The following is a 137,235-nucleotide window of genomic DNA, read 5'->3' as shown; positions in this document are numbered from 1 at the left end:
TGCATGGGGGTACGTGTGTGTGTGCACACTTTCCCCTTCTTTGCATTGTATTTGATGAAGAAACTGGGTGAGGTTTCTTGCAGTCTGATTTTTGCTGATCATTTCCTCTGTTCCTGTCTTTCTAGAAAACTGTTAGGATCTACAGTCCTGATCAGATTCAGGTTTGATTTTTTTTTTTTTTTTTACCTGAGACAGGGTCCTGCTGTGTCCTGAAATGCAGTGGCGTGATCCTGGCTGGCTGCAGCCACGACCTCCTGGGCTCAAGCACTCCTGCCTCAGCCTCCCAAGTAGCTGGGACTACAGCCACACACCACCCAGCCAGCTAGTTTTTTGTATTTCTTGTACAGAGACAGGGTTTTAACATGTTGCACAAGCTGGTCTTGAACTCCTAAGCTCAAGCAATCTGCCTGCCTTGGCCTCCCAAAGTGCTGGGATTACAGGCATGAGCCACCGCACCTGGCCTTCAGGTTTGATTTTTTGCCAAGACTTCCTAGGCAACACTGGGTCCCTCCCTACGGAGGCTCACATGGCTGGCTGTCTCCCTTTGTAATGTCAGCTGCTGTTGGCACTCAAGACCTCAATTTGTGGCTGGGCGCAGTGGTTCATGCCTGTAATCCCAGCACTTTGGGAGGCCGAGGCAGGCAGATTACGAGGTCAGGAGTTCGAGACCAGCCTGACCAACATGGTGAAACCCAGTCTCTACTAAAAAAAACAAAAATTTGCCGGGTGTGGTGGCACACGCCTGTAATCCCAGCTACTCAGGAGGCTGAGGCAGGAGAATCACTTGAACCTGGGAGGCAAAGGTTGCAGTGAGCCGAGATCACACCACTGCACTCCAGCCTGGGCAACAGAGTGAGACTCTGTCTCAAAAAAGACCTCAATTTGTTCATTGACAGGGTTGCTGGGCTGATGGCGCTAAGATCTGGTGGTGAAGGACCCTGGGAGCAGGGCTGATTTTCTGGCAGGGAAGCAGCAGGTAACAAAGCCCAGAGACACCACCAAAATATTTTAAACAAGGGAGGAATAAGGTCAGATGATCACTAAATTTACAACATTCTAACTCTCCATTTCAACTTTCTAGGAATCCAACATTTCAGCTTTCTTAGATTGCAGTATTAGCATTCCAGCATCTTACGATTCTAACATTCTGACAGCATCTTCAACTCTCTAGGATTCCTACTTTCCAACCTTTGAGGATCTTGGCATTCCTGAATTCCAGTATGCCAATATTGCATCCCAACATTCCAAAGTTCTGAGCCATCACTCAAGAGGTTCAAGCTGCCACTCTATTTATTTATTTATTTTTGAGATGGAGTCTCGCATCATTGCCCAGGCTGGAGTGCAGTGGCACGATCTCGGTTCACTGCAACCTCCACCCCCCAGTTTCCAGTGATTCTCCTGCCCCAGCCTGGGTACCTGGATAGCCGTAATCCCAGCTGAGTAGCTGGGATTACAGGTGCCAGCCACCACCCCCAGCTAATTTTTGTATTTTTAATAGAGATGGGGTTTCACCATGTTGGCCAGGCTGGTCTTGAACTCCTGACCTCAGGTGATCCGCCCACCTCAGCCTCCCAAAGTGCTGGGATTATAGGCGTGAGCCACCGTGCCCAGCCTGCTGCCACTTTCTATTAAAAAAATCCCAGCATTCTAATATTCTAACATTCCAACACTGAGTTCCAACATGCTGAGATACCAACATTCTGCTTTCTCCAACTCCAACATTTGTGGATGTGAATATTTCAAAACAGAATTCTACCACTGTGAGCCCAATATTCAAGGACTCCAGTCTGCCAACACTGGTATCCACAATTAGCCAGTGGTGCAGGAATTCCACATGGGCCATCTTCCCATTTTGAATCCCCAAATTCTAGGATTCCAATATTTCAGCTTTCCTTGAGTCTGACATTCTCCATTTCAGTAATTAACACCAAATTCTAGCATTCTAGAATCCCAGCATTCTAGAACCTCAACCTGCCAACAATTTAGGGATTCAAGATGGTGACCTTCCAACTTTGAATTCCAACAATCGCAGGGTTCAACTTTCTAACATTCTGTGATTCCAACACTCCAGCAAGAAAGCAAGGCTGGGCGTGGTGGCTCACGCCTGTAATCCCAGCACTTCGGGAGGCGGAGGCAGGCGTATCACGAGGTCAGGAGATCAAGACCATCCTGGCTAACACGGTGAAACCCTGTCTCTACTAAAGATACAAAAAATTAGGCCAGGCGCGTTGGCTCACGCCTGTAATCCCAGCACTTTGGGAGGCCGAGGTGGGCAGATCACGAGGTCAGGAGATCAAGACCATCCTGGCTAACACGGTGAAACCCGTCTCTACTAAAAACACAAAAAAATTAGCCGGGCGTGGTGGCAGGCGCCTGTAGTCCCAGCTACTCAGGAAGCTGAGGCAGGAGAATGGCGTGAACCTGGGAGGCGAAGCTTGCAGTGAGCCGAGATAGCGCCACTGCACTCCCAGCCTGGGCAACAGTGTGAGACTCTGTTTCAAAAAAAAAAAAAAAAATTAGCTGGGCATGGTGGCACGTGCCTGTAGTCCTAGCTACTGGAGAGGCTGAGACAGGAGAATCGCTTGAACCCGGGAGGCAAAGGTTGCAGTGAGCCGAGATTGTGCCACTGCACTCCAGCCCGGGTGACAGAGCGAGACTCTGTCTCAAAAAAAAAAAAAAAAAAAAAAGGAATCTGATCCCAACATTACAAGACTTCCAGAGTTCTTTTTTTGTTTTTTTGTTTTTTGTAGCTGGGATTATAGGCACCCACCACCACGCCTGGCTAATTTTTGGATTTTTAGGAGAGACGGGTTTCACCATGTTGGCCAGGCAGGTCTCAAACTCCTCACCTCAGGTGATCTACCTGCCTCGGCCTCCCAAAATGTTGGGATTACAGGCGTGAGACACTGCGCCTGGCACAAGACTCCCGGTTCTTACACCCAGACCTTATCCCCTGAGTCCTCCAAGCTAAAGGAGACAGATGCTCAGCCCAAGCACAGCAGCAGCCAGGTGTCCAACCTGGAGCACCTGGTCAGCAGATGGCAGTCACGCCCCCAGCCTGGAAGGCCTCCATCCAAGGCTACAAGGCTCACCTGAAGCAGTAGTTGGTGTCCAGGGCTCGGCGGTGCCGGGAGCTTTGCAGATGCTGGGCCCTCTCCAGCGGGGTGGCCATGAGAAGCAGGAAAGGCCGGTTCATGCCGTGAATGGTGGCCAGGTCACCTCGGCGGCCGGTAGTGAACCCTGCTTTGGTGTGGGAGTCGGGATAGGGGACATACACACACACTCTCAGAGGGATAGATAAGTGGGGCGTGGGGCAGATGGGAACACACACGCACACACGTCACGGCTGGGCATAGCCAAGGAAGCAGGCCTCACCGTTGATGTCCACTTGCAGTGTGTTATCTTTGCTGTCACAGGAGCAGTGGGCACTAAGGCGAAAGCCCTCAATTTCCCCTGTAGGAGTGGGGAGAGGGAAGCTAGTCTGAGAGTGCAGCTCACCCAGCCTCTGGAGGAAGAGGAAGGAAGGAGCAAACCCCAGGGGGTTCCTTCCTGCCTTCCCCACCCACCCCACTCTGCCCTCTCACTGCAGTTTTTTTTTTTTTTTTCCGAAACAAGGTCTCGCAGCCTCAACTTCCCAGGCCCAAGCAATCCTCCCATCTTAGCCTCCCGAGTAGCTGGGACCACAGGCGCGTGCTACCACGCATGGCTAATGTTTTTTTTTCTGTTTTTTTTTGAGATGGATTCTGGCTCTGTTGCCCAGGCTGGAGTTCAGTGGTGTGCTATCGGCTCACTGCAACCTCCACCTCCAGGTTCAAGTGATTCTCCTGCCTCAGCGTCCCAAGAAGCTGGGATAACAGGTGTGTGCCACCACACCCGGCTAATTTTGTGTATTTTTAGTAGAGATGGGGTTTCACCATGCTGGCCAGGCTGGTCTCAAACTCCTGACCTCAGGTGATCCGCCAGCCTTGGCATCCCAAAGTGCTGGGATTACAGGCATGAGCCACTGCATCCGGCCTACACGGCTACTTTTTAAATTTTCTGTAGAGACAGAGGTCTCGCTATGCCCAGGCTGGGCTCAAGCAATCCTCCTGCCCTGGCCTCCCAAAGTGCCGGGATTACAGGCATGAGCCACTGCACCCAGCCAGCATCAATCTCTTGAATGAATGAGTGAATGATGTTTTCTAAGCTCCTACAATGTGCCGAAGCCTGGGCTGTGTGCTTGGGACTCAGCATTGACCAAGACAGATGAGCTCCTTCTAGGCCTTTGTCGAACAGCCCAGGACACTCCTCCCAGTGCCCACCTGCTCCCTAATCCCTATTTTTTCTTTTTCTTTTCTTTTTTTGAGACAGAGTTTCACTCTTGTTGCCCAGGCTGGAGTGCAATGGCACGATCTTGGCTCACCGCAACTTCCACCTCCTGGGTTCAAGCAATTCTCCTGCCTCAGCCTCCCGAGTAGCTGGGATTACAGACGTGCACCACCACGCCCAGCTAATTTTGTATTTTTAGTAGAGACGGGGTTTCTCCATGTTGGTCAGGCTGGTCTCGAACTCCCGATCTCAAGTGATCCACCCACCTCGGCCTCTCAAAGTGCTGGGATTACAGGCGTGAGCCACCGCGCCAGGCCCCCTAATCCCTATTTTTTCGTGTGGCCAAACTACTATTTATCCCGTGAGTCTCCACACAATCACCCTCATCCAGCAAGCCATCTTAGACTCCCCAGATGGGTCCGGGTGCCTTCTCTGGGCTCCCAACAGCACTTAGGGTGTCCCCTATCCTGCATGCCTCCCTGTCCCAGCCTTGTCCTCCCTGCTGGTGCCTCCCCATCCCATTCTCGACTATTCTAGGTCATTCCTGCCTGGTGGGGCCTTGACAAGATCTCTTAGGTGTCCAGAAGTGACTGTGGGCCCCACAAGGGCAGAACTGAGGGCTGTCTTGGTTATCACTGTCCCCCACACCACCCAGCACAGGGCCGGGCACACAGCACGAACCTGTGGGCAATTACTGAATAAAAGCATAAATGAGAGGGAGGTGAGGAAGAGAGATAGGGGCACCATGGGCCCTGCCAGGAACCGGACAGAGACAATCATCTCCTGGACAGATCAAATGAGTTAGGCTCTCCCTGGCCTCCAGGCCTTTGCACAGGCTGTTCCCTTTGCCTGGAATCTTTTTTTTTTTGTTTTGAGATGGGATCTTACTCTTTCATGTAGGCTGGATTGCAGTAGTGTGATTATGGCTCACTGCAGCCTCGACCTCCCAGGCTCAGGTGATTCTCCCACCTCAGTCTCCCAAGCAGCTGGAACTATAGGCAAGCAACAGCATGCATGGCTAATTTTTGTACTTTTTTGTAGAGACCAGGTTTCGCCATGTTGCCCAGGCTGCTCTCAACTCCTGATCTCCAGTGATCCATCCTCCTTGGCCTTCGAAAGTGCTGGGGTTATAGGCGTAAGCCACTGTGCCCAGCCCCAGAATACTCTTATACCTCTCCTTTTCCTGACCATTCTACTCATCCCTTCAACATCAGCTATGATGCCCCTCCTCCAGGAAGCCCTCCCTGATTCTGGGCTGGGTCAGGTACTTCCTTTGGGCTCCCCATCCCAGTCCCACCCGCTCTGGGTCATCACTGCCTTACAGGTCTATTCCCCAGCTACCTAGCCAATGGACTATATGAGCTCTGTGAGGGCAAGGATGGGGCTGTTTTGGTCATTGCTGTGTCCTTAGCATCACCCATCACAGGGCAGGGCAGAGAGGTGCTCCGGAAATGGATTAACCAGTCACTCGGGTTTCCATGCCACAAAGGGGAGGCAGGTCTCAGCACTTTCACACCAGTATGGGGCAGAGAGGGGTCCTAGGCAAAGTGACCCCAGGACAAACAATGGGGTGGACCCCATTGAGAAATGGGTGGGACACACAAGTAATCCTCACCTCCGTGGCTCAACCACTGCCGCACAACTCCGGTGACATCAAAAGACAACCACTCTGGCGAGTCGCTGGGTGCCAGCAGCTGGTTGCTGAGGTATCGCCAGGAATTGTTGCTGTATTTCTAGAGGATGATGAAGGCAGGAGAGAGACAGTGGGTAGATGGTGTCACGCCCCCACATATACTAACTGAACCCTTCACCCCATCTGCTTCCCCAAACAGGCTTCCAGAAAGTTCCCAGGCACTACCCTCTCAGCCAGCCACCTGTGTGGTCCTGTGGCACCCATCCTCCCCCACAGTACCCATGAGAGGAGGGGTGGAGAAAAAGCTCAGGCTGCGGTCAAGGCACCTTCACACAGCTCAGCCGAAGGTGTTTTCTTGCCTTCTCCAGGCCTGTTTCCTCACTGGTGAAATGCTAAGCCCCACTCAGCGTGGACAGCCCACAATGCTAAAATTCTGCTGCTAACATTCTGGGCCGGGCGCAGTGGCTCACGCCTGTAATCCCAGCACTTTGGGAACCCAAGGTGGGTGGATCACTTGAGGTCAGGAATTCAAGACCAGCCTGGCCAACATGGTGAAACCCCATCTCTACTAAAAATACAAAAATTAGCCAGGCATGGTGGCGCGTGCCTGTAGTACCCACTATTTGGGAGGCTGAGGCAGGAGAATTGCTTGAGCCCGGGAGACACAGACTGCAGTGAGCCAAGATCGCGCCACTGCACTCCAGCCTGGGCAACAGGATGATACTTCATCTCAAAATAATAATAATAAATAAATAAATAATAAATACAATAAAATTCTGCTGCAAACATTCTGGGGTTTGCTGAGCATATGGTTCTGCAAATTTGACACCCTGAATTCTCAGTAACTTAGAAGTCATTTTGTGATTCCGGCTGGGCATGCTGGCTCACACCTGTTATCCCAGCACTTTGGGAGGCCGAGGCGGGTGGATCACCTGAGGTCAGGAGTTCAAGACCAGCCTGGCCAACATAGTAAAACCTCGGCCTTACTAAAAATACAAAAATTAGCCAGGCGTGGTGGCACATGCCTGTAATCCCAGCTACTCAGGGGGCTGAGGCAGGAGAATCACTTGAACCCAAGACGCAGAGGTTGCAGTGAGCCGAGATTGCACCACTGCACTCTAGCCAGGGTGACAGAGCGAGTCTCAAAAAAAAAGTCATTTTGTGATTCAAATGTTTGATAATATCCCAAGTTTTCCACATTTAATGAGCCTGAGAAGCTTTAGAAGACTAATGTTCTATAAACCCAAGAGTCTGCCATGCTGCACCTAGATGCTGCAGGTACCCAACATCTGTGTAGAGTAATTTTCTGGGCCGGGCACAGTCGCTCAGGCCTGTAATCCCAGCACTTTGAGAGGCTGAGGTGGGGGGGATCAACAGAGGTCAGAAGTTCGACACCAGCCTGACCAACATGGAGAAACCCCGTCTCTACTAAAAATACAAAATTAGCTGGGTGTGGTGGTGCATGCCTGTAATCCCAGCTACTCAGGAGGCTGAGGCAGGAGAATTGCTTGAACCCAGGAAGCAAAGGTTGCGGTGAGCCAAGGTCATGCCATTGCACTCCAGCCTGGGCAATAGGAGCAAAACTCCATTACAAAAAAAAAAAAAAAAAAAAAAAAAGAAGAAGAATTTTCTGGGGCTGGATAGTCCACTCCAGAGACTGCAGAATAAAGCTGAATTCCCCAGACTCCAAGAAGCCAAGCTAACATAGGACAAAGTTCTCTCACTGTGAAAGTCTGAAATCTACCATCCTATGAGTTTAACATTCCCTCTGATATGGATTCTAGCTCACAGAAACTGCTAGAGCCTCCAGCCCTTCCAGATGCCCCAGTCCTCTTGGAAGCCCCCTATCTTCTAGAGCAGTGCTGTCCTAAAGAACTTTCTGGAAATGTGCTTTATCTGCAACATCCAAAATAGTAGCTGCTAACCACATGTGACTACAGAGGACTAGAAATATGGCCAGTGAGAATGAGGATTTCTTTTTCATTTTTATTTTTTGAGACAGAGTCTCTCTCTGTTGCCCAGGCTGGAGTGCAGTGGTATGATCTCCGCTCACTGCAGTCTCCACCTCCTGGGGTCAAGCGATTCTCCCACCTCAGCCTCCTGAGTAGCTGAGATTACAGGCGCCCGCCACCACACCTGGCTAATTTTTGTATTTTTAGTAGAGATGGAGTTTCGTCATGTTGGCCAGGCTGGTCTTGAATTCCTGACCTCAAGTGATCCACCCACCCTGGCCTCCCAAAGTGCTGGGATTGCAGGCATGAGCCACCACGCCCAGCCTATATATATATTTTTGAGACGGTCTCGTTCCATCACCCAGGCTGGAGTACAGTGGCGCAGTCACAGTTCACTACAGCCTCGACCTCCTGGGCTCAATCAATCCTCCCACCTCAGACTACTGAGTAGCTGAGACTAGAGGTACCCATCACCATAACAGGCTAATTTTAGTATTTTTTGTAGAGACGAAGTTTCAACATGTTGCCCAGACTGGTCTCGGACTCCTGGGCTCAAGCAATCTGCCTGCCTCGGCTTCCCAAAGTGCTGGGATTAGAGGTGTGAGCCACTATGCCTGGCCCTAAATTTTTAATTTAATTTTAAATAATCCAACTTTTAACCAAGTTAAATGTGACTAGTGGCTGTCATACTGGACAGAATGATTCTAGAGTCCCCAACCTTTTCAAAGATTCCAACTTTCAAGAATCCTGTGTCCTTAAAGAGTCCAACTCCTAAGATTCCAGCCTTCTAAGTGTTTAACATCCTAGGATGCAAAGAATCTGAATATTTAAAAGCGCTCCAGGTTCCAGGTGCGGTGGCTCACGCCTGTAATCCCAGCATTCTGGGAGGCTCAGGCAGGAGAATCACTTGAGGGCAAGAGTTTGAGACAAGCCTGGCCAACATGATAAAACTCCGTCTCTACTAAAAATACAAAAATTAGCCCAGCATGTTGGCACATGCCTGTAATCCCAGCTACTCGGGTGGCTGAGGCAGGAGAATCACTTGAACCCAGGAGGCGGAGGTTGCAGTGAGCCGAGATCACGCCATTGTACTCCAGCCTGGGCGACAGAGCAAGACTCCATCTCAAAAAAAAAAAAAAAAAAAAAAAGGCCAGGCACAGTGGCTCACGCCTGTAATCTGAGCACTTTGGGAGACCGAGGCAGGTGGATCATGAGGTCAGGAGATCGAGACCATCCTGGCCAACATGGTAAAACCCCGTCTCTACTAAAAATACAAAAATTAGCTGGGCGTGGTGGTGCACACCTGTAATCCCAGCTACTTGGGAGGCTGAGGCAGAAGAATCACTTGAACCCAGGAGGCGGAGATTGCAGTGAGCTGAGGTCGTACCACTGCACTCTAGCTTGGCAACAGAGCGAGACATTGTCTCAAAAAAAAAAAAAAAAGAGTTCTAGGATTGTATGGTTTGTATTCCTCTATCCTTCAGGGACCATCTAGATGGACCTTGTAACCAGCCGACCCACAGCCAACCCCCGGTCACAGCTCACCCTCTCCAGCCCATGCCCTGACCTTCCTTCTGGCTCATGTCCTCACCTGGTATAGCTCCACGTGCTGCTCCACTTTTAACTTGAGCCTCAGCAGACGCAGCTCTGCCCGGGAGAGCAACACGGGTTCAGGTACTGCTTCTCGGAGCTCTGATGTGTTGAAGAACATATATATGCTGTGTGTACTCTGCTTGAACTTGTCATAGATTTCTAGCAGGGAGAAATGAAGGGAGGCGATCAGGGGTTTGGCAGAGGTGAGTGGAGCTGGTGCTCCCAAGTCTAGGAGTTTTGGAGCTGACAGCTCTGGGGTGGAGTCAGTCTCTGATACCTTTTATTTATTTATTTATTTATTTAAATAAATTTTTTTTTTTTTTTTTTTTTTTTTTTTTTTTTTTGAGACGGAGTCTTGCTGTGTCACCCAGGCTGGAGTGCAGTGGCGTGATCTCGGCTCACTGCAAGCTCCGCCTCCCGGGTTCAGGCCATTCTCCTGCCTCAGCCTCCCGAGGAGCTGGGACTACAGGCGCCCGCCAACACGCCCGGCTAATTTTTTGTATTTTTAGTAGAGACAGGGTTTCACCGTGTTAGCCAGGATGGTCTCGATCTCCTGACCTCGTGATCCGCCCGCCTCGGCCTCCCAAAGTGCTGGGATTACAGGCTTGAGCCACCGCGCCCGGTCTTTTTTTTTTTTTTTTTTTTGAGACGGAGTCTCCCTGTGTCACCCAGGCTTGGAGTGCAGTGGTGCGATCTCTGCTCACTGCAACCTCCGCCTCCAGGGTTCAAGCAATTCTCCTGCCTCAGCCTCCCAAGCAGCTGGGACTAAAGGCACATGCCACCATGCCCAGCTAATTTTTGTATTTTTAGTAGAGATGGGGTTTCACCATGTTGGCCAGGATGGTCTCGATCGCCTGACCTCATGATCCACCCTCCTCGGCCTCCCAAAGTGCTGGGATTATAGGTGTGAGCCACCGCGCCCAGCCCCAACTGTGATACTTTTTAGCTGTGTGACCTGAGGAAGTGGTTTCTCCCCCTGGGTTTGTTTCCTCCTCTGTAAAATGGGTCCTAACCACACTCCTCTCTCATGTAGCATCATCTGTCAAGTTGACTAAGGCTGGCACCAAGGGGAACCACTCTGTTTGCTCTAGCCTTCCTTGCCCCAAATGCAAGAGCCCCTAAAATGCAGAGTAAGGATCAAGGGCACAGGCTTTGGACTCAGATAGTGCCTCTGCTGCCTCTCGGCTGTGTGACCATGGGCAGTTAACACCCTCTTTCTGAAAGTCAGTTTCCTGTTATTCTTTGAAAAACAGAAATAACATTAAGCTCCCTACATTCCCACCCAGACTCTCCTAATTTAAGTGCTGTGTAACCTTGGGCAAGTGAATTCCTCTCTCTGAGCCAGGTGTAAGACAAGACAGAGTGACTCTAGAACCCATTCCAGGATTATAGTGGGAAATTAGATAACCCAGTTCAAGCCATGTGGCACCAATTCTGCATACACTGGTCACTCAATCATGTATACGTCTAAGAGCGCTGGCTGGGCGCAGTGGCTCACACCTGTAATCCCAGCACTTTGGGAGGCTGAGGTAGATGGATTACCTGAGGTCAGGAGTTCGAGACCAGCCTGGCCAACATGGTGAAGCCCCGTTTCTACTAAAAATACAAAAATTAGGCCGGGCGTGGTGGCTCATGCCTGTAATCCTAGCACTTTGGGAGGCTGAGGTGGGTGGATCACGAGGTCATGAGATCGAGACCAGCCTGACCAACATGGTGAAACCCTGTCTCTACTAAAAATAGAAAAATTAGCTGGGCGTGGTGGCAAGCGCCTGTAATCCCAGCTACTTGGGAGGTTGAGGCATGAGAATCGCTTGAACCTGAGAAGCAGAGGTTATAGTGTGCCGAGATTGCACCACTGCACTCCAGCCTGGGTGACAGAGTAAGACTCTGTCTCAAAAAAAAAACAACAAAAACACAAAACAGCGCTATTTACCAGATGCTATTTAAAGCACTTTACAAAGATGAAGACATTTAAACCTCACAACCTTATACTATTATTATACCCATTTAATAGATGGAGAAACTGAGGCACCGAGATTAAGTAATTTGCCCCAAGGTCACATAGCTGCAGACTGGGATTCAAACTCAAGCTGTCTCATTCCAGAGACTGTGCTTTTTTTTTTTTTTTTTTCTCCAAGAGACAGGGTCTCACTCTGTCCCCCAGGCTGAAGTGCAGTAGCACAACCATGGTTCACTGCAGGCTGGAACTCCTGGGCTCAAGGGATCCTCACGCCTCAGCCTCCCAATATATTGAGATCACAGGCATGAGCCACCACACCCACCCAGCTAAAGACTGTGCTCTTAACCCCTAAGTGATTCTTCTACTTCTTTTTATTATTAGTTTTCCACCCTTAACTCCCTTCCCCAGCTGGTTAGGGAAAGTGAAGTTCATTCTGGGTAGGAATGGCTGTAGTGGGGAGAAAAGGAATTAAGGTGTTTTCTTTTCTTTTTTTTTTTTTTGAGATGGAGTCTCTGTCGCCCAGGCTGGAGTGCAGTGGCGCGATCTTGGCTCACGGCAACCTCCGCCTCCCAGGTTCAAGCAATTCTCCTGCCTCAGCCTCCCAAGTAGCTGGGATTACAGGCGCCGCCTGCCACCTCGCCCAGCTAATTTTTGTGTTTTTAGTAGAGACCAGGTTTCGCCATGTTGGCCGGACTGGTCTCGAACTCCTGACTTCAGGTGGTCCATCCGCCTTGGCCTCCCAAAGTGCTGGGATTACAGGCGTGAGCCACCGCGCCCAACCAAGGTATTTTCTAGTTTAGGAAAAGGTTGGGGTTGGGGATGAGGGAACAGGCCATGAACTGCTGGATCAACTGGGGCAACTGCTTCCAGCCTCCTATAGTGGGGGTGTGAAAAGAGACTGGTGAGAAAGGCAGAGGAAACCCCTTCCCTACGGCCCCCTTCGATCCTCCTCCTCCTCCCCAGTCTCCCTCCCCACCCAGCCCCAATAAGCCCTATTCTTGGCCCGGAGGTTACTCAGCAAACCCCAAAGGAAAAGCAGAGCCTTGGCTGGGGAAGACAGATAGGGAGGAAGAGAGAGAGGAGGGAGAGGAAGGGTTGGAGGGTGATGCAGAGAGGCAGAGGCGGGGAGATGCCAGAGACAGAGACGAGGCGACAGGACCGTGGAGGAGAAAAATAGGGAGAGAAAATAGTCGGAGAGACAAAAACCAGGAGACCCATGCGTGGACAGAGAGACTAACGGAGACGAAAAGAAAGAGGCAGATGGCGAGACACGTGCGAGACAAGACACATGTGCATTTGTTGGGGAGAAGAGGATTGGAGGTGTCAGTGTTAAAGGAACCTCTACAACAAAGGTGAAGCCACGGAAGATAAGGCAAGGCTGAGAGACTTGGGTGCGGAGTGCGCGTCATTGGGCTGGAGCCGTGAACTGGCGCAGGAATAGGCCGGGGACCCGCAAGCCCACACCGCCCAAGAGTCAGTGAAACCTGAGGGATCTTCCCCAAGGCTGTGAACCACGCGGGACGCCTGGGTCCTCGCATGGATGCCGACGGGGCCGGCTGAGTGGGAGCCCCGCCCGTAGCTGGGGTGAGGAGGGCGGGAGGCGCCGCAGCCAGGAGGGCGGGAACCAGACCTGCCCCGTCTCGCCCCGGGCTCCGCGAGCGATCCCCGCCCCCGCCGGGGGCATGGGAAGGAAAGGGAAGGGAGGAGGGTGAGGCCGCCGGACGCTGGGGTTTCCCCAGCCACCCCGAGAGGAACTGGGACTTTGGGGTCCAGACTGCCAGCGTTTAGCGCAGCGGGGTCCTCCTGCCCCTTGGTGGAAGCGCAGGCTCCTCCCCCCGCGCGTGGCACCCACGTGGGGCTTTCTCACTCCTCCCAGCTTGGTTTTCTCACCTCGGTCTTGTAGAGTCACCTCCCACCCAGCACTTCCCCTGCGGCTGGACTCCTATCAGCCCATTCCCCTGCATCCTGCGGCGAGTGGTGGGGCTCGCTGCTAGCAGCGTGGATGGAGCTGGGTATCTCTCCTCCGCCCCGCTCACACCACCTTTCCCACGCTTGTCTCCCCTCTCGGTAAAGCCCTTCCCACGACCCAAGACTCCAGGTCTTCTGGAAGCTCGATTCCTCCGCTGGAAGCGCTTCCGCTTCACCAGCTCCCCACTCTGTCCCTCACGTCCCTGTGTGAAACACCGAGGACACCTCTGCATCCCGGGCGCCCTCCCGGGTCTCCGCTCCTCTCCCGCTTGCCTCCTCCTTCCAGTAACCTCTCGTCCCTTTCTCCCCACATTTATCACACCCACCTCTGTTTCTCTTTCTACGACTCTCCCCCAGCCCCGCATCCCGCGTGTTCCTGGCAGCCTCTGGAAGTGGGTCCGCTCTCACTTTCCTGGCACCCCCTGGGGTTGCCTTCATCTAGCTTTTCTGTCCTTCTTGAATCTTTCCACCTCAGGACCCCCAAGCTCTGGGTCAACTTTCTCCAGTGCCTCTCCTTTCCCAACTGCTGGGGTCTTCGCTTCTCCACACCAGGCTCCCCTCTCTGCACCTGGCACCCCACGACCCCCCCCATTCAACGCGTCCTGGAGGAGGGAGCCTTCTACCCTCCCCCTATTGCTTCTCTCCCTCTAGGGGACTCCCCCCACGACCCCGCATGTTTCTGTCGCCCTCTAGAAGCGGTCCACTTCGCTATCTCTCCTCTCCAAGACCAGATACCTGGGGGGTAGGGGGCCCAGTGCCATCCTCTTTCGGACACCCCCCTCCCACCATCCCACGTTCCCTTTGCCCCGGGGGGTCCGCTTCCTCCAGCCAGTTTCTTCTGCCAGTCACTTCCTACCCGTGGCCCCGGCACTCCGGCGCCCCCTGGGGGCCCCCCTCCCGGCTCCCCTGCCCCTCCGAGCTCACCGTTGTGGGTTTCCACCATTAGCACGCGGGTGACCTCCTTGGCGTAGTAGTCGGCCTCAGGCTCGGGCTCCGGCTCTGCACTCTCCCCGGCCACCCGGTCGCGGGTGCTGTTGTACAGGGCGAGCACGGCCTCGGGCAGCGGGCCGGGCGGCACCTCCCCCTGGCTCGGGGGGCTGGCGAGCCGCAGCTTGGACAGGATCTGGCCGCGGATGGCCTCGATGCGCTTCCGCTTCACCAGCTCCATGTCGATAGTCTTGCAGGTGGATAGTCCCGCGGCCGGCCGGCCAAGCGTCAGCACCAGTAGCCACAGCAGCGGTAGCAGCAGCGGCAGCAGCCGCAGCCCGGAGGGCGGCATGGGGGAGGCGGCGCCCCCCGGCACTGCCGAGAGCGCAAACAGGGCTGGTGTGGTGGGGAGGCCCCGCCCCTGCAGGGGCTGAGGGTCTCCCGGGAAAAGGTAGGAGGGCCTCGAGGGAAAGTTGAGGTCCTCAGGGAGAAGGGCGCAGTGGTGGAGGGGAGGCTTGGACCGGGGGTGTCTCAGTATCCCACGGAAATAACCTAGATGGGCGCGATCTGGTACCAGAAGGTGGGTGGTCTTGAGTAGGGGATCTGTGGCAGGTCGGAGAGAGATCCGTCTCCTGGAGGAGAAAGGGTCTAGGATGCGCGGGGGCTCAGGAGACGGGCCGGGGATGAAGGCGGCGTGCAGGGGGTGCGCCCGAGGTCTGAGGAAAAGTCTTTACGGGAGGCCGGGTCGGCGACTCCCGAGGGCTGGTCCGGAATGGGGGCGCCTGAGGGACGCCGTGTAGGGGGCAGGGAGGGAGCAAGCGTCCCCGGCGGCAAAGGGAAGAGGTCCGGGGTCCCCAAGTCCTGCCTCCTCGCGGGGCAGCGTCGCGCCAAGAGGTCCCCGCGCCTCCGGCTCCCAGCGGCAACGGAAAAGTCTCAAAAGTTTTTTTCCTCTTCTCCCGACCGGCTCGTCCCTCCTCCCGCTCCTCCTCCCCCTCCTCCCCGCAGTGGCGGGGGCGGCGGCGGCTCGTCTCAGACTCTGGGGCCTCAGGCTGCTCCTCGGCGACTCCTTCCTCCGCTCCGGGCCGTGGCCGGCCCCGCGGGCGGCTCAGAGCCGGGGGGGTGCCCCGGACGGGGCGTCCCCCCTGCCCCCGGCCGGGGCCCTCGCTGTCTGGCTGATCCGCGGAGGGAGGTGGGAGGGAGATGGCCCAGGGCGCGAAGGGCGGCGGCGGCGGGGACGGGCTGGGTCGGCGGGGGGTTTTGAAGCCGCCCCCGGCCCCACCCAGGAAGCGTACGGGGCGGGAGCGGGGGCGGCCCCCCGGGGGAGGGCATGGGGGGGCTGGGCCACCGTCCTCATCTCGCGTGGGCGGGCTCCGAGGGGGGTCCCTTCAGCCCTGGGGGAAAGGGGGCGGGCACCCCGGCTCCGCCCCGCAAACAGGGTGCTGCCTCCTGGCGGCCAAGCGCCACCAAAGCGGGTGATCCAGATGCGCTGTGGCTTTGCGGGCGGTGTGGGTCACCAGAGAAAGAGGACCAGGCGAGAAGGCTTAATCCGGGGGATGAGACACAGGGGAGCCGACCAGAGGAGAGGGACCCAGAACGGGAGGAGAGTGTCAGGCTGGGACACAGGGTAGGGGAAGAGGGTCTGTCAAGATACGGGCCTCGGGAGGGTGTCAGTGGGAGGAGGGGGCAACAGGACACCTGAGGGATGGAAGGGTCAGGAGGCAGACACCTGTAGGAATTGCTCTCCTTTACTGAGAACCTCCCATGTGGCTAAGCAGCCTCTTGTCACTCAACACCCTGCGACCCCATACATTTACTGTCCCCAATTTACAGATAGGGAAACTGGACCCAGAGGTCCTAGAAAGGACAGAAGCAGTGCCATGCCTTAGCTGGGGTCAGCGCTGAGGGTCTCTAGAGTCTGTGCTCTTGACCACTGTGCCATCCTCCCCCATCACTGGGTGTCCGGGGTGTGGATGGTGGTGACGTTGGAGGCAGAGTCCCTCAGCACTCGACGCCGTAGCGGTCGAAGTTGCGGAGCAGCAGGCCGATCTCCAGGTGCACGGTGCCACCAGCAGCTGTGTGCAGGCGATAGCGGTCAGCCCCACTGTAGATGGTATCCCCATGCAGCAGCTGCGGCCCACCACCCACGAAAGCCCGTGCCAGCTGCTCTTGCCAACTGCCCAGGGGCCGCCACGTGGGGCAGGCCAGCTGGTAGGTGCCCGGGCTGCTGGGCACATGGCAAAATCCATAGCCTGCAAGCTGGCAGCGGCCAAAGCTGTCCTGGGACCACACCTGGAAATGGAGCCGGGGCCAGCCTGCAGGAAAGGAGGGAGAGGGGAAAGGAGGGATGGGTGGGGACCAGACTCCTGCTCCTGATTCCCCCCTCCCTGATACTCACTGGGGACCCCAGGCCCAGTCTTTTCCTCTCTGGGTTTCTGTCCTAGGGTTTCCAACCCACCCTCCTTTCTAGGCTCCCACCGTCTCATCCATCCCCACACAGCAGCCAAAGATATCTTTCCAAATCCATGTTACTTCCCTGCTAAGGATCCTTCCATAGCTCCCCAGTGCCCTCAGTATAAAGTCCAACCTCTTCAACATTCAAGGCCCTTCTAATCAGACCTCCGCTGAATTTCCTCTCTGTGTTATCCTCCTCCATGACCCCATGTCAGGGCAGCCCATAGCTCCTCCAGTCCCCAGGTAACCATCGTGGGCCTTGTCAGGGACACCTCCTGCATTCCCTCCTCATGTCCCTGCTTGCTCTCTTTTGGCCCAGGGCCGTCTTTCTTGCCCCTCTCTAATCCACCTTCCACCTGGCATCTGGAAGCATCTTTCTCTCCTTCCATAGCTTTGCCCATGTCCTCAGAACACAGTTCAGCTCCTCAGTCTGGTAGTCAAGGCCCTTGGAGATCCAGCCCCATCTCATCTCATGCTGATCCCTTCTCCTGTGCTAGGCTCTGTTCTAGCTAGCTGGGGACACGGCAGACATGAACATGGATGGCAGACAAAAATTCCTGCCCCCGTGAAGCTGATATCCTAGACAACGAATGTAGTAAATAAGCAAATTATAGGGTAGATCAGATGGTGGTAATTGCTGTGAGGAAAAACAGAGCTGGGTAGGGTGAGGGTGGGGATACCGCTTTAGCAAGAAGGGGATCAAGGAAGCTTCACTAAGAAGATGACATTTGAGCAAATGCTAAAAGGAAGGAAGGGTGTAGGCCATGTGGCCATCTAGAGGCAGAGTGCTCCTAGCCAGAGGGAACAGCAAGTGCCAAGGCCCTGAGGGGGGGAGTGTCTGGTGGGGACGGTATGGCTGGAGCCCCGACGGAGTGTGCCTGGTGGGGACAGCATGGCTAGAGCAGAATGAGGTGGGGAGAAGGGAAGGAAGTGCCAGCCAGGTTGTGGAGAGCCTTGTGATGCATGCTAAGACTATGGCTTTCACCCTGAGTGAGATGGGGACCACTGGAGGGTTCTGAGCAGAGCAGAGATGGGACCTGACTTAGGTGTTCACAGGGTCCCAGCTGCATGTGGGGTGCAGACCAGGGGGGTTGGGGAAGGGGACCCCAGAGACAAGATTCTTGTCATAGTCCAAGTGAGAGATGAACTTGGACAGATCAAGGTGCTGGGCGAGAAAAGGGTGAGACGTGGGATTTAGGGTGTATTTCAAAAGTAGAGGCAGTAAGATTTCCTGATGGACAAAATGGGGGCTTGAGAAAAGAGAAAGCAAGGCTCGTGCCACCACTGGGGGACTGGAGGCCCCAAGAGCTGAAAGGTTAGAGCTGCCCACCTCACCCACACAGCACCGGAAAGATTTTTTTTCCCCAGCTCCAGCTTAAAAGACAGAAAGATTATTTAAAAGTGAAATCTCGGCCAGGCGCGGTGGCTCACGCCTGTAATCCCAGCACTTTGGGAGGCCGAGGCAGGCGGATCACCTGAGGTCAGGAGTTCGAGACCAGCCTGACCACCTTGGTGAACCGCCATCTCTACTAAAAAAAAAAAAAAAGGCAAAAATTAGCCAGATGTGGTGGCACGCGGCTGTAGTCCCGGCTACTCGTGAGGCTGAGGCAGGAGAATTGCTTGAACCCAGGAGGCGGAGGTTACAGTGAGTTGAGATCTTGCCACTGCACTCCAGCCTGGGCAACAGAGCGAGACTCTGTCTCCAAAAAAAAAAAAAAAGGTGAAATCTCACTTGTCCATCACCTGCTCTGGCTCCCAAGTGCCTTCAGGAGATGGCCTCAGCTCCTCAGCCTGGCATTCAAGGTCCTGCATGGCCTGTCCCCTGCTACCTTTCCCCCCTGCCGTCCTGCTCTCCCTCAGTCCACTAGATGCCCTTGGCTCACTTTCCCCTTTGAGTCTTCCACACGTAGCTCCCTCTGCCTAGAACCTTCTTCTATCCCTCTGCCTTATTAGCTCCACTGGCCCTTCACAGCAAAGTTCAGAAGCCCCCTCCTCCAGGAAGCCCTCTCTGACCTCCCTGACAGAGTCAGGCACTTCCTCTGGGCTCCCACGGCCTCTCCAAATCGCCTATCTTAGTCCTGCCCACTCTGAGGTGCCACTGTCTGGAGAGAGGTGTGTCCCTCATGGGACGGTGAACCCTGTGAAGACAAGGCTAAGGGGCACTGCCTTGATCCCCAATGTCTCCCTGGCATCACCCAACACAGGCTGGACACAGGGCAGGCACCAGGTAGACATTCTTTATATTGGTGAACTATATGGCACATTTACCTAGGCAATTTCTCAGAATCAAGTCACCTCCAGGAACCCACATTTTCTACCAGAAAGGCTTTCTGATGCCGCTCCTCCCCCAATACTGATTTCCCCTTTGAGCAGCAGCTCTACTTTCAGGCCGAGGAGCCCTTCCTGGAGAAACAGCCCTTGCCTGTCTCAGACCCTGCCTCCCAGCTTCCTCTTTATTGGAGACTCTCGTTTTGTCTCTTTATTTGAATGCCACCTCCCCTCCCACCCTGACCCCCACCTTCCCATCTCCTGCTCCACCCTGGCCTCTGCCCTAATCCTACAAACTTGGGATCGCCTATTGAGCAGGCCTGGGAAGGCCTTAGCTCAGCCTCTCCAGGGCCAGACTTGGCTGCAAAAGGGACCTACGTGGTATGGGGAGCAGGGACAGGTCTTGGTGTTCCCAGCCCCAGGGGCCTCAGAGGCTACTGGCCCCCTCCCCTCAGCCTGGCCCCGGGTCCAGGTGTGATACCCACCTTGAAGACCTTTGGTGGCGAAGTGCAGGTCGATGGGGTGGGACCAGTAAGCCATGTCCCCTATCTGCGGGGTGTCCACTTGCGTTTGGCCCTCCCGCACACCTGACAGGAGCTTCCATGCTGCCCCTGCAGGGAGAGCCGGGACATAGAGGGGTGGGAGGCAGCCATCGGGAAGGGGATGCCGCTGTGGCTATAGGACTATTTCTGTGGGGCATCTACTGGTAGGGGTTACGAAGCGTGGACTCTGGAACCAAGTATCTGGGTTCAAATCCTGGCACTATCTCTTCCTGCCTCTGCAACCTTAGGCAAGTTAGTTTTCTCTGCCTTGGTCTCCCCATCTGTAAAATGAGCTGAGTAATAATGCATTCCTCATTGTCTTCATTTGTTTTCTGTTACTCTTAACATAATATCCAAAACTGGGTAATTGATAAAGAAAAGGAATTTCTATCTCACAGTTATGGGAGACTGACCAAGGTGGAGGGGCCCCATCTGGTAAGAGCCTTCTTGCTGGGACTCTTCAGAGAGTCCCAAGGCTAGTGTGCTAACATGCCACTCACGTCTCTCTCTCTCTCATTTTATAAAGCCACCAGTTCCTCTCCCATGATAACCCACTAACCCATTAACCCATTAATCCATGAATGGGTAATGAGCATAGTGAGCGTGGGATAAGTCTTCAATATCATTTTATTACTATTCTCACCCCACATTTACAAGCCTAGTCCAAGGATTAAGATGGGGCCAAGGGTACCCTCCAGGAGCACATCCTGAAACACACGTAACAATTTCGATCCTGCTGAGGAGTGATAATGACAGCTAAAATGCACTGAGTGGAAAGACACAGTGAGTGGCTCATGCCTGTAATCTCAGCACTTTGGGAGGCCAAGGCAGGCAGATCGCTTGAGTCCAGGAGTTCAAGACCAGCCTGGCCAGCATGGCAAAACCTCATCTCTACAAATAATATAAAAATTAAGGCTGAGCGCAGTGGCTCACACCTCTAATCCTAGCACTTTAGGAGGCTGAGGTGGGTGGATCACCTAAGGTCAGGAGTTCAAGACCAGCCTGGCCAACATGGCAAAACCTCGTCTCTACTAAAAATACAAAAATTAGTCTGGAGTGCTGGCAGGTGCCTGTAATCCCAGGTACTTGGGAGGCTAAGGCACGAGAATTGCTGGAAAAGTTGCAGTGAGCCGAGATTGCACCACTGCACTGCAGCTGGTGTGACACAGTGAGACTCCATCTCAAAAAATGAACAAACAAGCCGGGCGCAGTGACTCACGCCTGTAATCCCAGCACTTTGGGAGGCTGAGGCGGGCTGATCACCTGAGGTCAAGAGTTTGAGACCAGCCTGGCCAACATGGTGAAATCCCATCTCTACTAAAAATACAAAAATTAGGATGGGCGCAGTGGCTCACATCTGTAATCCTAGCACTTTGGGAAGCTGAGGCAAGTGGATCACTTGAGGTCAGGGGTTCGAGACCAGCCTGGCCAAAATGGTGAAACTCTGTCGCTACTAAAAACACACACACACCCCCACAAAATTAGCCAGGTGTGGTGGCACATGCCTATAATCCCAGCTACTCAGAAAGCTGAGGCAGGAGAATCGCTTGAATCCAGGAGGTGGAGGTTGCAGCGAGCTGAGATCGTGCCACTGCACTCCAGCCTGGGCAACAGAGTGAGGCTCCGTCTCAAAAATACATACATACATAAATAAATAAATAAATAAATAAAACAAAAATTAGCCGGGTGTGGTGGTGTGTGCCTGTAGTCCCAGCTACTCAGGAAGGTAAGGCAGGAGAATCGCTTGAACCCAGGAGGCGGAGGGTGCAGTGAGCCAAAATCGCACCACTGCACTCCAGCCTGGGCAACAGAGAGAGACTGTCTAAAAAAACCAAAAAAACAAAAACAAGACAAACAAACAAACAAAAACCCAAACCAAACCAAGCCAAGCAAAGAATATAAAAATTAGCCAGGCATGGCGGCTCATGCCTGTAGTCCCAGCTACTTAGGAGGTCAACATGGGAGGATCACCTGAGCCCAGGGAGGTTGAGGCTGCAGTGAGCCGTGATCATGCCACTGCACTCCAGCCTGAGCAACAGAGTGAGCCCCTGTCTCAAAAAAAAAAAAAAAAAAAAAAAAATCAAAGAAAGAAAATGTACCAAGTATGGCTGGGTGTGGTGGCTCACGCCCGTAATCCCACCACTTTGGGAGGCTAAGGCAGGCAGATCACGAGGTCAAGAGATCGAGACCATCCTGGCCAACATTCTGAAACCCTGTCTCTACTAAAAAAATACAAAAATTAGCTGGGCATGGTGGCCCACGCCCGTAGTCCCAGCTACTCAGGAGGCTGAGGCAGGAGAATCACTTGAACCCAGTAGGCGGAGGTTGCAGTGAGATAAGATGGTCCCACTGCACTCCAGCCTCGGCAACAAGAGCAAAATTCCATCTCAAAAAAAAGAAAAAAAAGAAAAGAAAAAAGAAAATGCACCGAGTACTAACTAAATCCCAGATGCTATGCTAAGCACTTTAGGCAATCCATTCATTTAATCCACCCTCTAGGACTCTTAATCCCCTCCTCACCCCCCAGTTTACAGACTCTCCACCATGGCCCACGTGGCCTGGCTCTTGCTTCCCTCCCTGAGTTCATCTCCCATCACTCTCCCCTTCCCTCATCACCCTCTGGCCTCACTGTCCCACTTCTGTCTCCCCACCTCAGGGCCTTTGCACTGGCTGTTCCCTCTGCCTAGAAAGCTCTGCTCCTGGGTGTCCCCATCCCTAGCTTTTGTTTCCATCCTTCAGGGCCCAGCTCAAGTGCCACTTCCACAGAGGGGTTCTCCCTGACCCTCTTCTCCAAACACTAGCCCCTGTCACATCATTTCTTTTCATCCTAGCACTTACCACTGTCTGGAATCACGGTGCTCCTTTCTTCTTTTGGGGGGTGGGGGAGACAAGATCTCCCTCTGTCACCCAGGCTGGAGTGCAGTGGCACAATCACAGCTCACTACAACCTCCACCTCCCAGGATCAAGCAATCCTCCCACCTCAACCTCCCAAGTAGTTGGGACCACAGGCACATACCACTATGCTTTGCTAATTTTTTATTTATTTGTAGAGACAGGGGTCTCACTATGTTGCCCAGGCTGGTCTCAAACTCCTGGGCTCAAGTGATCCTCCTGCTCCAGTCTCCCAAAGTGCTGGCATTACAGGGGTGAGTCACCACACCCAACTGCACTCGTTTATCTGTTTATTTATTTTATTTTATTTTGAGACAGACTTTTGCTCTTGTTGCCCAAGCTGGAGTGCAATGGCACCATCTCGGCTCACTGCAACCTCCGCCTCCCGGGTTCAAGCGATTCTCCTGCCTCAGCCTCTCGAGTAGCTGGGATTACAGGCACACGCCGCCATGCCCGGCTAATTTTTTTTGTATTTTTAGTAGAAATGGGGTTTTACCATGTTAGCCAGGCTGGTCTCAAACTCCTGACCTCAGGTGATCTGCCCGCCTTGGCCTCCCAAAGTGCTGGGATTACAGGCATGAGCCACCGTGCCTGGCCTGCTTATTTATTTTCTGTCTCCCCTACTGTATGGCCCAGGAAAACGGGGACCTTGCACACTGCTGGATCTCTAAGACCACAAACCCAGCTCTTGGTATACAGAAGGTGCTCAATAAATGTTTCTTGGACAAATAAGTGATCCTAGGAGGTGGGAGCTAATATAATCCCCATTTAACAGGTAAAGAAATAGGCTCTCAGAAGGTAAGTTCGTGAACATTTATTCAGCACCTGCTATGTGCCAACCACTGTTTTCCATGCTGGTGACATAGCAGTGACTATAGCAGACCAAGGTCCCCTCATGGGACTGGATTCAGACTCAGCTCTAACTGCAGAGCCCAAGCCTTTCATCCACTGCTTCAGTATTCTTGGCTGGATCAACACCCCCAGCAATTCCCTGAAATAATAAAAATCAGGTTAGTCATTACTCCCTTCTGGGCTGGGTGAGGGAAGCACCAGGCCCTGAGTCAGGCTCCTTAAAAGCAAGATTTCCCAATAGCCCTATGAAGAACAAATGAGGAAACTGAGGCTCCAAGAGGGGACAGCCTCTGCCCAGGGTCACAGAGAAGATGAGTGGTCCAACTTGGAAACCAAGTCTGACTCCAGAGCCTGCCTCTCATCCATCAACTGAAGGGTACCGATTTCCTAGGAATTTCAACTTCCACCTCACTTACCTGTAGAATCAAAAAGGACCCAGGGGCCAGGGGCAGTGGCTCACACCTGTAATCCCAGCACTTTGGGGGGCCTAGGCAGGCAGATCACTTAAGGCCAGGAGTTCGAGACCAGCCTGGCCGACATGGTGAAACCCCATCTCTACTAAAAATACAAAAATTAGCTGGGTGTGGTGGCGGGTGCCTGTAGTCCCAGCCACTCAGGAGGCTGAGGCAGGAGAATCACTTGAACCCAGGAGGCAGAGACTGCAGTGAGCCGAGATTGTGCCACTGGACTCTAGCTTGGCTACAGAATGAGACTCCGTCTCAAAAAAAAAAAAAAAAAAAAAATGGCCAGGCACAGTGGCTCACGCCTGTAATCCCAGCACTTTGGGAGGCCAAGATGGGCGGATCACGAGGTCAGGAGATCGAGACCATCCTGGCTAACACAGTGAAACCCCATCTCTACCAAAAATACAAAAAAAAAAAAAAAAAAGCCAGGCATGGTGGCGGGCGCCTGTAGTCCCAGCTATGCAGGAGACTGAGGCAGGAGAATGGCGTGAACCCGGAAGGCTGAGCTTGAAGTGAGTCGAGATTGCACCACTGCACTCCAGCCTGGGAAACAGAACGAGTCTCAAAAAAAAAAAAAGGGACTAGGACTCAGGCCTGAAGACACGATAATGCCAAATGGCCACATCTGTTTCATGGACATTTATCTGTGCCAGGCAACAACATACCCCAGGCTTTACAAACAAGACCCCACGAAGTCTTGTATGAGCCAGGCAAACACTGAATAAGCACTTCCTATTCCAGCCCTATTCCTATTCTAAGTGCTGTTGATACTCGTTTAGTACTCATGACAACTTCAACAGGTAAATATTTCTATTACTGTCATTGTACAAACAGGGAAGTCGAGGTGAAGAGAAGTGCCCAAGGTCACATATCAGCCCAAGGGTGCCTTAACAAGCAATAACTGGTTTTGAACCCAGGCAGTCTGTGCTCTTAACCTCAAACCTGTGCTGCTTCTTAGCTACTATTAGCTTCACTTTCAGACAAGGAAACTGAGGCTCAAAGAGGTCAAGTCCAAAGGTCTCCAATTAATAGGTGGGGGAGTTAGTATTTAAATGCAGATCTTGCAGCCCATGACCCTAACCATTACACTATACCATGACTATAGAGCCTCAGTTGGGGAGGCATGAACAAAATTAGTTTCCTGGGACGTGGCGGCTCACATTTTTAATCCCAGCACTTTGAGAGGCTGAAGCGGGTGGATTGTTTGAGCCCAGGAGTTCGAGATCAGCCTGGGCAACATAGCGAGACCCTGTCTCTACAAAAAATAAAAAAAATTAGCCAGACTTGGTGGTGCGTGCCTCTAGTCCCAGCTTCTCAGGAGGCTGAGGCGGGAGGGAGGATCACTAGAGCCCGAGAGTTCGAGGCTGCACTGAGCTATGATCACACCACCTTACTCCAGCCCGGGCCACAGAGAGAAACCCTGTCTGTACCCCACCCCTCATACACACAAAAAAGCTGGGAGCTTGAGACTCATGTGGACGGGGGTGTGGGCGGGGCCTGGAGTACTGAGAACTGATGGAAGATGAGGTTAAGGGGCTGCGTTAAAGGGTCGAAGAAGGAGCATGCAGCCTCTAGGCTAGGGGTCTTGGTGTGGAAATGAACTAGGCCTGGGGGAATACCTGTGTGAATGCCCCACTTGCAGAAGAGGCTACTTTCCGAGAAACCGCTGGCCCCCATGATCTGCCCGATCACGTGCACCTCAGCCATGGCCCTGGGAGGGGAAAAATACAATCACAACCCTGTGAGGTAAGTGTATTATCTCCATTTGACCATTTGACGGGGGGGGGGGGGGAATCTGAGGCCCAGCAGGTAAAGGGTAGTACTAGGATTCCAAGCTAGCTTCGTCACACCCCTGAGGCTGAGGTCTTGACCATAGATCCTAATTGCCAACCCATGAAAGCCTGGAAAAAATGGGGAGACCCTTGTCTCGGGAAATAGCATTTAACTCTGCGAGTTCTAAAATAACTTCTTTGGGTTCAGGTCGGCGGAAAGCCCCTCCCGAAGGGGCTATGGCTCGGCCCACGAGCGCAAAAGACCCGCCTTCCGCGTCAGGTCAGCCACCCCGCTTCCCTCCCCCAGCAAGCTCCATAAGGCGCATGCGTTATGAGTTCAGGTCGACTTAGCCCCGCCTCTAAGCGCAGCGCATGCGTCATTCCTACCTTGGCGCACCGGTTAGGAGAGGCGAAAGCGGCAACGGGGGTTAGTTCATGGGCTTGACAGGTTCTCTTCTCCGCGGGCGCCGACCAGACCTGGCTCGCGCTTCCCCCAGGACCTTCCTGACTGCGAGATATGGAAGCCGCGATGCTTCCGCCACCGCGCTCGCCTTGGGTTCCGTGGTTGTTGCTGGGGCAACAGCAGGCTCCTCCCCTAGCTTTGTACTCGCCCTCCGCGCCACTAATTGGTGCTATCCGTCTGCAGGGGGCGGGGTGAAGCTGTGATGGACATTTTCCTCCTCTTGCTCCATTTTGGGAAAATAGCTTCTCTCCAGCTACGGCAAGGAGTTCCGCCATTTTGGGCGTGGCTAGGAAGCTGCCATGTTGAGTGTGGCTGAGGAAGTGTGAGTGCAGTTTCTCACAGATACCCTCTTTACCAAAAAAGCAAATCCCTAACTGCTCCGTGCTGCGCCTACCCCACCGAAGAGCTCTCTATGGTCCGGGATCACAAATCAGAGATTGAACCAGGACCAAGGGGGAATTCCTTCCAGGACCTCATGTACATCCCCTGCCTTGTAACTGGAAAACAAAGCAAAAAAATCACTCCTCATTCAGAGAGAGTGGAGAAATTGGGGAGTGGGTTCTGCTTCCGTTTTAGAGTTCCCCTAGGTTTCTCAAGGACAAGGAAGGAAGGAAGTTGGATAAGTCCAACTTCCTTCTCGGAGCTACTACCAAGTTCACTGTTACTGCTTGATTCTGAGCAAGGAGCTGTTGGGGTAGCGAAGAGAAATGAGGAACTGAGATTCCCTTATTTGCAAAAATCTTGTTTCCGATTGATTGATTTCTCAATCAAGAAATGGAGAGATGTTTTCCCTGGATGCCATCCTGGATGCCATCATTTCCCACATCAAGCCAGTCATCAGGTACCATCAAGGCTCCTTAAAAGGGTCTCACTCTGTCACCCAGACTGGAGTACGGTGGCTCGATCACAGCTCACTGCAGCCTCTTAACTCCTGGGTTCAAGGGATCCTCCTACCTCAGCCTCCCATGTAGCTGGTATCACAGATATGTGCCACCATGGCTGGCTAATTCTTTTTTTTTTTTAAGAGATGGAGTCCTGCTATGTTGCTATGTTGCCCAGTCTTGTCTTGACCTCCTGGGCTCTAGCTATCCTCCCAGTTCGCCCTCCCAAACTGCCGGGATTACAGGCGTGAGCCACCCAGCCAGGCCAATAGATACAAGTATTTAAAAGCTACCATTGGCTAGGCACGGTGGCTCATGACTGTAATCCCAGCCCTTTGGAAGGCTGAGGCGGGAAGAGCTCTTGAGGCCAGAAGTTCGAATATAGCGAGACCCCATCTCTACAAAAATAAAAAACAATAAAATAATGCATATATCAACTAGTGAAATATGCCATTGAATTGTTTAATATAAATGTTATCCTATTGAAATGTTGCCCCCTCCTTATAATTTTGGTTGTTTGTTTTTTTGTTTGTTTGTTTTGAAATGGAGTCTCGCCCTGTAGTCCAGGCTGGAGCGCAGTGGTGCGATCTCAGCTCACTGCAATCTCTGCCTCCTGGGTTCAAGCGATTCTCCCGCCTCAGCCTCCCGAGTAGCTGGGACTACAGGCGTGCACCACCACACCCAGCTAATTTTTGTATTTTTAGTAGAGATGGGTTTTCACCATGTTGGCCAGACTGGTCTCAAACTCCTGACCTCAGGTGATCCACCCGCCTCAGCCTCCCAAAGTGCTGGGATTACAAGCGTTAGCCACCGTGCCTGGCCGGGCTTTTTTTTTTTTTTTTTTGGCAGTGTCTCCCTCTGTCGCCCAGGCTGGAGTGCAGTGGCGTGATCTCTCCTCACTGCAACCTCTGCCTCCCAGGTTCAAGCGATTCTTCTGTCTCAGCCTCCTTAGTAGCTGGGATTGCAGGCGCCCACCACTACACCTAGCTAATGTTTGTGTTTTTAGTAGAGACAGAGTTCCACCATGTTGGTCAGGCTGGTCTCGAACTCCTGGCCTCACGTGATCCTTCTGCCTCAGCCTCCCAAAGTGCTGGGATTACAGGCATGAGCCACCTCACCTGGGCCCAGCTACTTTTTGTATTTTCTTTTTTATTTCTTTTTTATTTTATTTATTTACCTTTTTTTTTTTTTTTGAGACAGAATCTTGCTCTGTTGCCCAGGCTGGAGTGAGCCTCTGCACCTGGCAGAGATTTCACTTTTAAATGATCTTTCTGTCCTTTAAGCTGGAGGTGGGGAAAATATATTTATTTATTTATTTATTTCTGGATGCTGTGTGGGTGAGGTAGACAGCTCTAACCTTTCAGCTCTTGGGGCCCCTGGTCCCTAGTGGTGGCACCAGCCTTGCTTTCTCTTTTCTCAAGCCCCTATTTTGTCCATCAGGAAATCTTACTGCCTCTACTTTTGAAATACACCCTAAATCCCGCTTCTCACCTCTTTGTTGCCCTGCATCTTGATCTGTCCAAGTTTGTCCATCACCTGGACTATGACAGGGACCTTGTCTCTGGGGTCCCCTTTCCCAACCCCCCTAGTCTGCACCCCACATGCAGCTGGAACCCTGTGAACACCTAAGTCAGGCCCCATCCGCTCAGGACCCCTCCAGTGGTCCCCATTTCACTCAGGGTAAAAGCCAAAGTCTTACCATGCATGACAAGGCTCTCCACAACCTGGCTGGCACCTCCTGCCTCATTTTTGTATTTTTAGTAGAGACAGGGTTTCACCATGTTGGCCAGGCAGGTCTCAAACTCCTGACCTCAGGTGATCCACCCACCTTGGCCTCCCAAAGTGCTGCGATTACAGGCATGAGCCACTGCTCCCGGCTGAGGTCTTCATTCTGAAGGCTCCCATGTATACATGTTAAATAAAACAAAATAAATTATTGTCAACCATAAATAATGAGATTCAGAAAATATGATTGAGTCCGGATTCGGTGGTTCATGCCCGTAATCCCAGCACTTTGGGAGGCCAAGGAGAGTGGATACTCTGAGGTCAGGAGTTTGAGACCAGCCTGGCCAACATATAGTGAAACCCCGTCTCTACTAAAAATACCAAAACTAGATGGGTGTGGTGGCACACGCCTGTGGTGTCAGCTACTTGGGAAGCTGAGGCAGGAGCATCACTTGAACTTGGGAGGCGGCAGTTGCAGTGAGCTGAGATCGCGCCACTGTGCTTCAGCCTGGGCGACAGAGCCAGACTTCTACTCTCAAAAAAGAAAAAAAAGAAAAGAAAAGAAAATACGATTAACTATAGTTTATTCCAGGCTACAAGGCCAGTACATATGTTACAACAATTTCATTAGTACATCTTGCTGTGCTGCAGGGAAGATTGCGTTAACGTTCTCTGAGGAAGAGGAGTACTCTCTCTTTCTTTCTCCTTTCTTTTTTCTTGAGATAAGATCTTGCTCTGGGGCTGGGCGCGGTGGCTCACGCCTGTAATCCCAGCACTTTGGGAGGCTGAGGCGGGCGAATCACGAGGTCAGGGGTTCAAGACCAGCCTGGCCAACATGGTGAAACCCCCGTGTCTACTAAAAATACAAAAAATTAGCTGGGCATGGTGGTGGGTGCCTGTAATCCCAGGTACTCGGGAGGCTGAGGCAGGAGAATCACTCGAACCCGGGAGGTGGAGGTTGCAGTGATCTGAGATCGTGCCATTGCACTCCAGCCTGGGGGACAAGAGTGAGACAAAGTCTCAAAAACAAAACAAAACAACAACAACAACAACAAAAAGATCTTGCTGTGTTACCCAGGCTGGAGTGCAGTGGCACAATCAGCTCACTGCAGCCTCGAACTCCCAGGCTCAAGCCTCCCGCCTAAGCCTCCCCAGTAGCTGGGACTACAGGCGTGTGCCACCATGCCCAGCTAATTTTTCAATAAATTCTTCTGTAGAGACGTGGTCTCACTATGTTGCCCAGACTTGTCTCAAACTCCTGGGCTCAAGTGATCCTCCCACCTCTGCCTCCCAAAGTGCTGGGGTTACAGATGTGAGGCCACAACAGCCGGCCTAGGAGTAATGTTCTGAGGTGATCTTATCTCTGGCACTGCTTGGTCATTCTTAATCATTTACAGGAAAAAGCAGAAGTTGTAACTGCATGCTACGTGACTCAGGCTACATAGCAACATTCCTCTCAAGGCTTGGAATAATTTAAAGTTCCAACAGCTTTAAGTTTGAATTATCTAACCACATTATCGAAAGTTGGCCAGGCCTGGTGGTTCATGCCTATCTGTAATTCCAGCACATTGAGAGGCCAAAGCAATAGGATCACTTGAGGCCAGGAGTTCTGGACCAGACTAGGCAACATAATGAGACTCTCATTTCTACGAAAACGCTTAAAATTAAAAAAAAAAAAAAAAAAAATAGCAAGGCGTGGTGACACATGTCTGCAGTCCCATCTACTTAGGAGGCTGAGGCAGGAGGATCCCTTGAGCCCAGGAGTTTGAGGCTGCAGTGAGTTGTGATCATGCCAAGGTACTTCAGCCTGGGTGACAGAGTGAAACCTGTCACCTTTTTTGGGGGGGGTTATTGGGTTTTTTTGAGAGAGTCTCGTTCTGTGGGCCAGGGCTCACAGCAACTTCTGCCTCCCAGGCTCAAGCAATTCTCCTGCCTCAGCCTCCCAAGTAGCTGGGATTACAGGCATGTGCCACCACACCCGGGTAATTTTTGTATTTTTAGTAGAGACGGGGTTTCACCATGTTGGCCAGGCTGGTCTTGAACTCCTGACTTCAAGTGATCCACCTGCCTCAGCCTCCCAAAGTGCTGGGATTACAGGTGTGAGCCACTGTGCCCGGCCTGAAGCTGTTTTAAAATATATCCCCAAATGCTTGGGCAGCCACCTTTCAGTAGGTGGAGCCTAATTCTCCTTCCCTTCAGTGTGGCTAGTTTTTGTAATTTGCTTCTAACCAATAGAATATGGGGCTGGGCACAGTGGCTCACACCTGTAATTCCAGCACTTTGTGAGGCCGAGGCGGGCAGATTGCTTCAATCCAGGAGTCTGAGAGCAGCCTGGACAACATGACGAAACCCCATCACTACAAAAAAATACAAAAAATTAGCTGGGTGTGGTGGCATGCCCCTGTAGTCCCAGCTACTCTGGTGGCGGAGGAGGGAGGATCGCTTAGGCTGAGAGTTGGAGGCTACAGTGAGCTGCGATTGTACCACTGCACTCCAGCTTGGGCAACTGAGACCCTATCTCAAAAACAAAATGCTTTTAAGCCAAGTATGGCACAGCCGGCGGTCCCGGCTACTTTTTGTTGTTGTTGTTGTTGTTGTTGTTGTTTTGAGACAGTTTCGCTCTTGTTGCCCAGGCTGGAGTGCAATGGTGCCATCTCTCCTCACCACAACCTCTGCCTCCTGGGTTCAAGTGATTCTCCTGCCTCAGCCTCCCAAGTAGCTGGGATTGAAGGCACCTGCCGCCACACCCAGCTAATTTTTGTAGTTTTAGTAGAGATGGGGTTTTGCCATGTATGGCCGCGCCTGGCCATCCCGGCTACTTTGGAGGCTGAAGCGGGAGGATGCCTCGAGTGTAGGAAGTCCAGGCTGCAGTGAGCTATATGGCACCCTGCAAGCCTGGGCAACAAAGTAAGACTGTACCTCTTAAAAAAAAAAAAAAAAAAAGGCCGGGTGCGGTGGCTCATGCCTGGATTCCCAGCACTTTGGGAGGCCGAGGCAGGAGGATCACTTGAGGTCAGGAGTTCGAGACAAGCCTGGCCAACATGGTGAAACCCCGTCCCTACTAAAACTACAAAAAAAAAAATCAGCCGAACGTGGTGGCGAGTGCCCGTAGTCCCAGCTACTCGGGAGGCTGAGGCACGAGAATCACTTGAACCCAGGAGGTGGAGGTTGCAGTGAGCCGAGATTGCACCATTGCACTCCAGCCTGGGTGACAGAGCGAGACTCTGTCTCAAAATAAATAAATAAAAATAAATAAATAAGCCTTTTAGTTGTGGTAAAATACACATGTACCATGTTGACTGTTTAAAACCGTCTTGTTCAATAGTGTTAAGTACATTTACATTGTCGTGCAGCCAATCTCCACAACCATTTTCATCTTGCAAAACTAAAATTTTTGCAAACTAAACACATTTTTGAAACAAAACAAGTCCCCTATTCCCCCCTCTTCTGCAGCTCCTGGTACTCACCATCCTATTTTCTTTCAGTTTATTTATTTTACTTTATTTCTTTATTTCTTTATTTTTTGAGACAGAGTTTCACTCTTGCTGCCCATGCTAGAGTGCAATGGCGTGATCTCGGCTCACCGCAACCTCTGCCTCCCAGGTTCAAGCGATTCTCCCACCTCAGCCTCCCGAGTAACTGGTATTACAGGCCTGCACCACCACGCCCGGCTAATTTTGTATTTTTAGTAGAGGCGGGGTTTCTCCATGTTGGTCAGACTGGTCTCGAACTCCTGACCTCAGGTGATCCGCCTGCTTCGGCCTCCCAAAGTGCTAGGATTATAGGTGTGAGCCACCGTGCCCCACCTACTCATTTATTTATTTTTATTTTATTTATTTATTATTATTATTATTTTTTGAGACATAGTCTTGCTCTGTTGCCCAGGCTGGAGTGCAATGGCACCGTGTCAGCTCACTGCAACCTCTGCCTTCCGCGTTTAACCAATTCTCCTGCTTCAGCCTCCTGAGCAGCTGGGACTACAGGCGCGTGCCACCTCACCCAGCTAATTTTTGTATTTTTAGTAGAGACAGGGTTTCACCATATTGGCCAGGCTGGTCTCGAACTCCTGACCTCGTGATCCACCTGCCTCGGCCTCCCAAAGTGCTGGGATTACAAATGTGAGTCACTGTGCCCGGCCGCCTATTTATTTTTTTGAGACGAAGTCTCATTCTGTTGCCCAGGCCGTAGTGTAGCAACGTGATCTCTGTTCACTGTAACCTCTGCCTCCTGGCTTCAAGCGATTCTCCTGCCTCAGCCTCCCAAGTGGCTGGGATTACAGGCATGTGTCACCACGCCTGGCTAATTTTTGTATTTTTAGTAGAGACAGGGTTTCACCATGTTGGCCAGGATGTACTCGAACTCCTGACCTCAGGTGATTGGCCTGCCTTGGCCTCCTACAGTGCTGGGATTACAGGCGTGAGCTACCGTGCCTGGCCTGTTTTTTATTTTTTTTGAGACAGGATCTTGCTCTGTCACCCAGGCTGGAGTGTTGTGGTGAGATCTCAGCTCACCACAACCTCTGCCTCCCGGATTCAAGCGATTCTTATGCCTCAGCCTCCCGAGTAGCTGGGATTACAGGCATGCACCACCATGCCCGGCTGACTTTTGTATTTTTAGTAGAGACGGAGTTTTGCCATGTTGGCCAGGCTGATTTTGAACTCCTGACCTCAGGTGATCCACAGGCCTTAGCCTCCCAAAGTGTGGGGATTACAGGTGTGAACCACCACGCCTGGCCCACTATCCTCCCTTCCTTCCTTTCTTTCTTTCCTTCCTTCCTTCCTCCCTTCCGCCCTCCTGCCCTCCATCCCTCCCGCCCTCCCTCCTCTCTCTCTCTCTCTCTCTCTCGTTCTCTCTTTCTCCCTTTTTCTCTTTCTCTCCTTCCTTCCTTCCTTCTTTTCTTTCTTTCCTTCCTTCCTTCCGTCTTTCTTTCTTTCCTTCCTTCCTTCCTTCCTTCCTTCCTTCCTTCCTTCCTTCCGTCTTTCTTTCTTTCCTTCCTTCCTTCCTTCCTTCCTTCCTTCCTTCCTTCCTTCCTTCCTTTCTTTCTTTCTTTCTTTTCTTTCTCTCTTTTTTCTATTGCTCTGTCTCCAAGCTGGAGTGCAGTGGCACAATCTTGGCTCACTGCAACCTCCACCTCCCTGGTTCCAGTGATTCTCCTGCCTCAGCCTCCCGAGTAGCTGGGACTACAGGCGCACACCACCAAGTCCAGCTAATTTTTGTATTTTTAGTACAGCTGGGGTTTCACCATGTTGGCCAGGATGATCTCGATCTCTTGACCTCGTGATCGGCCCGCCTCAGCCTCCCAAGTGCTGAGATTACACGTATGAGCCACTGCACCCGGCCACTGTCCTATTTTCTATCTCTGCGAATGTGACTACTCGAAGTACGTCATGTAAGTGGAATCCTACAGTATTTGTCCTCTTATGACAGGATTATTTCACTTAGCATAATGTCGTCAAGGGTCATCCAGGTCGTAGCATGCAACAGGATTTTTTCCTTCCTGACCCCCCTTTTTTTGACTTGGAGTCTTGCTCTGTCACTCAGACTGTAGTGCAGTGGCTATCATAGCCACTCCTGGACTCAAGTGATCCTCCCACCTCAGCCTCCCGAGTAGCTACGACTACAGGTGTGTGCCACCATGCTCGACTAATTTTTTTTTTTTAAGTTTTGGAGAGACAAGGTGGTCTCAGTGGCTCCCGCCTGTAATCACAGCACTTTGGGAGGCTGAGGCAGTAGGGGGCGGAGGTGGAGATCACTTGAGGCTAGGAGTTCAAGACCAACCTGGGCAACATGGTGAAAACCTGTGTCTACTAAAAATACAAAAATTAGCTGGGCGTGGTTGTGCGTGCCTGTAATCCCAGCTACTTGGAGGCTGAGGCAGGAGAATCACTTGAACCTGGGAGGCAGAATTTGCAGTGAGCTGACATCGTGCCACTGTACTCCAGTCGGGGCAACAGAGTGAGACTTCCTTAAAAAAAAAAAAAAGTTTTGGAGAGATGGGGTCTTACTATGTTGCCCAGGCTGGCCTGGAACTCCTGGGCTCAGGCAATCCTCCTGCTTCGGCCTCTCAGAGTGCTGGGATTACAGGCATGAGCCACTGTACCTGGCCAGCACTTTATTTTATTGTTATTATTATTATTTATTTTTTCATAACATTGATGTTTTGAAGGTTATAGGCCACCTCCTTTGTAGAGTGTCCCTCATTTTGGCTTTGTCTCATGTTTCTTATTATTAGATTAAGTTATGCATTTTGGCAGGAAAACCAAAGAAATGATATGTATCTCCCTCTTTGCTTCACATCAGAGGCAACTAAGGTCAATTTGTCCTGTTAATGGTGATATTAACTTGTATCATCTGGTTAATGTGATGTTTTCCAGTTTTCTCCATTAATATTTTTTTCGTTATAATAAGTAATCTAGGGGAAGATACCTTGAGACTAAATAAATATCCTGTTCTTTATCAAATCAAATTTTCACCCAATAACTTAATAGTTTCAGTCTCTGTTGACAATCCTTGCTGGGATCTTGTGATGTTTTGTTTTTGTTTTTGTTTTTATTTTTTTATTTTTTTATTTTTTTATTTTTTTATTTTTTATTTTTTTTTTTTTTGAGACGGAGTCTTGCTCTGTCGCCCAGGCTGGAGTGCAGTGGCACAATCTCGGCTCACTGCAAGCTCCGCCTCCCGGGTTCACGCCATTCTCCTGCCTCAGCCTCTCCGAGTAGCTGGGACTACAGGCGCCCGCCACCACGCCCGGCTAATTTTTTGTATTTTTTTTTTTAGTAGAGACGGGGTTTCACCGTGGTCTCGATCTCCTGACCTCGTGATCCGCCCGCCTCGGCCTCCCAAAGTGCTGGGATTACAAGCGTGAGCCACCGCGCCCGGCTGTTTTTGTTTTTATTTTTGAGACTGGGTTTCACTTTGTTGCCCAGGCTGGACTGCAGTGGCACAATCATGGCTCACTGCAGCCTCCACCTCCTGGGCTCAACCAATCCTCCTATCTCAGTTTCTCGAGTAGCTTGGACCACAGGCATGCATCACCACACCCAGCTGATTTTGTTTATTTTTTGTAGAGACAAAATCTCACTTTGTTACCCTGGCTGGTCTTGAACTTTTGGGCTCAAGTAATCCTCCCACCTTGGCCTCCCAAAGTGCTGGGATTACAGGCTTGAGCCACCGTGCCCAGCTGGAATCTCATGTTTAATATTCCAGACCCATCGCAAACACTAAGAGGTGTAGCCTCTTAGACTGTACAAGGCTAACGGCAGCCAGAGAGCTCTAACTGGAAGTGAATTAATCTCTAGGATGGCCTAGAGGGATGAGGGGACCCACAGAGCTCAATGATTTGGTGAAAAACTGAGGCTGGAGGCTGGTGGGAATTCATGCCCCCATCCCACATATATGTAATAAAGGCCCACTTTGTGCCAGGCATGTTTTAGGCCCTGAGGCACAGTACTGAAAAAACGAGATCAAATCTCAGCCCTTGTTGTGCCAACACTGATGTGGGAGAATTCAAACTACAAACAAGAGAAATATATGGTATGTTTAAGGCCGGGTGCAGTGGCTCACGCCTGCAATCCCAGCACTTTGGGAGGCTGAGGCGGGCAGATCACGAGGTCAAGAGATTGAGACCATCCTGGCTAACACGGTGAAACCCCATCTCTACTAAAAATACAAAAATTAGCTGGGAGACAGCAAGACTCCGTCTCAAAAAAAAAAACAGGCTCACTTGCATGCTCACTTGGCCACAGTAAACAGCTGGTACAAAGCCCAGCATATTGTAACCCTGGGCTGTGTTCTTGTGGCCCTTGCTAAGCCAATGGGTGAGGAGGAAGCAGAGGCAGGTGGGGTGGGAGTTTCTAGGGAAAGAAGGCTGAGGAGTGGGGCCCAGTAGGGGGTGATGCTCTGATTGTCATATGGTACAGTGATGTTCATGAGTCAGCATTTGGACCCACATAGACCTGGTTTCCTTTCCAGCCTCTTTTGTTTGTTTGTTTGTTTGTTTGTTTGAGACGGAGTTTCACTCTTATTGCCCAGGCTGGAGTGCAATGGCGTGATCTCGGCTCACCGCAACCTCCACCTTCCAGGTTCAAGCGATTCTCCTGCCTCAGCCTCCCGAGTAGTTAGGATTACAGGAATGCGCCACCACGCCTGGCTAATTTTGGATTTTTAGTAGAGATGGGGTTTCTCCATATTAGTCAGGCTGGTCTCGAACTCCCGACCTCAGGTGACCCACCTGCCTCAGCCTCCCAAAGTGCTGGGATTACAGGCGTGAGCCACCGTTCCCGGCCCCTTTCCAGGCTCTTTAAGTCACTGAGTATGTGGTCTCTAGACAATGCCTTCACCTCTCTGAACCCCTATTTCTTCACCTGCAAAATTGGTATAATGCTCCTTGCCTCTTATGTGATAACATGTAGAGTACTTAGAATTGCTGCAACAACAAATGTCCAACATTGGGAGCCTCTCTGAACCTATTTTGGTTCAGGTGCTGCCCAGGAAATAGAAAAAGAAAAAATAAAAAGAACAAATATCCAACATTTATCCAAAGCCTGGCAAAGAAAGCACTCTGAACACATTTGATGGTGTTTATTAATATTATTATTTACATCCATCTCCATCGGACTGATTACAAGACTCTCCTCGTCTTGCATGCTTCCACCTCCTTCATGGAGCCTTATATAGGCCTCCCTTCCCAGAAGCCCTCCGTCTCACCAGACTGGAGGATTCCCTGGCCTTTGTGGGGCTGGAGTTCCCTCGCTCCAGGACTCCAGGGCTCCTTGCCAAGAGTCCAGATGCTGGCGCTGGCACCGGCCCCACTCCCAGGGAGAACAGATGGCGTCTGCAAGTGCACTTGGCTCAGCCAGTTTCTGGCAGACGACAGAAGCAGGGAGACCCATGGGAGGACAGACGAGAGCGTGAGGGGGCAGGATTGTTTTACCCAGGAGGGATGCCCTGTTACTTTCTATCTCAACCTTGCTCTCATTCTTTTCATATTTCTATGAAGCATACTATAGGCCAGGTGCGGTGGCCCACGCCTGTAATCCCAGCCCTTTGGGAGGCCGAGGAGGGAGGACTGCTTGAGCCTAGGAGTTCGAAACCAGCCTGGGCCACATAGCAAAACCCCAGTCACCAAGGCTGGAATGCAGTGGCACGATCTCAGGTCACTGCAACCTCCACCTCCTGGGTTCAAGCCATTCTCCCACCTCAGCCTCCCAAGTAGCTGGGATTATAGGAACCTGCCACCATGCCCAGCGAATTTTTGTGCTTTTAGTAGAGACAGGATTTCACCATGTTGCCCAGGCTGGTCTCAAACTCCTGACCTCAAGTGATCTGCCCGCCTTGGCCTCCCAAAGTGCTGGGATTATAGGCAAGAGCCACTGCGCCTGGCCAAAAATGATTTAAAAAAAAAAAAAAAAAAAGGAAACATACTGGCCGGGCGTGGTGGCTCATGCCTATAATCCCAGCACTTTGGGAGGCCAAGGTGGGTGGATCACAAGGTCAGGAGTTCAAGACCAGCCTGACCAACATGGTGAAACCGTCCCTCTACTAAAAATACAAAAATTAGCCAGGCGTGGTGGTGGGCGCCTGTAGTCCCAGCCACTCGGGAGGCTGAGGCAGGAGAATGGCTTGAACCCCGGAGGGGGAGGTTGCAGTGAGGCGAGATCACACCACTGCACTCCAGCCTGGGGACGGAGCAAGACTCCATCTCAAAAAAAAAAATAAGATAAGAAAAGAAACATACTGCCTTCTAGCCTGGGCAACGGAGCAAGACCCCATCTTTTAAAAAATAAAAAAAAACCTGGCCGGGCGCGGTGGCTCATGCCTGTAATCCTAGCACTTTAGGAGGCTGAGGCGGGTAGATCACCTGAGGTCAGGAGTTCAAGACCAACCTGACCAACATGGCGAAATCTCATCTACTAAAAATACAAAAATTAGCTGGGTGTGGTGGCTTGACCCTGTAATCCCAGCTACTCGGGAGGCTGGGGCAGGAGAATCGCTTGAACCCGGGAAGCGGAGGTTTCGGTGAGCTGAGATCACGCCACTGCACTCTAGCCTGGGCGACAGAGCAAGACTTCGTCTCAAAAACAAAACAAACAAACAAAAAAACCACAGTAAAATAGCAGCGACAACAACAACAAAAACCCGGAGCTGAGAGGAGGAATGAATGCGATGATGAATGTAAAGCGTTTAACACAGGGCTTGGGTACAGTCTGCCCTCAATGAACCAATGATGTGCCCTTAGGCAATTTACCCAACCTCGGCTTGCCAGTTTCCTCCCGCGTGAAACAGGACAATAAACGATTATGCCTGTTAGGGTTGTGCTGAGGAATAAATGTGTATGTAAGTTTATTTGCAAAGCACTTAGAACAGGGTGCACGGTCCTTGTTGCTGTTATTATTATTGGCTATTATTGCGCAAAGGGGAAGGGAGGCGGGGCCAAGCCAGGAAGGCCCTGGAGAATCCGGGGTGCCCCCTCCTCCGGCAGAGCTTGGGCCTGGGCTCACGAGGAAGGGGCTGCAGTTCTCCGAAGATTCCCGCCTGCTCCCAGAGCCCCGGGAGTCGTAGGACCCGCTCCTGGACGCTGACGTCGGCTTTCAGGGACCCCTCGCCGGACGCCGCGGAGGGACAGAGCCTGGGAGGCCGTCGCCCCGCCCTGTCCCCGCCCCCGCGCGCAGCGGGCCCGGGGCGCTGAGACCCGCGTAGAGCAAAGCGCTAGGTCCCCGCGCCCCTTGGATCCTCGGTGGCAGGGTCCGGGCGGGTGTCATTGCGGGGGTTCAGGAAGCCCCGGCCTGTGATCGTGAGCGGTGAGTGAGGGGCGTAGGTGGGTGGGGGTCACAGTCGCTCCCATGGGTCCTGGCGTTGGGGATGAGAGGGCAAAGCTTTGGCGAGGAAATCGGCTCAGTCAAGGTTTGGAATGAGCAGGCAGGAGGCTTGGGGACATTCCAGGGAGATCGTAGGACGAGAATGTTCTTTCTGGTTTTGTTGCGTGTGTACGTGTATGTGTGTGCTGGGGTTGAGGGTGTTTATGGGGCGAGGTGTGCAAAGGATTCTGGAGAGCTGGTGCGTGTGTGGGAGTTGTGTGGAGTCATGGGTGTGTGGGTGGAGTAGGGCAGGGGTGCCTGGGCCTGATGAGTGGGGCAGGCATGCCAGAGGTCATGAGAATAGGAGAGAGTGCCGGGGCGCATGTGTGTGTGTGTGCACAGGTGTCTGTGGTTTGTGATGCAGTGGGGAGTAGGGTTGTGCATGGAGTCAATTGACATAAATGTGTAAGAAGGTTGGGGGCCTGAAAGGGGTGTTTTCTGGGAGCTGGTGTTTTGCGGCAAATATAGAAGGAGTCCTTTGGGAGATGAATGTGTGGAGGTGGAGGATGGGGCTGTGTGGCAGGGGACTTCAGGGGGCAGGTCTAGGAGACAGAGGTTGGGGAATGTAGACTAGAGTGAAGTTCCAGGCAGCACTGGGGGTAGGGGATGGGTGTGTGTGTGACTGGGAGGGGTGCATGGGCCTGGATAGGTTGTCACGGGGTATGAACCTGGGATGGATATTGGGGGTGTTCATGGGGCAGGTAAGTGTGTAAGGCATGGTGCAACAGGTGCTGCAACTTACTGGGGTAAGTGTGATGGGTATGTGGCTTTTGCCTGAGAGAAATGCCCAGAATTTGGTCGGGTGCGGTGGCTCATGCCTGTAATCCCAGCACTTTGGGAGGCCAAGGCTGGTGGATCCCCTAAGGTCAGGAGTTCGAGACCAGCCTGGTTAACACAGTGAAACCCTATCTTTACTAAAAATACCAAAAAAAAAAAAAAAAAAAAAATTAGCCGGGCATGGTGGCGGGCACCTGTAATCCCAGCTATTCGGGAGGCTGAGGCAGAATGGTTTGAACCTAGGAGGTGGAGGCTGCAGTGAGCTGAGATCACACCACTGCACTCTAGCGGATCTGCAGTGGTGGATCTGCCTGGGCAACAGATCGAGACTTTGTCTCAGAAAAAAAAAAAAGAGAGAGAGAAATGCCCAAAATTGAATGTCCAGACCCCCGAGTTCTCTTTGTAACCTGAGGCCAATCTTTTTTTCTCTCTGGGCCTCAGCTTCCCTATCTGTAAAATAGGTCTGAGGACCACTGCACTAACTAGTCTCTGCCTGAGTCTCTCTAAAGCAAGGGCTCAGAGGTTGAGTGAAGTAAGACTTTGACAACTTGTCTTTTTCTTCCCCCTACCCCTAGGAAACCCCTCCTGGAGTTTCCCCCAAAGCCATGGACAGCCCTAGTCTTCGTGAGCTTCAACAACCTCTGCTGGAGGGCACAGAATGTGAGACCCCTGCCCAGAAGCCTGGCAGGCATGAGCTGGCGTCCCCCTTAAGAGAGATAGCCTTTGCTGAGTCCCTGAGGGGTTTGCAGTTCCTGTCACCGCCTCTTCCCTCCGTGAGCGCTGGCCTAGGGGAACCAAGGCCCCCTGATGTTGAGGTAGGAAGAGCAGGCCTTAGTGGAAGGCACGGGAGGGGGCTGGGGTGAGCCCCGCTACGGCCAGCATCTGGCAGGCTGACAGCTGTGCCGATCTGCCTTAGGCCTGGAGTCTCACACTTCCCAGCTGTGTGTGGGCTTCTGCGATTTCCAGTTACAGTTCTTCTTGTTTTATGTCTCTCCTGGTTTCTTTACCTTTTTCTCTCCAGATTCGCCTCTCATCTTTGTTGTCTGGCTTTTGGCTCTGTCTTCCCTCTGATCTCTGACTCCGCTGGTTGGTGTCTTCAGAGTGCATGCACCTCTGGCTTTTGTCCACCCTGCTCTCTCCCTCGTGTGTGTGTGTGTGTGTGTGTGTGAGAGAGAGAGAGAGACAGGGTCTCGCTCTGTTGCCCAGGCTGGAGTGCAGTGGGAGCGATCATAGTTTACTGCAACCTTGACCACCCGGGCTTAAGCAATCCTCCTACCTCAGCCTCCTGAGTAGCTGGGACCACAGGCATGTGCCACCATGCCTGGCTAATTTTTTGGTGTTTTTTGTAGAGAAGAGGTTTTGCCACGTTGCCCAGGCTGGTCTCAAACTCCTGAGCTCAAGCAATCTGCCTGCCTTGGCCTCCCAAAATGCTGGGATTAAAGGTGTGAGCCACCATGCCCAGCCTTCCTTTTTTTTTTTTTTTTTTAAGTTACTGTCACTTTTTATAATTTCTCATTCGAGGCCAGGCACAGTGGCTCACACTGGTAATCCCAGCACTTTGGGAAGGTGAGGCTGGAGGACTGCTTGGGCCCAGGAGTTCTAGGCTAGCCTGGGCAACATAGTGAGACTCCATCTTTATTTTTATTTAATTTTTCATTTTGTCCTCCAAAAATTAGAAAGACCCCGTCTTAAAAAAAAAAATTAGCCAGGTGTGGTGGCGTGTTCCTGTAGTCCCAGCTACTCGGGAGGCCGAGGTGGGAGGATCGCTCGAGCCCAGGCTGCAATGAGCTATGATCATACCACCTTACTCCAGCCTGGACAACAGAGAAAGACAGACAGAAAGAAAGAAAGAGAAAGAGAGGAAGAGAGGGAGAGAGAGAGAGAGAGAGAGAGAGGGATGGAGGGAGGGAGGGAGGAAGGAAAGAAAAGAGAGAAAGAGAAAGGAAGGAAGAAGGAATGAACCAAACAAGGAAAGGAAGGAGGGAAGGAGGGAAAGAAGGGAAGGAAGGAAGGAGAAAGAAGAAAGGAAGGAAGGAAGGCAGGCAGGCAGGCAGGCAACAATCATGATGAACTCTTATGGTTTCTGTTGGTCAGGAATTTGGGACTTAGTTGCATGGTTCTGCCTCTGGATCTTTCATGAGGTTGCATTCAGCTGGTGGGTGGAACTAGAACAGTCAGGGGCTGGCTGGGCACTTTTCTCTCTCTTCATGGTGTCTTAGGGCTTCCTTTTTTTTGTTGTTGAGATGGAGTTTCACCCTTGTTGCCCAGGCTGGAGTACGATGGTGCAATCTCAGCTCACTGCAACCTCCGCCTCCTGAGTTCAAGCGAATTCCCCTGCCTCAGCCTCCCGAGTAGCTGGGATTACAGGCATGTGTCACCATGCCCAGCTAATTTTGTAATTTTAGTAGAGACGGGGTTTCACTATGTTGCTCAGGTTGATCTCAAACTCCTGACCTCAGGTGATCCACCCACTTCAGCCTCCCAAAATGCTGGATTATAGGCGTGAGCCACCGTGCCCAGCCAAGTCTTAGGGCTTCTATATGTGGTCTCTCCATGTGAGCTGCTTTGGGATTCCTTACAGCATAACGGCTTCAGGGCAGTCAGGCAGCTTATGTACCTCCAGCCTACAGCATGAATGTTGCAGCAAAGCAGAAGCTGCCTCATCTTTTCTGATTTCGCTTTGGAAGTCACGTAACATGACTTCCACCACATTCTATTAATTATGAGTGAGTCATGAGCCTGCTCAAATTCAAGGGGAGGGGACACAGAACTCATCCCTTGATGGGAAGGATATCAAAGTCACATGGTAAGAAAAGCATGTGGGGCCGGGCGCCGTGGCTCATGCCTGTAATCCCAGCGCTTTGGAAGGCCAAGACAAGTGAATTGCTTGAGGTCAGGAGTTCAAGACCAGCCTGACCAATGTAGGGAAAGCCCATCTCTACTAAAAATACAAAAATTAGGCCAGGCGCGGTGGCTCACGCCTGTAATCCCAGCACTTTGGGAGGCTGAAGTGGGTGGATCACGAGGTCAGGAGTTCGAGACCAGCCTGGAGGTGAAACCCAGTCTCTACTAAAGAAAAAATACAAAAATTAGCCAGGTGTGGTGGTGCACACCTGTAATCCTGGCTATTCGGGAGGCTGAGGCAGGAGAATCACTTAAACCTGGGAGGCGGAGGTTGCAGTGAGCCGAGATCACGCCATTGCACTCCAGCCTGGGCAACAGAGTGAAACTCTGTCTCAAAAAAAAAAAAAAAAAAAAAAAAAAAAAAAAATTAGCCGGCTGTGGTAACGGGTGCCTGTAATCCCAGCTCTTGGGAAGCTGAGGCAGGAGAATTGCTTGAACTTGGGAGATGGAGGTTGCAGTGAGCCGAGATTGAGCCACTGCCCTCCAGCCTGGGCAACAGAGCGAGATTCTATCTCAAAAAAAAAAAAAAAAGTTTAAAAATCTAGACTCTACAGTTTTCAGCAGGCAGGTTTGCCCTAATCATTTAGGCCACTGGAGCATTTTATAATCTCCATCTTTTATTTATTTATTTATTAGTGACAGGGTCTTCTTGCTCCATTGCTCAGGCTGGAGGGCAGACATGTGATCATAGCTCAGTGGAGTCTCAAACTTCTGGGCTCAAGCCATCCTCTTGCCTCAGCCTCCCAAAGCAGCTGAGACTACAGGCACAAGACACCATGCCTAGCTAATTTTTTTTTTTTTTTTTTTTTTTTTTTTTGAGATGGAGTCTCACTCTGTCGCCCAGGCTGGAGGGCATTAGCGTGATCTTGGCTCACTGCAAGCTCTGCCTCTGGGGTTCATGCCATTCTTCCGCCTCAGCCTCCCGAGTAGCTGGGACTACAGGTGCATGCCACCACACCCGGCTAATTTTGTTTTTGTATTTTTAGTAGAGACCGGGTTTCACCGTGTTAGCCAGGATGGTCTCGATCTCCTGACCTCATGATCTGCCCACCTTGGCCTCCCAAAGTGCTGGGATTACAGGCGTGAGCCACTGCGCCCGGCCCAGGCCTAGCTAATTTTACATTTCTTTTTATAGAGATGGGGTCTTACTATATTGCCCAGGCTGGTCTCAAACTCCTGGCTTCAAATGATCCTCCTGCCTTGGCCTCCCTAAGTGTTGGGATGACAGGTGTGAGCCACTGTGCCCGGCCAATAATCTCCATCTTTTTGCAGGTTCCTTGTTTCAGTGGCATTTGTCCCTGTTCAGGGGCTTTTCTTTTTTTGAGATGGAGTCTCACTCTGTTGCCCAGGCTGGAGTGCTGTGGCTTGATCTCAGCTCACTGCAATCTCCACCTCCTGGGTTCAAGTGATTCTCCTGCCTCAGCCTCCTGAGTAGCTAGGATTACAGGGGCACGCCACCATGCCCGGCTAATTTTTGTATTTTTAGTAGAGATGAGGTTTCACCATGTTGGCCAGGCTGGTCTCCAACTCCCGACCTCAGGTGATCCACCCACCTCAGTCTCCCAAAGTGCTGGGATTACAGGCGTGAGCCACCACACCTGGCCATTCAGGGGCTTTTCACTCAGAGATTGTAAGCAATTGTAGCGTCCATGATTGGATCCGTGAACCCCTTGAAAATGAACTGAAAGCTCTGGGTGTGGGTGGGGCTCTTCTCTGGAGACCTGGTCCACAGCTTCCCTTCAAAGGGCTCCAGGATACAAATGTCAAAAGCCCATCTCTGGCCAGGCGTGGTGGCTCATGCCTGTAATCCCAGCACTTTGGGAGGCTGAGACGGGTGGATCACCTGAGGTCAGGAGTTCAAGACCATCCTGGCCAACATGGTGAAACCCCGTCTCTACTAAAAATACAAAATTAGCCAGGTGTGATGGCGTGTGCCTGTAATCCCAGCTACTCAGGAAGCTGAGGCAGGAGAATCATTTGAACTCGGGAGGCAGTGAGCCGAGACTGTGCCATTGTACTCCAGCCTGGGTGACAAAGCGAAACTCTGTCTCAAACAAACACCGAAAGCCCATCTCTGAACATTTTTTTCTCTTTGTATCTCTGGGGAAGCCCTGGGGGCAGGTATAGGCCTTTGAGGGCTATGGAGAACAGAGCAATGGGGCAGGAAAGGTGGATGGAGATGCCCACCTGGGCACTTTCCTGCCCATAGGACATGTCATCCAGCGACAGTGACTCGGACTGGGATGGCGGCAGCCGTCTTTCACCATTTCTACCCCACGACCACCTCGGCTTGGCTGTCTTCTCCATGCTGTGTTGTTTCTGGCCCGTGGGCATCGCTGCCTTCTGTCTAGCCCAGAAGGTCAGTCTGTGTGTGGGACTTGGAGGGGACTGGGCATAAAAGAGAAAAATGCACCACAAAAACAAAGAGCCATATACCTGAGGTGGGAAGGTGGAAGGCAGCCCAGAGTGTTAGTTAAGAACCTGAACTCAAATCCCGAGTCTGCCACTCTCTGCAAGATTTTTTTTTGAGTCTCACTTTGTTGCCCAGGCTGGAGTGCAGTGGTACAATCTCGGCTCACTGCAACCTCCACCTCTTAGGTTCAAGTGATTCTCCTGCCTCAGCCTCCTGAGTAGCTGGGATTACAGGCGCGCACTACCATGCCCGGCTAATTTTTGAATTTTTAGTAAAGACGGGGTTTCACCACGTTGGCCACACTGGTCTCGAACTCCTGACCTCAAGTGATCCTCCCACCTTGGCCTCCCAAAGTGCTGGGATTACAGGCGTGAGCCATGGTGCCCAGCTCTCTGCAAGATTTTGGGCAAGTCACTTAACTTCCCTGTGCTTCACTTTCCTCATCTGTAAAGTGGGAATAATTGCTACCTCTGGGTCAATGTGAGAATCAAATGAGTTAGAATAGTGGCATATACCATTTTAATGTTTTTTTAATTTTATTTTATTATTTTTTTACCATTTTAATGTTTTTATTAATCACTCAGCATCCCCAGTGCCTGACCTATAGTAGGTGCTACGTATCTGCTTTTGGAATACATGCATGAATGAATGAATGGGTATGTTGGGTGGGGGAGGGACCGGGGAAGGGTCTGGGACTGAGGGGATGCCTGGGTCACTGCTGCCCACTGCCTCTACAGACCAACAAGGCTTGGGCCAAGGGGGACATCCAAGGGGCAGGGGCCGCCTCCCGCCGTGCCTTCCTGCTGGGGGTCCTCGCCGTCGGGCTGGGCGTGTGCACGTATGCGGCTGCCCTGGTGACCCTGGCCGCCTACCTTGCCTCCCGAGACCCGCCCTAGTTGCCCCTACAGCCCTCACTGTGAACCCTGAGGCCGGCAGCCCAGCAAATCTGTGGGCAGAGAGTGGAGAATCTTGGTGGATGAGGCTGCGGCGGCAGCAGGAGCATCTAGAAACGGGAGCGAGCTGGACTGGAACCCCTCCCCTTCCTGGCCACCGCTCTTCGGGCGGCAGCAACGTGAGATTAAACACCAGACACCCTTGCAGCCAAACCAGAGTCTGTTCGCGTGTGTGGGAGGATGGAAGGGGGTGGGGGTGCTTGAGACCAACAGGGGACTGCCTGGTCAGGGTGATGGGCTGTGGTGCTTGCTCCCTAAGACCTGAGCTGGAAAAGGGGGAAGAGGATTTTTTTTTTTTTTTTTTTTTTGAGAGATGGTCTCCCTGTTGCCCAGGCTGGAGTGCTGTGGCACAACTATGGCTTTCTGTAGCCTTGAACTCCTGGGCTCAAGCAATCGTCCTGATTAAGCCCAGGAGCCTCCCAAGTAGCCAGGACTATGGGCACCTGCCACCACACCCAGCCAATTAAAAAATTTTTTTTGTAAAGACAAGGTATCGCTATATTGCCCAGGCTGGTCTGAAACTCCTGGGCTCAACTGATCTTCCCGCCTCGGCCTCCCAAAGAGCTGAGATTACAGGCATGAGCGACCATGCCTAGCGGTTTCTAAACAGGAGGATGTTTCATCCCAATATTGGTGGTTAGCAGAGAACTGGAGAGAGCTGAGTTCCAAGTCCTTACTCCCCTACTTGTTAGCTATGTAAGCTTGGCCCAGGTGACTTCTCACTTTTTCTGCTCTGCAAAATGGGACTTTCTGCACACCTCAGGCTGTAGTGAGGATTAAATGCATCATATGTGGAAATGACTGTCTGCTGTTGCTGTTTCCCTCTGAGCTTTTTTTTTTTCTTTTCTTTTTTTTGAGACAGGATCTCCCTCTGTCACGCAGACTGGAGTGCAGTGGCCTGATCTTGGCTCACTGCAGCCTCGACCTTCCAGGCTCAAGTGATCCTCCCCTCAGCCTCCCAAGGAGCTGGGATCACAGGCATGTGCCACAATGCCTGGCTAATTTTTGTATTTTTTTTTTTTTTTTTTTGAGATGGAGTCTTGCTCTGTCGCCAGGCTGGAGTGCAATGGCGCGATCTCAACTCACTGCAGCCTCCGCCGTCCGGGTTCAAGAGATTCTCCTGCCTCGGCGTCCTAAGTAGCTGGGATTTCAGGTGCACAGCACCGCGCCTGGCTGATTTTTGTATTTTTAGTAGAGACGGGTTTTCACCATGTTGGTCAGGTTAGTCTCGAACTCCTGACCTCAGGTGATCCACCCACCTCAGCCTCCCAAAGTGCTGGGATTACAGGCGTGAGCCACCGAGCCTGGCCTTTATTGCTTGATAATATCTAGCCCCTCTTAGTGTGCTCAGTGAGCACTTCCTATGTGCCTCTGCTAAGTGCCTGTGGTAGATGTGTTTTCCCTGTCCAGGTGCCAACACCTCCATGTTTCCTTAAGGATGTATCCCTTTCCCTATCGCAGGCCATTTGGTTTGGATGGGTCTGCCTCCAACTCCAGGTGGGGTTTTGCCCCATCTCTACTAAAAATACAAAAATTAGGCTGGGCACAGTGGCTCAAGTCTGGAATTCCAGCACTTTGGGTGGCCAAGGCAGGCGAATCACCTGAGGTCAGGATTTCGAGACCAGCCTGGCTAACATGGTGAAACCGCGTCTCTACTAAAAATATAAAAATTAGGCCAGGTGCAGTGGCTCACGCCTGTAATCCCAGCACTTTGGGAGGCAGAGGTGGGCGGATCACCTGAGGTCAGGAGTTAGAGACCAGCCTGACCAACATGGAGAAACCCCATCTCTACTAAAAATACAAAAATTAGCTGGGCGTGGTGGCATGCACCCGTAGTCCCAGCCACTCAGGAGGCTGAGGCAGGAGAATGACTTGAACCCGGGAGGCGGAGCTTGCAGTGAGCCGAGATCACCCCACTGCACTCCAGCCTGGGCAACAGAGCGAGATTCTGTCTCAAAACAAAACAAAACAAAAATAGGAAAACAAAACAAGACAGGGACTATAACAACAGCCCCATCTCACAGGGTTGGTGGGTGGGCGTTCAGAGATTCCTCCCCATGGCCTACAAGGCCTCACCTGCATGCTTGCCCGTTCCCCCCAGCCCCATCTGCTTTCCTGCTGTTGCTCGCTGGCTCTGGCCACCCTGTTCACCAAGCTGGTCCCCAGCCCCTGGGGGCTCCTTCCCCACGTTATCCAAGAGCTCACTCCCTTTCCTCCTTCAGGGTCCCCTCTGAGGTACCCTGCTCTGTGAAGGCACTGATGCCTGATGTACTGAATTTGCCCTCCATAAAGGGACTCTCCCAAACTCCTGTTCCCTGCTTTTTACTTTTTCGTAGATTTACTACCATCTGACAAATTCGTTTACCTCCCTGCTCCTCTGGGATCTCACTAACAGGGCCTGCACACGATGGGTGCTCAACAGACATTTGTTAAAGTGAATTAATTTATTGACTCATCCATTCCATAAATGTGAGCTCCTTTGAATGTTATCCTTGCTGGGGGGATCTGTGCCCCCAGGCCTGGGGGCTGTCACAGGCCAAGGCCTCCCCACAGGAGCCCTCTGGTTACAGAGCTGCAGGCTCACAGGAGCCCATGGGACAGAGAGGCAAGGCTGGGCTGCTGGTTTGCTTCAGGCTGTAGGGGGTGAGTGGGTGGAGGCAATGGGAGCGGCTCCTTGCCCCAGCTTGCCTCAGCTCTTGGAGTAACGCCTCTGCAGCGATTCCCGGTAGAAGCGGAAGACGTGTTGCGAAGCGGCCTGGGCCGCAGCCAGGCACTGCTGGAGCTGCGGGGGAGAGACCGGTTGGTGCTGGGGGCCGAGCCCTTCACGCACACACGACTTGGCTGACCCAGGAGGTTCTGCTGACCCCACCTGACTCCCTTAACCTCCCATCACTCCCCTGCCCCCAAGTGAGGCAGGTGGTGAGGGATTATTTCCCATTTCATGAGCTGTTTCTTAGGGATCAGGAGAAATAAAAAGAGGGAGAAGGACTTCAGGATCAGATTCTGACAGCAACAGGACTCAGACCTATCAGGCATCCTCACACCTTGGAGAAGGCCCCAGCTGTGCAGAGCTACGGAACTGGAGAGTGCACAGAATTGGAGTGGTCTGGGGATTTTATAGTCACGGGCCCCTTCAGGCCACATAATCTAAGAGCCACGGAATCAAGAGACTCCCAGTCTTCACTGCCATGTATTCCTAGATTCATGAGGTCCAGGTTGGACATGCTTTTGCAGACAGTCATGCCCAAGAGTTTCCAGGCTCTGTCCCTTAGCCTGAGACCTGGAATTCCCATGGCTCACCACTCTGAGCTGGGAGCTGGGGGACCATCACATGCCCTCTTCTGACTTCAAACTGAGCTCATCCTCTTTTAGCCTGTGTTATAAATTGGGCTTCCCTTAAACATTTCTGCAAAGGTTTCTGGGTCCACAAAGTTTGAAAACTCCCTTTTTACAAGAAGAAATGTAAGAGGCTCTCCTGAAGCCTCTCAGAATCCAGGGCAGAGTTGGGACAAGACCGTATGTCAGTGGGAAGGAAGGCTCTGGTTTTTCCCCTCATCCCCATGCTGGTACCTCAGCGTCCGAGTAGAGCCCCTTGGTGCTGGACATCAGCAGCTTCCGTTCCACGCTGTCCAGGGCAAAGGTCAGGACTGCCCGGGCCTCCTAGGGACAAGGTAGAAGGCGGTGGGGAACCTAGGACCTTCCCCTCAGATAAAATCTCAGCCAGTCCTTTGGCCAGGCACAGTGGCTCATGACCGTAATCTCACCACTTTGGGAGGCCAAGGCAGGGCACTGCTTGAGGCCAGAAATTCAAGACCAGTCTGGGCAACAGAGGGAGACCCCATCTCTCTCTAAAAAAAAAGTAGCTGGGTGTGGGGGTGCATGTCTGAGTTCCCAGCTACTCAGGAGGCAGAGGTGGGAGGACTGCTTGAGCCCAGGAGTTTGAAGCTGCAGTGAGCTGTGATCGTACTACACTCCAGCATGGGTGACAGTGAGACCCTGTCTCAACGCTCCCCTTCCCACCACACACTTGCAGCCAGTCCCACTGAGAGGACTCCGGGCCCTTGGCCTCCAGGCCTCTCCCTTTCCATAGCCAGGCACTCACCTATCAAGCATCAAGCGCAGCCATTTTTTGTCTACGCCACCCCTTCCCTACTTCCCCGGGTATAGCCCTCTGCCTTTCCTTTGTAGAACTGTACTCCATGCCCCTTATTCCAACCACGCGGTTCTGACAGGGGCTTCCAAGCTCAGTATTCCTGCCCCAAGGGGCTAGCCATAGTGCCACTCACTTATCTGGTACCTCTTGGCCTCCCAGTCACCCGTCCATGCTCTGTCCCACAGGGGCTGGAAGCCAGCAAGCTGTATTTCCCAGACTGCCTTACCAGCTAGATTCCAGCAGTAATGAGGTGGGAGAATGGAAGAAAAGCAGCACCCTGGTCCTCACGGACAATGGCAGGTGCTGATGGCTGTGGCTGTGTGACAGCCATGGAGGTGGGGTGGGTTCTGGACCTCAGTGGCCAGGGCAGAAGCAGGACATGCTATGTGCATCCAGAACCAATTGAGATAATGTCTCCAACACGACAGAACAGGAGCTGGCTCACAGGTTCAGCCCAGGTCTGGGAGGGGTTTCTCATCTCTGGGTGTCACTCCTGCTTCCTTTTTCCTCCTCTAGCTCCTCCAATACTGTTGTTACAAAGTCCCTGCATTTAACTCCCTCCATCCGAAACCCTCCAAGTGGTTTCCATCTTCTTGACTGGAGGGGACCATTATAGCACTGGGCAGAAAACTCAGAATAACCTGAGCTTAGGACACTGCACCTGAGCTGACGAGGAAAGCTCTCTTCTCTTGTTTGCTTTTGAGCCTCTTAGGATGGAAATGGAGCTTAAGGGGTCAGTCCCAGCCTCAGGAAAGATGCTGGCCAGAGAGAATGAAGCTGATGTGCAGAGAAAGGCAGGGACGAGAAGTGAAGAAAGGACATCCTGATGGTGTTTAAAGTCCTGGTTTTTATTTTATTTTTTTGAGATAGAGTTTCACTCTTTCACCCAGGCTGGAGTGAAGTGGTGCGGTCTCAGCTCACTGTAACCTCCACCCCCCGGGTTTAAGTGATTCTCCTGCCTCAGCCTCCCAAGTAGCTGGGATTACAGATGTGCGCCACCATGCCTAGCTAACCTTTGTATTTTCAGTAGAGACAGCGTTTTGCCATGTTGGCCAGGCTGGTCTCAAACTCCCAGCCTCAGGTGATCTGCCTGCCTCAGACTCCCAAAGTGCTGGCATTACAGGTGTGAGCCACCACACCTGGCCATACATTTCCTTTCTAGTTTATTTATTTATATTTTTTGAGATGGAGTTTCACTCTTGTTGCCCAGGCTGGAGTGCAATGGCGTGATCTCGGCTCACCACAACCTCTGCCTCCCAGGTTCAAGCGATTCTCCTGCCTCAGCCTCCTGAGTAGCTGGGATTACAGGCGTGCGCCACCACACCTGGCTAGTTTTGTATTTTTAGTAGAGACGGGGTTTCTCCATGTTGGTCAGACTGATCTGGAACTCCCGACCTCAGGTGATCCACCCACCTCAGCCTCCCAAAGTGCTGGGATTACAGGTTGTGAGCCACCGCTCCCGGCCCCACATTTCCTTTCTAATTAAGCAAGTTTGAGCTGGGTTTCTAGCACTTGCTGCTAAATGAACCATGATGATTAGAGCAGCCCTTGCTAAGTGGGATTGAGGTGGCATGAGCCAACTGTCTGTAGAGAAGCGAGGCCTGGAGGAAGGGACAGGGAGCTGTCTGGCCTCTGCCCTTCAGCCACCCTGGTCTTCACACCTACCTTTTCTTGCTTGGATGTAGGATCCAGCACAAGGGTCCCATCAGAGTCCAGGGCACAGGTGACCCCACAGAAGAGAGCCCGCATGGGCACACCTGCATCCACCAGTGCCATGCAGGCGGCATTCAGACAACAGGCCAGGAGCTGAGCACCACAGGAAATGGTTAAGTTTCTTTTTCTTTTTTTTTTTTTTTTTTTGGAGACAGAGTTAAGCTCTTGTTGCCCAGGCTGGAGTGCAATGGCATGATCTCAGCTCACTGCAACCTCCACCTCCCGGGTTCAAGTCTCCTGCCTCAGCCTCCTGAGTAGCTGGGATTACAGGCACCCACAACCACACCTGGCTAATCTTTGTATTTTTAGTAGAGACGGGGTTTCATCATGTTGGCCAGGCTGGTCTCAAACTCCTGACCTCAGGTTATCCACCTGCCTCAGCCTCCCAAAGTGCTGGGATTACAGGTGTGAGCCACCACGCCCAGCCTAAGAAGTTTCTACTGCAGGCTTGGCCAGCAGAGCAGATCCATGCCTCCCTCCACCAGGCTGATGCCTATAGCAGACATCACTAATTGGTCACAGAAGGGCAGCATGGCAGAGTGGTTAAAAGTGGTCCGGGGATCAAGTAGCCCTCGGTTCCAGACCTAGCTTTGCTCTCTGAGCTGTGTGACCTTGAACAAGTGACTTACTCCTTGAGTCTCAATCTCCTCATCTGTCAGACGGGGAATATAATAATATTCAATAGGTATGTACTGAAGTACATACCACACATTTGTTGGTAAATAGGGTCAGAGAGGGGAAGAAACCTTCCAAAGTCACGAGGGGGAGGCATTGGCAAAGCCAGGCCCGAAACTTGGGTAGCAGCCACTCCCCAGTGACAGAGCTGGCAGGGCAATGGAGGAAGAGCCATCTCACTGCTGCCTGCAGGAAGCTCACAGTGGAAAGAGAGCACAGGTTGGGAGTCAGCTGGCTCTGCCTCAGTTTCCTAATGTGTTTCTTCTCCAGGCCTAGCAGCCAGACAAAGACCACAGCTTTAGTCAACCAGTTCCAGCTCTGCTGCTGATCCTCCACCACTTCCTCTGGGCTTCACTTTCCACTTCTGTAAAATGGGGTCACAATACCTTGTCTCTCTGCCCATCCATAAAATGTCTATCCAGTTCAGGGCCACATTCCAGTAAAGCCTTCTACAGTGTCTAATTCTGGTCCTCATCCTCAACCTCCCGCACCTCAGACATGGAGATCTTACAAGGCCACGCTCCTGACTCAGCTGCTGTCTGCTCAGGGCGCCCCCAGCACTGAGGGCCTGAAATCCACTGAGGTGCCGAGTAGAAGTGATTGCCAGCCAGGCACAGCTCACGCCTGTAACCCCAGCACTTTGGGAGGCCAAAGTGGGCTGATCACTCGAGGTCAGGAGTTCGAGACCAGCCTGGCCAACACGGCAAAACCCCATCTCTACTAAAAATACAAAAATTAGCCTGGCGTGGTGGCGGGCACCTGTAATTCTACCTGTAATTCGGGAGGCTAAAGCCCAGGAGGTACAGGTTGCAGTAAGTTGACATTGCACCACTGCACTCCAGCCTGGGTGACAGAATGAGAGCCTGTCTCAAAAACAAACAAAGAAAAAAACCAAAAAAACAAAAGAAGTGATTGGCACAGGCTCTGGAGTCAGACTGGCCTGGGCTTGAGTCCTGCCTGTGTGGCCTTCCAGCTGTGTGACCTTGGGCAAGCCCCTTCCCCTCTCTGGCCCTCAGTTTTGTCACCTGAAACATGCGAACATAAGAACACTCATCTGCCAGGGTCCTTGGGCTCTAGAACTAGATGGTCTGGGTCTAAGTCTTGGCTCTGCCACTTCCACGGGGATCATAAGGGCATGAATTAATGTGCATAAGGCACACAGAACAGTGCCTGGCACATAAGTAAGCACCCAGGCTGTTTGCTCTCCTTCTTCAGTGAGCTGGTACCTGTCAAGTATTTGAAGGCTTTCTGGCTAGCAGTGAGGGTATATGTAGCCACCAGAAGGGAAGCAATCAGGAGACTTCCTGGAGGAGGAGGCCTGGGAGAAAGGATACAGAGCCGGCATCGCTGACAACCTGCAGCACCACGGTGATGGAGGTGCGGGGGTGCAATGTGCCCAGCACCACCGCCTCGCACGTGTTCCTGATCAGCCGCTCCCGGCTCTTCTCTGCAACACCTGGGGAAATTGAAGAGCGGTTCTCAGGGTCTTCCCCTTCATTTGATTCACCTTCCTCCATACGCCTCACCCAAACCCCCAGAAAGGGCTCACGGTCTCAGCCTGGGATGGTGCAGGTACCTGCAGGGATGATGGAAGATTCCAATGGGAAGAAGGCAAGGCCTGACTGCCATCCACTGACCCCTGCTACCTCCGGCATCCACCAAGGGAACCATCCAAGGGAAGAAGACCTGGGAGTTCCATGTCTGTGCTGCTACCCATGCCCACTCCCACCCTAACAGGCCCAGCCAGTGGGGACTGAGGGATATGAGGGTAAAAGGGTGGAAAAACAGGTTAATGGGCCAGGCACAGTGGCTCACGCCTGTAATCCCAACACTTTGGGAGGCTGAGGCGGGTGGATCACTTGAGGTCAGGAGTTTGACACCAGCCTGGCCAACATGGTGAAACACTGTCTCTACTAAAAATACAAAAATTAGCCGGGCGTGATGGCTCACGCCTGTAATTCCAGCTACTCGGGAGGTTGAGACAGGAGAACTGCTTGAACCTGGGAGGCAGAGGTTGCAGTGAGCTGAGATCAAGCCACTGCACTCCAACCTGGGCAACAGAGTGAGACTCCATCTTAAAAATATAAAATTAAATTAAAAAAAAAAAAAGGCTGAGCGCAGTGGCTCACGCCTGTAATCCCAGCACTTTGGGAGGTCGAGGTGGGTGGATCACGAGGTCAGAAGATCAAGACCATCCTGGCCAACATGGTGAAACCCCATCTCTACTAAAAAAATACAAAAAATTAGTGGGCATGGTGGCACATGCCTATAATCCCAGCGACTTGGGAGGCTGAGGCAGGGGAATTGCTTGAATCTGGGGGGCAGAGGTTGCAGTGAGCCGAGATCACGCCACTGCACTCCAGCCTGGGTGACAGAGCAAGACACCGTCTCAAAAAAAAAAAAAATAAATAAATAAAAACAGGTTAATGGAATGACTGAGAGTGGAGGCAGAGAGAGGGAGAAAAGAGGGAGGGAGAAATTAGAGGCAGAGAGAGAAGCAACAGAAGATGAGTTATTAATTAGAGGCAGAGAGTTAAAGACAGAAACAGCTGAGTGGAGACCAAAGTGGGGAGTGGAGACTCGGGGCAGCTGGTAGGGAGGAGATCGGTGGGGGGGGTGGTTTTGACAAACTGGGCACTATGCAGAGGTTCAGCAGGGCCCAATTACCAGGCAGCCTGATCTTCGGCCTCAGAATCACTTCGAGTGTGGCCTTGTTGAAAATCTCTTTGCTGACCTTCACCTCGGCCGGCCCGTACACACCCGCCAGGACAGAGGTGTCACCTGAGGAGACAGCGGCGCGGGGGGGCCTCACTCACAGCTTCCCTGCTCCTGGGGCCCCATTCGTGGCACTGAGCCTGATGGCCAGGGCTCCCCATGTCACCCCCGCCATTTGTTGGCACTGATTCTTTGAGCACTCACTTCATTTCTCTCATTTGTAAAATGGGGAAAATAGCAGTCCCTCCCCACTAGCGTCTTGTGAGGATCAAAGGACACGATTCACAGAAAACACTAAGAACACTGCCGGGCTCACACTGAACGCGCAACAGACTTTAGCTGTATTAGTAACATTCGTCCATTCAGGCATTCAGACAGGGTCTCACTCTCATTGCCCAGGCTGGAGTGCAGTGGTGCCATCACGGCTCATTGCAGCCTCGACCTTCTGGGCTCAAGTGATCCTCCCACCTCAGCCTCCCAAGTAGCTGGAACTACAGGCACGTGCCATCATGCCTGGCTAATTTTTGTATTTTTAGTAGAGAGGGGATTTTGCCATGTTGCTCAGGCTGGTTTTGAACTCCCGGGCAACTGTAATCCCAAGGTGCTAGGATTACAGGTGTGAGCCACCACGCCTGGCCCTGATATTAGTAACTTTTTTTTTTTTTAATGAGATGGAGTCTCGCTCTGTCGCCCAGGCTAGAGTGCAGTGGCGTAATCGCGGCTCACCGCAACCTCTGCCTCCCGGGTTCAAGCGGTTCTCCTGCCTCAGCCTACTGAGTAGCTGGGATTACAGGCACGCGCCACCACGCCCGGCTAATTTTTTTATTTTTAGTAAAGACTGGGTTTCACCACGTTGGTCAGGCTGGTCTCAAACTCCTGACCTTGTGATCTGCCTGCCTCCCAAAGCGCTGGGATTACAGGCTTGAGCCACCGTGCCCAGCTGGTATTAGTAACTTTTAACAGGAAGTTCTTCCTGAAAGCTAACCATCCTCACTCTTACTGCAGCTGCTCTCAACTTCTCTTTCCAAAGCTTCCCCAGCCCAGCTCTTCCTTTAGGCACTGGCCCCCAGATTCTGCACCAGTCTGGACACCTGAGAAAGGGATAATATCTGGAATGAATCCTTATTCCTTATTTCCCCAGAAGCTATGAACGGGGTACAGGAGGTAAAACCTAAGAAATAAACAGCCTGGCTTCTAGTACTGTCTGCTATAATCCCAGCACTTTGGGAGGCGGGTGGATCACCTGAGGTCAGGAGTTTGAGACAATCCTGGCGAACATGGTGAAACCCTGTCTCTACTAAAAATACAAAAATTAGCTGGGCATGGTGGTGGGTGCCTGTAATCTCAGCTACTCGGGAGGCTGACGTAGGAGAATTGCTGGAACCGGGGAGGCGGAGGTTGCAGTGAGCCGAGATCGCACCATTGCACTCCAGCCTGGACAATAACAGCGAGACTTCGCCTCAAAAAAAAAAAAAAAAAAAAAAAAAAATTTTAGGCCAGGCATGATGGCTCACACCTGTAATCCTAGCACTCTGGAGGCCCAGGTGGGAGGACTGCTTGAGGCCAGGAGTTTGAGACCAGCCTGAGCAACATAGCAAGACTCCTGTCTCTATTTTCTTTTTTGAGACAGAGTTTCCCTCTATCACCCAGGAGGCTGGAGTGCAGTGGCGCAATCTGTGTTCACTGCAACCTCCGCCTCCCAGGCTCAAGTGATTCTTGCACCTCAACCTCCAGAGTAGCTGAGATTACAGGCGCGTGCCACCACATCCGACTAATTTTTGTATTTTTATTAGAGACAGGTTTTCACCATGTTGGCCAATCTGGTCTCAGAACTCCTGACCTCGACCGAGCGAGGTGGCTCACGTCTGTAATCCCAGCACTTTGGGAGGCCGAGGCGGGTGGATCACAAGGTCAGGAGTTCAAGATCAGCCTGGCCAACATGGTGAAACCCCGTCTCTACCAAAAACTACAAAAATTAGCCGGGCGTGGTGGCACGCACCTGTGGTCCCAGCTACTCAGGAGGCTGAGGCAGAAGAATCGCTTGAACCCAGGAGGTGGAGGTTGCAGTGAGCCACGTTCGCTCACTGCACTCCAGCCTGGGCGACAGGGTAAGACTCCATCTCAAAACAAAAACAAAAACAAACAAACAAAAAAAACTCCTGACCTCAGGTGATCTGCCCGCCTCCGCCTCCCAAAGTGCTGGGATTACCGGTGTGAGCAACTGCGCCCGGCCCCTTCTTAATTCTTAGGTTCTAAGAAACTTTAGGTATCTCAATTCAGCATAAGGGCTAAGCCTGAGGGAGGGCCCGGGAAGGTCCTTGGTTAAGGCCATATTTTCTGGGAAGCCCAATTTGCCCTTACACAGAAGGTATTCTTAGTTCCAGGAGAAACTGCCCTGAGGACTGGAGAAGTTACCAAAATAGAACTTGCCTCTGGCTCCAGATGAACTGCCTGTGTTTCGCCTGAGCACAAGAGTCTCTCCCCTCTCACCTTCTTGAAGACGTGGCTCCAGCAATTCTCTCCCCTGTTGACCCCACAACAATCTACAACTCCTGCCCCACTTATCTGATCCTCTTACAGCAAAACTACTGAACAGCTGCCTCTTCTTCCTTTTGTGACCCCACCACTCCATTGCGGCAGCTCAACATCATCACCACTGACCTCCAAATGATCAACCCTCCCATGACCCGGCTGTCAGTAAGGCTGAAAGAGCTGGTCAGCCCTCACATCTCAGACGTGCTCTTCTCTTGGCCCCAGGTCACCACCATCTCCTGGTTTCCCCCTAACTCTCTGGGCGTTCCTTCTGAGTCTCCTTTGCTAGCTTGTCACATGTCTCTGACTGCTCAAGTTGGAAGGCCTAGGGCTTGGTCCTGGGACCTCTTCTCTTTTCCATCTACACTCACTTCGTTCAGTCAATAGCCTGAAATACCATCTATATAGCCAGAGAGTTCCAAATTGCCTATGTCCAGCTTGGGTCTCGCTTCTGATTTCCAGACTTGTACAGATCTGGGCAGAAACCTTAGTTATAGCCTGACTCTTTTTCCTCGCACTCAAACCAAACTATACGTAAGTTTTGTCCGTATTACTTTCAAACTACATCCGGAATCCCATCACCTCCACTACTCCTGCTCTGGCTGGAGCCACCATCACCTCCCTGTTTTCCCCCATACTCCCCACAATCAACACAGCAGCCAAATTTTGTTAAAATGTATTGGGGCTGGGCGTGGTGGTTCATACCTATATGAGCACTTTGGGAGGAGGAATGCTTGAGCCCAGGAGTTCAAGACCAACCTGGGCGACATCGTGAGACCCTGTCTCGATTTTTTTTTTTTTTTGAGACAGAGTCTTGCTTTGCCACTCACGCTGGAGTACAATGGCACGATCTCCACTCACTGCAACTTCTGCCTCCTGGGTTCAAGCAATTGTCCTGCCTCAGCCTCCCGAGTAGCTGGGATTACAAGCGCCCGCCACCATGCCTGGCTAATTTTTGTATTTTTAGTAGAGACAGGGTTTCGCCACGTTGGCCAGGCTGGTCCCGAACTCCTGACCTCAGGTGATCCACAGGCCTTGGCCTCCCAAAGTGTGGGGACTACAGGCGTGAACCACCGCCCCCGGCCTCCCGTCTCAAACGTTAAAGAGAAATATTCTTGGAGTTAATCTAGTTCTGAGAGTTATTTAGCTAGGAAAAGGGGATATTTGCCCTTTAGGTAAGACTTGCCCTGGCCGGGCGCGGTGGCTCACGCTTGTAATCCCAGCACTTTGGGAGGCCGAGGCGGGTGGATCACGAGGTCAGGAGATCGAGACCACGGTGAAACCCCGTCTCTACTAAAAAAAATACAAAAAATTAGCCAGGCGTGGTGGCGGGCGCCTGTAGTCCCAGCTACTCGGGGAGGCTGAGGCAGGAGAATGGCGTGAACCCGGGAGGCGGAGCTTGCAGTGAGCCGAGATCGCGCCACTGCACTCCAGCCTGGGTGACAGAGCAAGACTCGGTCTCATTAAAAAAAAAAAAAAAAAAAAAAAAAAAGACTTGCCCTAATCTTAGGGATATTTACTCCTGTGGAGAGATGCAGTGAGGTAGCGGTGGGGATGTATTTCTCAACCCAGGGCAGTGACATTATCTTCAATTTGAGGAGTATTTACGTGGGTGAAAGATCCGCCACAGTCCAGAGTACGCAAGTAGACAGGTTTGCTTCAGTCTGGGATGCAAGGACCTAGAGGGCTGTGTGTGTGTGTGTGTGTGTGTGTGTGGGCGGGGGTGGGGTGGGGTGGAGGAGGAATCTAGTTAAGGGGGATATTTACCCTGGTGAGGTGATTTTCCCTATTCTGAAATATCAATTCTTGGGCGGAGAGTCTGCCCCTCCTCTCATTCTCAGAGATATTTACAAAGATGGAGCTATGTTCTCCTTTCTAGTCGTGAGGGAGAGATGTGTGTATCCTTGCGTATTTAGTAGTATTCAATCGGACAAGAAATCATGCATCAACGCAGGAGTGACATTTACCAGCAGGTATCGTGGGGAGGTGGGCACTTGGTTGCACAGTACACGGTAGTCCCTCTCCAAAAGAAAGACCTGGGTGAAGTTCTTACCTTGCAGGAAGGAAGCAGAGCCATCTGGCCGCGACAGCAGGTTCTGTTCGCAGGCAAAGTGCCGGAGGCTGCAGCCAGGACCCCGAGGGCTGGACCCTGTTCCAGTTTCAGCGCGGATTTTGGTGGCAGTATGCATTTCCTCCTCCATTGCGCCGAGCCCACGTGCGGCTGCAATTGTCACTTCCGCCCGGCAGCGCGCGCTGCAAACAGGCTGCGTAACCAGTGCGCACGCGCCGGGCTGGGCCGTCCTCCTGGGCGTCCGCACGTGGCTTAGCGTTTACCAACAATCTGGCTCCGCCCAGTCCTACCTCCTAACTCTGGCAACGCCATTGGACAGTTGGGAACAGAAGGCAGGCCTTGGCATTGGCCTGTTTTACTCTGGGCCCCAGGGCCCTAAATCCCTGAGGCCCTGGTCAGGTTGCCCTCTTCTTTGCCTGTTACAGGAGTAACTACAGTGAGGCGATTGGAGAAAATTTTGGGTAGGTAGATTTTCTTCTCCAAATCTCTGTGCATTCTATCTACCATAGAACGGGAAGACGGTGGTTTTCTTGTCAGATGGTGCTGGAGTTTGCGGCAGGCACATAAAGGGGCAGCCCCGAATCTAGCGTACGTGAGTGCCGGACCGCTGAGTGGTTGTTAGCCAAGATGGCGGTAGCGATCGTTGCAGCGAGGGTCTGGCGGCCAAACCGTGGCCTGAGCCAGGCTGCCCTCCTGCTGCTGCTGCGGCGGCCTGGGGCTCGAGGACTGGCTAGATCTGTGAGTACCTGGGCCCCAGGTGGTTTTCCCAAAGGGGATTAGGGATGTAAAGGCTATCTCTAGAGTGTGGGATCCCTGAAGGATATGAAGGAAGGGCTGTCACAGAAGGGACAAAGAGTGGGAGACCCCTTGGAGAAGACACCGAAGGGAAGATCTGCCACTTCCTTAGGAGAGGAACAGAACTTCCACTTCTTTAGGAGAGGAAAAAACCCGTTTGCAACTTCTTTGTGGGCCCTGAGGGAGGGAGACGACTTGAAGAGAGGGGTGGGGGTTCCTTATTAGCTGCCACTAGTATTCAGGGGAGGCTCCTTGGAGGGACAGGGGAAGACCGCAAGACCTTCTCCCTCAGGGTTTGGAGAATGAAACTGACTTTGTAAGGGAGGGACTTTCTTCTGGACAAAGATCTCTCTTCAAGAAGAAAAAAGAAGAGAACTGGTCCCTGTCCCAGGCTGCATAGGGCCTTGTATTTCTTTGCTCCTTTTGCTACAATTCTGATTTTAAAATGAATTGTGTAAAAAATTTGTTTGATTCCTGTGTCTCTTGATCGAATATCAAGACAGGGAATTCGTGTGTTCTGGACACTGTACAGAGGAGACGATTAATATTTGTTGAATTAATGAGGGGAAAAAACGAGGGAGAGCGGTACAGACGGCACTTTGCCCACATTTCTTAGAAACACTTGAGAAGGCTTCGTTTCTTGTCAAAAGGGTCACAATCCCTTCAGGTGGATGCTGCTAAGGGCAAGATTACACTGCAAAAAACCTAGGTGGAAGCCTATCTTTAGACGGGGAGAGGCAATGGGTTGCAGAAGAGCTTTGAACTACAGTTGACAGATAGGAGAGTGGTGGTTACATGGGTGGATTCATGTCCTTGCTCTGCCAGTTTCCACTTGTGTAGCCTGGGGCAACGGACTGCACCTCTCTGGATCTATGGACCTAATTTCCCTCTCTAAAATATTAACAGTGGCCCCCTCATAGGGGCGTGAAAAATTAATACGTAAAATGCTAAGGACTGTACCTGGCACATCCTGAGGGCAATAGGAATGTTGGTCATTGTTGATAGTGAGGGTGGAGGGAAGGGACAGAAACTAACCTTGGAGATGAGGAGAAGAAAGCGGTGACCTTGGGAAGGCCTGGATTGGTGAGGCCCTGGGAAAAAAAATCTCAAGAGATCTTGTGAGGCTGAGTCTGATCCTCTGATCCCCGATCCATAAGGAAGGGAAGATGGAATCTGTAGAAAGAAGCTCTGGGTAGGGGAACAAACGGGAGGAGGGTGAAGAGGATGGGCCAGGAGTAGGACATAGTAGGTATCTAGGAACGGAGTCACTTGAAACAGGTAAATGCAGAAGGGCTGCAGGAGCAAGGTGTGGGTAGGGCAGTCTCTTGCCTTTGGGCTGGAGACCTTTTCACTTTTTTTTTTTTTTTGAGCAGTTCATATCCTCCACAGCTGATCTCAGTCCCAGGAGCCCATTGGCTGGGCAAGTGGGGCGGGAGGTGGGCAGGACTAGGGCAGGCTAGGGAAGGGTCATTTATGGCTGATTAAATCTTTCTCTCCTGTCTCAATCTCCTGATTACCTTTCCTCTTGCTTTCCCTACTTCATTTTTGGTGGAGAGTGGGGAGGGAAGAAGTCCCTACTTTTTATTTATTTATGTATGTTTACATTTGTATTATCTTAGAGTTATTGTCTTTTCCCCTTTATTTCTCCCACCTGTTCTTTCTCTCTTCTTCTTTCTTTCCTCTCCTTCTCCTTTCCTCTCCTCTTCCCCTCCCCTCTCCTTTTTCTTTTCTTTTCTTTTTCCCTTTCCTTTCCTTTCCTTTTTTCTCTCTCTTTCTTTCTTTCTGTACCTCTCCTTTTTCTTTTTTTTTTTTTTTGAGACAGAGTTTCACTCTCTCGCCCAGGCTGGAGTGCAGCGGCATGATCTTGACTTACTGCAATCTCTGCCTGCCGGGTTCAAGCAATTCTCCTGCCTCAGCCTCCCTAGTAGCTGGGATTACAGGCATGCACTATCACGCCTGGCTAATTTTTGTATTTTTGGTAGGGATGAGGTTTCACCATGTTGTCCAGGCTGGTCTCGAACTTCTGGCCTCAAGTTCCACATGTCTTGGCCTCCAAAAGCATAAGCCACTGCTCCCACCTTTTCTTTTTTTGAGACAAGGTCTCACTCTGTCGCCCAGGCTGGAGTGAGTGCAGTGGTGTGATCATGGCTCACTGCAGCTTCAACCTCCTGGGCTCAAGCAATCCCCCTACCTCTGCCTCCTAAGTAGCTGGGACCACAGGCACGTGCTACCACACCTGGCTAATTTTTAATTTTTTTTTTTTTTTTTTTTTTTGAGACGGAGTCTTGCTCTGTCGCCCAAGTTGGAGTACAGTGGCACAATCTCGGCTCACTACAACCTCCACTTCCCAGGTTCAAGTGATTCCCAGGTTCAAGTGATTCTTCTGCCTCAGCTTCCCGAGTAGCTGGGACTACTGGCGTGCGCCACCATACCCAGTTAATTTTTGTATTTTTAGTAGAGATGGGGTTTCACCATGTTGACCAGGCTGGTCTTGAACTCGTGACCTAAGGTGATCTGCCTGCCTCGGCCTCCCAAAGTGCTGGGATTACAGGCATGAGCCGCCGCGCCTGGCTGTGCCTGGCTAATTTTTAAATCTTTGTAGAGATGCGGTTTTGCCATGTTGTCCAGGCTGGTCTTGAACTCCTGGACTCAAATGATCTTCCTGCCTCAGCCTCCCAAAGTGCAGGATGACAAGCATGAGCCACCTTGCCTGGCCATATTATTAAATTATCATGAGTTTAAGTTTAAGTAGCCACAAGTGGGCTGGGTGCGGTGGCTCACGCCTGTAATCCCAGCATTTTGAGAGGCCAAGGTGGGCGGGTCGCCTGAGGCCAGGAGTTCGAGACCAGCCTGACTAACATGGTGAAACCCTGTCTCTACTAAAAATACAAAAAAATTAGCTGGGCATGATGGCGTGTTCCTGTAGTCCCAGCTACTTGGGAGGCTGAGGCAGAAGAATCGCTTGAACCTGGGAGGCGGAGATTGCAGTGAGCCAAGATCGTGCCACTATACCCCAGCCTAGGTGACAGAGCAGCCCTCTGTCTCAAAAATAAGATAGCCACAAGTGGTTGGTGGCTTCCATATTAGATGGTGCAGGGTTTTTGTTTTGTTTTGTTTTTTGTTTTTTGTTTTTTTGAGACGGAGTTTTGCTCTTATTGCCTAGGCTGGAGTGCAATGGCACGATCTTGGCTCACCACAACCTCCTCTTCCTGGGTTCAAGTGATTCTCCTGCCTCAGCCTCCCAAGTAGCTAGGATTACAGGCATGCACCACCATGCCTGGCTAATTTTGTATTTTTAGTAGAGACAGGGTTTCTCCATGTTGGTCAGGCTGGTCTCGAACTCCTGACCTCAGGTGATCCACCCACCTCCGCCTCCCAGAGTGCTGGGATTACAGGTGTGAACCACCACTCCTGGCTAAGATGATGCAGTTTTATCCAGGTGGAGATGAAGAAATAGCGAAAGGTTGAGAGGCTGTATAGTTGTAGACAGATTGGATTACTGGGTTCACTGGGGAAGGTCGGATTAGAAGGAGTGGGGCTGCTTTACTTGTCCCTGACTTCTTGCCCCTCCTCTGCCTGCTCCTTCATTGAATACCCTGCTGCCCTGCAGAGGTGTTTGCCTGATTTTCACCTCCCTTCCTGTCTCTGTTATCATAGCAGATGTTTTAGTGCTCAGGGAAAGGAGGAGGAAAGAAACTCAGATTGTCAAGGAATCGTGAGTCAGTTTCTCAGCCACTACCCCAGGCCTGGGCTTGGCTAAGTCATTTTACCTCTCTGACCCTAGCTAGTGAGGTGAATAGAGTCCCTACCCTGTTGGAAGTCAGGAAGCCCCTGGAGCTCGGTCTGTGCTAATTATCAGTGACTATTTCTGTGACCCAGCTCTTCAGGGGCAGCCTGTCTGGGGGTTCCAGTACCCTGTGCAGTATCTCCAAGTGGTAGGTACTCAGCGTATGTATTAGTCCGTTTTCAGGCTGCTAATAAAAACACACCCAAGACTGGGTAATTTATAAAGAAAAAGAGGCTTAATGGACTCACAGTTCCACATGGTTGGGGAAGCCTCACAAACATGGCGGAAGGCGAATGAGGAGCATCTTACATGGTGACAGGCAGACAGAGTGCTTGCAGGGGAACTCCCCTTTATGAAACCATCAGATCTCGTGAGACTTATTCAGTATAATGAGAACAGCACGTGAAAGATCCACCCCCAGGATTCAATTACCTCCCACTGGCTCCCTCCCACAACATGTGGGAATTATGGGAGCTACAATTCAAGATGAGATTTGAGTGGGGACAGAGCCAAGCCATATCAGTGTGTATTGTGGGATGAATGGAGATGGTCATTACAGTCTTCTAAGTGTATGGGTCCATCTGTTACTTGCTACTGTGTTAAGAAACCTGGCCTCCTTTTTCACATCTTGAGGCACTGAATGGTTTACGATGCCAACTCTAATTTTTTGTTATATTTAATACACCAATAGTGCAAGGCCTCTATTGGTAGTGCTCTCCTATTATAGGTGGAGAGACTGAGGCTCAGAGAGGTGAGGTCTGAACTTGGAGCTCTGGACTCCAAAGCCTAGTTTCTTTTCATGGTACCAGGCTGCCAGGAGGAGAAAGGATGGAGCTTAGATTCAAGTCTTGCAACATTCTTCTTAGTCCAGTATTGGCTTATTTTACTTTATATATTTTTTGAGACGGAGTCTTGCTCTGTTACCCAGGCTGGAGTGCAGTGGCGTGATTTCTGCTCACTGCAACCTCTGCCTCCTGGGTTAAGCAATTGTCCTGCCTCAGCCTCTCGAGTAGCTGGGACTACTGGTGCGTGCCACCATGTCCAGCTAATTTTTATATTTTTAATAGAGACAGGGTTTCGCCATGTTGGCCAGGCTGGTCTCGAACTCTTGGCCTCAACTGATCTACCCACCTCAGCCTCCCAAAGTACTGGGGTTACAGGCGTGAGCCACCATGTGTGGCCGGGCAGGTGATTTTTCTTGTCTTTCCCCTCTTTCCACTTCGGTCCCCCTGGCCATCTTTCCCTTCCTTGAATGTGCCTCCTCCCACCTGGAGGCCTTTGTAGGTATGAAGTCCTTCAGATGATGGCTGACATGACACTTCCTCAGAGAAGCGTTCCAGACCCCAAACACCAGGTCTCTGTGAAACAGGGTCAGTGGTACCTGCCTAATCTGCATGCCTTTCCCTTCTCACAAGATATTCTGGGAAGGGGGGCTCAACTCTTTGCTGTGTTTGAGGGCAGAGTGCCTTTGAGCTCAGGAGAGAGTGGGTTTGGGTGGCCTTATCTACCCTAGATACGGAGGACTTGGAGTTAACTGGCACCATCCACAAAGCCTTTCATGCACTGGACCTGCACAAGTTGCTTAGCGCTTGAGGTGGAGCCTCAGCTACCACTTGTCTTTGATGGAGTTGTGATAACAGTGCCTGCCCCATCTGGATGCCTTATGGGTTCAGTGAGCACATAGGTATAAATAAAGTGCTTTGAGTGGCACCTTGGCATGTAGTTATTCTCTGATTGACCTGTAGCAGCCATGCCAGTCTTCAGGGTCCCAGGGCGCCAGGCTTTCTTCTCTTGCCTTGGAGCCTTGGTTGTTCCCTAGGACTGAAGTGTTCTGACCCCTCAGCTCAACTCCCCCTTCTCTAGGAAGCTTTCCCTGCTGTGCCATCTGATGCTGGTGCTTCCTAGAGGGGTACTATCTGATGCTAGCTGGTGAGGCATTCCTGCCAGAGCTGTGGCAGGTGCTTTCCCCACCTCTCCACCAGACTGTGAGGTGGATGCCATCTCCACGAGGGCACGCAGGTTCACAGAGACTGGCTCCTGTCCAAGGCCGCATGGCTGGAAAGAGACAGAACCAGATTCAAACACCGGCAGTTGAACCCTAGAGACCCTCATCCTACCACCCACGTGGGTAACCACTATACATCCTGCCTCCTCTGAAATCTCCCGTTTTTTTTTATTTTAAAATTTTATGTGAGTATTTATGTATTTACTTATTTATTTGCTGTTGTTGTTACTGTTTTGAGACAGTCTTGCTCTGTTGTTGCCCAGGCTGGGGTGCAGTGGTGTGATCTTGGCTCACTGCAACCTCTGCCTTCTCGGCTCAAGCGATTCTCGTGCCTCAGTCTCCCGAGTAGCTGGGACTACAGACATGCACGACCATGCCTGGCTAATTTTTGTGTCTTTAGTAGAGATGGGGTTTCACCATATTGGCCAGGCTGGTCTTGAACTCCTGGCTTCGAGTGAACTGCCTGCCCTGGCCTCCCAAAGTATTGAGATTATAAGTGTGAGCCACTGTGCCTGGCCAAAATTTTATTTATTTATTTATTTATTATTATTATTATTTTTTTGAGACGGAGTCTTGCTCTGTCACCCAGGCTGCAGTGCAGTGGCACGATCTCGGCTCACTGCAAGCTCTGCCTCCCAGGTTGACGCCATCCTCCTGCCTCAGCCTCCTGAGTAGCTGGGACTACAGGCGCCCGCCACCATGCCCGGCTAATTTTTTGTATTTTTAGTAGAGACGGGGTTTTACCTTATTAGCCAGGATGGTCTCGATCTCCTGACCTCTTGATCCGCCCACATCGGCCTCCCAAAGTGCTGGGATTACAGGCGTGAGCCACCAAGCCCAGCCTAATTTTATTTATTATTATTTATTTATTTATTTGAGGTGGAGTCTCACTCTGTCACCCAGGCTGGAGTGCAGTGGTGCGATCTTGGCTCACTGCAACCTCCACCTCCCAGGTTCAAGCGATTCTTCTGCCTCAGCCTCCTGAGTAGCTGGGACTACAGGTGCGTGCCACCATGCCTGGCTAATTTTTGTATTTTTAGTAGAGATGGGGTTTCACCGTCGTGATCAGCCTGACAGGCTGGTCATGAACTCCTGACCTTAAGTTGATCCACCTGCCTTGGCCTCCCAAATCTGCTGGGATTACAGGCGTGAGCCACCGCGCCTAGCCATATTATTTCTATATTTTCATTTGGCTTATCTGTCAACTTGACACTTTTTTGTTTTTTTAGGCTAGTCAGGTGAAGCAATGTGAGTAAGATCACCTCTCCTGATTATAACTTGTGTGTTCAGTGTTTGTCATTCATCCCTCCCTGTCTCCAGCCTTCAGAGCAAATGTTCAGTATCTGTTTAACAAGAACAATCATGAGAAATACTTACTCACTACTTGTGTTTATGAAACATTATGTGCCAGGCACTGGGCTGAGCAATCCACACAGGTCAACTCAGTTAATCCTCATGACAACCCCTCAGATAAGTACTTATACCACCCTCGGTGTACACAGGAGGAAACTGAGGCTTAGGGAGTTTTTCTTTAAAAACTTTTTCTTTTTTTTTTTTTCCTTGAGATAGGTCTTACTTTGTCACCCAGGCTGGAGTGCAGTGGCGTGATCTTGGCTCACTGCAGCCTCTTGGGCTCCAGCGATCCTCCCACCTCAGCCCCTCGAGTAATTGGGGAGTACAGGTGTACACCACCATGCCCAGCTAATTTTTTGTAGGGATGGGGTCTTGCCATGTTATCCAGGCTGGCCTTGAACTCCTGGGCTCAAGCAATCCACCCTCCTTGGCCTCCCAAAGTGCTGGTATTAACAAGTGTGAACCACCACACCTGGCCTTAAATTTTATTTATTTATTTATTTATTTATTTATTTATTTTTATAGAGATGAGGTCTCACTATGTTTCCTAGGCTGGCCTCGAACTCCTGGACTCAAGCGATCCTCTTGCCTCAGCCTCCAGAGTAGCTAGAATTACAGGCGTCTGCCACTGCACTTGGCTCAGGGAGTTTAAGTCACACAATCAGGTAGCAGTCTGCTCAGTTAGAGTCCGTGCGCTTAGCCATGGTGTCTTCAAGTGACTCCACCAGGGCCACCCCAGTACTTCCTGGGCAGACCAGACCATCCAGAACGGGCAGGTTGTGCTTTCCTGCATGGTGGGAGAGGACGTGGCATGAAGCTTTGTGTAAATCTGTGCAGCCTCTGCCATTGTAAATCACTGGCCACCAGGACAGACTCCCCCACTCCCTTCCAAAAACTAGAGGAACAGATGGGTGGAGTCGCATCCTTCCTCTGCAGGCATTTGGCCACCCACTCCCATTATGGAGCATTTCCTCAGGACCAGGCACAGTGCGGAGCCCTTTGCATAGCTCACTGATTGAGGCGACAACCCTGGGGCTGGGGACTACCGTTATCTCCACCAGTCCAGCAAAGAGGGGAGGAGGGTACAGCCGAGGCCCAGTTCCAGCATATGGAGCACACTGGGGTACCGTGAAGATAGCTGTCCAGCCTCTAGAGGCTGACAGTCCTGCCCTGACACTGTGGTTTGTTCTCAGACTCTGGCCTCCCCCTCTTAGTGCCTGTCTGAAGACTTCAGCCTTCGGTCCTCTTCCATCAGCATGCTGTCCCCCCTGTGCCTCAGTCTCCCTCTCTGGAGTATCTGCTGGGGCCACAGTTTGGTTTTATTGTTCTTTGAGACAGGGTATCACTTTGTTGCCCAGACTGGAGTGCAGTGGTGCAGTCATGGCTCACTGCAGCCTTGACCTCCTGGGCTCAAGCCATCCTCTCACCTCACCTCAGGCTCCAGCAACCCCAGTATCTGGACTACATGTATATGCCACCATGCCCAGCTAATGTTTTTTTTTTTTTTTAGATAGAGCCTCACTCTTGTCACCCAGGCTGGAGTGCAATGGTGCCATCTCGGCTCACTGCAACCTCCGCCTCACAGGTTCAAGCCATTCTCCTGCCTCAGCCTCCCAAGTAGCTGGGATTACAGGCACCTAACATCATGCACGGCTGTTTTTTGTATTTTTAGTAGAGACAGGGTTTCACCATGTTGGCCAGGCTGGTCTTGAACTCCTGACCTCAGGTAATCTGCCTGCCTTGGACTCCCAAAGTGCTGGGATTACAGGCGTGAGCCACCACACCCAGCCTTCCTGGCTAATTTAAAAATTTTTCAGAGACGGGGGTTTTTCCTAGGCTGGACTCACTATGTAACCTAGGCTGGTCTCGAACCACTGGCCTTAAGTGATCCTCCCACCTCAGCCTCCCAAAGTATTGGGATTACAGGCATGAGCCGCTGCACATCGCCACAGTTTGATTTTAGAATCCACTTTAAGGTGCAGTTAGTTCTTCCCAGCTCCTCTTTTCCCCATCTCATACAGTGTGGTCACTTCCCTTTCTCCCACTTCTCACCTGTTTTGTTTTTCTCTCTCACCAAGTTTTGAGTATGTAATACATCCCAGATTGGTGCTGAACCCCTTGTGTGAGTTAACTTAGCAACTTTTCACGTGGTGTTCTGCAGCCTTCTTACAGATAAGGAAATTGAGAGAGGTGAAGTGTTTTTGCAGAGAGCCACACACTGAGCTAAGAAATTAGAACCCAGGGCAGTTGAACTCCAGAGCCATAATCACCCATTCATGCGTTCACTCAGGAATTCCCTCTTGAGTGCCTGCTGTGAAGGCAACCTGGACGCTGTCTCTGCCTTCCTGGGATTGTGGTGTGTGTGGGAGACAGACACGAAACAAAGGAATCTTCTAGGTCAGTGTCTGGCTGTGCTGGGTACTCAGAAGGGGGAAGCACTGTGCTGCAAGAGGCCGGCTGTTTTCTCCTCACAAGGGGAGGCCTGTGGTGACATTGCCAGGCCTGAATCTGCCCTGCCATTGGGAGTGTAATTTCCTCACGACTACAAATGCAAATAAATACACACACTGAACATGCTACCCCGCTAGAACTGTGGACGGCTTGTTCACTGCAGTTAAAGGAAGACGGAGGGACACATTTGAGCACGCATGTGTGAGATCCAGCTTGTGGCAAACCCTGCCTTTCTTTAACATCTGTGGGAAGTGAAGCCACCATTACTGACCTCGGAGGAATCCCGGGAGTAATGGGAAGAAAAGTTGCAGATGTTTGAAAATCAGGCTGCAGGGGCAGTTGGGGTGAGGAGCATGGACGTCTAGGAGCCTGAATCTCAGCCTTGCCCAGGTTGGAAGCCCAGTTCTGATGTAATTTTTTTTTTTTTTTTTTTTTTTGAGACAGGGTCTCACTTTGTCCCCCAGGCTGGAGTGCGGTGGCACAATCTCAGCTCACTACAGCCTCATCCTTCCAGGTTCAAGCAGTTCTCCTGCCTCAGCCTTCCAAGTAGCTGGGACCACAGGCATGTGTCACCACGCCTTTCTAATGTTTTTATTTTTTTGTGGAGACAGGGTTTTTCACTGTTGCCCAGGCTGGTCTCAAAACTCCTGAGCTCATGTGATCCTCCTGCCTTGGCCTTCCAAAGTGCTAGGATTACAGGCGTAAGCCACTGTGCCCAGCACCCACCCCCCCTTTTTTTTTAAATTTGTGGTTCGATGCAGGTTATTTTACTTCCCCAGGCCTCGGTTTCCTCATCTACTCAAGGGCAATGGCAGCTAATCAACCTCACAGATTCCCAGAGGAGTTAGTAGGCTTGTGCATGCCAGGCTCAGCTGGCTTACAGCAGGTGCTTCATAAGGGGGAGCTATTGCAACGCCTCGGCTGGTTCTAGGCTGCCTAGCTCCAGAGCTAAGAGTCCCAGTGGGTTCATATCCCTTTGAGCATTTATAGGCTTCTCACAGGTCTCCTGGGCTTTCTTAGCCATTCCTCATCCGACCTGAGTCCTTGCAGGACTTCTCCAGCCCCTCTGAACTTTTTTTGTTTGAGACAGCATCTTGCTCTGTTGCCCAGGCTGGAGTGCAGTGGTGTGATCATGGCTTACTGCAGCCTCCACCTCCTGGGCTCAAGCAATTCTTCCACCTCAGCCTTCCAAGTAGCTGGGAATATAGGTGCATGTTACCATGCTTGAGTAATTTTTAAAATTTTTTGTGGAGATGTGATCTCAGGCCAGTCTTGAACTCCTGGGCTCAAGTAATCCTTGAGCCCAAAGTGTTGGGATTACAGATATGAGCCACCTTGCCAGGCCCTGAGCTCCTTCTGTCTTCCATGAAGGACACACTATTCCTCGCCTTTTGTCTTTTTGTGTGTGTGTGGCAGGGTCTCTGTTGCCCAGGCTGGGATGTGTTGGTGCGATCTGGGCTTACTGCAACCTCCGCCTCCGGATTCAAGTGATTCTCCTGCCTCAGCCTCTTGAGTAGCTGGGATTACAGGTGTACGCAACCATGTCCAGCTAATTTTTGTACTTTTGGTAGACATGGGGTTTCACCATGTTATCCAGGCTGGTCTCAGCCTCCCGAACTGTTGGGATTATAGGAGTGAGCCACTGTGCCTGGCTACTTTTTGTCTTTTGCATGTTCTATACCCCTTGCCAAGAATGCGCTTTCCCTGCCTCCTGGTTATCCCTCAGGTTTCAGCTCTAACATCGCTTCCCCCGGGAAGCCTTACTCTCGCTTTCTTCTGCTATAGGATAATATGAACCACTGTCATTGTTACTTGTTCAGTGTCTGCCCTCCCTGCTAGGCAGCAAGGACAGATATCTTGCCTGTCTTAGGTCCCCAGAACCCAGCACAGGGCTTGGAACATGTCAGGTGCTCAAATATTTGTTGAATGATTCAGTCTGGGCTCGCAGAGGGAGCTGGGACCGGAGCAGAGTGGACACTGAAGCGTATGTAGCAGTTTGCCAGGTGATAGGGAAAGAGACCTCGTAAAGCAAGCAGAGATGAGAGGAGAAATGAGAATAGCTGAGATTGTTTTGAGCATTTGTTATGTGGCTTACAGATACTTTGCTGAACATTTTATTCACATGATCTTGTTTAAGCCTCTCATTTCCATGAGGGGTTCTCCATTTTTATAGACAAGGAAGAGGACACATGGAGAGGGGAAGTTACTTTGCCATATCACCCTCTAAGGGATTTTTTTTTTTTTTTTTTTGAGATGGAGTCTCACTGTCACCAGGCTAGAGTGCTGTGGCGCAATCTTGGCTCACTGCAACCCCCACCTCCCAGGTTCAAGTGGTTCTCTTGCCTCAGCCTCCTGAGTAGCTGGGACTACAGGCATGTGCCACCACATCCGGCTAATTTTTCTATTTTTAGTGGGTACAGGGTTTCGCCATGTTGGCCACATTGATCTCGAACTCCTGACCATAGGTGAGATTCGCCTGCCTCGGCCTCCTAAAGGCAATAAGGGATTAGAACCTAGGCAGTCTGACTCTTTTTTTTTTTTTTTTTTGAGACGGAGTCTTGCTCCGTCGCCCAGGCTGGAGTGCAGTGGCGCAGTCTCGGCTCACTGCAAGCTCCGCCTCCCAGGTTCACGCCATTCTCCTGCCTCAGCCTCTCCGAGTAGCTGGGACTACAGGCGCCCGCCACCACGCCCGGCTAATTTTTTGTATTTTTAGTAGAGACGGGGTTTCACTGTGGTCTCGATCTCCTGACCTCGTGATCCGCCCGCCTCGGCCTCCCAAAGTGCTGGGATTACAAGCGTGAGCCACCGCGCCCGGCTGGCAGTCTGACTCTTAAGAGCTCAAAGACTTAAGCTCTGTCCTGAGTAGCTTCGCTGGTGTATGGTATAGCGATCAGAAGAGAGCTGGTCTGGATGCCTAGAGGGCATCCTGCAGTGGGCATGTGTGTCTGTGGTCACAGTGGGAGAGAGAGAGGAGGGGGCATCTGTGGCCAGAATGGGGAGGCCTCGAATGCCAGGATGAAGAGTTTGGGCCGATGGTAATAAGAATAGTAATAGCTACCAGTTCTTGACTTGCCAGCCGCTTTATTGAGTCATTTAATCTTATAACAGTTCTATGGGATAGGTGTTACTGTTTTCATCCCAGTTTTTCAGATGGGGAAACTGAGACACAGAAGTTGTAGTCAGTTACCCAAGGTGTCGCAGTGAGAAAGTGCTGGAGTTGGGGCTCAGACCCTGCGAGTCAGGCCCAAGAGTTCACTGGGGCCACGTGCTCAACCGCCATGCCGCCTGCCTGCCGCCGGGGTTGAGCCAGCGGAAACCCGGGTGCTGCTTCTGATGCAGGCGGTCTCCTCTGCTCTCTTCCCCAGCACCCCCACAGGCAGCAGCAGCAGTTCTCATCTCTGGATGACAAGCCCCAGTTCCCAGGGGCCTCGGCAGAGTTTATAGACAAGTTGGAATTCATCCAGCCCAACGTCATCTCTGGAATCCCCATCTACCGCGTCATGGACCGGCAAGGCCAGATCATCAACCCCAGCGAGGACCCCCACGTGAGAGGCGGCCTCCCCGACTTCCCTTGACCCCCACGCCCAGGCCCCTTGCCTGTCTCCTCTCTGGTCCCAACCACCCCACATCTGTCTGTGCCTCCACCCGCAGCTGCCGAAGGAGAAGGTGCTGAAGCTCTATAAGAGCATGACACTGCTTAACACCATGGACCGCATCCTCTATGAGTCTCAGCGGCAGGTGCGTGGGGACAGGACTGGGGCGGGGGGCTGGAATTACCTGAGGTCCTCTACCTGTGTTTGGGCCAAAGGATGGCTCTCAAGGAGGAGAGATTCTTTTTTGGGGGTTCCATAGAGTTCTGAAGGTTCTCTTGGGAATCTGGAGGAAAAGTGTGAGAGCAGTCCTGCCTTAGGGCAGAAGGATGGACCTGATCACTAAAAAACACCTACTGTGTGCCTGGCTGGGGGCTCGCCTATGTGGGGAGAGGGCAGGGAGAAGGCCTGACAGCCCTTCCTCTTGGAAACGCACAGTCCTGAGAAACAGGGTGGGTCCCCAGTGCTTCTTGGAGTGCTCCAGGGGACCGCCCTAGGCCCATGTGAAATGGGCTGTGATCCCCTGATAAATCCTAGTATCAGGGACAAGGATCCAGTCAAGCCAGTGTCAACAAAGAGGGAAGTTACTGACTCCAATGACTATACATCCAGAGAGTCCTGTTTTGGGGCACAGCTGGATCCAGGAGGCTCAAAAGCTGTCATTAGACCTTCTGTCTCTCTGTTCTTCTTTGCCTTGGCTTTCTTTCTCTTCAAGCGGTGGTAGGCTCTGGCAGCTCCTGGCTCATGGAGAGGAGGCAGAGGGAAAGGGTGTAGGGTACAGGCTCTGAAGCAAGTCTGTAAGACCGAAGTTCTAGTTCTGCCCCTTTCCAGCTCTGTGGTCGTGGGAAAGTTGTTTAAAACCTCAGTGCTTCAGTTTTCTATTTTATTTTATTTTTTAAATTTTATTTATTTCTTATTTTATTTTTTGAGACAGAGTCTAGTTGTGTTGCCCAGGCTGGAGTGCAGTGGCATGATCTTGGCTCACTGCAACCTCTGCCTCCTGTGTTGAAGTGATTCTCCTGTCTCAGCCTCTTGAGTAGCTGGGATTACAGGCACCCGCCACCACACCCCGCTAATTTTTGTATTTTTAGTGGAGATGGGGTTTCGTCACGTTGGCCAGGCTGGTCTCAAACTCCTGACCTCAGGTGATTTGCCTGCCTCATCCTCCCAAAGTACTGGGATTACAGGCATAAACCACTGCACCTGGCCTAGTTTGTTTTAGTTATTTCATTTTATTTTATTATTTTACAGGGTCTCACTCTGTCTCCCAGGCTGTTGTGTGGTGGCGCACTTGTAGCTCACTGTAGCCATGACCTCCTGGGCTCAAGCAATCCTCCTGCCATGGCCTCCCTAACAGCTGAAACTATAGGCACAGACCACCATCCCCGGCTAATGTTTTTAACTTTTTGTAGAGATGGGATCTTGCTTTGTTGCCCAGGCTGGTCTTGAACTCCTGGGCTCAAGTGATCCTCCCACCTTGGCACCTCCCAAAGTGCCATTGCACCCAGCTTCAGTTTTCTTATCTGTACCTACCTCATGAGGTTGGTGTGAGGCTTGATGGTGGCATATGTAATGGCCTTAGGAACAGCAAAACTGGCATTTAGCTACCACTTAATATTAGCTTCTTCTTATTTATGATGACCCTATCCACCTTGCAATTATTATCCTTTTCACTTAGCAGTGGAAAGAGAATGGTCCTTAATGGTTCAGCACAAGGCCCGGAGGTGGCAGTCAGTGGCCAAGCTTTGGTCATAGACCCTGTCATGAACCAATAACTGTGACTGATTGGCCAAGCCCAGGCTATGTGCCCCCCGCAGGAACTGAGAGAGTAGAGTTCATCTCCCAGGCCACAGGATGGAGGGCGGGGCTGGGGGATTCCTCTGAGAAAAGTGGGAAGCTTGTTGGGCAGGCAGGCCCTCGGATGTCCGCCATTCTCATGGGGTCAGGACCTCTCCCAGGCTTGGGAATTTGCATTTGTGTCAGGCACCCAGGTGACCCTGCTGTGGACCCTGCGTGGATTCAGGCAGGCAGCCCACTCCCAGACTTTCTCACTCACAGGAACCCCATGCATGGGTTTGCCGAGTTAGGGTAGTGTCTTCACCCTGCCCAGAAACTTCCCTGGGCATCCAGCAGCCACAGGAGCAAGTCCAGCCCTTCCTGGCCACCCTGCCTGCCTGTTCTCCCGTGACCTCAGTGCTTTCTGCTCCTCTCTCCACAGCCTCAGTGCCAGGCCACACCACCCCTGCACGTGTAGGCTCCCTCCTGCCCGGCTGTGAGCTGCGCACACAGGCTTTGGAGTCCAATGGACTTGGGTCCAGTCACAGCTGTGACTTCAGACAAGTGATTTTTCTTGTCTTTGCCTCAGTTTCCTCATTGGTTTAAAGAATGAGGCTAACGATAGAACCACCCTGGAGGGTAGGGATAGAAATTCTGTGAGTCACAGCAAGTAGGGTTCGTGCCCATTGGCTGACATAGAGGAAGCCCTCAGTAAGGTCACCTCACCCGTCACCGTGCACCCTGCTTCTGTTAGGACTGTGTTCAGCTGTGAATTACAGACCTCTTTCCCACTCCAAAAAAAAAAAAACAAACAAAAAACAAAAAACCCAAACCCTAACAAATAAAAACAAAAGCAGTAGCCTATACAGATGAGTAATTTCTTCTTTTGAATAAAAGAAACCTGGGCCGGGCCCAGTGGCTCATAGTAATCCCAGCACTTTGGGAGGCCAAGGTGCGTGGATCACCTGAGATCAGGAGTTCGAGATCAGCCTGGCCAACATGGCAAAACCCCATCTCTACTAAAAGTACGTAAATTACCCTGGTGTGGTGGTGCATGCCTGTAGTCCCAGTTACTCAGGAGGCTGAGGTGGGAGAATCACTTAAGCCTGGGAGGCAGACGTTGCAGTGAGCCAAGATCGTGCCACTGTATTCCGGCCTGGGCGACAGAGGGAGACTTCGTCTCAAAAAAAATAAAAGAATCTGGAAACAGGTGCTCTGGGGCAGGTCTGGTGGCACCATGATGTCATTGGACACCCAGTTCTCTTTCATTGCTTAGATCCGCCACTCATAGCATTGGCTTCTACCTTCTCTGAGTTCCCCTCATGAGCCAAAATGGTTGCTGAAGCTCTCTCCATCACATCTCATTCCAGGCAGGAAGTAGAGGGAAGGTGGAAGGCCAGACATGGCACATCCCAGCTATCCCACACCCCCACCTTTATAGAGCTTTCTGAGTAGTTCCACCTAGTGACATCTGCATACATTTCATGGGCCACTCCTAGCTGCTGGGGAGACTGAGAAATGTATTAATAATCCTTTAGTCCTGGCAGTTGCTGCCTGCGGGAGATTGAGACCTCTGTTAACAGAGGAGGGGAATAGGATACTGGGAAGGCAACCAGGAGCCTCTGCCAGTAGCCCCGAGTCCTGATCCTCAGGGGGCTGGTCGCAGGCTCCTCCCCACGCTAACCTGGACAGTCCTGCCAGGCCCTCAGTACTCAGCACCGCCCACTCACTTGGCACTGGAGTGTGCATTAACTTTTAATTGGCTCCCCACTTAGAAGAAAGCACACATTCATCAGTTTCCCCCATGGCAACGGGAAAGCCAGGCCTGGGAACACATGGAGGAGGGCGCCACCGAGCTGCGAGGAGCACTGGCCCCGGGGTGTCCCTCAGGGTTCTGGCCAGGCTGCCTTTGTTCCGCTTTACACATGGCCCTGTGTGATCTCATGTCCATCCGTATGCCAGGGCTGCCCAGAGCCCCAGCCAGACTGCTTTTCAGAGCCCTGCTTGGCTTCTTGCCCTGGATGTCCCACAGCAAACTAATCCTGTCTGAACTTGACCTCGACATCTTCCTCCCAGGCATGCTCCTTTGCCTCACCTATGTCTGTTTCTCAGTGAAGAGCACCAGCATTCACCCGCTCACCCACACCAGAAACCTCTTCTCATCCCTGTCTTCTCCCTCCCCCTTGCTATCTGTTTCTCCCCTCTCATTCCCTCTGTCTGTAGATACTTCTTTTTTTTTTTTTTTTTTTTTACTTTTGAGACAGTTTTGCTCTTGTTGCCCAGGCTGGAGTGCAATGGCATGATCTCGGCTCACCGCCTCCCTGGTTCAAGTGATTCTCCTGTCTCAGCCTCCCGAGTAGCTGGGATTACAGGCGCCCACCACCACGCCTGGCTGATTTTGTATTTTTAGTAGAGATGGGGTTTCTCCATGTTGGTCAGGCTGGTCTCGAACTCCCAACCTCAGGTGATCTGCCTGCCTCGGCCTCCCAAAATGGTAGGATTATAGGTGTGAGCCACTGCACCCAGCTGTAGATGTTTCTTTTCTTTTATGTTATTTTTATTTATTTATTTAGAGACGGAGTCTACCTCTGTCGCCCAGGCTGGAGTGCAGTGGCGCAATCTTGGCTTACTACAACCTCCGCCTCCAGGTTCAAGAGCTTCTCCTGCCTCAGCGCCCCAAGTAGCAGGGATTACAGGCACCCACCACCACACTCGGCTAGTTTTTGTATTTTTAGTAGAGATGGGGCTTCACTATATTGGCCAGGCTGGTCTCGAACTCCTGACCTCAAGTGATCCATCTGCCTTGGCCTCCCAAAGTACTGGGATTACAGGTGTGAGCCACCGCGCCTAGCCTGTCTGTAGATACTTCTTTAGGAACTGTTCAGCTGCTCAGCAGCACACTCTGAGACCCAGCTCCAGCCTCTCTCTGCTTCACTGTTGTTGGTGAGTTGGCCTTCATGCTCTGCTTGTGGCCTCGTGTTCACAGCATGGCTGCTGCATGTCCAGGCTTCATGGCTGTCTGCAAGGCAGGAAGAAGTAGGGAGTGGGTAGGGCTGGCACCAGCAGCAGTGGTCTCTTCTATCCAGAAAGCAAAAGCAGACTTCCACCGAAATCTCTGGCTAAAACTGTGTCCCACGGCTACCTCTGGCTGCAAGGGAGGCCAGGGACCTGAGCGCATGTCTTTTTGAGGCTCAGGTTAGGGGATTTGGGAGAAGGGAACTGGGTACTGGTGTGGCCAGCTGACAGGGTCTGCTGCCCCCTAGCACAGCCAACTCAGCTTCCTCAGACACATCCACCTGCTCCTCTCCTGCCTCCCTCTGCTACCAAGCTGGGCCTCTGCCCCCTCTCTCCTGGCTTGCTGCAATCAGCCTTGATGACTCCATTTCCCTCACTGCAGCCTGAGAGCAATTCTAAAACACAGGTCTGACCACATTGCTCCCTTGAGAAGACTGTCGGCAGGTTACCACTATTCTCAGAGTAAAATCAATGTATCATTCCCTTTGTTATCTGGGTGCCACCTTCCTCTCCCTCCTCATCTTTCTCCACCCCTACCACTATATGTCCCAGCCCTTCTGGCCTCGTGGTCTATCATTCCCTCTGCCTGGAACCCTCCACCCACCCCATCTTTGCTCATTGGTCCTCGCTGATGCCCTTCCGTGGTGGAACAGGTGCTTCCTTTGGGCTCCTATGACAGCGACTCGATCCCTCTGGCAGTTCTAAGCAGTCTGGCAGTGTCTCCGTAAAGGCAGGAACCCCAGCATGGCCTGGCCCAGGACTGGCCTTCAGGAAGACTGCGAATTCATGGAGGTGTCAGAAGCTGGGCCGGGTTTGGATGGCTCTCTGTCATTGCCCAGCATAACCAAGTGTGGGTCCCCGGTCCCCTCTCCACCCCCAGGGCCGGATCTCCTTCTACATGACCAACTATGGTGAGGAGGGCACGCATGTGGGGAGTGCTGCCGCCCTGGACAACACGGACCTGGTGTTTGGCCAGTACCGGGAGGCAGGTACGTCTGTCCGTGGTTTGGCCCTGTGGTCCCCATTGAAGTGTACCATTTAGTTTTTCTGAATGTTCTTCCAGGAGCAGCACAGTGCCAGGAAGGTCTAAGGAGCTGGAAGAAGAGCTTTCCAAGCAAGAAAGAGACATGCCAGGGTCAGGACTCTGGAGGGGGCGGTCTTCCCACTCTGAAGGCCAGGAAGTGTAGTGGCTCAGGGTCTGTGCTCTTAACCCTTTGTTACCAGTTGTCAGGTTTCGGGCAAGTGACTTCCCTTCTCTGAGCCTCAGTTTTCTAATCCCTCCAGAAGAGGGATTATGATGGTACCTGCATCCAAGGGTCGCTGGGAGGACACAGTGAGGTCAGCATTTGCTGCGGGTGTGGCCTGTGCTGGAGACCCTGTCTGCCTGGTGCAGTGATCGCCTGGCCCCTCCTCAGGTGCTGTATCCTTCAGGGAGCAGGAGCAGGTGGAAGAACCTTGACAGACCTGAGTGCGGTGCAAGATCAGAGGGGCCCGGCAGGCCCGGATGAGTGAAAGGAAGGAAGGGTCAAAGACCAGGAATGAAGAAAATCATTGAGCAGGAATGACTGCCTGGGAGCGAAGGAGTGAGCCCAGGGAGCAGTGAGTGGGGTGTTCAGGGAGCTTGTTGGTGTGGGGCCCTGCATGGGGACTACCCTCTGAGTGTCAGCGAGCACTGATAGGGCCAGGAAGGCACATCTTAACCCTTTGTCTTAGACGCTGCGCAGCCTGGGGCAAGTTGCTTAACTGCCCTGTGCCTCTGTTTCCTCATTCGTAAGGGGGATGGTAGCCCTTCCTAAGACAGCTGTTGAGGGGAGTCTTGGGGCAGTTGGCACAGTGCCCTCAGCACAGAGTAAGCGCTCAGGGCCAGGGGTTGGTGTCATGATCGGGTACTCGCCCTGGGACAGCCCTTCAGCTGGGCCAGACCACGTGGCTCTAGAAGGGCAAACGCCCTGTGGTGTTTGTCTGAGGTTGAGTGTCAACCGTGCAGAAAAAGATTTCCAGACACCAGGCAGCAAGCCGGGCCCCCGCCAGCTGTGCTGAGCACTGCACCTGTTTTTGCTGAAGGGGTCTCTTGTGAGGGCACGAGGCAGGACCGAGCAAGCCTCATGGGAATCATGGGAGCCGCTGAGCTCTCCACATGGGAGAGCTGGCCGCCTCTGCAGAAATGACTGTCCAGCACTGAGGGTCAGCAAAAGTGTCTGGGCAGCTGCAAATGGGACTCGTGCAGAGGCAGCATGGTGCAGGGTAAGGAGTTGAGTCAGACCCACTCTGGGCTTCACTTGGCAGGCCACTTGCATTGGTGATGCTGTCTGTCGTCTGTGAAGTGAGAAGAGTGGTCTTCATCATGATAGGCAGCGCTTCCCTGGGCTCTTGACACCAGAGTGCTGTTCTTTTTTTCTTCTCCTTTTTTTTTTTGAGTTGGAGTCTTGCTCTGTTGCCCAGGCTGGAGTGCAGTGGCGTGATCTCGGCTCACTGCAAGCTCCGCCTCCCGGGTTCACGCCATTCTCCTGCCTCACCCTCCCGAGTAGCTGGGACTACAGGCGCCCGCCACCACGCCTGGCTAATTTTTTGTATTTTTAGTAGAGGCAGGGTTTTGCTGTGTTAGCCAGGATGGTCTTGATCTCCTGACCTCGAGATCCGCCCTCCTCCGCCTCCCAAAGTGCTGGGATTACAGGCGTGAGTCACCGTGCCTGGCCCTTTTTTTTTTTTTTTTTTTTTTTTTTTTGAGGTGGAGTCTCACTCTGTCGCCCAGGCTGGAGTGCCGTGGCACAGTCTTGGCTCACTGCAACCTCTGCCTCCCAGGTTCAGGTGATTCTCCTGCCTCAGCCTCCCAAGTAGCTGGAATTACAGGCATGCATCACCATGCCTGGCTAATTTCTGTATTTTTAGTAGAGACGGGGTTTCACCACGTTGGTCAGGCTGGTTTCAAACTCCTGACCTCAAGTGACTCATTTGCCTTGGCTTCCCAAAGTGCTGGGGATTACAGGCGTGAGCCACCGCGCCTGGCCAGCCAAGGTGCTGTTATAAGTGCTCTTTAGCTTTGGAGACTGTCATTTCCCCTCACTGCATTGCAGAGCGAGGGCACACTGGGTGAGGTTAGGGCAGGCCCCAATGGTGTTGCCTCATTGAGGCACCTCCCCCATCCATGTGAGGCAGGAGAGGCAGGCATTACTGTCAACTCTAAAAGCCAGGTAAGAACCTGAGTCAACAGAGGTGAGGTCATGGGCCCAGGCCACGTTCTCCTAAGGAATGGAGCCGAGTCTTTTCATGGCAGTCTGACCCAGAGGCAGCTCTTGCTGTTTCCCACCCTTGGCTGTCTTCCCAGGGCTATACGTGGAGTATCAGTGGTGGCACCGGCAGGGAGTGGCGCCCAGTGAAAAGGAGTGTTAAGAGGAAGCAGGTGCCAGATGCAGTGGCTCATGCCTGTAATCCCAGCACTTTGGGAGGCCGAGGTGGGAGGATTGCTTGAGCGCAGGAGTTTGATACCAGCCTGGGCAACATGGCGAGACCCCCATCTCTAAAAAATTAAAAAATTAGCCAGGTGTGGTGGTGCACACCTGTAGTCCCAGCTACTCAGGAGGCTGAGTGGGAGGATTGCTTGAGCCTGGGACTTCAAGACTTCAGTGAGCTATGATTCCACCACCGATCTCCAGTTTGGGTGACAGAGTGAGATCCTGTCTCAGACCAACAAGAAAAGAGGTGGCAGGTGTCAAGCAAGAGTAGCGGTTCCCACTGGACCTGGAGTTTCCTGGTGCAAATCAGCCTGTGAATCTATATTTTCTTTTTCTTCAAGACGGGGTCTCACTCTGTCACCCAGGTTGAAGTGCAGTGGCATGATCTCAGCTCACTGCAACCTCTGCCTCAGGATCAAGTGATCCTCCCACCTCAGCCCCCTGAATAGCTGGTACCACAGGTGCACGCCACCACACCTGGCTAATTTTTTTTTAATTTTTGGTAGAGACGGGGTTTCGCTGTGTTGCCCAGGCTGGTCTCAAACTCCTGAGCTCAGGCAATCCACCTGCCTCACCCTTCCAAAGTGCTAGGATTACAGGCACGAGCCACTGAGCCTGACAAGTTTGTACTTTTAGCACGTTCCCCTGCCCCTGCCCAGTCCTTCTCACATGGGTGGACCCAGTACCACATTCTGAGAAAGCCTGATTCCAAGATCCTGTATCAGTGCCTTGGACCTTCTTTGACCCTCTACAAGGCCTTTTTTTCCCTCCTTAACCAGAGCAACTCCTGTTTCCGTCTGTTACATATGCAGCACAGCGACATGTGGATTTGTATTATGTCCATTCAAAAGCATGTGTCAGAAAATACCAGTAAACCTGTATTAAAGTTGAATGTTGAAGTAATGCTAGCCACCCTCAACTCTAACTAAAATATCAACAAGTGGGCCGGGCGCGGTGGCTCACACTTGTAATTGCAGCACTTTGGGAGGCTGAGGCGGGTGGATCACCTGAGGTCGGGAGTTTGAGACCAGCCTGACCAACATGGAGAAACCCTGTCTGTACTGAAAATACAAAAATTAGCTGGATGTGGTGGCGCATGCCTGTAATCCCAGCTACTCAGGAGACTGAGGCAGGAGAATCGCTTGAACCCGGGAGGCAGAGGTTGCAGTGAGCCAAGATTGCGCCATTGCATTCCGGGCAACAAGAGCAAAACTCCGTCTCAAAAAAAAAAAAAAAAAAAAGCCAGATGTAGTGGCACACACCTGGAATCCCAGCTATTTGGGAGGCTGAGGCACAAGAATTGCTTGAACCTGGAAGGCGGAGGTTGCCGTGAGCTCAGATTGCGCCACTGCACTCCAGCCTGGGTGGCCGAGCCAGACTCTGTCTCAAAAAAAAAAAAAAAAGATAACTGCTGTGTGTAATGTGATCCCCATTAAGTTTCTATCTAAAGACTGGGTTCTGCGGTAAAGAAAGGGTTTGGAAAGCACTGTGCTAGAGAGCTCCCTCTGAGTAATGTTCCCGCTCTGAGTGCTTGCAGCATTGATCCACAGCGCTGCCCCAAATGTGTGGGTGTGAAGATTGTCCCCCTATCCAGGCGGGGCAAAGAGCTTGTCCGAGGGCAATCACAAACCCCCTTCTGTCTTCTAACTCAGGAGGAAGGGCCCCCTTCACCTGGAGCGGTTCCCTTTGATGGGGAGGTGGGTGTTCACCAGAGGTTTTGTTTGAAGAAAAGGTTTTACTGCCATACGTGGGTTAGAGTACTTCTTCTGTAGTCCAGAAGTTGTAAATTAGTGGTCTGTGCTCTTATTTGGTTCATAATGATGAATTTTTTTTTTTTTCGAGACAGGGTCTTGCTCTGTAGCCCAGATTGGAGTGCAGTGGCACAATCTCAGCTGCCTGCAGCCTTGAACTTCTGGACTGAAGCAATCCTTTGCCTCAGCCTCCCAAGTAGCTGGAACCACAGGCACACATCACCATGCCTGGCTAATGTTTTGATTTTTTTTTCTTTGTAGAAGCGAGGCCTCACTGTGTTGCCCAGGCTGGTCTCCAACTCCTGGGCTCGAGCGATCCTCCAGCGTCAGCCTCCCAAAGTGCTGGGATTACAGGCATGAGCCACCATGCCTGGCCATAGCAATGATTTATGGTTAGAATAGTTCTTAAAGGTAATTGAATTAGTTGAAAGCACTTAAAGACCACACAGTATCTCACTAAGAGAAAGAAAGAAAGAGGCTAGATTTCTGCTTTCTTTTGAAAAATCAGATTGGCCTTGCTGGGCAGAGTCAGTCAGTCTGAACATCAGTCTCCCTCTTAAAACAAGCCCGAGCTTTCCTGTCTGCCTACCAGCATGCTGCAGGTCACCCTCAGGGCTGATCTGACCCCCTGTACTGCCCACTCGGCTAACCATTGCCTCCTCCCCTCCTAGGTGTGCTGATGTATCGGGACTACCCCCTGGAACTATTCATGGCCCAGTGCTATGGCAACATCAGTGACTTGGGCAAGGGGCGCCAGATGCCCGTCCATTACGGCTGCAAGGAACGCCACTTCGTCACTATCTCCTCTCCACTGGCCACGCAGATCCCTCAGGGTGAGGATGCATGCCCTGTACCTTGCACATATGCAGACCAGTGTCACACCCCTATCCAGGCCTCAGCTCTTCTGCCTCCCTTCTGGGTGGAATTCTGGGTTGGTGACACCACTAGAGCCCTGGTCTGTGCTCCAGACTTCTTTTTTCTTTTTTAAGATGGAGTCTTGCACTGTTGCGCAGGCTAGAGTGCAGTGGTGCAATCACAGCTCACTGCAGCCTCCTTCTCCCAGGTTCAAGCAATTCTCCTGCCTCAGCCTCCCGATTAGCTGAGACTACAGGTGTGCACCACCAGGCCCAGCTAATTTTTGTATTTTTAATAGAGACAGGGTTTCACCGTGTTGGTCAGGTTGGTCTCAAACTCCTGGCCTCAGGTGATCCACCCGCCTCAGCCTCTCAAAGTGCTGGGATTACAGGCATAAGCCATTGTGCCCAGCCCACTTTTTTTTTTTTTTTTGTCTGAGACAGGGTGTCACTCTCGTCAGCCAGGTTGGGGTGCAATGGTGCGATCTCGGCTCACTGTAACCTCCACCTCCCAGGCTCAAGTGATTCTCCTGCCTTAGCCTCCTGAGTAGCCGGGATTATGGGCATATGCCATTGTGCTTGGCTAATTTTTTGTATTTTTTTTAGAGATCAGGTTTCACCATGTTGGCCAGGCTGGTCTTGAACCTGAGATCAAGTTATCTGCCCGTCTTGGCCTCTCAAAGTGCTGGGATTACAGATGTGAGCCACTGCACCCGGCCTGTGTTCCAGACTTTGAATGCATCTCTTGTCTGGGACCCTTCAGAAGAGGGCTGTGTTGCTGTCCCCACCCCATTCAGGGGCCTGAAGCCCGTGTGACCACATGCCCACTGCATTTGTCTGCTCACAAACATAGCCAACGTGTGCACCAGGTTACACTGTGCCAATGCTTCACGTTCATCATCTAATAGGACTTTCATTGTGGCCATGGGGACAGAGGTTATTATTTGCTCTTGTTCCTGTTTTCAAGAGCAGGATGCCCGTGTTTTGTGTGTATGTGAGAGAGAGCAAGCGAGTGGGAAAAAAAACGTGCAGGAGCCTGGTCAACATGGCAAAGCCCTGTCCCTACTAAACATACAAAAATTAGCTTGGCATGGTGGTGCACACCTGTAATCCTAGCTACTCGGGAGACTGAAGCAGGAAGATCGCTTGAACCTGGGAGGCAGAGGTTGCAGTGAGCCGAGATCGTGCCATTGCACTCTAGCCAAAGTGAGATCCTGTCTCAAAAAAAAAAAAAAAAAAAAAAAGGAAATGGAAGTCAAAGAGGGAAGTCACTCGCTAACGGTCATATGGCACAGAGAGAGAGGAGCAGGGACTCAAGTCATGGACTGTGTGCCTCCAGAGCCTGGGTTCTTGGCCCTGACCTTTGTCTGCCTCAGTCCTCAGAGTCAAGCAAGCTTCCCCAAAGCTTACTGTAGGTGCCCTGAAGCCCCTTCCTTTATAAAAGGCTTGTTTGGGAAGCAAACCCACTGGGTGCCAGGCCTGCACCCTCATAGTGTGAAGAACAAGGAATCGGAGCCCCTTCCTGCCCTCCGGGGCCTGTAGCCTGATCTAGGGTTGGTCTGGGCTCTGGCTTCTTTGCCCTAGGGCAGCCGAGATGCATGCGTTTGTGTCTCTCCAGGCCTCAGCACTGTGCCCAGCACAGCAGAAGGCTCCACACCCCTTAGCTCATAGTGTTCTTCTGTTGGGGAACAAGAAGCAGTTTGAGCCTCTTAGGTGGGAGGTGGGCAGGGAAGCTTTCTCAGAGGAGGGGGCATTTAGGGGGCATTTGAGCTAAAGGTAGTAGGGTTTCCACAAGGCTGGGGCCTGGCCCTAACCTTCCCTCTGGGTCCCTGCTAAGTCACTTCAAATGCACGAAGTTCCTGCGGTGTGCTGGTGCCACTCCAAGTGCAGCGAACAAAAGCAACGCAAACCTCAGCCCTCCTGGTGCTGCCATCGTGGTGGGGGAGACGGACAGTAACAAAGATGGAGAGGGAACTCCTGGAGTATATGAGGGTGGGGGTCCTGTAGGGAGCAGTCAAGCCAGCGGGGTGTGGTGCACTGTGGGGTGGCTGGCGGCGTCACTAGAGTGACACTGAAGCATGGACCAGAGGATGTGAGGGAGGGAGCTGTGTGGTGTCTTGAGGCAGGTGTGAGCCTGGCGTGTTTGAGGAGCCGGGAGGAGCCCAGAGGGGCAGGTGTGGAGTGAGCGGGTGTGGAGTGAGCGGGTGTGGAGTGAGCAGGTGTGGAGTGAGCAGGTGTGGAGTGAGCGGGTGTGGGGTGAGCGGGTGTGGAGTGAGCGGGTGTGGAGTGATCGGGTGTGGGGTGAGTGGGTGTGGAGTGAGTGGGTGTGGAGTGATCGGGTGTGGGGTGAGCGGGTGTGGGGTGAGCGGGTGTGGGGTGGTTGGAGGTAAAGTCCAGGAGGTGGTGGGGGGGTGCAGATGGTGCAGGTTGGGTGGGGCCTCAAGGCCTTTGCCTTTTGCAGGGATGTTGACTTTTACTCAAAGTGGAACAGGAGCCGTGGGTGGGGAGGAGTCTGCTCCTCCTTGGCCTGGCTCACCTCTTCATGGAATCCGCGGGCTGCCCTGTGGGTAAGGGATTGGGCAGTGTGTGAAGGGCTAGTAAGGAGGCTGCTCGGCAACTTGGGCTTGACCAGGGTGGTGTGGAGCAGGAGGTAAGAGGGGTCAGGTTCTGAAGGTGGAGTAGATGTGGGGAATGGCGGGAAGTTTGGCTTGGAGATGATCCCGGAGTCTTCAGCCTGAGCAGTTGGAAGGGTGGAGTTGCTTTCAGCTGAGCGAGAAGAGACCTGGGTGGGCAGATGCTGGGGGGCATCAGGAGCTGAGGTGTTTCCTTTCCCCTTGAAGCCTGGTGACTGCTGGCCTGAGCCGCACTCGAGCCCTGGGTCATGTGAGTGTGAATGAGTGTGAGTGCGTGTGAGTCTCCGCCCCTGCTCACCACCCTCTCATCCCCTGCAGCGGTGGGGGCGGCCTACGCAGCCAAGCGGGCCAACGCCAACAGGGTGGTCATCTGTTACTTTGGCGAGGGGGCGGCCAGCGAAGGGGACGCCCATGCCGGCTTCAACTTCGCTGCCACACTTGAGTGCCCCATCATCTTCTTCTGCCGGAACAATGGCTACGCCATCTCCACGCCCACCTCCGAGCAGTATCGCGGCGATGGCATTGGTATGGGCTCTGCTGGCTGCTCCCCACCCCACTGGGATCATCTCCTTCCCTCCCCAGTCCTGCCACCGTCCTGCCACCCCTGCTCTCCTTCCTGGTTCTCGTCCTGTGTCCTGTGGTGTCTGGCACTTGGTCAGCCACAGGAGTTGAGGTCCTGAGCACTCAGCCTTGCTCTCTGTCCTCTCCCTGCTCATCCCCTTGGCCTCGTGCATGTTCCTCATCTCAGCCCTGGCCTGACCCGCCTTCTCTGTGTCCCCACAGCAGCACGAGGCCCTGGGTATGGCATCATGTCAATCCGCGTGGATGGTAATGATGTGTTTGCTGTGTACAATGCCACAAAGGAGGCCCGACGCCGGGCTGTGGCAGAGAACCAGCCCTTCCTCATCGAGGCCATGACCTACAGGTGCCTGCCGCTCCCCTGTCAGCACCCCCACAGCGCTGACAGCCACCGTAGCATCTTCCTCATATCGATCACTGTCTCCAAAACATGGCCTTATCACCTGATGTTGCATCTCCCCCTTGCCTTTATTCTGTTCCCACTCCTCCTTCCCTAGTCCATTCCCCATCCTCCCTCCTGACCCCCACTCCAGGGAGCCCCACACTGACCTGGGGCCCCTTGCCCCTGTGCAGGATTGGGCACCACAGCACCAGTGACGACAGTTCAGCGTACCGCTCGGTGGACGAGGTCAATTACTGGGACAAGCAGGACCACCCCATCTCCCGGCTGCGGCACTACCTGCTGAGCCAAGGCTGGTGGGATGAGGAGCAGGAGAAGGCCTGGAGGAAGCAGTCCCGCAAGAAGGTGAGGGTGCCCCACCCAGGAGGGTGTGCTGAGGGCTGCTGCGGCCTGCAGAGCTCGGGAAGGATTTGCAGAACACTGAACTGGGAGGCTCAGGGATAACCCCAGTCTCAGATGTGGCCTGTGGAGCCAGGCTGCTGGGGCCACGTGTGTCCTGGCTCTGCGTCCTTGGCACGTTGCCCTCCACTTCCTTGTCTTTGAAAGGGGATGCTGGTGGTGCCCATTTCAGAAACTCGTTTGAGGCTGGGCATGGTGGCTCACACCTGTAATCCCAGCACTTTGGGAGGCCAAGGTGGCAGATCACTTGAGGTCAGGAGCTCGAGAACAGCCTGGCCAACATGGTCAAACCCTGTCTCTACTAAAAATACAAAAATTAGGGCTGGGCGCAGTGGCTCACGCCTGTAATCCCAGCACCTTGGGAGGCCAAGGCAGACGGATCACCTGAGGTCAGGAGTTTGAGACCAGCCTGGCCAACATGGCGAAACCTCGTCTCTAATAAAAATACAAAAACTAGCTGGGCATGGTGGCGGGTGCCTGTAATCCCAGCTACTTGGGAGGCTGAGGCAGGAGAATTGCTTGAACCTGGGAGGTAGAGGTTGCAGTGAGCTGAGATCGTACCATTGCACTCCAGCCTGGGCAACAAGAGTGAGACTCCATCTCAAAAAAAAAAAAAATTAGCCAGGCGTGCACGCCTGTAGTCCAAGCTACTCGGGAAGGTGAGGCAGAAGAATCGCTTGAACCCGGGAGGCGGAACCTGCAGTGATTGGAGATGGTGCCACTGCACTCCAGCCTGGGCAACAGAGCGAGACTATCTCTTAAAAAAAAAAAAAAAAGCTGGTTTGAGGATTAGGTGGCAAACCGTGGTGGAGTGTACATGCCCTGCCCAGAGTCAGTGTGCCACCCTCCCTGGCCCGGTCATTAGGAGCCAGGGCCCGTGCAGCCCAGTGGTGAGGGCAGCACCCGGCATAGGGCAGCACCGTGCATCCTGTCCCTGCCCTTCTCTGTGCCTCAGTTTCCTCATTGCTTAGTTGCCTACCTCTTAGGGCTGCTGAACACCTTAAATGATTCCACACACTTGCATAGTACCTGATCCCTGCTGGGATTTGGGGTTTTTATTACACCTCTGCTAGGATAATCATTTCCATTGTCCAGGTGGGAACACAAAGGCTTGGAGTGGTTGACTCCTTGCTGAGGCCTCGCAGGAGGAGGCAGGGTCCTGCATGGGAGGCTGGCTGCCTGCCCACTGCCCCATGTCCCCACAGGTGATGGAGGCCTTTGAGCAGGCTGAGCGGAAGCCCAAACCCAACCCCAACCTGCTCTTCTCAGACGTTTATCAAGAGATGCCCACCCAGCTCCGCAAGCAGCAGGAGTCCCTGGCCCGCCACCTGCAGACCTACGGGGAGCACTACCCACTGGAGCACTTCGATAAGTGAGGCCTGCTCAGCCCACCCCCACCCGCCCTCAGCTACCCCGAGAGGTAGCCCCACTCTAAGGGGAGCAGGGGGACCTGGCAGCACGCCACCGTCTTCCCCAGCCAGCTCCCTCTAAAATACTCAGCGGCCAGGGTGGCTGCCACTCTTCACCCCTGCGCCTCCAGGCTGTTACATTGTCAGGGGACAGTATCTGCAGCAGTTGCTGAGGCTCAGTCAGCCCCCTCTTCACCTGTTGTTACAGTGCCTTCTCCCAGGGGCTGGGTGAGGGCACATCCAGGACTAGAAGCCCCTCTGGGCATGGGGTGGACATGGCAGGTCAGCCTGTGGAGCTTGCGCAGGTGTGAGTGGCCAGCAGAGGTCACGAATAAACTGCATCTCTGCGCCTGGCTCTCTACCACCTCTGGTCTCTGTTTCCTGGAGTTTGGGGGTGATTTGAGGCCACCCCCAGCTTCTCCACCTTAGATAAATAAGGTCAAGGCCCTTGAGATACCTACTTCCCCTGGAAACTTCTGCAAGCTGGAAGGTTAGCTCCAGCAGACAGGATGGGGGTGGGGGGTCCTCCAGAGATGGTTCTCTCACAGAATGGGGCAAGCCTGCTGTCCAGCAGAGTGATGGGGAGCCCAGTGGAGCTAGCCCTGCCTAGCAAGGGTGCAGGGGAGCATCCAGGATAAAGGTCAGGGTGTAGCCAAGCCCTGCTTCCCACCACTCCAGGGCCCCACAGATGCAAAAACAACCCCAGGCCTCAGAGTGGGGAGTGTATGTTTTTCAAAAACAAAAAGTAGGCAAAAACAGTCCACCACCCCATCTTTCCTGCCCAGGCCCCTGGCTGGGGAGGCCAAGGAGTGGCTTAAGTTGTCTAGCTTCTGGGCCCTCCTCCCTCCCATCAAGACCTGGAAGGAGGGGCTGAGCCAGGGGCAGGCCCCAGAGGCCCAGGCCAGGGCCCAGGCCAGGTCAGCACCTCCGCCCTCCCCACCAAGAGTCAGCACTGGAGCGTTGGGTCTTGCAGTTGTTTCCAGAGCCGAATGCTGGCCTGGGGGCCCAGGGGCCGTACCAGCAGCAGGTTGCGGAAAGCGCAGTGGTCCGCAGTGCGGTCTGTTGGCCAGGCTGTGAGGAAGCCTGGGTGGGCCTGGGGCACCAGGCCCAGGGCTCGGATGCAAAGGCCAGAGTAGACGTCCTCAAAGGGGAAGGGTGCCACACGGGCTGCTGCCCGCAGCAGCCAGGGTGCCAGGCGCCCGGCAATGACGTAGCCACCCCCGCTTGCATAGGCTGGGTAGCCACCTTCAAAGAAGGACTCGGGCACGTAGAAGGGTCCTCCTGGCTTCCGGAGAGGCATGGCCTGGGTAAAGACCTCACCCAGGTAGAGGCTTCGGGCTGAGGCAGGTGGCAGGGCCCGCAGGTGAGCCAGCAGGGCAGGGGTGTGCACAAAGGCATCGTCCTGAGCTCGCAAGACGAAACTCACGGTGGGGCAGTGGCGGCCCAGCCAGGCCAGCAGCAGCAGGTCTTTGAGCGTCTGGTTGAATGGGACGTCGAGGAAGTCCCAGAGCAGCAGGTCACTGTAGCGACGGCTCTCCCAGGCCACTAGTGAGTCTAGGTCAGGCCCCGCCTCACCCACCGGAGACCCTAGCAGGAAGAGCAGCCGGATTCCTGGAGCTGGACTGCCCCACGTCTCCCTCACGGCCTGTCGTTCTGCAAAGCGCCCTGGTTCTGACTTGACGGCCAATAGCAGGTAGGGGACATCAGTATCTGAGCAGCTGGAGACTTGGCCGCCACCACCTCCAGGCAGCCACTGTGGGAAGCTCCGGCAGGCTGCTGACAGCAGGAAGCGGCGGAGGTCCTTAGGGTAGGAGGCGAAGTCAGGGATCTCAGCAGCGGCGGCGGCCCCCCAAGCCTGGCAGCCCCCCGTTTCAGTGCCGTCCCCACTGGGCAGGGACCCCAGCCGCCACTGCTGCTGGTTCCAGTAAGCGAAGGGCAGCGGGACAGTCTGGCCCAGGCGGGTGGAGAGGTTGGCAGGTAGGGTGGGCTCAGGGTTGGCTGGCGTGGGGCCTGGCGGGGTGCCCCGGGGGCTGGGGTAGGCCTTGCTGAGCCGGGACTCAGATGTCCACTCGATGTACACTTTGAGGCCAAGGAGTGTGAGCAGTGCTGACAGGCAGAGAAGGCACTTGGGGCAGCGCATGACCTGGCCCAGGGAAGGGGCGGCCGCGGGAGCTACAAGGGAGCCACAGGGGAGCCACGGAGGCCATTGGGGTGTGGGGATGGGCCTCCAGAGAGGGCCCAGCCAGGCCCCAGGCAGTAAACTTCACAATCTCCCATAGTCCCTGCCAATCCCCATAACAGCTTCTCTCAGTCCCAGATCCTAAACAGCTCCCCTGACCCAGGGACCCCGTTGGTCCTTATTCCTAGACCTAGGAATCCCCCATTCCAATCCCGTACCAGCACCCTGTTCTTCCCACTCCATCCAAATGCTTCCACCTTCCTAAGAACCCAAGGGTCTACTTCTTCCCTGTCTCCATCTAGGACAAGGGACCTTGCTGTCTATCTCCTCCCTCTCCCTCCATTTATCACCCTCACCAGGAAATCAGGAGCACGATTCCTAGCTCCCTGGAGTTAGAAACCCAGCCTGCCTCCCGCAACATCCCCACCCCAGGGACTGGGGAACCAGGGATCCCATGCCTTTTTACCTCTGGGTCTGGCTCCCACCAGCTCCGGGTGCCGGCCTCAGGTCAGGCCTCCCTCAGCTCCCTCTGATCTGCCTGCCCCAGCCTCTGCGTTGTCGACCGACCGGCCGGGCCCAGCCCTGCCCAGCCAGTCCAGAGGGGCGGGGAGCGGAGTGGAGCGGGAGCAGGGAGGGCCCCAGGGGCTGGGGCGGGGCTGAGGCAGGAGGGAGGGAGGGAGGGAGGGAGGGAGGGAGGGAGGAGGGCAGGAGGCCGACCTGAGAGATGGGGCTCTGGCGTGTTAGGGCTGGTTTCTGGTGAGACAGCTGGGAAGGGTGCAGGGGGCAGCCACAGAAACAAGACGGGGGCTTTTCGAGGCCTAGGAGGGGAGAACCAGGGTCTGGGGAGGGAGGGGATGCCAGGGAGGGTGGGGCTGAGGGCTGGGCCTGGGCTGGGGAGTGTTAGAGTGACCAGGGCGAGGCAGGGTCCCACTGAGGCAGAGATGGGGAGGCTGAGAAGCTGGCACCCGGCTGCGACCATGGCCAGGAGGCGGCAGTGAATGTGCTGAGTGGGAAGGGATCGGCGGGCCTGCCAGAGGGATGTTTGTTGTTGCTGCCCAGTCAGGGTGAGGTGGGGGGAAGGGGGCTGGTGAGGAGGAGGAGAGACAGAGACATTGTGGAGAAGGAAGAGACGGCCAGGGAGCAGAGAGAGGAGAACTGGGGTGAGACAGGCGATGGAGAGAGCTGAGGGGGGGAGAGAGAGAAGACAGGAAAGTGGGAAGGTGGCTAGGAGGGAGAGGGGGAAGGAAATGGAGATGGCAAGAAAGATAAGGGGTTGCGGAAGCCCTGTGGGGTGCTCATGGGGAAAGAGAGGTTGAGAGAGGCAGGTGGAGGGCAGGCTTCCGAGCCAGACCCGGGGAGAGGTGGAGAGGGAGCCAAGGGGAAGAACAGGAGAGGAAAAGACTGGAGCTTCAAGGGCAATAGAGGGTGACGGGGTGGGGCCCACAGGGAACCCCGGGAGCTAAGCTGACCCCCTGTACCTCCTCCGTCCTTCTTGGCACCCGGGCTGCCTGCCCAGCAGGTTGGGAATCCGTTCCTACCTTACCCCCAACCTCCAGCCCTGGAGCCAGCCTCACCCCGGGCCCCGCCCCTCCCCCAGCAGCACTGTGACTCCGGGAACACTCACATCCAGCCCCCTGGGGCAGGAGAGGGTGTTTGCCTGTGTTTGCGTCCCTGCCCTCCAGGGGCCCCTGCTGTTGGGACTGTATCAGCTCTCTGAAGACCTCCCAAGACATGGGGTAGGACTAAGGGGCTCCCACTAAGCCTGGGCTGACCCCTTCACTCCACCCTGGTTTGGGGCAGGCCTGTCCCCATCATAGCAGGAACACAGTCTGTCAGCAGCAGCAGTTGATGATCTGTCCGGCCCTGATTTCCTGATTTCCTCCCCGCAAGTTTGAATAATGGAGCCCGTGGGAACAGCTGGAGGAAGAGAATGGGGAGGAAGTGGTGAATATTAATGGAATAATAGTAGGAGTGGGAAATGACAGCTAGGGGCTGGGGGCAGGGGCCCGAGCACCTCCTGAGGGAGTCTGCAAGCCCACTCCACCCTGGGGCTGGGAGAGAGGGACTCCAGGCCCCCTGAGCTCATCTAGCTTCTGGGGGCAGGGGGTGCTGCTCCTCCTGGAAGCATTAGGAAGCTTCGGAGGGTGCCTATCTTTTTGCCTTTGCCATGTGCCTCAGTCCGGGTCCAATCAGGAGAGAGAAACCACACAGGAATGGGAATAGGGAAAGTTCAATACACAGAATGATTAACTCTCATGGGATTGGCCAGTAAGGGGTGCCTTCTTGGGGAACATGGTTGGAGGGTGGACATGCTGGTGGAACACGATCATTCCAATCCAACACTTCCGTCTCCCCAAGCCTTGGGACTCCCCTCACCCATCTTATGCTAGGGCAGTTCTGGTCTCTCTGCCTCATTAACTTTAGGCCACTGTTGGATCCAAGTTCTGGTTAGGCACCCAAGCAAGCTATTAGAACTATGTCCAGCTGCACAAGGTAACCCATGAAATCCAGAAGCTCTAGAAAGTGCACTCATGCCAGTAAATTTGGCCTGAGCTAGCATTACATCCACCCTCATTGGTGTTAACATCCTTAAAATCCACTTCTGCACACATTCCCCAAGTTTCTGACTCTGTGTATTTGCGAAGCCTTGTCATTCTCATAGTGTAAAAGCTGTTCCCGCCTAGGTCCTAGCTGGCACCTGTTCACCTGGAGCAAGCTGATTTGACCCTAGGTATTTATAGGTCTAGAGGCAGCAAGGGGCGCTTGTGGTGAGTCTTAAGAAGAATGAGGTGTATCTGTTATTTCTGTGTAAGAGCTGGCCATGAGAAAAAAAAAAACTGGGGTGGGACAGTGGCTCACCCCTGTAATCCCAGTACTCTGGGAGGCCAAGAGGGGAGGATCAGTTGAGCCCAGGAGTTCGAGACCAGCCTGGGCAACATAGTGAGATCTTATCTCTAATTAAAAAAAAAAAGAATGGACAACCACTTTCAAGGTGTCTGCCCCTGGTGAGGTCATCACAAGGTTTCTTTTCTTTTTTTCTTTTTTTTGAGACAGAGTCTCACTCTGTCACCCAGGCTAGAATGCAGTGGCATGATCTCCGCTCACTGCAAGCCTCGCCTCCCAGATTCACGCCATTCTCCTGCCTCAGCCTCCCGAGTAGCTGGGACTACAGGCGCCCGCCACCATGCCCAGCTAATGTTTTTGTATTTTCAGTAGAGACGGGGTTTTACTGTGCTAGGCAGGATGGTCTTCATCTCTTGACCTCGTGATCTGCCTGCCTCGGCCTCCCAAAGTGCTGGGATTACAGGCATGAGCCACTACGCCTGGCCTGTTTTTTTTTTGAGATGGAGTCTTGCACTGTCGCCCAGGCTGGTGTGCAGTGGTGCAATCTCAGCTCACTGCAACCTCTCTGCCTCCTGGGTTCAAGCGATCCTTCTACTCGGGAGGGTTCAGCCTTCCGAGTAACTAGGATTACAGGCGCCCGCCACCACACCCAGCTAATTTTTTGTATTTTTAGTAGAGACGGGGTTTTACTATGTTGGCCAGGCTAGTTTTGAACTCCTGACCTCATGATCCGCCTGCCTCGGCCTCCCAAAGTGCTGGGATTACAGGCGTGAGCCACCGTGCCTGGCCACATTACAAGGTTTCTAAGCACAGGAAGGCTGGTAGGTTCCTCAGATGCTGATAAGTCACTTGCTTGGAGTGACTTGGGGGTTCAAGATCGCCTGTTTACTCTGGGTCCAATTAGATGACCCCATTCCAAAGAAGTAAAAACTTTTAGGCCGGGCATGGTGGCTCATGCTTGTAATCCCAGCACTTTGGGAGGCCGAGGTGGGTGGATCACTTGAAGCCAGGAGTTTGAGACCAGCGTGGCCAACATGGCAAAACACTGTCTCTACTAAAAACACAAAAATTTGCCTGGCGTGGTGGCACACGCCTGTAATCCCAGCTACTCGGTAAGCTGAGGCAGGAGAATCGCTTGAACCCGGGAGGTGGAGGTTGTAGTGAGCCGAGAGATCGCACTACTGCACTCCAGCCTGGGCGACACAGCCAGACCATCTCAAAAACAAACAAAAAACAAAATCTGGGGGCTGTCATGAAAGCTGTCTAGTTCTCAGACTGTGACTTGAGCTGAGTTAGCAGACCCAAGCTTCTCACTGTCTGTGGGCACTCAAGGGCACTCTGGAGAATCCATCCAATACCCTGGTCTTTAGAATTGTCACAACTACCACAGCTGTTGAGCACAGCAGCCACAGGGGGTCCCAAGGCACGTGCCTCAGTTGGTCCCTCATCTCTGTCAACCACAGGCACTTGTGGGATTATGATGCCATTGCATGCCGTGGGCCCCTGGCATCCTGTTTCCCATCAGCAAGAGCTCAGCGCTGCGCCCAAGCCCAAAGGCACAACCAAACTAGTCCTGGAATCCTATCTTAAGAGTCTATCTCCTGGGACACTCCAGGTATCAACTCTATATCCATCAGGATGCAGTCAGGAGAGAAAAACCACAGAGTAACTTGAACAGGGAAAGTTTAATATAGAGAATTACTGGCTTTAACAGTGAACTGGAATAATGAGGGCTTCACTGGTAAAATGTTTCTGAATTGACTGGAAATCCATCTGGGGTGCTGGGGAACATTATTCCCAGAGAGGTGCCTCAGTGGAGGCGCTGTGTCTCCTACACAACTTCTGAGGGCTGGAGGGTGCCAAGGGCAGCTGCTGACCACCTGGTGCTTCAGGAGCTGGGTGCTGGGGAAGCCACATGCACTGCAGGGTCCAGAGGCAGAAGCACAACCAACAGGAACCAGGAAGGAGGCACCTTTCCTCCTATAATGCCTGTTTGGTGCCCTCTACTGACAAAGCTTATCCCCTTCCAAAAAACAGCCGACCAAAAAAGCTGAATTTGGAATGTAAAGTCAATAAATCCATAACCAGCAATACCATGGGGCCTGGGGTGTGCTGGCCTTTAGTGAGTGGAGTGGGGTGAAGGATGCTGCACGTCCTGCAGTGAGCAGAGCGGCCCCGCACGGGGGAGAACCATCCCTGCAAAGCGTCAGTAGTAGCCCCTGTGTCAGTCAGGGTCCCTGCAAGAATATGGCAGTGCACTCACATAAGGACAGTGTGAGAAGAGTCTCTTGACGAGGTGAGTGTGGCTCTCTGCGGCTACTGACAGCCTGAGCCTTTACCTCCCCAGGCCTGAAGAGGGGCATGGAAAGGGCTGCCTGACAGGGTGGCAGCAGCTGTGACCTTTAGCCAAGGGCAGCCAGGAATAAATACTGGGAACTCTCTCCCTTTGACTGGCCAGCACCACTCCCCCACCCCACCACTCACCCCACCACTTCTGGAAGCCAGAAGTGTGGCGAGCTACCAGACATTCCATGCAGCCCGCTGAGAAGCCATGCAAGTGGGGACAGGGCTGAAGGCTAGGCAGGGACAGGGCTGGCTGTGTCCTGAGGCTGCTCCTCCAGTCCTGACTTCAGGCCCTCGGCCCAGTCGACCCCCACAACCTCGCAATTGGGCAGCATCTCCTCCACCAAGATCTGAGTGAGGCCAGGGTTGGACACAGCAGGGAGGTCCGAGATGTCCAGCCTGCGGAGGTTCCTGAAAAGGGGCGAGGAGGACAGGAAGCCAGGGTAAGGACAGCGTGTGTGTGTGTGTGTGTGTGTGTGTGTGTGTGTAGGGAGGCAGTGTGTGTGTGTGTGAAGGACAGTGTGTGTGTAGGGAGGCTGTGTGTGTGTGTGTGTGTGTGTGTGTGTGTGTGTGTGTGGAGGTACTGGCCCCAAATTTCAACCTTAGCTTCCTAAAATGAAATCTTTATAGCTGTCCAGGCACATGAAGCCCACTGTGTTAATTGCAAATATGCAACTCTAGCTCCTGCTGTTCTGCAACAGCATCGATATCACAGAGTTTTGACTAAAACAAAAAGGAAGAAAAACCAGGAGTCATTTAATTCTTCCAGAGACTCACCGTGACTGCTCATCTACCACAAATACCCTAGGTTTGTGATGGAGGCAGGGGGATATGAGAACTGCCCAACATTGCCCCTCCCCACTTCCTCTCCTGCATCTGTGTTAGGTGGGAGAGGTGCCTGGATACGGGGCCAGCCTGAGCTGAGGTCTCACTGGAGGTGGTGGAGGCAGGCGAGGCCCCGTTCGGAGACGCGGGGACAACCGGCCAGCGAGAGCTCCTGCAACGAGTCGGCCAGTGGGTAGAGGCGGCTGAGACACCAGTCATCCACGTGGGAGCAGCGCTGCAGCGACAAGGACTGGAGCTCCTTCAGGAGGACTGTGGTGGGGAGAGGGTGGGATGGCACCAGGAGCCTTTCTGGAGCCTATCACCAAAGGGAAAACATAGAGGCCTGTCCCATCTCCACCCCACTGCACTCACGGAGGTTGTCCAGGCCCTCGTAGTTGATGTCACAGTCACTGGCATCCACAGCTTCGACAGGCACTTCACGGAAATTCCAGAACTCCTGAGAGAAATGGCCATACTTATCTGGCCTGATCCACTCCTTGTCTCGAAACCTGTAAACGGGAGAGGGAGTGTCAGCAGGACACCCGAACCTGCCCCAGGCCTCCAGCCTCTTCAGAACCTTCCCCAGCCCTATATAATATGTATAGGTCACCCTTGACATAACTAACTCCATCTTAGAAAAAGACTCCATCTGGCTGTGCGCAGTGGCTCACGCCTGTAATCCCAGCACTACAGGAGGCTGAGGCGAGAGAATCACTTGAGTTCAAGAGTTTGAGACCAGCCTAGGCAACATAGTGAGACCTCGTCTCTATGAAAAAATACAAAAATTGGCTGGCTGCGATGGCTCACGCCTGTAGTCCCAGCACTTTGGGAGGCCGAGGTGGGCGGACTACAAGGTCAGGAGATCAAAACCATCCTGGCTAATACACAGTGAAACCCCATCTCTACTAAAAATACAAAAGAATCAGTTGAGCGTGGTGGCAGGCGCCTGTAGTTCCAGCTTCTCGGGAGGCTGAGGCAGGAGAATCGCTTGAACCTGGGAGGCGGAGCTTGCAGTGAGCCAAGATCGCGTCACTGCACTCCAGCCTGGGTGACAGAGCGAGACTCCATCTCAAAAAAAAAAAAAAAAAAAAAAAAAAGGAAAGATGCAAAAATTAGCTGGGCTTGGTGGCTCGCACCTGTGGTCTCAGCTACTTGGGAGGCTGAGGTGGGAGGATTGCTTGAACTCAGGAGGTCGAGGCTGTAGTGAGTTGTGATCATGCCACTGTCCTCCAGCCTGGGAGACCCTGTCTCAAAAAAAAAAAAAAAAAAAAAAAGGAATGTTTTGCCAATTTTACATACCTAGAAACTGAGGGTCAGCGAGATTACAGATAACATAAGAGCAAAGAGGTAAAATGCAAGAATCCTTGTAGATGGGCAAAAGTTAAGGGACATTTTCAAACATGTATACTGTTTCTAAGGAAGTTGCCAGAGGAAGTGCTCAAACCAGATGAAGGGGTAGATGAAGTCTATGTGAACTGTCTTTTCCAAAAAAGAAAAAAAGCAAAGGAAAGAGAAAGGGAAGGAGAAAGGAGGTGGGGAAGGAGGAAAGAAAGAAAAACATTATTCAGCACAGGCCAGGCGCCGCCAGTGGCTCACGCCTGTAATCCCCAGCACTTTGGGAGGCCGAGGTGGGTAGATCACTTGAGGTCAGGGGTTGGAGACCAGCCTGGCCAACATGATAAAACCCTGTCTCTACCAAAAATAAAAAAAATAAGCGGGGCGTGGTAGTGTGCGCCTATAATCCCAGGTACTTGGGAGGCTGAGGCAGGAGAATTGCTTGAACCCAGGAGGTGGAGGTTGCAGTGAGCCAAGATTGTGCCACTGCACTCTAGCCTGGGCGACAAGAGCAAGACTCTGTCTCAAAAAAAAAAAAAAAAAAAAAAAAAAAAAAAAAATTATTGAGCACATATGCATTGCTAGCCTCTTAAACATTGCAAAACCACAGTCAATCTCTCACTCTCTCTGACAGGGTCCCACTGGGTAGCTAGGATTACAGGCATGCACCACCACACCTAGGTAATTTTGTAATTTGGTAGAGACGAGGTTTCACTATGTTGCCCAGGCTGATCTTGAACTCCTGGGCTCAAGTGCTGTACCTGCCTTGGCCTCTCAAAGTGCAAAGGCGTGAGCTACCATGCCCAGCCATTATTATTATTTTGAGACACAGTCTTGCTCTGTCGCCCAGGCTGGAGTGCAGTGGCACGATCTCGGCTCACTGCAACCTCTGCATCCTGGCATCTAAGGGATTCTCCTGCCTCAGCCTCCTAAGTAGCTGGGATTACAGGTGTGCGCCACCACGCCCAGCTAAGTTTTGTATTTTTAGTAGAGACGGGGTTTCGCCATTTTGGCCAAGCTGCTCTCGAACTCCTGACCTCAGGTGATCCGCCCACCTTGGCCTCCCAAAGCGTTGGGATTACAGGTGTGAGCCACCGTGCCCCGCCCCCGTTCAGTCTTTATAGCAAACCTTGTGGGTTAGAAATGATCGCCATCCCATTTTACACGTGACAAAACTGAAGCTCAGGAACAAGTCCCAAGCCACACAGCCAGGAGGCGGCAGAGACCAGGGGACTCTGAAGCCTGTGTGACTGCAGAACCTGGATGTTAGAGAGATACCCCACCACCTGCCCCCAGCCCGTTCTAACACCTTAGTGGTCATACTTGACTGCGCCTCCCTGCTTCAGGATGAAAAAGGCACCTGCGCCGTATGGACCATGTTGCTTCTCCAGCCAGGTGTAAGATCTGCAGAGAAAACGGTAGCTAAGGGTGAGGCCTGGGGACCACCACAGCCCTTACGATGCCCCAGTGCTGTTAAGAGGGGCAGAGTCCAGAGAACCAGGCACGCAGACAGACTCAGTCAGGCTGAAAATATTTATTGTCCACCTCCTAAGTGTTGGGCACTGGGGGCAAAATGGTGACCAAGGCAGGTAACTTCCCTGCCCAGTCTGGAGATTACTGCAGTAATCCAAGCTATTATACAGGGAGAAACAGACAACAACCCAGGAAATAACAGCGAATTGCAGAGAATGTCAATTCCATGACCAAACAAAGCAGAGAGGCTGACTGTGAGGGGTAGGGGTAGGGTGGGGATGGTGGAGGCTAACTGAGTTTGGGTGTTAATTGGAGGAGGTGACTTTTGAACAGGGATTTGAGTGGTGAGAAGGAACAGAGTATAAAGGCTCACAGACTCGAATTAGGATGGTTGAATAAATAAGAAATAGGGATGTCATGCTGACGGGGCCAGTGGAGTCCTGGTAGGGGGTCTCAAGGCTCAGTGAGTGCTATGTTTTAGGCCTTGGAGACTGGCTCTCATTCGAAGGTTTTGAGCTGGTGATGATAAGATTCCTTCAGCTGCTTTGTAGATTATAAAAAACTATGGGACAGGCCAGGTGTGGTGGCTCACGCCTGTAATCCCAGCACTTTGGAAGGCCGAGGTGGGTGGATCATCTGAGGTCAGGAGTTCGAGACCAGCCTGGCCAACATGGTGAAACCCCATCTCTACTAAAAATAGAAAAATTAGGCGTGGTGGCGCCCACCTGTAATCCCACCTACTTGGGAGGCCGAGGCAGGAGAATCACTTGAACCCGGGAGGCAGAGGTTGCAATGAGCCATGATCACACCATTGTACTCCAGCATGTGCGACAGAGTGAGACTCTGTCTCAAACAAAACAAATTTTGGTGGGGTGTGATGGCTCATGCCTGTAATCCTAGCACTTTGGGAGGCCGAGGCGGGCGGATCACCTGAGGTCAGGAGTTCGAGAGCAGCCTGGCTAACATGGCAAAAACCCGTCTCTACTAAAAATACAAAAATTAGCTGGGCCTGGGTAATCCCAGCTACTCGGGAGGCGGAGGCAGGAGAATTGTTTGAACCCGGGAGGTGGAGGTTGCAGTGAGCTTAGATTGCACCACTGCACTCCAGCCGGGGAGACAGAGCAAGACTCCATCTCGGAAAAAAAAAAAGAGTATGGGAACAAAAAACCAGTTAGGAGATTATTGAGTGATTCAACTACAAAGGATCAGGCTACAAATGGTGAAGGCAGTAAGAACTGGTCAAATCTGAGATATTCTAGTATTTTATTGATGGTCTGGATGTGGAGGGCAGGGAAGCAAAGAGAGGGATTAGGGATGACGCCTTAGAATTTGGCCTGAACAACTGGGTGGGCAGCACCAGTGTTTACTGGAATGGGAAGGCTTGGGAGTGAGCAGATGTTTTTAGGGGAGAAATCAGGGTTTGGCTTTAGCCATGTTAGGTTTGAGATGCCAGTCAGACTCTGAGTGGAGCTGATGAGTGGCAAGCTGCCTATGTGAGCTGGAGTCCTTGAGAAGGGTACAGCCTGGAGATGGAGCTGCAAGAGACATCAAGGCTGGCACTGGAAGCCACAGTGCTGCCTGGGAATGGCAAGGACAGGACCTGGGCTCTGGTGGGCCAAGGTCTCCGCAGGGTCTTGCAGGCCAGGGATTCTCACCGATTTTTCTTATGCACCTTGTACATCTCCCTTTGCAGCAAGTAATCCCTCAGAGCTTCCACATCGTAGAAATAGTTGGTCAGGAACTGGAGTATTGTCCTTTCCTTCTTCTGATTGCCCTCTGGGGCCACTGCCCCACCCAGGCGATGGATGCCCCTGATACGCCCATTCCACATGGGGGCCGCCAGGCGCAGGGACTGGGGAGGGGGAGAGGAAAGGAGCTGAGCCTGGGGCCTCCTGGGAGACACGGAGCTGGATCCCCCAGTTCTTACTCCATGAACCTCAATCCCTCTGCTTCCCACCTCACCCTAAGTTCTTCCTTCAAAACTTCAAAATCGTCTTTGAGATTCCAAAAATTTCCCCATGTTTTTTCCAAGTTCCTCCTCCCCTTAGTGAACCCTAAATTATCTCCTTGACTAGCCATATATTGTTGATTTCCCTAAATTCTTCCTCTAACTTTCCCCCAAACCCTTATCACTCAAAACCTGCATTATTTGACCTCTTAATTTCCCACAGATTTGCCCCTTAATTACCCAATTCTTCTCCTGGGGTTTTCCCAAATGACTCATTTCTTTCCCCAAAATATAATCTTAAAAACTTATCTCCAAACCTCATGGAGAGGGCGCTCTGAGCAATCCCTAAACCCAACCAAGCTTGTCCAACCCGCCGCCTGCATGCAGCCCAACACAAACATGCAAACTTTCTTAAAACATTAGGAGGATTTTTTTTGTGATTTTCTTTTGTGGCTTATCAGTTATGGTTAGTGTATTTTATGTGTGGCCTAAGTCAATTCTTCTTCGAACAACGTGGCCCAGGGAAGCCAAAAGATTGGACACCCCTGAACCGACAAGGGTAAAAAAAGCTTGAGCTTTGAAGAGGAGAGTAAGAAAGTGGAGGGGTGTGGCCACTGGGAAGAAGCCCCCAAACTCTTCAATTTTGGTTTCAAGGTCTCCTCTTAATCTACCCCAATTTCTCTTTGCTTTAACCAAATTCTTTTTTTTTTTTTTCAAATTCTCTCGATAGTTTTAGCCAAACCCTTACTTTCCTCAAAAATTTAAAGCTGCCAACCCCTTTAATTTTCCCTAAATTCATTCCTTGATTTTAAATCCTCTGAAAGAATATCTCAAATTCTCTTAATTTCACCCAGATCATGCCCTTGGAACCCCCAAATTGACCTCTTGGTTCCCCCACCCATCATGCTTTTGAGTTTTCTGTAAAAATTCGTCAATCTCCCACTAACTTTCCTTACATTTATCCTTCGGTCTTCTAAGACAAAATCCCACATCCTTGAACAATCCCTTCCAAGCCCTCTTATCCTACAGGCCCCACCCTTGCCTGTCCATTAGCTCCTTGTGTCATCCCTCCCTCTGACTGGTTAGTCGCGTCGCTCTTCGGAAGCCACTCCCTCATCCCCATGGGATACTCTCAGCCAAGTCCCTGCCTCCTCTCGCTCGCTAAAGCGTCTCCTCCGCCTGCGACCCCCACAGATCCTTCCTGGCTCCCAGTAGCCACAGGTTTGCACTCCCAGTACGGGACTTGCCAGGCTTAGCCTGCTGCCTCACGGCTCTTTGCTCTCGTGGCCGCCAACAGAGGCCCTGAATGCGGAGGCTGTGGAGCAGACTTCAAATTTGGGGGTCTAGGAACTCCAGTCACTTACCGCCCAGGGGGCCGCCATCTTGCTAAGGTGTCGTAACCGGAAGGGGCCGGTTTTATCCCACTCTCCTGGTTCAGCGCGAACTTATTCTCCTGTGGCCACGCCCCGCATTTTCTAACCCTCCTCTTAAAGGTGCACGCACTTTTTACTCTTCAAGGGTTTGGGGATTGATCACAGCGCCCTCTCGCTGAGCTTCAAAACGAGACACAGGTCGGGCGCGGTGGCTCACGCACCTGTGAACCCAGCACTTTGTGGAGGCCGAGGCAAGAGCATCGCTTGAAGCCAGGAGTTCGAGACCAGCCTGGGCAACATAGGGGAGACCTTATCTCCACAAAAAAATAGGGAAACCTTATATCCACAAAAAATAAAATGTTAGCCGGGCGTGGTGGTGCACGCCTGTGGTCCCAGCTACTCATGAGGCTGAGGTGGGGGGATCACTTGAGCCGGGGAGGTCGAAGTTGCAGTGAGCTGTGATTGCGCCACTGCACTCCAGCCTGGGCGACAGAGCGAGACGCTGTCTCTTAAAACAAAAAATTGAAAAACCAAACAAACCCCAGGACTCCACAATCTTTCCCTAGGAGAAGATGGGGTGTCCTTCCCAGCAGAGTACCTTTCTTTCCTGACTGCAATTGCAGTCTCCCCGAGCTTTCTTGTTCTTCCAGCTTCCACTCACTACCTCCTTAAAACAGGGAATGAGGGGGCTGAAAAGCTGACCACGTCATTTTTTAAAATTAGGGTCAGGTAAGAGAAAGAGTGGGTGAAGAGGTTAGACTTCAAGGTTAGAGACTGAGGTGAGATCTCAAGACCAGTTTGGAGTTGAAAGCTAGATCGCAGCATGAAGAGCCATTGTGAAGTCTTGTGGATAGAATTATTCATTCATTCATTCCAAGAATATTTACTGAGTACCTACCACGTGATGGCAGGCACTGTTCTAGGTGCCGAGGTTACCATGGTGAGCAGGCCAGACCCAGTCCCTCTCTCAGGGAGTCAACATTCTGGGCTGGGAGAGGATGGATAAGAAACAAAGGAATCAGCAAGGCAATTTTGATAAAAAGCAGATAAAAAAAGTGACTGGGGCGTAGGGCCATCAGCGAAGGCTTCTCTGAAGAGGTGACATTGAAGTGGAAGTGAATGATAAGGAAAGAGCCATTCAAAGATCTAGGGGAAAAGTGCTGCAGGGAGAGGTAGCCTCTACAGCAGAGAGGCCTTGAGGTGGGAACCAGCTTGCAGACGAGATAGGAGACTGGGTTGAGAGGTGGGCAGGGGCTGACGGTGCGGGCCTGGTAGGGTTTTATCCTATTCACAGTGGGAAGAAGGGAGTGTCAAAATCGGATTTACATTTTGTAAAGATTATTTCTACCAGATGGAGAATGTACCTTAGAGCAGCAGTCCCCAACCGTTTTGTTACCAGGGACTGGTTTCGTGGAGGACAATTTTTCCATAGACCAGGGGGTGGGGGGTGGGGGGTGGGGTGGGGATGGTTTTGGGATGAAACTGTTTCACCTGAGATCATCAGGCATTAGATTCTCATAAGGAGCGGGCAGCCTAGATCCCCCACATGCACAGTTCACAATAGGGTTTGCCTCCTATGAGAATCTAATGCCACTGCTGATGTGACAGGAGGCGGAGCTCAGGCGGTAATATTCACTTACCCGCTGCTCATCTCTTGATGTGCGGCCCCGTTCCTAACAGGCCAGGGGCTGCTACTGGTACTTGGCCCAGGGACTGGGGACCTTTGCCTTAGAGGGCAAGGGTGGATGCAGGGGACCAGTACAAGAGGCTACTGCAGCAGTCTAGGCAAGAGATGAATGGGGATGGGGCAGAGGAAATGGTGAGAAGTGCTCAAATCCTGGGTCTATTTTGAAGATTAAGCCAACAAATTGAGAAACTAAAAGCGGACTGGTGTGGCTGTGCACATGAGGAAACTGGAAGGGCAGCAGGTTTAGGAGGGTGAGTGTGGCAGCTGAATAACGGACCCTCTCCCCGACAGATACTCATACCTGTGAATCCCTGGACGCTGTGACTATGTTACTTTCTATGGTAAAAGGCACTTGGGGCAGGGCGTGGTGGCTCATGCCTGTAATCCCAGCACTTTGGGAGGCCAAGGCGGGTGAATCACCTGAGGTCGGGAGTTCGAGACCAGCCTGGCCAACATGGTGAAACCCTGTTTCTACTAAAAGTACAAAAATTAGCCGGGCGTGGTCGTGCATGCCTGTAATCCCAGCTACTCTGGAGACTGAGGTGGCAGGATCGCTTGAACCTAGGAGGTGGAAGTTGCAGTGAGGTTGCAGTGAGCCGAGATCACGCACTGCACTGTAGCCTGGGCGACAGAGTGAGACTCTGTCTCCAAAAAAAAAAAAAAAAAAAAGAAACTTTGAAGATGCGACGAAGTTAAGAATCTTGAGATGGGGAGATTACCATGGGCAATTGGGTAGGACCAATGTAATCATGAGGGGCCTATCAGAGGCATACGGGAGGGTCAGCATCAACAGGATATGTGATGATCACAGATAGAGAAGGTTGGGGTGATGAAGGAAAGAGCTAAGAGCCAAGGAAGGCAGATTAGAAGCCTGGAAGGGACTAAGAAATAGGCTGTCATCTAGAGACTCCAGAAGGGACCCAGCCCTGTGCACCCACCTTAGACTTCTGACCTCCAGAACTATAACAGTGACTTTGTGTTGTTTTAAGATTGTGGTCATGTGTTACAGCAGCAACAGGAAATGCATCCAATGATGGGGCTCCCAACTGAGAGTTCTGTTTTGACCACATTCACGTTGAGATGTCTGAGACACCCTGGTGGCGCTGAAGTAGAGGAGCGGTAGGACTTATCTCCTGGTCTGGAGAGGATAGAATAAATAAAGTGGCCGGAACCAGCAAATGGCATAAAGGCAACCTCTCATTGCCCTCACTGCTCATCAGCTTAAGGCACTCCCACCAGCGCCATGACAGTTTACAAATGCCATGGCAACACCCAGAAGTTACCACCCCTTTTCTAGATTTCTGAATAACCCACCCCTTAATTTGCATGTAGTTAAAAGTGGGTATAAATACTGCCAGCCAACAGCCCACGTGCTGCTACTCTGGGTAGCCCTACTCTTCAAGGAGCAGTCCTGCTGTACACAGCCGCTTCAGTAAACCTGCTTTCTTCCACTGCTTGCTCACTTGCTCTTGAATTCTTTGCTGAGTGGAGCCAAGAAACCTCCATTCTTTGCTGAGTGGAGCCAAGAAACCTCCGGGGCTAAGCCCCAATTTGGGGACTCATCTGCCCTGCATCAGGGCTGCAGAGTTAGGGTGTGGAACTCAAGGGAGAGATCAGGACTGAGGTCAAACACTTGGAAGCTAGTGACATATACATGAAATTGGCTGGGCCTGGTGGCTCACGCCTGTAATCCCAGCACTTTGGGAGGCCGAGGTGGGCCGATCACCTGAGGTCAGGGGTTTGAGACCAGCCTGGCTAACATGGTGAAACCCCGTCTCCACTAAACATGCAAAAATTTGCCAGGTGTGGTGGTATGCACCTGTAACCCCAGCTGCTCAGGAGGCTGAGGCAGGGGAATCGCTTGAACCCGGGAGGCGGATGTTGCAGTGAGCCAAGATTGCACCACTGCAGTCCAGCCTGGATGACAGAGCGAGACTCCGTCTCAAAATATATATATATATATATATATATATAATTTAATTAATTAATTCATTTGTTTATTTTAAGATGGAGTCTTGCTCTGTCTCCAGGTTGGAGTGCAGTGGCGCGATCTCAGCTCACTGCAACCTCCACCTCCCGGGTTTAAGCTATTCCCCTGCCTCAGCCACCCGAGTAGCTGGGACTACAGGCGTGCGCCAGCATGCCAAGCTAATTTTTTGTGTTTTACTAGAGACGGGGTTTCACCATGTTGCCAGGATGGTCTCGATCTCCTGACCTCGTGATCTACCATTTTATATATATATAGGCACGTTGGGTCTGAAGGAAGGGTCTGAGGCCGAGAGAGGCCTGCAGTGCTTCCCAGACTTTTCCACAGCAGAAGCCCTCACCCTCAACAGGGATAATATACCCATAGGCAAGTCCAGGGTCAGCAGAATTGGCTGCTCAGCCCTAGGCCAGCAGCCTGGACACAGGCACTCCAGCTGAGGGATTGCTGTCTTGGTGCCCCTGGGAGCCATTCCTGCCCCCCAAAGGCACACTGGTGGGAAAGCCCTGGGATGACCCGTGCCAAGAGGATAAGCAAGGACCAAGCTATGGGCAAGCCAGAGGTCAAATGGAGGCTGGGGAGAGGCTGGAGAGGTGGTGGTGCTGGGGGGCAGGTGGAAGGACAGAGGGTGCCAGGCATCTACAGACACTGAGCCCCCCTGAGGGGTCAGGCCTGAGACAGGCAGGGAGGGGTGGAGTTTGACCTCTGCAAGAGGATATGTTTGAACCCTGTGAGCAGAGTTGAGGTTAGACTTCAGAAGGAAAAACAAAAGCACAAGGCCAGCTGATTCTCTCTGGAGAGTGGACTTTGGGATACCTTTGCCAGGAACCCGTATCCCACTCCCTCTGCCCTTTACTCCCCACCACACACACAGCTCCCCAGGGGACCAGGCCACCCTGGACCTTGCTACTTCCTGCTCCTGGCAGCCATAGCTCAGAGACGATGGAGCTGTGGAGGCAGCTAAGTCAGGCTGGACTGGTGCCTCCGGGGCTGGGCCCACCCCCCCAGGCCCTGAGGGAGGTCTCCCCTGTGGAAATCCCTGGTCAGACCCTCAGGACTGCAGGGGCAGACACTGGAGGTGCCTGGGATAGTCTGCTGTGGATCAGGGAGGAGCTGGTGAGTGAGGGGTTGGAAAGGGAAAGGGAAAGAGAGAGAGGAAATGAGAATGAATGGAAATGAATGAAAATAGAGAAGGCCAGAGATTGAAAGACAGAATCTGAGAGCCAGAAGCAGAGACATGAGAGGCATGTACAGACACAGAGAGACAGACATAGAGTGAGGGACGGGAACAGAGGTGGGGAGAGGGAGATCCCAAAAGAGAGGGACAGAGGTGGGAAGCAGAGACTGAGAGCAGGAAAAGAGACAGAGACAGACTGAATTTGAGAAAATTGGGGAGGGCGGAGAGAGGGCAAACGAGAGAAAGAGAGCCAAAGGCAGGGGCAGAGAAATGGCGAAACATAAAGACAGAGAGACAGGGGCGTGGAAAGACAAAAAATAAATGGGGACAGAGACAGACAAAGGGAAACAGGGACAGAGATAGGTAAGAGAGGGAGGAGACATATTACTGAGAGAGAGAGAAGTCAGGGACAACGAAATGGAGAGACAAAGACAGAGACAGAGTTAGAGATGAAGAGACACTCTGAGAAGCAGGGAGGCAGTTAGGGTCCACGGGCACAGTGAGGACCCTGCCCAGGCGCCGTGGCCAGGACATGAGTTGGGACCTGCTGTCACCCAGGTCCTGGAGAGACCCCTTGCTCTCTGGGGTGGCATCCCTGTGACGTCCCCTTCCTCCCGGCAGGGGAACCTGCGCCGAGTGGATGTCCAGCTGCTGGGACAGCTGTGCAGCCTGGGGCTGGAGATGGGGGCGCTGCGGGAGGAACTGGAGGAGAGCAGCAAGGAAGAGGAGGAAGATCAAGAGCCCCAGAGGAAGCAGGAGGAGGAACACTTGGAGGCCCGCCCAGCCCCACATCCCCCTGACTTTGAGATGATGATCTGAGGCTCTGCCAGTGGATTTAGGTTGACATACAAATAAGATGCAAATGTATGCAAAGGGGAGGGGAGATTTGCAGGTCAAATCAGATGTGGAATCAAGTATACCCCTTTAGTAAGTGCTTTCTCTGAAGGTGCCTGCAATGATATCTAGGCATTGGCCTGTGAGCTATGGGTGTGTTTGCAGATGACATGAGGATGTGTTTGGAGGTGATGTGGAGGTTGTAGAGAAGTTGCAGGTGCTTTTGCAGATGAGCCCCAGGTGTGCTGCTGAGATAGGGATCTCTGCAAATATGATGGTGATGCATACAGATGCGATTTCAGATCAACGCTGTCTGGTATGGTAGCCACCGGACACACATGGCTATTTAGTGCTTGAAACATGGGGACTGCAAATTGAGTTGTGCTGTGAGTGTAAAATACACACCAAATGTTAAAGGCTTAGTATGATGAAAAGAACATAAGACATCTCAATAATTTTTAGATTACTTGTTGAAATAATAATATTTTAAGCATATCAGTATTAGTAAAAATATTACTAAAATTATTTTCACCTGTTTTTAAATTTTGTTGTGTGTATTGTTCCCCTTCCCGTGTCCATGTGTTCTCATTCCTTTTTTTTTTTTTTTTTTTTTTTGAGATGGAGTCTCGCTCTGTTGCCCAGGCTGGAGTGCAGTGGCGTGATCTCGGCTCATTGCAACCTCCACCTCTTGGGTTCAAGCCATTCTCCTGCCTCAGCCTCCCGAGTAGCTGGGATTACAGGTGCACGCCACCACACCCAACTAATTTTTGTATTTTTAGTAGAGACGGGGTTTCACCATATTGGTCAGGCTGGTCTCGAACTTCTGACCTCATGATCCGCCCGCCTCAGCTTCCCAAAGTGTTGGGATTACAGGCGTGAGTCACCTTGCCCAGCCTCATTGTTGTGTTTACAAAGCAATTTCTAGTTGGAAGTGAGAGTCTTTTCAGAGAAGTGAAATATTGACAGAGGAGGTGCTGATTCCTTTCCACGGGAGTTTTCTCCTTAAAAATAAGCCGCTTCCACTTTGGGAGGCCGAGGCTGGGAAATCACTCGAGGTCAGGAGTTTCAGACCAGCCTGGCCAACATGGTGAAACCCCGTCTCTACTAAAAATACAAAAATTAGCTGGGTGTGGTGGCACGTGCCTGTAATCTCAGCTACTGGGGAGGCTGTGGCACAAGAATCGCTTGAACCCGGGAGGCGGAGGCTGCAGTAAGCTGAGATCACACCACTGCATTCCAACCTGGGAGACAGAGAGATACTCTATCTCAAAAACAATAACAACGAAAAACCAAGCTGCTTCCTTTTGTCCAGTGGAGACCCCAGGATTAGGGTGGGGTGCAGGACTGGGGTTTAGGGGTTCAGGCTCCATCCCCAGCCTGGTCCTCATTAGCTAACCTGAGCCAGGTCTGCAGCTGGTGTCAGTGCTGCTGTTTGGGGGTTGGGGAGAACATTGAAGTCACGCCTAGCAGCCAGGGAACGGGGAAGGACACCCCACAGAGCATGCAAGTGGCAGTGCGTTCTCTCCCTCTCTTGGCACTCTAGACAGAGGCCTGGGAGTCTGGGGGTCTTTTGGCAGCTACATCTAGACAGTAGGGGTCATGGGGAATGAGGATGTTGGATGCCCTGGCCCCAGGGTCTGGGTCATGCTTCACAAGTGCCAGGGTCCTGTGTCTCTTGGGGAGAAAGAGATGAGTAGGGGGTACAAGGGAGAGGCTGGTGGGGCGACTTGTAACAGGTGCTCACTATTCAAGAACAGCATGAGGCCGGGCGTGGTGGCTCACGCCTGTAATGCAAGCACTTTGGGAGGCCGAGGCAGGCAGATCACGAGGTCAGGAGATCGAGACCATCCTGGCTAACACAGTGAAACCCCGTCTCTACTAAAAATACAAAAACATTAGCCGGGCATGGTGGCGGGCGCCTGTAGTCCCAGCTACTCGGGAGGCTGAGGCAGGAGAATGGTGTGAACCCGGGAGGTGGAGCTTGCAGTGAGCCGAGATCGCACCACTGCACTCCAGCCTGGGCGACAGCGCGAGACTCCGTCTCAAAAAAAAAAAAAAAAAAAAAAGAACAGCATGGAGGATGGACTCGATGTTTAAGGGGAGTTGCCCTAATCCCATGGCCTGGGCCACAGAGGTGAAATCTATGGAAGAGAGTGGGAGTTTGGGTGAAGGGGGTGTCCTCAGCACCACACTAACTGAGCTCCTTCCAGCAGTGACCAAGTCTGTACCAGGCCTGTCCTTCCGGATCTCCCAGACCAGTGGGAGAAGATACCCATCCCTACCCAGGGACCGCCAAGATGGTCAGGGTGGGGACAGAGGAAGTATAATCTGAGGGAACAGGGCTGAGATGGGGGAGGCACAGGAGGCTGAGGGGACCCAGAGAAGGCAACAGGCCCAGGCTGAAATGTCAGGAAAGTGATCTTACAGGAGAATTGAGGCAACAAGGAAAAATGAGCCAAGTAAAGAAAGTGAATGGGGCTGGGCGTGGTGGCTCACGCCTGTAATCCCAGCACTTTGGGAGGCCAAGGCGGGTGGATCACCTGAGGTCAGGAGTCTGAGATCAGCATGGCCAACATGGCAAAACCCCGTCTCTACTAAAAATACAGAAACTAGCCAGGCGTGGGGGTGCATGTCTATAGTCGCAGCTACTCAGGAGGCTGAGGTACAATAATTGCTTGAACCCGGGAAGTGGAGGTTGCAGTCTGCCGAGATTGCACCACTGCACTCCAGCCTGGGCAACAGAGTGAGACTCTGTCTCAAAAAAAAAAAAAAAAAAAAGTGAATGAAAAGAATATAAAAGTAGAAAAATAGCATACGCAGAAGCCATGGGGGTTATCTAGTGATCTAGCCTCCTGCTACTCAAAGTGCAGTCATTCATGGAACAAAGCAGTAACAGCATTGTTACAGCTGTCTATTGCTGCATAACAAACAGCCCCCAAACATTGTTGTTTCAAAACAGTGACAGCATGCATTTTGCTCATGCATCTGCAGGGATCCCTCATCTCTGCTCCAAGCCGTCTGAGGCTTCAACTAGAATCGTTGGCGCATTTGCTCTCCTGTCTGGCAGTTGATGCTGGCCGAGGGCTGGGGGAGCCTCTGTTTCTCTTCCTGTCTTGTCTCCATATGGGCTAAGTTGGGCTCCCAAGGAGCTTAGAGGATGGGTTCCAAGGGCATGTATCCTGAGAGGGAGCCAGTCAGAAGCCACATCGCCTTGTGTAACCCAGCCTCATAAGCCATGCGGTGTCACTCTCACCATGTTGATGCCATTGCAAAGTCATGATCAGGTTCAAAGGAAGGGAAAATAGCCAGGCGCGGTGGCTTACATCTATAATCCCAGCACTTTGGGAGGCTGAGGCGGGCGGATCACCTGAGGTCGGGAGTTCGAGACCAGCCTGACCAACACGGAGAAACCCTGTCTCTACTAAAAATACAAAATTAGCTGGGCGTGGTGGCACATGCCTGTAATCCCAGCTACTCGGGAGGCTGTGGTAGGAGAACTGCTTGACCCCAGGAGGTGGAGGTTGTGGTGAGCCGAGATCGCACCATTGCACTCCAGCCTGGGCAACAAGAGCGAAAACTTCGTCTCAAAAAAATAAAATAAATAAATGAAGGGAAAATGTACTCCACCTTTTCATGGGAGAGTACAAGTTTCTGGAGGAGCATGTGGGACAGGAAACATGGCTGAGATCATCAGTGGAAAACCCAAGTTACCCCAGCAGCCGCTTGGTAGATGTGCTCACTCCCAGACCCGTGCCAGACCAACCAGATCAGATTCCATATATACAAGAAGAGTTCCAGCTGCTTCCTTTGCAAATTAGGTTTGAGAAATACTGTTCTAAATCACAAATGTGACACTGTTTTGAGCAGGTGGAGCAGGGAAGCAGTAATTACATTTAGAGCGCTCCCTCTGGCTGCCGTGTGGAGGTTGGATTACAGGGCCCAAGAGTGGTGGCCCAGTAGAAAGAACCAAAAAAAAAAAAAAAAAAAAAAAAAAAAAATTAGATGAATTGAACATTATCAAAATTCCAAACCTGTGTACATCAAAAAACACTATTGAAAATAGATGGCCGGGCACTGTGGCTCGCACCTGTACTTCCAGCACTTAGGGAGACTGAGGCTGACAGATCGCTTTGAGTCAGGGAGTTCAAGACCAACCTAGGCAACATGGTGAAACCTCGGCTCTACTAAAAAATACAAAAATTAGCTGGGTGCGATGGCAAGTGCCTATAACCTCAGCTACTCAGAAGGCTGAAGTGGGAGAATGGCTTGAGCCTGGGAGGTCGAGTCTGCAGTGAGCTGAGATCATGCCACTGCACTCCAGCCTGGGTGACAGAGTGAGACTGTCTCAATAAAAAAAAAAAAAAAGAAAAAAAAAGAAAAAGACAACCTATATATTAGGAGAAAATAGTTGCAGAAATATATCTGATAAGGCTCTAGTATCTAGAATATATGAGGAACTTTTACAACTCAACAATATAAAGACACATATTAATAGTTCAGTCACAAAATGGGCAAAGAACTTGAATAGACATTTCCCCAAAGAAGACATACAAGTTATTAAGCCAATAAGCACATGAAAAGATGTTCAACATTTGTGTCAGTAGGGTTCTCCAGAAAAACAGAATAAATTATATATATAATTATACGTATAATTTAATTTAATTATACGTATAATTTAGGTATATATACGTATAATTTAGGTATATATATAATTTATTCTGTTTTTCTGGAGAACCCAATCTATACATATAAATTGGCTCATGTAATTATGGAAGCTGAGAAGTCTCACAATCTGCCATTTGCAAGCTGGAAATCGGGAAAGCTGGTGGTGTATTCAGTCCAAGTGTGAAGGCTTCATAACCAGGAGTTCAAATACCTGAGGTCAGGAGAAGATGGATGTCTCAGCTCAAAACCAATTCGCCCTTCTCCCCTCCCCTCCCCTCCCCTCCCCTCCCCTCCCCTCCCCTCCCCTCCCCTTCTTTTTTTGTTTTTTTTTGAGACAGAGTCTCGCTCTATCTCCCAGGCTGGAGTGCAATGGCGCGATCTCGGCAACCCCTCCGGGGTTGAAGCGATTCTCGTGTCTCAGCCTCTCGAGTAGCTGGGATTACAGGCGCGCGCCACATGTCCGGCTAATTTTTCTGTATTTTTTAGTAGAGAGGATGTTTCACCATGTTGGCCAGGCTGGTCTCAAACTCCCGTCCTCATGTGACCCACCCTCCTGGGCCTCCCAAAGTGCTGGAATTACAGGCGTGAGCCACAGCGCTCAGCCAGAAAATTTTAAATATTACCCATGGGGCTTGGTTGTGCTTCTATTGGGCTCCTACCGGCTGTGATGCCCTGTTTCCACCAGGTGGCGCCAACACACACCGCTGCAGCCCCTCCAGCCAAGGCAGAGACTGGACACAGAGAGGGGTAAGACCCGACTGTGAGGTCCTTTGAGGAAGCAGGTCCTTATAGAGGGCGTCGTTGAGACAGGCTATTCCCACACACGGGGCTCCTGTTGAGAGAGAAAGTCCAAGTTCTGGTGAGCAGGAGACAGGCAGGAATAATCACTCCTAAAGCTACCCATGTCACAATCCCTGGAACCTGTGAATGGTAACTTTTATGGCAAAAGGGCTTTGCAGATGGGATGAAGTTAAGGATATCGAGGTGGAGAAATTCTCCTGGGTTATGTGGGTGGCCCTCAATGGAATCCCAAGTGTGCTTGCAAGAGAGAGACAGAGGGAGCTCTGAACACAGAGAAGGTGAGGATGTGATAACAGAAGTACAAGGGTGAGTGGTGTCAGGAAGGGGCTGGAGCAAGGGATGCAGCAGCCTCTAGAAGGTGGAGAAGCAGCACAGATGCTGCCTGAGGCCTCCAGGTCAGTACAGCCCTGCTAGCACCTTCAGTTGACACTTCTGACTCCAAAGCCACAAGGACATCAATTTGTGTGGGTTTAAGTGACAAATTAGTGACCCCTTGTAGCAACAGCTATGAGAAACTCCTACAGGCAGGAACGAGGCGCAGAGGCAATGGTAATTTTCCTATTAAATATAACTTAAGCTAAAACGAAAATATCAGCAATAGAACTGATGAGACTGTGGGACAGCTGGAGCAGTCACACAGGTGCTGGGAGTGAGCACTGGTACAAGTGCTTTGGAAAACCCCGTGGAAATGTGTGTGACACTGAACATACAGTATCTGGGAGCCAGCGGTTCCCCTCCTGGGCGTATGCTAAAGAGAAAAAGAGAAACAAGTGTAGGCGCTCACCAAAGACACCTACTAGAATAGTCACAGTAGCCCAATCTTTTTTTTTTTTTTTTGAGACGGAGTCTTGCCTTGTCGCCCAGGCTGGAGTGCAGTGGCGCGATCTCAGCTCACTGCAAGCTCCGCCTCCTAGGTTCACGCCATTCTCCTGCCTCAGCCTCCCGAGTAGCTGGGACTACAGGCGCCCGTCACCATGCCCAGCTAATTTTTTTTTTTTTTTTTGTATTTTTAGTAGAGACGGGTTTTCACCGTGTTAGCCAGGATGGTCTCGATCTCCTGACTTTGTGATCCGCCCTCCTCGGCCTCCGAAAGTGCTGGGATTACAGGCATGAGCCACCACGCCCGGCCACAGCAGCCCAATCTTAATAGCTTCAAACAGGAAGTTACCCAAATGCCCATCAGCAGGAGAATGGTGGTGTCCCACCCCTTCTATTGAGAGTGGGGTCCGTGTGCCAGTCCCCTGAGTATGGGTGGGCTTGTGACTTCTAACACTAATAAGTGTGGGGAAAGTGACCCGATGTGACGTCTAAGGCTGAATCATAAGAAGTGTGAGCTTTGGCTGGGCGCAGTGGCTCATGCCTGTAATCCCAGCACTTTGGGAGGCCGAGGCAGGCAGATCACCTGAGGTCAAGAGTTCAAGACTAGCCTGGCCAACAAGGTGAAACCCCGTCTCTACTAAAAATACAAAAATTAGCTGGGCTTGGTGGCAGGCGCCTGTAATCCCAGCGACTTGGGAGGCTGAGGCAGGAGAATCGCTTGAACCTGGTAGGCGGAGGTTGCAGTGAGCTGAGATTGCGCCACTGCATTCCAGCCTGGGTGACAGAGCAATATTTCATCTCAAAAAAACAAAAAAAAAGTGTGATGCTGTGTAAGAAACCTAACTGCTTCAGGATCACCATGTTGGAGAGGTCATGTGTAGCTCAGGCGACTGTCCCAGCTGAGCCGAGCCTTCTGGCTGTCCCCACCATAGTTTCAGACCTGTGAGTGAAGAATCATCTTATACATAGAGGCCTCATCCCCACTGTTCCAACCCTGAGCTTTTCAGTCGCCCTGAGTCATTCGCCTCACCCCTGCGGAGGCTGTAGCATCATGGAGCAGAGACAAAACTCCTTGGTTTTGACTTCTCAGAATTTTTGATCCACAGAATCATGGAATTGTCACACCGTTTAGTTGGAAGTGGGGTTGTTACATAGCAGCAAATAACCAAACACAAATAATAAATAAGTTATGGGATATTCATGCAATGGAATTTTTACACAGTATCTACTTATAGATGATATGTCTTCTCCCTCAAACAGAAAGTAAGGGTTCAAGAGCTAAGCTATGAAGATGCAAAGGCATAGGAATGATACAATAGACTTTGGGGACTCGGGAGAAAAGGGTGGGAAGCGGGTGAGGGATAAAAGACCACAAATTGGGTTTAGTGTATACTTCTCAGGTGATAGGTGAACCAAAATCTCACAAATCACCACTAAAGAAATTACTCATGTAACAAAATACCACCTGTTCCCCAAAAACCTATGAAAATAAATTTTATTTTTAAAAAAATAATACATAGGCAGGGCGCAGTGGCTCACGCCTATAATCCCAGAAGCTTGGAAGGCTGAGGCGGGCAGATTATTTGAGGTCAGGAGTTTGAGACCAGCCTGGCCAATATGGTGAAACCCCGTCTCTATTAAAAATACAAAAATTAGCTGGGTGTGGTGGTGCACTCCTGTGGTCCCAGCTACTTGGGAGGCTGAGGCAGGAGAATTGCTTGAACCCAGGAGGCAGACTTTGCAGTGAGTTGAGATCACGCCATTGCACTCCAGCCTGGGTGAAGAAGTGAGACTCCAACTCAAAAAAAAAAAAAAAAATTGTATATAATTGGCATTAACTTTTTTTAGTAAAGAAAAAAATGGAAAAACAAAAAAAAAATGGAGATATGAGAGAATAACCACCCTCATATACTTAAATCTGTTATATATATGAAATTTGTGCCCAGGCATGATATTGGTTTTGATTATTTGTATTTTCTTGAGAAGTATACCTAGGTTTTTCTTTTTTTCTTTTTTCTTTTTTTTTGAGATGGAGTCCCGCTCCCGTCGCACAGGCTGGAGTGCAGTGGCGAAATCTCGGCTCATTGCAATTTCTGCCTCCCGGGTTCAAGCGATTCTCCTTCCTCAGTCTCCCGAGTAGCTGGGATTACAGGCATGAGCCACCGTGCCCTGCCCTTCCTGCTCATCTTGAGTATGTCTAGTAATTGACACACTTAGCTGTCCACATTTCTTGGCCTTACAGACACTGTGCTCTAAAACATGACTCTTAGGTCTCTGGAGGGCAGCCCCCACTTGCTGCAGGCTGACGCTGCTGCCTCCTCCTCAGGCCCACCTTGCTTCCCATGGCACAGTGCCGGCCTTAGCCACTCCCAGATACTTTCATCACACTGGTACTATGAAGCCCTGCCCTGTAACTGTCCCCTGCTTTGAGCTTTGACCTATAAAAAATGACCATCACTTGCATCTCAGTGATGCTAGTGTCCCTCTCACTACTGCAGTGCTCACCAGCCCTCCTCACCATCCTAGTCAGCTGTTGGGTTATTTTCTTCTGTAAAAGGCATGTTCTGGCCTGGCGGGGTGCTGCAGACCATCAGCACGTCTGTGATGAGGTGCTCACTGCCATCTTGTGGTGGTGGGGGCGGTCATCTAAACCCAGAAGTGATTGCCACAGTTAGCTTTCTAGAAGTTTGCTGGAATCACATGTTGGGGATCATGTTCTCTAAAAGCAAAGCATGAGGAAGTGATTCAAGAGGTGCATGGGGCCAGGCGCGATGGCTCACACCTGTAATCCCAGCACTCCGGGAGGCCAAGGCAGGCATATCACGAGGTCAGGAGTTCGAGACCAGCCTGAACAATATGGTGAAATCCCATCTCTACTAAAAATACAAAAATTACCTATGCGTGGTAGTGTGTGCCTGTAATCCCAGCTACACAGGAGGCTGAGGCAGGAGAATCGCTTGAATCTGGGTGGCAGAGTTTGCAGTGAGCCGAGATCGTGCCACTGCACTCCAGCCTGGGCGACAGAGTGAGACTCCATCTCAAAAAAATAAAAAGGCACGTTCCAAAATGCCCATCTCTGAACTTTGTGATCCTTTATCTCACTGCTATATTGCAGTGCAATTCACTTCTGATGCTAACTAGTAAAGATAACCCGGAGTTAGCCCAGGGTCCACTCTTTATGGAAAGATTCCTTCACAAGACTGAGCACATCATATGTAAGCCCCAAGTTTAAGGATCTCAGGCTACCCACATTTCTGACTAACTTGCTGTAAATTCAGGGGTTCCCATGACCCTCGCATGGTGGATATTCTGCTACCATGTCTCACAGAACTCAGGATAGTACTATACTTATTTTTTAAAGTTTTATTAGCGCAAAAGGATGCAAATCAGAATGAGCAATAGAAAGGGATGCATAGGAGGCCGGGTGTGGTGGCTCACACCTGTAATCCCAGCATTTTGGGAGGCTGAGGCGGGCAGATCACCTGAGGTCAGCAGTTCCAGACCAGCCTGACAAACATGGAGAAACCCCGTCTCTACTAAAAATACAAAATTTGCTGAGTGTGGTGGTGCATGCCTGTAATCCCAGCTATTCAGGAGGCTGAGGCAGGAGAATTGCTTGAACCTGGGAGGCGGAGGTTGTGGTGAGCCGAGATCATGCCATTGCACTCCAGCCTGGGCAACAAGAGTGAAAAGAGAAAGAGAGAAAGAGGAAAGAAGGAAAGAAAAGAAAGAAAGAAGGAAAGAAAGAAAGAAGAAAGAAAGAAAGAAAAAGAAAGAAAGAAAGAAAGAAAGAAAGAAAGAAAGAAAGAAAGAAGAAAGAAAGAAAGAAAGAGAAAGAGAAGGAAGGAAGGAAAAAGAAAGAAAGAGAAAGAAAAAAGGAAGGAAGGAAGGGGAAGGAAAGAGAGAAAGAAAGAAAAGGAAGGAAAGAGGAAGGAAGGAAAGAAAGAAAGAGAAGAAAGAGAGAAAGACATGCATAGGGCTGGATGAGAAAGGGTTGTGAATGTGAAGCTTTTATTGTCTGCCCATGGTGGGGTGAGGGTACAGCCCTCCCCTGCTTTTTTTGAAGTTTTGCCTTTTTGTGATTAAGTCTTGTTCCTGGCCCTCAGCTCTACCTGTCCTTTGGCTTCAGGAGATGAAGATTTCTTCCAGCTCTCATATTTAAATTGCTGAGTGATAGGTCTGAGCCTGTCCTTTTCCCTCTTCCATGCATCAGCGGCACTTGTTAGTAGCCATTCAACTCCACGCTCCTATTACTTTCATTTCCCCCATGATGTTCAAACCCACAGAGACTACATGCCTGTGGAACATCTCCTGTAGCTCATCTCGGTTTACTCCAGGTGAAATATCAGTGACTTCACAGTGGACACGTGCCCTGCAGACCATCAGCACCTCTGTGATGCGGTGCTCACTGCCATCTTGTGGTGGGGGGGTCATCTGAACCCAGAAGTGATTGTCACGGTTGGCTTTCTAGAATCTTTGCTGGAATCACATGTTGGGGATCATGTTTTCTAAAAGCAAAGCATGCGGAGGTGATTCAAGAGGTGCATTGGGCTGTGCACAATGGCTCAAGCCTGTAATCCCAGCACTTTGGAAGGCTGAGGCAGGAGGATCAACTGAGGTCAGGAGTTCGAAACCAACCTGACCAACATGGAGAAACCCCGTTTCTACTAAAAATACAAAATTAGCTGATCATGGTGGTGCATGCCTGTAATCCCAGGTACTTGGGAGGCCGAGGCAGGGAATCACTTGAACCTGGGAGGCAGAGGTTGTGGTGAGCTGAGATTGCGCCATTGCATTCCAGCCTGGGCAAAAAGAGTGAAACTCCGTCTCAAAAGGAAAAAAGAAAAAAAAAAAAAAAAAAGATGCATTGCAGGAGTGCGCTGGGGAGCTCAAGGAAAGCAGCAAAGACCAGATCTGGCTGGAGACCCTCTTAAGTCTGATCGCAGGGAGGCTCTGGAGCATGCACCACAGCACAGAAGGGGCCTCACCTTGGTCGCTTTTATATCTCTGTGCTAGCGTGTCCCTGGCTGTTGGCTGTTCTCAGGAAGGAGGTGAATAGCAACCACCTGGACCAGGTGACTGCCCTTCAGCTGAGGTCAAATCTCTGCAGAAAAATCATCTATGAGGTAGGAATGAGCATCCTGGAGAAGGGGATCTGAGCAGTGCACCCACAGTAATTCCTACACTGCGTAAATGTCTTTAAAGAAAAGTACCAGGGCTGGGCATGGTGGCTCATGCTTGTAATCCCAGAACTTTGGGAGGCCAAGGTGGGGGGATTGCTTGAGCCTAGGAGTTTGAGGCTGCAGTGTGTCATGATTGCACCACTGCACTCCATCCTGGGTGAGAGTGAGACCCTGTCTCTAAACAAAACAAAAAACAAAACAAAACAACACCCCCAAACCCCCAGGACATCCTGTTTTGAGCAGGCCTACGCAAATCTACTCCCAAAGGCCAAAGAAGCTGAGAGTCTGAAGAAGAGGCTGACAAATCAAATTTCTGAAGTACAACAATTTAATATTGCTTAAAGAAGAGCAGGCATGTTTGGGTGGCAGGGAGATGAGATGGTGGAATCCCACACTGTTACCTCCCAGACCCAAGGCTTACATGCAATAGGATAGAACGGTATAAAAGCCCTTTTATACTGTGGGTTATACAAGGAATTGAAGTTGATTGCTTAGAAGAAGAGAAGGATTTGACTAAGGGCAGGGTTTAGGTGAAAGTAGAAACTGTACGCACATTTCTGGAGCTGGCTTTCATCAGAAGTCAATTTGTCAGGTGAGCATCCGAGATGAAGTGTCCTTATCCTCCACACTCCATCCCCCTAATTGGGCTCTTACAATCTCACGCGCCTTCCCCTTCCGCGATGGTCCCTAAGCCTTTAGGCGGGGAGGTTGGGGTGAACATGCTGCGTCAATGTGTTTTCTACTTTTTTAAGCAGAGGCCACAGCAACAATACAGCAGGCTTTGTAGAAATCATCAGCAGCCTTTGTAGAAAACAGCAGGCTTTGTAGAATCATCTTCAGAATACTGTGATTTTGGTTAATTCAGAAGTACTACAATGAAAGATCTATAACATTAATAATTTGAATAGTAGGAATAGAATGCACACAGGATTACAATAAAAATCATTGTTGCATTAGAAGCCAACTAAAACTATCATAAAGAAAATGAAAACCCATTTATTCTTTGGATACTTGTAGTCAGGAAATAATTCAGAATTTAGTCCAAATTGCAGGTAAATAATAAAAACCTCAAAAACAATGTTTAGGGCTAGAATCTAATAACAGGTGTAGTAGAGTTTTCTTCTGAAACCTAATTTTTTTTATCTTCAGTTTCCACATTTCTATGAAGGATAAATTATAGTAGGACCAATTTATTTGCAAAATAAATTTTAATTTCATTATACTTGGTCTGATTATTATTATTATTATTTGAGATAAAGTCTCACTCTATTGCCCAGGCTGGAGTGCAGTGGTGTGATCTCAGCTTACTGCAATCTCTGCCTCCCGGGTTCAGGTGATTCTCCTCCCCCAGCCTCCCAAGTAGCTAGGATTACAGGTGCATGCCACCATGCCCAGCTAATTTTGTATTTTTAGTAGAGACAGTGTTTTACCATGTTGCCCAGGCTGGTCTCGAACTCCTGATCTCAGGTGATCCACCTGTCTCAGCCTCCCAAAGTGCTGGGATTGCAGGCGTGAGCCACCGTGCCCAGCCATGGCCTGATTATTTGCAATAATGTGCAGAAAGAATAGTGATTGGCCATATAGCGTCTTTTAAAATTGGCTTTGCTGGACCTTTCACGAGTAATTTTGGACTAGATGTTTAGAAACATCAAGAGCAGGAAGCAAAACCAATAATTTGCCATCAGACTGTGCTTGTAGTACCTGTATAACCACTCAACAGGTTCTTCTTGCGCATTGCACAGATAAAACCAATTCACTGAGTCCGTGGTATTGCAGTAGAGAAGGTTTAATTAAATCAGAGCACCCCAAGGGGTAGGACTGGGATTATTAATCAATCTCCTTAATAACTCAGGGGCTAGGATTTTTATGGATAATCTGGCAGGGGGCTAGGGAATGGGTGCTGCTGATTGTTTGAGGATGAAATCATAGGGGTGTGGAAAATGGTCCTCATGCACTAAGTCCATCTCCGGGTGGGGGTCACAGGACTGGAAATCTCAGGACCTCTGGCCATGTGACTCCTGAGGAGCAAGAGATTATAGAAAGGCAAGCTGTGGGACAATGACTGGTGATCAGTCAGCTACACCTGCGTTTTAGCAGAATTCAGGCCCGTCTCATAATCCTAATCTTGTGGGCTTTCATTTGTCATACAAAGGTAGTTTCAGTCCCTGAGCAAGGAAGGGGTTCATTTTATGGAGAGACTATTATCATCCTTGCTTCAAAGTTAAACTATAAACTAAATTCCTCCCATGGCTAGCTTGGCCTATGCCCAAGAGTGAGCAAGGGCAGCCAGCCTGAGGCCAGACACGAGATGAAGTCAGCCATGCTGGACTTCTCTCATATTCATAATCTTTGCAACAGCAGTTTCACCTGTATGAACTGGGTGAATTCTCCCATCTTCGTGAGATCCCCACATAACTTGAGGTTCCTGGGCCTGTCAGAAGGTGGCATTCTTTACTTTCCACAGGTGAGGGACCTTAAAAGGAAAGTATGTTGAAAATATACCCAGTCTTTCTTTTTCCAGGAAGATTCTTATCAGCTCCATAAAGTCAACTTCAATTCCTCAAATAAGTCATATTTGAATTCATTCCACTGTAAGCCTTCAAAGAGTAACGAGTATCTCCAAAGGTTCCTGTTATGAAAGAAAACCAAATCTGATTGAGCTTGTGCCAATAATTATATTGCCATAAGTAAAAATACTCACAAATAGTTTCCAAACTTTGGAGAATTCTTGTAGGGAGAAAGGTCAATTTCGCTCACAAAAGTATACTTGGTCAATTGCTGTTAGTTATAAATAGCTCAAAAGAAAGGTTTTCCTGATGCTTCTGCTAACAGAGTGGCAGTCTTCCAAACAGGATGTTGTCTGTTCACTTTGGAATTGCTATCCAGAAAGCAAGCAGCTCTTTGTCGGTCAGGCGAGAGCTGTTTATTAGGCACTGTAGAATCCAGCAGCTCCTTGAGATGGAGCAGGGACCCCTCTTAGGGGCTTACTCGATCCGATCCCCATCAGCCAGTATGGAGATAAAGGAAAATCTTGACTTCCTTCAAGGGAAATTCCAGACATCTAGCTAGCCTTAAGAAGTAAATGAGCAACTTGATCAACGAGAAGGTAATGGTAACTTAAAACAATAGCCAAGGAAATTGGAGTCGTAACATATTTGGTTCCCTATGAAAACTAAATATAACATCTTAACATATGTCTCTGAGTTGTTTTCAGAAACCTTGATCCTCACCAGAAAATACTAAAAATACAAAAATTAGCCAGGCATGGTGATGAGTGCCTGTGGTCCCAGCTACTCCGGAGGCTGAGGCAGGAGAATTGCTTGAACCCAGGAGGTGGAGGTTGCAGTGAGGCGAGATCATGCCATTAATTACACTCCAGCCTGGGCAACAAGAGTGAGACGTCTGCTCAAAAAAAAAAAAGAAGAAGAAAAGAAAACCAAAGACATTGCTTCCCAATTAGTTACTCTCGTCATCCATTAGTTACTCTTATCATCCATTTTACTCTCATCATCCATTAGTACACTCACAGGGAGTGTACACCCCCTTTGTACACTCTTATCATCCAGTTACTCTCATCATCCATTTTAGTAAAGGCTCCTCCGGAAGCTGATAGCAGTCTCATTCAGACTGTACCCTCTGGCTTCTGTACTTTGTTTTGCTCCTCCCCCACAGTTACTAGCTTCTTGGTAACCACAATTCTCAGAAGCACTTTCTATTGTCCCTATATGATTTCGTCCTTGAGAGGTGACCCTGAGCTAGTGGCTGAGTCTCACATTCACTGAAATCTAAGCTTAGTGTAGCATCAAGATTGAAGCCAGCACTCTGTTTTAATTTTTCTTTAGCTATGATAGGCAACAATAACTATGGGATTGAATATTACCCTTTTTTCTTATTTTGTTTGCATTTTCTTAGGCATCCAGTAAACTGACTCCTCCAAGAGTTGGATTCATTTCTAAATTCCCCTGCAAACTTCACCTTCAGTAACTGCAGCTCTGTGCCATGGGTAACTACGTGGCCATCCAGGAATCAGAGGTTCCTCATTCCCCACCTTTTTATTTTTTTGCTTTCTATACATTTAATTGTATCTATATCATCGTGAAAGAAAACAGAATCTCCAGGCCCCAAACTCACTATGGCTAAGGGCAAGTGAAGTTTGGGAATGTAGTCACACAATACTGCTTTCCTTTTTTCCCCAAACACATAGCTGTAATTTCACAACCCTGTGTCATTGCCTTCTCATTGGAGTAAACCAGAATACCCCAGTGACACAAGGACACATATCTTCCCAGATGGCTTTCCTCATAAGTTGCTCACAAGGAAATTCCTTGTGAGCCCCTAACTCTTTCAGGAGAAATATTGTAAACAAAAAGTAAAATTGTAAGCCCCCCAACCAACTGAACAGAGCCCCTTCTTGTCCAAGGGTATCCCCTGCAAACCTGAAAAACTAATTCAGGTCATGATGAGAAGGGAGGGGGTCAGACACACTTCATTATGTTTCTTCCCTTTGGAGTTCATGCAAAGTGACCAGCACTAACATTAAAACAGAGATCCTGGCTGGGCACAGTAGCTCACATTTGCAATCCCAGCACTTTGGGAGGTTGAGGTGGGCAGACGACATGAGGCCAGGGGTTCAAGACCAGCCTAGCCAACATGGCGAAACCCCATCTCTACTAAAAATACAAAAATTAGCTGGGTGTGGTGGCACATACCTGTAATCCCAGCTACTCAGGGGGCTGAGGCATGAGAATCGCTTGAACATAGGAGGCAGAGGTTTCAGTGAATGAAGATCGCAGCATTGCACTCCAGACTGGGTGACAGAGTAAGACCCTGTCTCAAGAAATAAGAAGAAAAAATAGAGATCCCAAGAGTGGCGGAACAGACTCTTTGTTGCAATAAGATAACCGACTCCAGCCTGACTCTGGTATGGCATCACATAATAGATAACATTCCCTGAAGGAAATCAAGGTATTTTCTCTCCAAATATATTTCTTTGACATATTTTGGAATGGCCCTGCAAAGCCATCTGTTTTTGGGGAAGTCTATAGAGCATCTTCTTCCCGGCTGGGCACGGTGGCTCATGCCTGTGATCCCAGCACTTTGGGAGGCTGAGGTGGGCAGATCATGAGGTCAGGAGTTCAAGACCAGCCTGGCCAATATAGCGAAATTCCATCTCTACTAAAAATACAAGAAAAAAAATTAGCTGGGTGTGGTTGTGTGCGCCTGTAGTCCCAGCTACTGTGGAGGCTGGGGCAGAAGAATTGCTTGAACCTGGGAGGTGGAGGTTGCAGTGAGCTGAGATCGTGCCCCTGCACTCCATCCTGGGTAACAGAGCGAGACTCTGTCTCAAAAAAAAAAAAAAAAAAAAAATTAACATGGCGGATCAACATCCAAGATGGAGTTGCTTTAGCCTCCAAAGAATCTTTGGGATGTGGGAAGTTAGAGGTGGAGAGCGAGGGCAAGGAGAGAAAGGGTGCTGGGCAGAGGGGAGACTGGAGACAGCACGAGCTCTGAAGCACAGTGCCTGAGAAAATGAGTTCATTAAGGGAAAGGAAGATCCCCAGATCCACCTGAGAAGGAAGTGGCTTTAAGGAAGGCCCCTGTAAGCACACTCAGAGCCAAGGGAAAAAGGCCTTGGGCTTTATTTTTAAATTTTTTATTTATTAAAAAAAATTTTTTTTTTGAGACAAGGTTTTATTCTGTTGCCCAGGCTGAAGTGCAGTGGCACAATCACAGACTTGACCTCCAGGGCTCAAGTGATTCTTCGACCTTGACCTTCCAAGTGTGCACCACCATGCTTGGCTATTTTTTATTTTTGTTTTTATTTTATTTTGTAGAGACAGAGTTACTATGCTTCCCTGGTTGGTCTCAAACTCCTGGGCTCAAGGGATCCTCCGGCCTCGGCCTCCCAAAGTGCCGGGATTATAGCCACAGTGAATTTCTGGTGCTTTAATCTAATTCTGGTGTGACTGGGGTAAGGGCAGCCTTTTGGGCTGCGTGTATGTGTGTGTGTGTGTGCGTGTGTGCCTGTCTGTTTTTTTTTTGAGACGGAGTTTCGCTTTTGTTGCCCAGGCTGGAGTGCAATGGCACAATCTCAGCTCACTGCAACCTCCACATCCCAGGTTCAAGCGATTCTCCTTCCTCAGCCTCCTGAGTAGCTGGGACTACAGGCGTGCACCACCGTGTGCGGCTAATTTTGTATTCTTAGTAGAGATGAGGTTTCTCCATGTTGGTCAGGCTGGTCTCAAACTCCCAACCTCAGGTGATCCACCTGCCTCGGCCTCCCAACGTGCTGGAATTACAGGTGTGAGACACCACGCCCGGCCCTGTCCGTCTTTTTAGGGAGCCAGGCTGATAGATTTCTAGACAGAAATACCTTCGGACTGAAGCATCCAAGGGTTAGGTCAGGGACAGCAGATGAGCTGGACAAAAAGGCACACAGTGGAGAGGGAGGTTAGAATCCCACAGGGGCAGAACATCGTAAGAATGAGGAGGAAGTGGAGGGCGTGCATATATTGTAGAGGCAGCAGTGGAGCTGAAGGCAGGAAGCCTGTAAAAGAGGAAGGGAGTTGGAGAGCAGGAGGGTGGGAGGTGGTGTCTGACCAGAGGAGGGTTATGGACACCAGGCTGGGGGAAGGGAGGAGGATGCAGGGCAGGCTTGGGTGGGAATTAGACATGGGGGAGAGAGGTTTCCAGAGGGAAGGCTGGTGTTTTCCAGTGTCCGGCAATGACCTGGGAGCGATTTGGGCAGTTTGCTCTGAAAAACGGGTCTGGGTGGGGCTGCGGCAGCATCCTGGGGGTGGATGAGGGGTGCTGTGGAAAAACAAAATCTCCACTATCGCTCTCTAAGAGCTCATTCAGTCCTGCTTACCCCTTAATAGGGCTCCAAGAAAGTTGGTGGTTCATGAAAACACCAAATCCCAGTAAGAGGCTAAATAGGAGCCTGGGCATGAGGACGGGATGGAGGAGGGAATTGAGGGCCCTGACGACATGGGAGGTGTGGGAGAGAACTTAGACCCAAGAATGGAAAGGACAGGATGGGGAGGGCGGACATCCAGGACCCTAAACTTTGACAGTGGGGAGCTCCAAAAATCCAATAAATCGAGCGGAAGCAACAAGGCTCCCACTCAAATTCTCGCAGTACCTGGAGTCCCCCATGACTGCAGAAGCAGGGTCAGGAATTGAGGACCCGGAAGACCTTGGAGTATGCACTACCCAGAAGAATCAAGAAAAGGGGAGCGAGGAATGAGGGTTCAAATGCTCAGGGTGCAGAAGGGTGCAGAAAATGGGTGTGCTGGAGCGGGTTAGAGGCTCTAACATCTCAGAGTGTGCAGGGCCCCTCCGGGGTCGCTTTCTCCCTGCCAGGGCTTTCTCCCCAGCTGCAGCGCTTCAGCTTTCCTCTGTCCCAACCAAAAATTGTCCCTTCATGGCTTCTTCCTCAACGAACTCATTGTGAATCCTGTTTACTCCCCAACCTCAGCCTTTAAGGAGGCCATAGCTACTCCATCCTTGGTTTGATTCCTCTCAAATTAGGATATGCCCCTCAAGACACCCACAGTTTATCCTTATTCTCCGGGGATCTTCCCCTCCTGAGGCAAGAAGTTCTCAAATATTCCCAGGATTCAATCCCAGAATTTCACCCTCCCCGTGCTCTAAACCCAGGCAGGCTCATGGCCCCTCAGCCCCATGGAGGTCTCCCCAACAATGGGTTCTCTCCAGATTGAGAGACTTCCTCCTCAGCCCACAGCTCATAGTCTCACGCCAACATGACAAGGAAGTCACCCCAGAAACAGCAACATAATTTCACTCCAGCTAAGTAACACTTCATTTCCATAGCTTAAAGACAATTTTTTTTTTTACTGGAGGAGGAGTTAGTGAGATGAAAGTAAATAGTCACAATGTCAATTGCTCGGTGGTGATATATAAGACCACAGGAACATCGTCAATTCAGGAAGCAAAACTTTAGTGTAGTCTCAGAAAGATGGGTATGAGTTACAGAATTTGGCTGGGCACGGTGGCTCACACCTGTAATCCCAGCACTTTGGGAGGCCGAGATGGGTGGATCACCAGAGGTCAGGAGTTTGAGACCAGCCTGAACAATATGGTGAAACCCTGTTTCTACTAAAAATACAAAAATTAGCCAGGCTTGGTGGTGTGTGACTGTAGTCTCAGCTACTCGGGAGGCTGAGGTAGGAGAATTGCTTGAACCCAGGAGGTAGAGGTTGCAGTGAGCCGAGATCGTGCCACTGCATTCCAGCCTGGGTGACAGAGCGAGACTGTGTCTCAGAAAAAAAAAAAAAAAAAGATATAGAATTTATCATTAGTAATGCACTCACAAGCTGCTAATTTTTTTAAAATTTAGTTTTTCAATTCAAAAATAGCAATTGTACATATTCATGCTGTTACTTTTTCATGTTGCATCTTTTTTTTACCATTATTATGTGATGTTGCCTTTTAAGATTTCCCTACTTAATGCAGAGATCATGCTGGATTTATAAATATAAATTAAGCAACACTTACTTGTTCTGGTTGGTGTCCCATCATCTTTCTGAAGAAATATATGTCGTCTTTAGAATGTTTCCTCATGTACAACAGGTTGTATATAAATGAAGCTGTTTTCCTTAGTACGCATATCAGTATCTTCTTGACTGGAAACATAAGCATCAGCCTTAAGATAGTCGCCTTTGTCATTCCATATGCCATTAATTTGTCTTCTAGCAATTTTCCTATCTCTTGGGTGAAATAATCCGCTCCTATCTCTGTTAAACTTTCCGTGATCCTGTTCAGTATATATGAAATACATGAATCCATGGAAAACATAATAAGCAGTTCTGTTGGTTTCAGACCAAGTTATGTTATGATTAACCCCTGAAGAGAAGTCACGTGGGATTTACGTTGATCTGACAGAAAGTGGCCTGTCCAGTGAGTGTATGATGTGGTAAACTGGCACCAATTTCAGATGTCAGAGCTGGGGAGAGGCAAGGGAACCCCATCTAGTTCTGGGGCAGCAGAAGGAGGTATGACCAAGAGGAAAAGACTTTACCATGCTCTAGTATGCAGGGCAGGAGATGGAAGCTTTTGTACAAACGCTTCTGTGCATGAAGACTGAATATTCTGAAGTTCCAATTGTGTGGTGGGCTGAATAAGGGCCCCCCACATAAATGGGAATTATAGCTTGTGACCTGTGAAAGTGACTTTCTATGGCAAAAGGGCTTTTACATATGTGATAAGGTTAATGCCTTTTTTTTTTTTTTGAGATGGAGTCTGGCTCTGTTGCTCAGGCTGGAGTGCAGTGGGGTGATCCCCACTCGTTGCAACCTCTACCTCCCAGTTTCAAGTGATTCTTGTGTCTCAGCCTCCTGAGTAGCTGGGACTACAGGTTTGTGCCACCATGCCTGGCTAATTTTGTATTTTTAGTAGAGATCGGGTTTCACCATGTTGCCCAGGGTGGTCTTGAACTGAGCTCAAGAGATCTTCCCAGCTTGGCCTACCAAAGTGCTGGGATTGCAGCACCATTCCTGGCTAGGTTAAATATCTCAGGGTTGGGAGGTTCTCCTGGATTATCTGGCTAGATCCTAATGGAATCACAAATGTCCTTTTTTTAAATTTTTAAATTAAAAAAAATTTTTTTTTTGAGATGGAGTTTCGCTCTTGTTGCCCAGGCTAGAGTGCAATGGTGCAATCTCGGCTCACTGCAATCTCCGCCTCCTGGGTTCAAGTGATTCTCCTGCTTCAGGCTCCCAAGTAGCTGGGATTACAGGCGTCTGCCACCACATCTGGATAATTTTTTGTATTTTTAGTAGAGATGGGGTTTCACCATGTTGGCCAGGCTGGTCTTGAACTCCTGACCTCAGGTGATCCACCTGCCTCAGCCTCCCAAAGTGTTGGGATTACAGGCGTGAGCCACTGCTCCTGGCCCACAAGTGTCTTTATAAGGGGGGAGGCAGAGAGAGATTAAGTTCAGAAGAAGGCGATGTGAGCCTGAATTTGGGGAGAAAGGGCAATGCGATATGTGGGAATGAGACAAGGAATGTCATAGCCTCCACAAGCCAGAAGAGGCAAGAGCTCATCACCTTAGCAGCCCCTAATGGCAGGCTTGTTTTTTTTTTTTTTTTTTTTTTTTTTTGAGACAGAGTCTTGCTCTGTCGCCCAGGCTGGAGTGCAGTGGCACAATCTCGGCTCACTGCAAGCTCCGCCTCCCGGGTTCACGCCATTCTCCTGCCTCAGCCTCTCGGAGTAGCTGGGACTACAGGCGCCCGCCACCACGCCCGGCTAATTTTTTTGTATTTTTAGTAGAGACGGGGTTTCACCGTGGTCTCGATCTCCTGACCTCGTGATCCGCCCTCCTCGGCCTCCCAAAGTGCTGGGATTACAAGCGTGAGCCACCGCGCCCGGCCGGCAGGCTTGTTTTAATTACACTTTCGTAAAATGGAAGGAGTCTTTCCAAAGCCAGCAGTGTGAAGGGTCGCCCTCTACCGGACACACAGATCCTGGCTGCTGTCAGCCCGAATGGCCTCCTCAGGCTGCCTGCCCCAGCACCCGCCTGGGCATCCTCCTAAGGGCAGACATTTGTGTTCTCACCTCTTGGCTTTCTTTGTTGTTCTCACAAAGTCCCTGTGCGTGTCCTACGGAGAATCAGGTGGAAGAGAGGATGATACTGCTACCAATATCGTAGGGAGTGTAAACCCTGCTGTGATATTGTTTTCAATATCCGGGGGGAAGAGGATGATATTACTCCCAATATCTCAGGGGGTGTACACCACCCCTGTGATAGTATTCCTAATATTCAGGTGGGGGGAGAGAATGATATTACTCCCAATATTGCCGGGGGTGTACACCCCCCTTGTGATATTGTTCCTAATATTTAGGGGGGGAAACGACATTACTTCCAATATCGCAGGCGGTGTACAACGCCCCTGTAATATTGTTCCTAATATTCACGGGGGGAGAGAATGATATTATTCCCAATATTGCAGGGGATGTACACATGGGGTATTGTTTCTAATATCCAGAGAGGGATGGGATGATATTGCTCCCAATATCTCAGGGAGTGTACACCCCCTGTGATATTGTTCCTAACATCCAGGGGTAGAGAGGATGATATTACTCCGAATATCACAGGGGGTGTATACTCCCCTTGTGATATTGTTCCTGATATCCAGGAAGGGAGAAGATATTACTCTTTTTTTTTTTTTTGAGACGGAGTCTCTCACTCTGTCGCCCAGGCTGGAGTGCAGTGGCGCGATTTCGGCTCACTGCAAGCTCCGCCTCCCGGGTTCATGCCATTCTCCTGCCTCAGCCTCCCTAGTAGCTGGGACTACAGGCGCCCGCCACCACGCCCGGCTAATTTCTTTTGTATTTTAGTAGAGACGGGGCTTCACTGTGTTGCCCAGGCTGGTCTCGAACTCCTGAGCTCGGGCAATCCGCCTGCCTCGGCCTCCCCAAGTGCTAGGATTACAAGCGTGAACCACCGCACCCCGCCGATAGTACTCTTAATATCACAGTGGGTGTACACCGACCTGTAATATTGTTCCTAATATCCGGGGGGGAGAGGATAATATTACTCCCAATATCGCAAAGGGTGTACACCCCCATTATGACATTGTTCCTAATATCCAGGTGGGAAGATGATTATATTACTCCTACTATCGCAGAGGGTCTTCACAGCCCCTGTGATATTCTTTCTAATATCCACAGGGGAAGAGAATATTATTCCCAAAATAGCTGGGGGCGTACACCCTCCCATGATATTGTTCCTAACATCCAGAAGGAAGTGGATGATATTACTCCCGGTATCGCAGGAGGTGTACACTTCTGTGCTGTTTATCTCTATCCCTATTTATCTCTATCCCTATTTATCTCTGGCTCTACTTACTTAGCCCACTTAGCTCTACTTACTCAGCTCTACTTACCCAGCTCTTATTCAAAATGGAGTCGCTCTGGTTTGAATGCTTCCCACATATCTCCCCTTTCCCTTTTACCAGAGGACCCTTAATCCTAGGGGTTGCAGAAGGATGAAGGTCCATCTTCTGTAACTTCTTCATGCTGAATAGGGGCAATGATACTCCTACCTATTAGGGTCTCTTGTATTTAGGGTAGAGAGGAGCTGAGTCAGAAAGCATTGGCCTGTTAAGCATCTATAGATAAAACCCTGGTGCTCCAGCAGTTTCTCAGCTTCCTGTGCTGTTTTCTTGATCTGTCCCCATGTTATGGGGGTTGCACCCACGTGGTTCATTCATCTCCTGCAAAAACACAAGCATACCCTTGACCCCACATTAGTAAATCTAGTGAAACAGAAGCAAAAGCTTTTGTGGTTGTAGCTGGGAGGCATGCCATTGCTGAAGCATTTGTTTACTCAGCTTCTAAGTTACTCTTTGGCTACTTACCATGAGGTAAAACTTTCCACTGATAATGAGAAACAGGCCCCTTCTAACAGAAGGCACAGAGAAAGCAAATTGAGGATTCTCAAACCTTCAATTTGCACTGTACAGGTGGGTCCAATAGATGCTGTGGTTCATAACAGATCTTCAGATATTTGGTGGGCACCCCATTGTTGCAATAAGTCTCTACTCCATAAATTGACAGGAATAGGTGTAATAGGTTGGATTGTCCTTTCCTGGCCATCCAGCCCTTGACATGGTAAAATCAAGGAACTTTTGAAAAACTTCCAAAGCAGCTCCTACTCCAACAACACCAACGGATGCCTTTTGCTTAGGCCAGTGCCGGGGCCATTGATGTATAGCAGTAATAGAGACATCAGCTCCGGTATCTACTAGTCCTTCAAAGCCTTTTCCCTGAATAGTTACTGTTCAAATACGTCTTTTGTCAGACAATTGATTAACCCAATATACAGCTTTTGCTGCTGGATTAGTAATACCAAAGCCTCCTGTTCTTTTCACTGTGCTGCTTCCTAGTTTTATGTAAGGTAACAGCAACAACTGAGCAATTCTTTCTCCTGGGGAGGCAGACCACGAAGTCAAGGAGCTAAAAACTAATTGAATTTCTCCAGTATAATCAGAGTCAATTATTCCCGTATGCATAGTGACACCTTTCAAGTTTAGACTAGACCTTCCAAGTAATAGACTGACTGTTCCTGAGGGTAGGGGTCCCCTAACTCCCTTAGGGACCTTTTTTGGTGGCTCCCCAGGAAGTAAGGAGATGGGAATTGTGCTGCAGAGGTCTAGAGCAGCACTGCCTGCTGTGGCGGGGAACAATTGTTGTAAGTTTGTAAAGGCACTGGCTGTGCCAGATATGCCTCTCTTTCCTGAAAGAGGTTGTCCTATAGTAACTGGAAATTGCCAGGCTTCAAGGTCTCCCTCGACTCTAGCCTTTGAATATAATTTTGTACAGCACCACCAATTGCTCCAGGTTTTAATGTTGTAACTACAGGAGCAGTAAGTTTTTCAGCTAATTCATTTTCTCGCCCATTAAAGGGAAAGAGAGGAGGTTTCCATTCACTTAATTCAGCAGGTGGAGCCGATGGGGTAGTAAAGCATACTTTTTTCAGCTTCCCTTTCTTTTCTTTAATTTCCTCTGGTTTCTGTTCCTCACATTCAGAATCTGAAGTTAGTTCTTTACACTCATCCTCCTCTTCCTCATCTGAATCTGCCTCATCATCTATTTGAAATGGCTCAAGAGCTGCCTTTATTAGCACCCGCACTGACCAAATGGAAACTGGAATTTCTGCTCCATCTTTATACGCCTTTTCAAAAATCTCTGCCAATTCTCTCCCATTCACCCAACTCCACAGTCCCTTGTTCCAGGAACCATGAGAAAACTGCTTTACTGTGCTGAAGAGTGAACAAATTCTGAGCACTAACTTTCACTCCCCCTCTTCGTAATAAATGCCTTAAGAAATTTAAATAAGCAGAATGTTGGCTTTCACTTTGTGCCATTGTTACCTTGGTTTTTCCAAGTGCTCAGCTTTCCCGCCGAGGTGCTTTCAGTCGTCCTCAGGTGTCCTTTGATGATGCGTCCTCTGCTTTCACACGCTCTAGCGTTCCTTCACCGGGGTCTTTGTCGCTCCATGTTGGGCTCCAGGAATGTTGGGGTGATTGGACCTAACACCAGGTCATGGGGGTGACAAAGTCTGGTGGAGCCAAAGGAACGAGAAAAGACAGTTTGAGAGAGAAAGTGGGTCCAGGGGGCCATCGTGAATGTGGAGGCTGTGAAGGCCTCAAGCTTTGGAAGCCCAGAGTATTTATTGGTGATCAAACAAAGAAACAGGTGGTGAGAATGTGGGGGTCAAAAGGGCGTGTTGCATTAAGCACATGATTTACAGCTGTGACGATTTAGCGTCTGCTCTGCACATGAGATAATGGAGAGCAGGTTCTTTTAACTCAAGATACCATCGATCCTGGGAGAGCAAGGAGCAAGGAGCCAGCAAGTCTATTCCAGAGCCATGAGCCCTGGATTCTATCCAAGCCACGAGGGGTTTTATGCCCTGGGCTTAGCTTATGGTGCATCAGGGTAGCCTTCCACCCTTTAGCACAAACCTTGGTGTTCCAAAGGCCACAAGGGGTTTTAGACCCTGGACCCCGGACATGTTCCAAGATTCTTTTACATTATGACAGACATGCAAGCCCTGCTTCAGCTTCTCCCAACACTCAGCTTTTCCCAACAAGGTGTACACCCCGCCTGTGATATAGTTCTTAATATACAGAAGGAAAGAAGATTATATTACTCCCAATATTGCAGGGGGTGTACACCCTTCTGTAATATTGTGTTAAATATCCAGGGTGGGTGAAGATGATATTACTCCCAATACCACACGAGTGTACACCCGCCTTTGTAATATTGTTCCTAAGATATAGGGGGGAGAGGATGATATTACTGCAAATATCACAAAAGATGTACACTGCCTTGTGATATTGTTCCTAATATTTAGGGAGGAGATAATGATATTACTTCCAATATTACAGGGGATGTACAACACCCCTGTAACATTGTTCCTAACATTAATGGGGGGATGATATTATTCCTAATATCTCAGGGGGTGTACACCCCCTACGATATTGTTTCTAATATTCAGAAGGGGATGGGATGATATTACTCTCAATATTGCAGAAGGTGTACACCACCCATGTAATATTGTTTTTAATATCC

The 137,235-nt window shown here is 51.3% G+C and overlaps 8 protein-coding genes across 39 annotated transcripts in view; 3 read left to right on the top strand and 5 right to left on the bottom strand.

Annotated features, from left to right (window-relative positions):
- Positions 1-15,569, bottom strand: part of TGFB1 (transforming growth factor beta 1) — a 23,563-nt gene extending 7,994 nt beyond the window's left edge. Inside the window, exons 1-5 of one of the 2 annotated variants that reach the window (XM_055249965.2) lie at positions 14,339-15,569; positions 9,485-9,645; positions 5,924-6,041; positions 3,376-3,453; positions 3,093-3,240 (exon numbers count right to left, since the gene is read on the bottom strand). In XM_055249965.2, the coding sequence (XP_055105940.1) occupies positions 3,093-3,240; positions 3,376-3,453; positions 5,924-6,041; positions 9,485-9,645; positions 14,339-14,693 (860 nt within the window). In that variant the 5' untranslated portion in view covers positions 14,694-15,569. Of the gene's footprint in view, positions 1-3,092; positions 3,244-3,375; positions 3,454-5,923; positions 6,042-9,484; positions 9,646-14,338 lie in introns of both variants that reach the window. The other variant, XM_063621053.1, reaches the window with a different exon arrangement.
- Positions 15,570-16,068: 499 nt separating this feature from the next.
- B9D2 (B9 domain containing 2) lies at positions 16,069-26,008 on the bottom strand. The gene is made up of 4 exons (XM_055249948.2): positions 25,971-26,008; positions 25,431-25,522; positions 19,546-19,671; positions 16,069-16,653 (listed from the first exon to the last, which is right to left on the bottom strand). Exons 2-4 carry the CDS (start codon positions 25,516-25,518, stop codon positions 16,340-16,342), a joined length of 528 nt encoding a protein of 175 aa, XP_055105923.1. The 5' UTR covers positions 25,519-25,522; positions 25,971-26,008; the 3' UTR covers positions 16,069-16,339.
- TMEM91 (transmembrane protein 91) lies at positions 25,316-46,708 on the top strand. 15 transcript variants are annotated; one of them, XM_063621065.1, is made up of 5 exons: positions 26,375-26,887; positions 40,861-41,100; positions 45,399-45,548; positions 46,187-46,258; positions 46,499-46,708. In XM_063621065.1, the coding sequence occupies exons 1-4, from the start codon at positions 26,459-26,461 to the stop codon at positions 46,244-46,246; spliced, it is 879 nt and encodes a 292-aa protein (XP_063477135.1). In that variant the 5' UTR covers positions 26,375-26,458; the 3' UTR covers positions 46,247-46,258; positions 46,499-46,708. The 15 variants fall into 15 exon arrangements, with proteins under 15 accessions (XP_063477140.1, XP_063477137.1, XP_063477138.1 ...); XM_055249969.2 differs by having other exon boundaries at positions 46,488-46,708; XM_063621070.1 differs by lacking the exon at positions 26,375-26,887 and adding an exon at positions 25,316-25,557 and having other exon boundaries at positions 46,187-46,708.
- Positions 46,709-48,980: 2,272 nt separating this feature from the next.
- Positions 48,981-60,663, bottom strand: EXOSC5 (exosome component 5). 3 transcript variants are annotated; one of them, XM_055249986.2, is made up of 6 exons: positions 60,397-60,663; positions 55,764-55,877; positions 54,431-54,552; positions 52,374-52,514; positions 50,126-50,215; positions 48,981-49,337 (listed from the first exon to the last, which is right to left on the bottom strand). In XM_055249986.2, exons 1-6 carry the CDS (start codon positions 60,542-60,544, stop codon positions 49,245-49,247), a joined length of 708 nt encoding a protein of 235 aa, XP_055105961.1. In that variant the 5' UTR covers positions 60,545-60,663; the 3' UTR covers positions 48,981-49,244. The 3 variants fall into 3 exon arrangements, with proteins under 3 accessions (XP_055105961.1, XP_055105960.1, XP_063477160.1); XM_055249985.2 differs by having other exon boundaries at positions 55,728-55,877; positions 60,397-60,609; XM_063621090.1 differs by lacking the exon at positions 55,764-55,877 and having other exon boundaries at positions 60,397-60,608.
- A 342-nt stretch (positions 60,664-61,005) lies between these two features.
- Positions 61,006-91,024, top strand: BCKDHA (branched chain keto acid dehydrogenase E1 subunit alpha). Of its 2 annotated transcripts, none has more exons than XM_055249921.2 (9): positions 61,006-61,152; positions 74,171-74,350; positions 74,457-74,543; positions 80,067-80,175; positions 85,061-85,222; positions 88,195-88,401; positions 88,660-88,801; positions 89,029-89,200; positions 90,460-91,024. In XM_055249921.2, the coding sequence occupies exons 1-9, from the start codon at positions 61,042-61,044 to the stop codon at positions 90,628-90,630; spliced, it is 1,341 nt and encodes a 446-aa protein (XP_055105896.1). In that variant the 5' UTR covers positions 61,006-61,041; the 3' UTR covers positions 90,631-91,024. The 2 variants fall into 2 exon arrangements, with proteins under 2 accessions (XP_055105896.1, XP_055105897.1); XM_055249922.2 differs by having other exon boundaries at positions 61,010-61,152; positions 88,663-88,801.
- On the bottom strand, positions 90,690-94,670 carry B3GNT8 (UDP-GlcNAc:betaGal beta-1,3-N-acetylglucosaminyltransferase 8). Of its 2 annotated transcripts, none has more exons than XM_055249923.2 (2): positions 93,309-94,367; positions 90,690-92,835 (listed from the first exon to the last, which is right to left on the bottom strand). In XM_055249923.2, the coding sequence occupies exon 2, from the start codon at positions 92,801-92,803 to the stop codon at positions 91,610-91,612; it is 1,194 nt and encodes a 397-aa protein (XP_055105898.1). In that variant the 5' UTR covers positions 92,804-92,835; positions 93,309-94,367; the 3' UTR covers positions 90,690-91,609. The 2 variants fall into 2 exon arrangements, with proteins under 2 accessions (XP_055105898.1, XP_063477122.1); XM_063621052.1 differs by adding an exon at positions 94,615-94,670 and having other exon boundaries at positions 91,373-93,869.
- A 2,682-nt stretch (positions 94,671-97,352) lies between these two features.
- On the bottom strand, positions 97,353-105,071 carry DMAC2 (distal membrane arm assembly component 2). 10 transcript variants are annotated; one of them, XM_055249938.2, is made up of 6 exons: positions 104,975-105,071; positions 103,318-103,514; positions 101,513-101,593; positions 99,227-99,363; positions 98,962-99,124; positions 97,353-98,440 (listed from the first exon to the last, which is right to left on the bottom strand). In XM_055249938.2, the coding sequence occupies exons 1-6, from the start codon at positions 104,990-104,992 to the stop codon at positions 98,263-98,265; spliced, it is 774 nt and encodes a 257-aa protein (XP_055105913.1). In that variant the 5' UTR covers positions 104,993-105,071; the 3' UTR covers positions 97,353-98,262. The 10 variants fall into 10 exon arrangements, with proteins under 10 accessions (XP_055105913.1, XP_063477144.1, XP_055105911.1 ...); XM_063621074.1 differs by having other exon boundaries at positions 101,550-101,593; positions 103,335-103,514; positions 104,975-105,033; XM_055249936.2 differs by lacking the exon at positions 104,975-105,071 and adding an exon at positions 104,567-104,939.
- Positions 105,072-105,972: 901 nt separating this feature from the next.
- Positions 105,973-111,190, top strand: ERICH4 (glutamate rich 4). 4 transcript variants are annotated; one of them, XR_008652154.2, is made up of 3 exons: positions 105,973-106,081; positions 106,838-106,921; positions 107,680-107,952. XR_008652154.2 is itself a non-coding variant. In XM_055249949.2 (2 exons), the coding sequence occupies exons 1-2, from the start codon at positions 109,597-109,599 to the stop codon at positions 110,648-110,650; spliced, it is 372 nt and encodes a 123-aa protein (XP_055105924.1). In that variant the 5' UTR covers positions 109,583-109,596; the 3' UTR covers positions 110,651-111,190. The 4 variants fall into 4 exon arrangements, 1 of the variants encoding a protein (XP_055105924.1); XR_008652153.2 differs by lacking the exon at positions 107,680-107,952 and adding an exon at positions 110,453-110,562 and having other exon boundaries at positions 105,979-106,183; XR_008652152.2 differs by having other exon boundaries at positions 105,979-106,183.
- The last annotated feature ends 26,045 nt before the right edge of the window (positions 111,191-137,235 follow it).

Source organism: Symphalangus syndactylus, chromosome 17, assembly GCF_028878055.3.
Source record: "Symphalangus syndactylus isolate Jambi chromosome 17, NHGRI_mSymSyn1-v2.1_pri, whole genome shotgun sequence".
Classification (NCBI taxonomy): domain Eukaryota; kingdom Metazoa; phylum Chordata; class Mammalia; order Primates; family Hylobatidae; genus Symphalangus; species Symphalangus syndactylus.
The sequence above is the reverse complement of the archived record's forward strand: the minus strand, read 5'-3'. Positions and strand labels throughout refer to the sequence as shown.

Coding starts and splice junctions, on each gene's coding strand:
- B9D2 (XM_055249948.2), bottom strand. CDS start 25,518: ATGGCTGAGGTGCACGTGATCGGGCAGATCATGGGGGCCAGCGGTTTC. Junction 19,672..25,430: donor CAAGTGGGGCATTCACACAG/GTATTCCCCCAG, acceptor CTCTCCCTGCAG/GGGCAGCATGGAAGCTCCTG. Junction 16,654..19,545: donor CGCCACCAAAGGTCTTCAAG/GTGGGTATCACA, acceptor CCTTTCCTGCAG/GCTGGCCCCGGCTCCATTTC.
- TMEM91 (XM_055249966.2), top strand. CDS start 26,459: ATGGTCCGGGATCACAAATCAGAGATTGAACCAGGACCAAGGGGGAAT. Junction 26,888..40,860: donor CACATCAAGCCAGTCATCAG/GTACCATCAAGG, acceptor CCCTACCCCTAG/GAAACCCCTCCTGGAGTTTC. Junction 45,549..46,339: donor CCTTCTGTCTAGCCCAGAAG/GTCAGTCTGTGT, acceptor CTGCCTCTACAG/ACCAACAAGGCTTGGGCCAA.
- EXOSC5 (XM_055249985.2), bottom strand. CDS start 60,544: ATGGAGGAGGAAATGCATACTGCCACCAAAATCCGCGCTGAAACTGGA. Junction 55,878..60,396: donor CTCTGCTTCCTTCCTGCAAG/GTAAGAACTTCA, acceptor CTGTCTCCTCAG/GTGACACCTCTGTCCTGGCG. Junction 49,338..50,125: donor GGCTCTACTCGGACGCTGAG/GTACCAGCATGG, acceptor TCTCCCCCGCAG/CTCCAGCAGTGCCTGGCTGC.
- BCKDHA (XM_055249921.2), top strand. CDS start 61,042: ATGGCGGTAGCGATCGTTGCAGCGAGGGTCTGGCGGCCAAACCGTGGC. Junction 61,153..74,170: donor CTCGAGGACTGGCTAGATCT/GTGAGTACCTGG, acceptor TCTCTTCCCCAG/CACCCCCACAGGCAGCAGCA. Junction 74,544..80,066: donor TCTATGAGTCTCAGCGGCAG/GTGCGTGGGGAC, acceptor CTCCACCCCCAG/GGCCGGATCTCCTTCTACAT.
- B3GNT8 (XM_063621052.1), bottom strand. CDS start 92,803: ATGCGCTGCCCCAAGTGCCTTCTCTGCCTGTCAGCACTGCTCACACTC.
- DMAC2 (XM_055249936.2), bottom strand. CDS start 104,602: ATGTGGGATTTTGTCTTAGAAGACCGAAGGATAAAT. Junction 103,515..104,566: donor TAGAAGACCGAAGGATAAAT/GTAAGGAAAGTT, acceptor CCCCCTCCCCAG/TCCCTGCGCCTGGCGGCCCC. Junction 99,364..101,512: donor AAGCAGGGAGGCGCAGTCAA/GTATGACCACTA, acceptor TCCCGTTTACAG/GTTTCGAGACAAGGAGTGGA.
- ERICH4 (XM_055249949.2), top strand. CDS start 109,597: ATGGAGCTGTGGAGGCAGCTAAGTCAGGCTGGACTGGTGCCTCCGGGG. Junction 109,771..110,452: donor TGTGGATCAGGGAGGAGCTG/GTGAGTGAGGGG, acceptor TCCTCCCGGCAG/GGGAACCTGCGCCGAGTGGA.